The following is a 119,212-nucleotide window of genomic DNA, read 5'->3' as shown; positions in this document are numbered from 1 at the left end:
GCTCTGACCACCCGGCAACTTTATTTATTAACATACAATCAAAATCACATTTCAGTACAATTAGAATACCACCACATTTACCTATAAATTCTATACTCTTTTCCTTGCTGAAATACTGACCTGTGACTGACAGCTCCATTCAAGGTATGATTATTCATGTTCTATTTGATCATTTCTGAGTTTAAATACCAAGGAAATTATACCAGTATCATTAATCAGATATATAGCTTGAATTTTTTCATATAAGTAGAAATTCAAGACAAGATTGAAGTTGTAATATTTCATCAGAAACACATAATGTTAATGAAGCCAGTAGACTATGATGTGTAGTGTAGTATAAACATGAAAGTTTATGCATCATACTAACTAATAAGAACACAGAATTGAGCAAATACCTAAAATTCATTGAGGCAACACCTCACTTGTTTTAATTTTAATGAGTTTTATATAATATTTTTAAAAGCAAAGTAAAAATATTATAGGATAAGCTACAAAGAACAACTAATTAGCTATCCCAAGTTGTTACAAAATATTATCAAAGTGGGACTAGAGAAGGGACTGAGTGGTTAAGATCACTTGCTGCTCTTGCAGAGGATCCTGGTTCTTTCTGAGTGCCTACATGGCAGCTCAGAACCATCCTTAACTGCCTTCTTTCTGGCCTCTGTGGACATCATACATACACCCCATACACACACATACACGAATAAGTAATAAATAAATAAGTAAATAAATAAAATAAAAATTGAGTCTAAATGATAATAGAAAAATATACAAGAATTCTTTTTACATGGCATGAAAAATCTATTAATAAACTACAGTCACTAAGAATGCAGTTTTATGTTCGAGTGTGTGTGTGTGTGTGTGTGTGTGTGTGTTGCATTGCTGTAAATCAAACTCAGGACCTCATGCATAATAGGCAAGTGTTCTACCACTAAGCAACAATCCCAGCTTTGAATATAACTTTAATAATGATGTGAAATAGTGGAGGCATTACACTTTGAATGAGAAATGTCCCCCATAGTCTCCTGTCTTGAGTGGTGGGTCTCCAGCTGGTAGCACCATTTGAGGAAGTAGTGGAAATTTCCAGAGCTGATGCCTTACTATAAGTAGGTCAAGGGCATGATCTGGTCCCGTCCATTCTATCTGCTCTATTCCTGTAGTTCTACTATGTTCCTATGTAGTTCCTGCCTGCTATGTAGTGGGCATCCTCCTCATCTACATACTTCCTCTGCCATGATGTTAAGCTTTGCCTCAGACCCAGTGGACTAAAAGTTGAAAAAAATAGAATCAGTTAACCACTAACTGAAACCCGAGAAACCATGACCCCAAATAAACCCTACCTGAGTTGTGTGTCTTTTTTTCTTTTCAGTGATGAAAAGTCTGACTCATACAGGAGGACTGTGGTGGTTTAAATGAGAATGACCCCACAGAATATATTTGAATGTTTGGTCTCCAGTTAGTGGAACTGTTGGGGAAAATCAGGAGGTGTAGCCTTTTGGAGGAGGTGTGTCACTGGCGGTGGACTTTTATCTTCAAATGTCTCATGTCATTACAATTGGCTGGCTCTCTCTCTCTCTCTCTCTCTCTCTCTCTCTCTCTCAATCTCTCTCTCTCTCTCTTATGCTTGTGGATCAGATACATGTCCATATTTCAACTCTTTTATGTTTTCAATAATTGCATTTATAAAACAATCCATTAGAACATTTTATCAAATTTTTAGCTAGTAGGCTCAGTAGTGGGTTTCATTATAACATTTGCAAACATTTATGTCATTGCACTTTGTATTTATCTATCTAAGCTTTTAATATACTTTGATTATATTCATCCACTCTATCACCTTTTTAAATTCACTATTTTATTATTTTTGTGTGCGTGAATACACATGTGTAGGTGCCTATGGATCCTAGAAGAAGGTGTATTAGTTACTTTTCTATTGCTGTGGCAAAATACCATGACCAAAGAAACTTATGAAAAAAAATATTTAGCTGGGTTTACAGTTCCATATGACTAGAGTCCATGATGCAATGTTTCTGAATTTTTTTTGAAATTGTTGAATGCTGTGTGATATTTTGTTTGCATTCTGATGCTCCTGAGATTGACAATAAAGTTTGTTTTGAATCAGAGGGCAAAGCTAACTACTAGCCGACCAAAATTAACTATAGAGGTTTTGGAGGACTGAGGACAGATAGACACAGGAAGTAGTAGGGTGAGGCTTAGAGAGGATCTTGACCTTTTTTTATTTAAGGAAGGAGAGAGAGAGAGGAGGTCAGTGGTCACTTCCCTCCTACTTCTCTGATCAATCAAGTTTTTACCAAAATAGACTCCTGAGATTTTATTGAAAAAAAGAATAATTAGATAAACACTTTATCTGGCATCCAACTTGGGGCATGAAATCACAGTGTAACTAACCACTTGCTCCAGGTTTGGCAGCTGCTGGTTGCTCCTGGTTTGGCCGCTGCTGGAGCCCCCACTGCTGCTGCCATTTCCTCCCTCACCCCAAGCCTTCTAAGCAAGTCTGGGATTTTCCTGTTGCAGCCTCCAGCTGCCACCCATTCGTGGCCCTAAACTCCGCAGGCACCCGGGCTCCAAATGCCATCGCCACCAGTGAGATGCCCACTGCCAGCCAGCTCTGCCTTCAGGCAGCCCCGTGATTTCAGTCTCCGCCACACGTGCTTCTTGCACACATTCCCGTGTCTGCTTTTCAGTCAGCTAGCTCCCTCTATCCCCAGGTTGTGGGCTTCCACTGGACCCCTTCCTGGGGGGCTGCCATTCTAGGTGAGCCACCTCAACTCCCAAAACCCGCTTGGCCTCTCTTGTTACTGCGACCACCACACACTCAGCTCACAGCTACATGCATGCCAGCAGCTGCAGCTGCCCTCAGGCAGGCTGTGCATCGCCTGTGTTCTCTGCCCAGCCTTGCTACAAAGCGAGAGTCAGCCTCACACTTCACTGTCATCGTGGGCAGATCTGGTGAGGTAACTGGGAATTCTTTTTTTGTTTTTATTTTTTTATTTTTTTTTTATTTTTGGGGGGGATTCTTAAGGATGGGAATTGGAATTAGTTTTTTTTTTTTTTTAATAAAAAAAAAAAGGTTTTCCCATGTTAGAAATGGGAAACAATGTTATGATGTAGAGAGTTAGGTCGATGTATGGTTCCACAACATATGGTTTGAAAATGGAACAATTAAATGAAGGGATAATCAACTTAACTGGGATTGACATAATGTGAAGTATAATCATTATCAGTTTGGTAATTCATGTTTTATCCCTAAAAAAGTTGTTTGATATCAATGACAAACACAAAAAAAATTGACTGATCAAATGCAATCCTTAGAAAGACATATTAATGAAACTAAGAAAAATATTCAAACACTGACAGAAAAATTTAGAGCAGAAGCTACTGCACCTTCACAATATGAAACTGAAGAGGAGTGCTCAAGGTTATTAGAAAACCAACCTTAGTTTATCCAATTACCATCCAATAATGACCACCAGTTATGGTCATTATGTGAATAATACAAATTAAGACTGACAATTCTCGAGCATATGTCTCTACTACTGAAACAGTTTTTTGCATATTACAACATAAAGCATATTACAGGTATACTGCACAATCCTACAGGACAAGCAGTTATAGAAGTATCTAAATGCACATTAAAAGATAATAAACAAAAACAGGTAATAAAGACCCCCAGAGGCAGATTGCACAATGCTTTATTAACTTTAATTTTAAAATGCAAATGAGAAAGGAATGACAGCTGTGGAGAGACTTTGGATAATAGAAAAAAAAAACTGTTGAATTAAATCAGCCTGTATATTTTAAAGATGTGTTGACCTCAGAATGGAAACTAGGATATGCATTATGATTGGGAAAAGGTTTTCCTTTTGTTTCCATGGAAGAAGAAAAGCTATGGATGCCTACAAAATTGATAAAGATTAGATTCAAATAGGAGAGTCTTCTTGATTAGAAGAGGTGATAGTTCATCAAACAGCATGGCCATTCAATCTAAACTAACTTATAAGATGAACAATTCCTTTCACTTGATCAGCTATAACCTGCCAAAAAGGAAATCCCCCAAAGTTAAGGCAGGGGCAGGGTCCTGTTTCTGTCTTTCCAGGAGAATAAAAGCATCCAACTACGGAATCTGAAGACCACAGGACAAATGAAACATCTGAAGAAGGGAGAACCGGCAGGGCGGTGGCAGCACATGCCTTTAATCCCAGCACTCAGGAGGCAGAGCCAGGCGGATCTCGGTGAGTTTGAGGCCAGCCTGGTCTACAGAGTGAAATCCAGGACAGGCACCGAAACGACACAGAGAAACCCTATCTCAAAAAAAAAAAAAAACCAAAAACAAAAACAAAAAAGGGTGGGGGGAGAATCATTGAGAAAAAATGTCCCAAGAAAAGGAGTGACTTGGCTAATAGAATAGCATGTTTCCAGCAGGATAAGATTTCATAAATTTTCCCAAATGTTTCTTTCTTCTCTTCTCTACAGACATACAAGACAAATGGTCTTTTTGTAGTCTCAGTTCAATTAAAAATTAAAGCTAGCTTTGGATTTGGAGCGTGGCTCTCTCCTTCTCTAAACACAAGCAGATTTTTCTCTGTCTCATGTCAGACAGAGCCACCTGGTATGGGACAGAGAAAAAATTAAGGGACTATTCTGTTGCCGCTAGCCTCATAATCCTTTGTTTAATTTTGATTCTTTAAAACTTTCTTAAGCTATAAATATTATCTCAAAATTTATAAAGTTTATATATACATACATATATATATATATTTAACTTTTTGTTGTGATATTAATAGTCATATAGAGTACTAACTAATTCTAGAAATAAGCTTCATCTAGTTTCCTGTATGTGATTTTGGTCTCGAATCTCAATCAGGTAACTAGGAATGAAGTTTGTGTATTCCAGATGTACTTAACAAATTGTGGTCCTGAACCTCTCTGATATCTGCTGCATATGACATTTAAAATGTTTTCTGCAGTGAACCATGACCATACATAACAGCGACCTTTGAAGTCTCCAAAAGGATGATGGGGCCCCACAACAACGATTCCACCTGGATTGTGGTAACTCCATTAAACTGACAAACATCACCCAAAGAACATCTTTGGATTGCAAATTGTTCAGGACAATTTCAAGGCAGCTAGCTGAGATGGTCCAGCCTCATGCACTACTCCAGCCCAGACTTCAGATAAGCCCTGCACTTTTCCATTACACAGAGACTGGTAACAAATGATACAGCTAGCTCTTCCAGGACTTGACAGTTATCTCAGTTTTTTCAGGATCCCCTAGAGATACCACCCTCCCCCCCAGACAACAGGAAGCAATCTAGAAAATATGACCTCCACATTCCCAAGAGGTAGGGTGGGTGGTTTTTGGTCATTTGATGGGTTATAAATATTTGTCCTCATGTAAGGGGGTTGGTATTGGTAATGGTCAAGAAAAAAGCTGAACAAGGGAGATTAGATTCGTTCTGAAAAGAAAAAGGGGGTATAGAAATGATAGGATAAAAGGGTAGATTATTGAGTCTACTTTTAAACTAAAAAAGCAACTACTAGTCTTAAATATTTTACAATGGTATTGATACAAATTTTTTTGTTTTGTTATTTTTGTTATACAGTATATATGTTTCTACTCTTATTTAAGGTATTTTTGTATATTGATACAAATTAGAGGTTATTTTTGTTAGAACATACTGTACATATGTTTCTATTCTTATTTAAGGTATTGTACCTATGCAGCTCTTTTAACAAAGTAATGCAAATTCCTAGTCTTTGAAAGTTATGATTACAAACTATTTAGGATAATAAAGAAATGCATGCTAATGAAATAAATAGTCAACTATTATAGTCAAATTTGTAGTCATGTTAGGTATGTTTTCTAGATCAAACAAAGATATATTTTAGATAGATGGGTGGTCTTCAAACACTTCAGAGATCTACAGAATATAGCATTTAAGATGTTTTAATAACATAAAGCTTTTCATGACAATGAAACATATCTGCTCCTGGCAGCACCAGTCTACTTCAGCGAAAATGATGGGTATCAAAGAAACTCCATATGGAGTTTTCTTTCTCTGTGGCGAAAGTTAGCCACTGGGCAACAAACTGCCCTTGCCTCAGCTGCTGACACTATGCTGTCCAAATTGAACAAGCAAGACACAAAAGAAAGTGACTGCTGAACTTCACCAAGACAAAGCAGGATAGTCCTTCAAAATTCCTGCTTTACAGAAAAGTCTGTCAGGTATTCTAGGCCTGTAGGCTGAAGATGGATGCCCCAACATTGCAGAAGAACCTTGGGTGACTGGCCAGGCAGTCAACTGTTTCTCTGTCATTTTTATAGTTTTGGAAGTTGTTTGCTCTACACTTTCTGTTTACTCAAGTAAACAGTAAATATCCTTCTCAGGTCTCTGATGGAGTTGAAAACTACATAGTTATAGTTTTCCTTGTTATCAAATTCAGAAAAGAAACTCACAAAAGAGGTGTAAAATGTATAAGGTTGAAAGACATACAAGGATAGTTTTTGGTTGGTAATACAAGTAAGGATAGAAAGTGAATTAGGTACAAAACTTTGAACTCACCAATAGATAATGGAGTATTTTCTCTAAATTTGCCAAATGCAAATGGACTAGACATTGTGAATATAATTCTTACCTGATAATTATTCTTATTGTATATAGTTTTCCTATATCAGAGTTAAAACCTTCCCTTTTTATTTAGACAGAAAGAGGGAAATGTTGCCAGGCGGTGGTGGCACACGCCTTTAATCCCAGCACTCGGGAGGCAGAGGCAGGCGGATCTCTGTGAGTTCAAAGCCAGCCTGGGCTACAAAGGGAGTTCCAGGAAAGGTGCAAAGCTACACAGAGAAACACTGTCTCGAAAAACCAAAAAAAAGGGGGGGGGGAATGTTGTGTGATATTTTGATTGCATTTTGATGCTCCTGAGACTAACAATAAAGTTTATTTTGAATCAGAAGGCAGAGCTAGCTACTAGCTGATCAGAATTAACGATAGAAATTTTGAAGGACTGAGGACAGATAGACACAGGAAGTAGTAGGTCGGGGCTTAGAGAGGGTCTTGACTCTTTTTGGATCACAGAAGGAGAGAGGGGGGAGGTCACTGGCCGCTTCTCTGATCAATAAAGTTTTTACCCTGATAGACTCCCGAGTTTTTATTAAGAGAATAATTATATAAATGCTTCACTTGAACATAGGAATGCAAAACGCACAGATGAAGGCTTATTGTACTTCTTTTGCAGTTAGAATCGGTGTTTCATGTTTTAATGGCCAGTTTGTTCAGCTTGGCTAACTATTAATGAAAAATGTGTACATAAAACATATACAATTCAGTGGTGAAGTACCAGTATATTAAAGTTATGGAATGATTATTAAATTCATAAAAGTAATAATTTTGAAGGCCTGAGGAATGACTTGGTGACAGAGCACTTTCCTAGCTTATGTGAAAAGCCCTGGGCTTGATCCCTAGCTCCACATTTTTAAAAAGTCATTTTAAAATTATTTATTTTTTCATAATAGCTATGGCTTACAGTAAATACACATTGCAAAGAAATCTTTTAATCTTTCATTTAATCTCTGTGATGCCATAAGGAACCTGTTATTAACTCCTACTTATACAAGAGGAGAATTAAAAAGCCAAAGACAACGTTTATGATCACACATTAATAAGTGACAGTATCATTCTTCCCATTCATGTATCTAAGATCTAGTTTTCCTTAGAGTTTTATTTCTCTATAGTACCAAGGGGACATGATACAGAGTTCAAACTGTGAAAACCACAGCCTCTTAGGAGGAACAGAATGCTTTAATTCAAAGCTGGTGAAGCTGCAGTAGTGTGACAAATACAATAACTCCTGACTTTCCATCTGTCATTCTTAGAGACCAGGAGACTCCACTCATCTCTGTCTGGGGCTGTTTTGAGGTGTGCACCTCAGCTCATTACACCAGAGCTCTGTCTTTCCATTAGGTCTCCTTTATCTCAAAATCCCAAGGTAACTTCATCCCTGAGTCCAGTTTCCCCTTCAGCCATGAACCTAATCTCTGTCAAGTCTCCAGCTGTTCTAGTAAACCTAGGTTATTTTTAACTCATGAAATGAGCTCCTTCCAGAAACCTTTGGCTGAATCCTCTTTGCCAACCCTTATGCCCAATACCTGGTCGAAAGGAAGAACAAATGAAGGAAGCAATATATGTCCCAGTAAGAAGGGAAACTAGGTATTTTTAAATTTACTTTAGGTTTGGCCCGGGAACCAAGATGTAGTAGAAAAAATGCAGTGAACGAGAATGAGTCACCAAAATAGAAAGTAGTGAGGGACAGAGACTCCTAGGGTTGCACAAAATGTCAGTAATTATGGACTTATGGGCAGAAGCATCACTTGGGTGGCAGCAAACAAAAGAATGCCCATGCCTAAGGCAGAAATAAGGGGTTTGTATGCCAAGCTAAACAAAGGTGTACAATGGCAACAAGAATGGACATGGGCTTTCTCAAACACTATTAGCATGTCAGGTAAGAAGTAGTCCAGGCATGGCACAAAATGATCTGCTGTCTTAATGGCTGTGTGTAGCCTACTAAGTTCGGAGTACCAGGATCACCTGGTGGAAACAAACGAAGTTACAACAAAGTGGCTATAGTTACATGAAGCTGGACTCCTACACAAGCTGGAAAAATACATGACGTGATGTACACAGATGATGAATGGCAGGGAGACGGAAGGACCACACATGTTGCATGAATACTATTCATCTTCTTTTGATTAGAAGCCTGTTGTTCTGTGTGAACCCCAAGACAGAATGCCTCATGCTATTCTTTTCTTCACCTACTACCACAGACACACCCTTCTAATAATTAAGAACATCTTATTTTAAAAATATACTATGTAGATTAAATAATAGAAACTTATTCCTTCAAGTTTTGAAGACTCAAAGTCCATGATCAAGGTGTCAGTCAATTCAGTTTCTAATGGAGACTGTCTTGTAGATGGCCACCTCCTCAATGCGTCCTCACATGGCAAAGAATGGGCTCTCGGGTGTCCCTTATGAAGATACTAATGGCATGAGATCAAGAAAAATTTCATATCCTCATAAAACATGAATTATCCAAATATAGCAACAGTTGAGGGAGGGGTAGGACTTCACCATCTGAATTTCATATGGTACACACTTCAGGGCATAGCAAGAAGCACATGAATTAGTATATCATTTTTAATCAGTACAGCTGAAAGATACTTAAAAACTAGTTGTGGGTAGCAAAGCACATAATAAGGCTTGGTGCTAAAGGCTCCTAAGAGAATAAAACCTAAATAAAACTTTAGTCCTAAGGACCATCAGAGAGTTTCTGGTCCAATGTCTTTTTTATTTTATGAGAACTTGAGATCCAACAAAAAAAAAGTAACTTCTTAAGATCATAAATTTGGTGTCAGGAATAGAACTGGAGATCAGACCCCTCTCTCCTGTACTTACTAGTAGTTCCAACTTTATTTTGTGGAAGTTGTGTATGGGAGCTGTTTTTCTGGAGCCTGTTATGCAAGATGTGTGTGTTTGCTTTTCTCATTTGACACGCCCGACCGATGAAATTCAGTTGTTAGTCCTTTCCTTTCCTATGGAAGATTATCTAACCCACATTGTATTAGTTACTTTTCTCCTTGATGTGACCAAATACCCAACAGGAGCAACTTCAAGGAAAAACTATTATTTTGCCCCCAAATTAACAATGGGGTACAGTTCATCGTGGTGGGAAGGCAATGAGGCTGGCGCGCAAGGCAGCTAGTCACGTCCTAGCTGGACTCAGAAACGAGAGGAGAGATGGCACTTGTCTATGGTGATATTTTATTTGTACTGAAATGTGATTTTAATTTTATGTTAATAAATAAAGTTGCCCTGGGGTCAGAGCTATTAGAGCCATAGCAAGAGCGTGGTGGTTAGAAGAGCTAGGTAGATTTCTGTGTATTCAGGGATACAGCCAGTATTGGAGACATACACCTTTAAGACCTGGAGGGCAGTACTTACAGGCAGTGATGAGGCAGTCATGTGGTTGGGTTTACAACCAATGAGAAGGCAGAACAGAAAGACTATTTTAACACAGACAAACAGGAAGTAGCTCTCTCGGGGAAGTTAGGAGCACTGCAGGAGGTAAGATTTTATCTCTGAGCTCTGACCTCTCGGCTTTCTCTTTTGCATTGGCTCTGTGTTTCTTATTTTAATAAGACGATTGGTTACATCTACACTTGTCCATGGCTCACCTTCTGCTTTTTTTTTTTCTTTTCATTCTGAGATCCCATGGAATGGTGCCACCTACATTCCAAGCAGCTATTTCCTCCTCAGTTAAACTTCACTGAAAACTCACTCATGGACACTCCCAGAGATGGGTTTGCTTGGTGGTTTCAAATCCCTTCAAGTTCTCACTCAAAACCAATTGCCATAGCCATCATGTGCCAGATATACCATTGTCCTTTTAATGAAAATCGGCACTGGCCTAAGGGGGAAATTAATTGCCACAATGGAAAAGGGAACATAAATACCCTGATTTCTGGTGACAATATCTTTTCTTAAATGTAGGTCACCCAAAAGTAGATCTATAGTAATATTTTTCAAGATCCTATGGCAGTTTTTATACCTTCATCATAAAAGATAGGGAACTAGGGGAAGGAGAGAAAAATGTACCTCTGTCTTGGAGTTGGGGGATTGGCTTGAGAATTAAGCTGAGAGAAAGTACATTAACAGGACCCAATCATGCAAATGTATGTAATTTAAGTTTTATGGGCCTCATAGAAAATGAAGATGCAAAGAAGCATAGTCAAATGCTTATCCTCAATTACATGCAGTCATATATTGTGAAAGCATAAAGAGGAACAGAGAGTTAGAGTTAGTTGAGTGGATAAGTGACTAGTAAGGCAAAGCTTGACTTCACAGGGTTTAACTTTCCGACCTTATTAAGTATGTTACTTCTTCCTGGTTTTGGGAGGGCATCTGCCTTGGGAGAGTTTTATCTCTAGCTCTCAAGAAGAAAGAAGTAACATGAGAGTGAACTTCTCACACTTAATTTTTTTAAATTTTATTTTACAATACTATTCAGTTCTACATAACAGCCACAGATTCCCTTGTTCTCCCCCTTTCTGCCACCCTCCCCTTCCCCCCCAGCTCACCCTCCATTCCCACCTCCTCCAGAGCAAGGCCTCCCCCAAGAACTGAGATCGACCTGGTAGACTCAGTCCAGGCAGATCCAGTCCCCTCCTCCCAGATTGAGCCAAGCGTCCCTGCATAAGTCCCAGGTTTCAAACAGCTAACTCATGCAATGAGCCCAGGACCTGGTACCACTGCCTAGATGCCTCCCAAACAGATCAAGCCAATCAACTGTTTCACCTATTCAGAGGGCCTGATCCAGTTGGGGGCCCCTCAGCCTTTGGTTCATAGTTCATGTGTTTCCATTCGTTTGGCTATTTGTCCCTGTGCTTTATCCAACCTTGGTTTCAACAATTCTCGCTCATATAAACCCTCCTCTTTCTCGCCAATTAGACTCCCAGCGCTCCACCCGGGGCCTAGCCATGGATCTCTGCATCCAGATTCCTCAGTCCTTGGAGGGGGTTTCTGGCCATCCCATCACCAGAGTAGGTCAGTCCCGGCTGTCTCTCGGCCATTGCCAGCAGTCTTTTGTGGGGGTATCTTTGTGGATTTCTGTGGGCCTCTTTAGCACTTTGTTTCTTCCTTTCACACTTAATTTTTTAAATGCCTTTAGCTCAAAACAACCCAGTGCTTGCTTTGTGTGTCTATAGATGTGACAAAACACACAAGAGAAACAGCTTGAGGGAATAAAGTCTATTTTGTTCTAAGTTCCAGAGGTTTCAGTCCATGTTCAGCAGGCTTCATTGTTTCTGGGCCATGGAAGACAGAGTATAATGTCAGAAAAGCACTTGGTAGAGCAAAGCAGTTCACCTGATGATGGATGGGAAGCAAAGACTAGAGTCAGTACCATCTTTGCAGGTACTGGGTCAGACTTCCAGAGTCTGACTCAGAGTTTATTCTTCTTACACAATTAAGCACAGTAAAACTTTAGGAAAGGTTTTCCACGTGATAATTATCACAACAAAGTTTTAGGCATAGTACATAGAAACCTCCTAGCAAAGTAGCAAAGCACCTGTGACCTTGGCAATAAGAATGAGTTCTATTGGCTGATAAACAGAGCTCAGTGCTAGGTCTAGAGGAAGGATCAGTTGTAAGCATAAGGATGGATTCTATTGGTGGAAGATACAACATACATGGGGTCTCTTTCAATCACTGAGAGACAGCTCAGGACTGGGGCCTGAACAAAACTCAGTATGTTGGAGAGATTCAGGTGGAAACTGGCTTCTAACAGAATAGCAAAGAATCACCAGGTTGTTTGACCATTTTTCACTGTGGCATTCCAGGTGACCAGGTGTCATTCATTTCCTTCCTTTGAAGGATATAGGCCTGTGTGATTGACAGTCTTGGTTTTTCCAATGCTTATGCAATGATACATGCAACTCCAAGATCAACAGAAATCAATTCATTTTCATTCTGTTCAATATATGCAAACCATTGAAACTATTAGAAGCTTCAGGATTTCCCAAAGATTTTATAAAAGTAAGTTTATGAAAACTGTGTTGCTTTGGACAAAGTGATCAACTTATTGCTTTTTCTACAATTATTCTGTTTTTAGAATTTTGGAAAAAACTATATGAATTATCTCCCAAAAGAAAAAAAAATGACCTTAGGATTTACCAAATTCTGAGGAAATGTGTTTTGAAAGAACATCAGTTCTTTCTGAGCCACATATATGTGATCTTGTCAGTGTCACTCACTAAAGAGCTGAAGACTCTGTACTTCCGAGTCATAGTCCCTGACATTCAGTGGTGGTTTTCACACATTTCCATGGCTTATTCATGCTTCCTCACAAAGCGTACTAAGGTAATGAATAAACATCATTCTTAATTGAGAAATCAATTGCAATTGTGTATTTTAGAAGAACAATGATCATAATGATTAACTTGCAATGATTCTATTCATTTTGTTAAACTAGGTTTGGGGGCTGGAGAGATGGCTCAGCAGGTAAAGCTTGCAAACAGGCTGAACAGCCTGAGTTTGACCCCCTATTCTCACATGGTAGAAAGAGAGACCAGTTCTTTCACACATTGTGACATGCACGCCCCACATAAATAAATGAACAAATAAATAAATGTAATGAAATTTAAAAAAATAAACAAATGTAATGAAATTAAAAAAAATAAACTAGGTTTTTCACTTGGACAAACTTAATGGTGTGAGCAGGTTATACTGTGCCACAGTATTTATTTAACTGCAGACTGCACCTCTTTCATTTCAAATCATCAATCTTTTGTTACAGCAATCCAAATTGGTAATGTATGGTGGGTTACACTCATTTATTAAGGACGTTAGTCCTCCTCAGTCCTTGTGTGAGGAGGCGTGGATGTGGTAGAATATCACCAGTCATCCTGTTGAGTAGAGACTGGTGGAATAGCTTAATGCAGTGTCAGCCCCTGAGACAGGAGACTGAATCTAAAATGCCAGTGATTCTAAGAATAGGACATGACAAGGAATGTACTTTTCACTGTCCATTCAGCCTGCGGATATTTTTGTGTGATCACATGATATCTGAAGCTGATGCAGCCAGCTTGTGACTACAGGGAGGTAGGAGGAGGTGGCTCATGTGCTCTGAGGAGGGCAAGCAATAAAGACGAAATCTTCGATGATATAATTGAGCCTCTGACTTGAAGATTCACAGAAGCACCATCACTTTAGGCTGATTGCTATAAATTTCCCCATGATAGTCTGTTATTTTCAAATAAAAGTAACATGGCTGACACTTGAGGCATACAACAATTAGATAGTTGATTGAGTTTGGGAGTTAATTGCCAAATGTTTAGAGTCAAATTTAGCATGTCACTATGATTCTCTGGTCTTAACTCTAATAAATAACCACACTAATATTAGGAGGTTTTACTAATATTAGGAGGCTTTCATTTGGGAGTTTTCTTTCATCAACCCTATCTAGAGAAGCATACACCAAGAGACTTCACTATACAGATACTTAGAAGTAGAAATAGTTTTTATTTCCTCCAACCTGCTAGATAGCCCATCTGTCACATGAATTTTCCTAGAGAGCCAAAAAGAAATGTATATTTATCCCAGATAGAAAAGCCTTCAATACATGAAAGAAAGTGTTATGTCTAAGTCAAGCATGGAAAATCAGGTTTTATTGGAGTTACTAATGGGTAAATCAAAAGCAGTTAAACCATTAGGAAGTCTCTTAGGCAACTTACAGGAAGATACATTGATGAATCACACCCATATCATGAATAGCTGAAGAAAGTTGTAACATCAAAAAGACGCACTGACCTAGTAAGGCTAGCTGCACTCCTAAAGGCTCCCCAGTCCCAGTCCACTGTCCACCTTATAGAACCTCTGAAGAGAAAGGGCCTTGATAATGCTCTCCTTACCCTCTTTCTCCTTGCAAGAGGGAATAATGATGCTGACATCTTGTGAGTCTCCTTTGTGTGATCACAACTGCTTTGATTCTACACAGCAATGATGTCGGACACTATTCCTGAGGAGACATAAACAAATGTCTACGCTCAGTCAATAGGGAACTGACAAAAGATCAAAGTAATGATGGCACCAAAGTCCAACTTGGTGAACTAATAATTTTTATTGGAGTTACTTACAGGAATATAGGTGAGGGTTAGTTAACAGGAGCAGAATGACTCAAAGGCAGCTGCACCTCTCCAGCATGAATGACAGTTCACTAAAGCTAGAAACCTGGAGCACACTGTAGAGCACACACAAACAGAAAGCTCAACAGGATGAAGAGTGTCTTTCCTGGGTGACTCAATTGTTCTGAACCTCTTCTAAGCAGCTCAGCTGGTTTTTGTTTTCTCTGTCTGTGGGTCACGCCTCCCTTGGGGTGATCAAAGTACCCTTTCACAGGGGTCTCATAAGACCATCAGAAAACACAGGTATTTACATTATGATTCGCAGTACTAGAAAAATTACAATTATGAAGTAGCAATGAAAATAATTTTATGGTTGGGGGTCACCACAACATGAAGAACTGCATTAAAGGGTTGCAGCATTAGCAAGGTTGAGAACACGGTTCTGGGCAGTTCAGCTAATCTCTGATTCTTCTAAACTAAACTGGTCTGACAGTGACTCTCTACAGTCTTTATTGCTTATATACCCTTGAGGAGGGAGGGGTCTGGTGGATCTAGTCAGTTTCAGGGAATTCCTGAAGCTATTTGAGTTGTTTGTTACCTGTCTAGTGAGCTTCTCTGAATGATGGATTGTTGATCTCAGAGGAAACTGCTGTGGAACTCATGGTCTTACCCAAACTGGAGGAAAGAGGTACACAGCACCCCAAACTGCTCCTGTTCTCTGCACAGGTAAACTGAGTCCCTAGGGTGCTGTGACAGCTCCACTCATTCTAGACAAAAGGAAGGGCCTGGGTGCTGCACTCTACTGAGGGGCAGCCTCCTGCTGACCACTGACTGCACTTCCTAGCATGTGCAGCCTTCTTCCTAGGGTCATCTCAGCCTTTTTCTGCTGTGAATCCTAGGAAGTCCTCACATTTGGCTAACACGCCTGTCATTTGCACTGGATAGATGGACTGTCATTCTGTGTCCTTCATCAGGACTGATGATTGATCAGTTGATCCTGACAGCTGCAGTAACTGGTGTTGATGGAATCTGAATTTAATCTAGATGGCTAAAAATCCACTGGATTCAAACAGGAAACCTAGCTGGTGCCCAGGGTTGTGTATTTCCCTAAATCTCCTTCCCCAAGAGCTTTATCTAAGATTTCTTGCAAAGGAAGAACCATAGCTGTCAGTCTAACTCAGTAGCAAATGCTAGTACCAATGTATCAGTTTATGTGGCCTTGACAAAGTGATTTCATGTCTTTCTGACATATTCCCCAATGAGTCTAAGTGGGTTTGAAAGTGTAGAAAGAGAAAGGAAACCAAACCATAGAATCATTTGCCTTTCTTCCTACCAAAAAAATCAGAGCAGGGCTAGAGAAATGGCTTACTGGGTAAAGTAATTGCCAACAAGCATGAGTTCTTGAGTTTAGAAGCCTGGCACTCATATAAAAGACCAGGCCCTGAGGTGTGTGCCTTTAATTCCAGTGCTGAGAGGTAGAGACAGACAGATGCATGAAGTTTGGTCACCAGACACTCTATCCAATTGATGAGTTCAGATTCAGTGAGAGACCCTGTCTCAAAAATAAAATAAAATAAAATAAAATAAAATAAAATAAAATAAAATAAAATAAAATAAAATAAAATCAGGTGGAGAGCCAATTGAGAAGATATTCAATTTCTACCACTACCTTCCGCAAATACATGTACATATGTGCATCCACACTAACATATGCACACAAAGACACAATCTCATCCACCTATGATCCCAGTACTTTGCAGGTTGAAATAGGATGAATTACGCTTGAAGGAAATCTAGGATACAAGGAGAGACACTATCTCAAAGAAAATGAAGTATGTGGGAAAATTGCCTAAAAAGGAAAAGGCAAAAATGCACCAGTAGTAATTTTTAAAAGGCATGACTTTGTGCAAATAATAGCAGCTAATAAGCAAATGCTGAAGAAACTCCCCATTTCCCTAGTTGTCTGGAGTTCTTATGCATGTGTCCCAGTTGTAGAGAATTGCCTTCTGGGACAGCATGCCTTTTTTCAGCTGTGTGTGTCTGTGTGTGAGTAACAATGTCCTTTGGGACATGAAGCATAAAAGGAGAGCCAGGGAATGGCTGTGTGTAGGGGCAGAAGCCCCACGGTGTTATACAGAATGGGGATCTACCTAAATACTAGGATAGCATTACTGTGCACTCACCAGGCAACCAGCCTGCTCTCTAAAAAATGAGGAAGATCTCTGATTTGAGGACAGCCTGGTCTACAGAGTGAGTTCCAGGACAGCCAGGGCTACACAGAGAAACCCTGTCTCGAAAACAAAACAAAACAAAACAAAACAAAACAAAAGTAGAATTCTGCAAGTTTAGTTTTAAATCATTCCATTTGGCCATCTTACAGAAACAAATTGAATCTACATCAAAAAATCTCTCTTAAATAATAATTTATTCTCTCTGCTTCTCTCTCTGTCTCTCTGTCTCTCTCTGTCTCTCTGTGTGTGTGTGTGTGTGTGTGTGTGTGTGTGTGTGTGTGTGTGTGTGTGTGTCTGTGTGTGTGTCTGTGTGTGTGTGTGTGTGTGTAGGTCAGAAGTCAATTTCAGCTATTGTTCCTCAGGAGCTTCACGCCGCCCCCTCTTTTGAACCAAGGTCTCTCATTGGACCTGGAGCTGTTCAGGTAGGCTAGGCTGGTTGACCTCTGGGAGCCCCCAGGGTCCTCCTGTGCCTGCCTACCCAGAGCTGGGTTACAAGCACAAGCCGCCAACCAGGCTTTTCATATGGATAAATGGGAGCTGGGCATCAAACTCAGGATGCATGGCAAGTACTTTATCAACAAGAGCTGTGTCTTCAGCCAGCAAGATAAAAATTGCTTTGAAAATCATGTTTTGTAAACGAATGAGTTACTTGGCAAAGCACAGCTCATTTTTGAGTATTTTTAGCTCTTTCTTTCCATTTTCTACAACTATCCTTTATGAGGATAAACAGCGAATTGTTCTTTATTCATTGGAGCTTTGTTTAATTGCTTAAACAACAAGCACATCATAACTCCATGGTAAGATTTTATAACATGGAAAAAGTGACCCAGCATCCTGAATGCTTTTCCAAGGTGTGTCCTTGTTAGTAAAGAATAGCTGGGGTGTGTCAGGGCAGACAGTCAGCATGGAGCTACAGCAGGAGGCCAAAGGACACGCACTCCAGCCATGGGGAAGCTCACCAGGTAGGGTGCTGCTTCTGATTGGAGCCAGAAACAAAGTCACTGAGAATTTTTGGGTAATCTTTTTCAAGAAGTCTCCCCACCTCCAACTCAGAACAATGGCATACTATTTACGTCAGCATGTAGGGCACTGCCATACAAAGCTCAGTGTGGCTTGAAGGAATATGGAACTCCGCATAATCCAAGTGCTAAAGTCTACGTGAAGACCAATAATGAATAGTGAATGACACTGTTTGCTAATTTGGGTCCTCAGGAAAGCTCCATGGAATCTAGCTTATCATCCTAAGAGAAACTATACAACTTATTGATTTTTTTTTGTTTTTTGTTTTTTGTTTTTGTTTTTTGTCCCAAAACAAAAGAGCTAGGCAGGAGTTACAAATAAAAAACTTGCTCTCTATTTCTCTGTTTACTGAAAATTATTTTCTCAAAGTATAATTATGATGGTGCATAGAACATGATTTCCCTCACCTTCACTCTGGCAAATTATAAAAGTAAAAAAGACAGCCATGGAACTCTAAAAATGTTTTTGAGGGGAAAAAGTGTCTTTTTTTTTTTTTTTAAGCAATGGAATTTTTTTTTAGTGGGTGGAAACAGGAGACACTTAGAAACACAATACTATTTTTTTATTTGATTAAAAAATACTTTCAAAGATATTGTACTTTGTCTCTAGAAAAATCAGTGTATGAAAAATGAAAGTATAACCAGTTTTCAGAGGCAGACAAAAAATTAACTTTATTACATAAGGTGAATACTCAGATATGTTTATGTCATCAAAGCAATAATGAAAAAAAAATCCAACCTTACTTTCATGTAATACCCACTTTCCTACAGCCCCATAAGAAGCCTTCTTCTGGTTTTAATTCTAATATTCTGATGAAAAGCAAAGAATGATTCATGGCCAGTAGTTCCAGTTCCAACTAGACATCAAAATTACATAGGAAACTGTTTTATTTAAATGATTATACAAAATTATACATGCTCATTTATGGGAAGGTAAGGCTTAGAAATTCAGATTCCACTGTTACTATTTTCCTTCCACAAGTCATTTCCTAGATGTAACCCCTTGTTAACAGTCTAAGGAATCTACCCAGGCATTGTATATAACAATGTGTCAACAAATTAAGTTTAATGATTGTCTAAGTCTGGTTTCTGTTTGTATAGCAGAATGCTTTAGAGTAGGTCTTTGTAAAGAAAAGAGGTTCAGTTCTGGAGATCTAAAGTCCAAGATTGAGTAAGATTATCTGGCTCTGGTGAAGGCCTTGCATGACAGAAAAGCAGCAGGGCAAGGCACTGAGTATAAAGAGAAAGAACACAAGAGGTAGCATTGCTTCCGGACAACCTACTGTCATGGTAACTCATCTAGGACTACAGAGTGAGGACGCAATTTCAGGAGACAGCATGTGTCTGTTCAAAAGCCCCAAATGTTTCTGGGTGGCCCTACCTCCCAACACTGGCCGAGTAAAGAACTAAATAAACCTCAGCCTGAGTTTTGGGAAGACTCATGCTTTTCAAACCATTACTGTTAGGATTCTGCCACTCAAGCTATATGACCGCACATACACAGTTCAGTAGCTAAGCAAGGGGTCCTACGTCTTACATCATCAGTGTGCTGTGTGATTGCACAAACGTGCACAGTCACACAATCAGTGCATGCGTGGCCTACCTGACACGTGTAGGGGAATCCTTAAAAAGCCAGACACAGACTCCTCCCCCTCTTCTGCTCCCTCCTCCTCCCCCTTGTCTCCCTCCTCCTCACAAGTCTCTCACCAGGCCTGGTCACTCTCTTCTGTCCCCACCCCCCAGAGCTCTGATACTGGATTTTGTGCCTCATGACCTTTCTCGAATGGTAACCAGCACCATGTACTTAAAATGAACGTTGGTGACGTGATTCGGCAGCTGTGGCATTTAAGGTACCATGGGAGAGATGAGAAAGCCCATGAACCGAATTGCCAAATGCTGGCACACACTATCCGAGCAGCTGCATAAGGGCTTCCAGGTCCCTGTTTTAGAAGGCCACACGGGCTAGTGTGTGCCCTGACCCACTCGGGCCATCAACTGAGCCTTGTTCAAAGTGCCACCTAGAAGGATAACTGGTCAGCTGACTGCCCTCATGCACCTCATGGCATGGGGACATCAAACTAAGACCTCCAGCAGACCTCTTAGGCCTGGCCACGGGCTCACAGGGAACCCAGGATGCAGCATGGGGCGATCCATTTCCTTCCTGTTGGACACTGAGCCACTTATTCAGTCCTGTGGGAGTTTGGGGGTCCCACCTCTCCTTGTTTCCCTATTGTTGGGGTAGGGGGAAAGCTTTACCCACCTCACCAGACCTCCACCACTTAATTCCTCTTACCACTTTCTTTCAGGGGTACCTAATGGGAGGAGATTTTCCAGCTAAGGCAGGAGCTTTCACTTCATTTGCTCCCTCCATGTGCCTCACTCCAGACCGGTCAGCAGGGCTTCTCCTCCTCGTGCACACTGACACAGACAAGGCCCTGCTCTCTCTCAAGTTCCAGAGGACACCAGGATCCACTGCCTTGTCACCAATTCCAGAAGAATGAGGTCTCACCCCACAAGCTTTTCTCTTACTGGTTCCCTCTTCTAATTAACTACTCAGCTAATTGTTACAGGATCACCATAGAGCTGGAGTCCAGGGACCATCAGATATACCCAGGTGGTAAGGGATGCCCCCAGACCCTGCTGTACCCATACCCCCAGGAGTGGGGGGCACAGAAGAGAGTGACCAGGCCTGGGAAGAGACACGTGAGGAGGAGGGAGAGGGGGGAGGGGAGAGAGCAGAAAAGAGGGGAGGAGTCTGTGTCCGGCTTTTTAAGGATTTCCCTGCATATGCATAGGTGGGCTTACAGAGCTTACAGAGTTTAGTGTCTCCTGGCTACTAAACTAGTAAAGGAAGCAGGTGCTTTAAAATAATCTGTCTCTGATAAGGCTTATCTCAGGTAAAAATTTAAAACATGTTCCAATATTTCTCTCTCTCTCTCTCTCTCTCTCTCTCTCTCACACACACACACACACACACACACACACACACACACACACACACACACACTCTCTCTCTCTCACTAACACTAATCAATATAAACAGAGTACTAAACACTACAATGTCATGTCATGGTCACCAGCCCAAGACTTTAATTTTCTCATGGCTGCTTCTTAATATGTTTAAATTTTTTTTTCTAAACTCCAGAAACCAGCTTAAGTCTATCTGGACAGAGTCCCAAGCCAAGAAAGATGAACATCTCCAAGGCAGCAGACGACAGCCCAGGATGCCTGTCTACCTCAGAAGCACCCTTCCCTATCCCCCAAGAGTTAACCAACACCCACTGAGTCAGCTGGAAGTAGTTTTTTTTGGGGGGAGAAATGACGCCCCTGTTCCTGTTCATCCACCTTTTTTTATAATAAGCAAAAAGTTTGGAATGTTAGGATTCTGCCACTCTAGCTATATGACTACACATGCGAAGTTCAGTAGCTAAGCAAGGGGTCTTACATCTTACGTCATCAGTGGGCCGCATGATTGCACAAATGTGCAGTGTGGTCACACAATCAGCACATGGGTGGTGTAGCTCTGTGAGCCCACCTGCACATGTGCAGGGGAATCCTTAAAAAGCCGGACACAGACTCCTCCCTTCTCTTCTGCTCTCTCCCCCTCCTCCTCTCTCCCTCCTCCTCAAGTGTCTCTTCCCAGGCCTGGTCACTCTCTTCTGTGCCCCGCCTCCAGCAAAGCTCTGATACTGGGTTTTGTTGTGCCTCATGACCTTTCTCACATGGTAAGCAGCACTGTGTATTTAAACCAACAATCACCGTGATTTAATAATTGGCTTCTGATCTTATAATGCTGATAGGCTGAATAGAGAAGATTGAAAAAGGAAGGAAGGGAGGGAAGATGGGAAGGAAAGAAGGAGGGAAGGAGAATGGGGGAGGGAAGAAAAAGAAAGAAAAGGAAAAGGGAGGGAGGAAGGGAGAGAGGAAGGGAGGAAAGGGAAGGGAAGGGAAAGGAAAGGAAAGGAAAAGGAAAAGAAACTAAAGAAAGTAGAAACTGAACAAAATGCGGATTGATTGTTTCATGGTTACCGCAGCAACCAAGCCATAGGACTGTGATGCCAGGGATGACTGGACCCTCTTGGGATTGGTGCTGTGACTCTTCTGTCTTACAGAAAACCGATCCGGCTGGGTGGTGGTGGCGGCGGCGGCGGCGGCGGCGGCGGCGGCGGCGGCGGCGGCGGCGTGGGCAGCAGCGGCACGCCTTTAATCCCAGCACTCAGGAGGCAGAGCCAGGCGGATCTCTGAGTTCGAGGCCAGCCTGGGCTACCAAGTGAGTCCCAGGAAAGGCACAAAGCTACACAGAGAAACCCTGTCTCAAAAAACCAAAAAAAAGAAAAAAAAAGAAAAGAAAAAAAAAAAGAAAAGAAAAGAAAAGAAAACCGATCCATTTCTAGGTTCAGTAAGATTGTTTCAAGTGTGTGTGTGTGTAGATGTAACCAACAGTCTTATTAAATAAGAAACACAGAACCAATGTAAAAGAGAAAGCCGAGAGGTCAGAGCTCAGAGCTAAAAATCTCACCCTTCCTCCTGCGGTGTCCCAGCTTCCTGAAAGAGAGCTATATCCTGTCTGTCCGTCTTTTTATAGTATTTTGTTCTGCCTTCTCATTGGTTGTAAACCCAAACATGTGACTGCCTCATCACTATCTGTATGTACAGCCCCCCAGGTCTTAAAGGCATATGCTGGCTGTATCCCTGAACACACAGAGATCTATGGGATTAAAGGCATGTGCCACCACTGCCACACTCTTGCTATGGCTCTAATAGCTCTGACCCCCGGGTAACTTTATTTATTAACATACAATCAAAATCACATTTCAGTACAATTAGAATACCACCACATGTGTGTGTGTGTGTGTGTGTGTGTGTGTGTGTGTGCTATATGCATACATATGCATTCGTGTACTCTTACACATGAAGGTCATATGTTAGCATTGGATAGCCTCCTCTATGGCTCTCCATCTTATCTTTTGAGACAGTCTCTTACCTAATCTGAACCTCACTGATGCCACAATATCATGTATCCAGGAAGCTCCAGGGACAGTCTGTTCATAGGGATCCAAACTCAAGTTCCCGTGCTTATGTGCACCTTACCACTGAGCCATCTTCCCAGCTCTTCCATTTGATTTCTTTTTTCTTTTTCACATAATATGGTGACTCCATTCTGACTTGGACTGGCATATTCTCCTTCCTGTGCTAAAAAAAAAATGAATAACCGAAGGTCTTCATGATTTACAGTGTGTCCCCACCCTCATGAATGACTCCATTCTGATTTGGTCTGGCTTCTTGGGGTCTGGTGTAGGACCACAATCCAAATAATTGCCTTTCATAAATTTCATGTAACAAAGGGTAGAGAAGGTATAAGGAAACAGAGTGTATGCATAGTATCTTAAATTCTGTAAATTCTGCAAATTAAGGTATTATTTCACTACTCTGTTACTTTAAAAAAAAACAACACGGCATTTGTTTCCTCATTTGATTTGTGGCAAAGTCCCTGAATAAACTGAACTAGAGGGGTCTGAAGTAGAGATTTCTGGGGCAGTCAAAACCTTATCAGCCACAATCTTGGCAGGAAACAGATGGTACCCTTTCCTGAACACAAAAAAGAAGGGATAACTGATGGTCTTTGTTATTGACAATGTGTTACCAGTTTCAGCCCTAGCTACAGGCAGACACGAGTTTCTTTGTGAGAAAACTGACCATTCCCCCCCAAAGAAAAACAAACTTCAAGACAGTCTTGTGTCATGCTGTCCCTGCATGATCCTCACAAGACTGTAGCCACTGCCCCCAATGAGCGTCTCAATCAGCCTTCCAGGTCTCTGTTTAAAAATAGGACTAGTTCATGAGGGATCACAGAGCATTTGAGGGAACCCAGACACAAAAGAGCCAAACAGAGAAGCAGAAGAAAAAGGCTGGCAGGGGTAGAAAAGCTCAAGGTGGAAGGAACACACACATACACACACACACACACACACACACACACACACACACACACACACACACACCACACATCAATATATATATAATGTATGTATGTGTATGTATGTATGTATGTATGTATGTATGTATATGATGTATATATTGGTATTCTCATAGTTATAAGGTAGCATTTCCTATATGAGATGAGCACTAGCCATATATACGTAACCACTCTGAAAACAAAAGCCACAATGGGAAATTAGTATTGAAATAGGAGAAGGAAAGAGTGTAACAGAAAATTAAGAGATCAAGTAGAGAGTATTGCTCAGAGAGTGAAATTCTAAGGCAAAGAGAAAACATATGAAAAAGGAGGCAAACTAGGTCCAAAAAGAGATTTTAAAAACTCCATCAATAAGAGTTTCAGAAACAGGGATTAAAAGAAAACAGAGGGGGTCATAGGAACATCCCCCAAACTGAGAGGTAAGAATCATTCAGAGTGAAATTCCCTACCGCAGGTACAACACAATGGAAAAAGAAAACACCAGAGAAAGTATTTGTAAAACTTCAAAACAGAATTGAAGAGAAGATATTTTAAATATCCCAACAAAGAGAAACGGGCCACATGCTTGCAGAAGAGTCAATGACTTGAGGACAATGAAACAAAGTCAACACACTTTTAAGGAAAAAAACAAAATTCAAGCCAGAAATATAAACCCAGCATGAAACTCACATAGCAACAAAAGGAGGAGATAATGTGCTCTTCACTTGAGAGTCAGTTTCTACTGAAAAATCTATTATGAAATCTAAAACAATTTCAGGCACCCCTGTGTGCTGCAGAGAGACAAGAATCTTAGAAGGCCAGGTGAATGATCTAGAGAACACCAAATTTGCAAACTCAAAGTTTAAAATGTTACCTTAAAATTTGTTCATGTGTGTTTGTTTTTGAGATAGAGTCTTCCTCTGTAGCCCAGGGTGACCTTGAACTCTCCATCTTCCTCCTTCAGCCTACCCAGTGCTGGGGTCACCTGTGTGCTGCCTCATCTTATTTACTGTAAGACTGTGAAGTGAGAACATGTCTCCAGTTTTCTGATTTTCCCCTAATGACTTATGAGGGCATCACTATTCCTATTCCTTATGTAAGCTGTCTCATTAACACAGGACCAAGCCCCTTAAGGGGAAGAGGAAGAGGGAAAAGAAGACAAGGGAGGCAGAATGCTTCCCCCTTAGAAATGTAGGATGGAAGATTAATTCACAAAGAAATGCTGAAATGTCATTGTTAGTGTTGAGATTCCTGCTCACTATTATTTGTCAGACAGAGCGGTATCAAATAAAGGGTTACAAACACATGGCCTTTGCAAACCCTCTGCTGCAAGATGCATGTAGTCCCAACGATGAAGCAATCATCCTGGTGGCCAGTGACACAGGTACATCACTGACCTCCTGAATAATTTTATTTGGATTTGTTTCTGCATCACAGCATGCCACTTCCTGGAAGTTCAGGGTCTCTCTCCATTCTAATTTGCTCTCCTTTGCTGTGATAAACGCCATGACCAAAAAAAACTTGGGAAGGAAAGAGTTTATTTCAGCTTACACTTCCAGGTGATAATCAACGCAGGAACTGGAGCAGGAACCATGGAGGACGAGTGCTTACAGGCTCACTCCCTCTTGTTAATGCTAGACCAGCTTTTTTATACAACCCAAGATCACATGCCCAGAGATGGCACATCTCACAGTGCTATGGACCCTCCCACAACCATCCACAGTCAAGACAATTCTCCACAGCATGGCAAAGCCAATCTGGTCTAGGCAATCCTTCAGTTGAGACTTCCTCTTCCCAGGTCACTCTTGGTTGTATCAAGTGACCAACAAAAACTAACCAGGACATGCTGCTATGACAGCACCTTGCAACCCTGACTACGCATTAGATTCACCCAGAAAGGCTTTTTGGTTTATTCATCCTCACCTAGACAGACTCACCTGATCTGAGTGCCTAGGCTGCATTCAGAACACCACTTTGGTGACTGGAAGAGATAGGTATTTTGTTGTTGTTGTAACTTTGATTCTGCTACATGTTCACTCTATAGACCAGTGCCTTAATATAGTGTATGGTTGCCAGGTGGTGTCACACACATATAGTCGCACACACACACATACACACTATATATATACATATATAGTATGTGTGTACGTGTTTAATATTGTGATCCTCAGACTCCAGTAGATTAGCGTGGCACCTCTGCTCTGCCCCTTACAAGTGTGTGACCTTAAGTCCACATAACTTCTTCTAAGTGTACAGATTAGAAGCATTTTCTACTCATTGGAGTTTTAAAAGAATTTAATGGAATAATGTCTATAAAATGCTGTTGTACCTGAATGAATAACTACTAAAAGGAAAAAAAAAAACCTCAACAATAATTGTTGTTGTTGCTAATTTAATTTTAATCTTTCATTATCATTATCTGAAAGTGAGAATAATAGAATTGGCCTTATAGTACAATTAAAGGAAATAAAATATTCCCAGCACTATGTCTAACATATAGTAAATAGTTAAGAATGTTTGCTATTGTTATTAATAAATACATAAAAAGCAGTAAAACCATAATTTTATTTTATCATGTCACTGTATTACTAAGAGTAGTTCTTATAAGTAAAAGCTCTGCTTTTCAGAAAACTTCCAATGATTCACAGATGCAAGATATGTATATATGTGTAATTTTATTTTAAATTTTTAATTATTTTATGTGTATTGGTTTCCATTGCATGTATGTCTGTGCACCACATGCGTGCCTGATGCCCATGGATGCTAGAGAAGGCATCAGATTCCCTGGAACTGGAATGGTTGTAAGCCAGAGACCATTGTAAGTGCTGGGAATTGAACCACATCCCCCAGAAGAGCAGTCAATGCTCTTAACTACAGAGCCATCCCTCTAGGCTCCATTATTCACTTTTCTAAATGTATCTTATGTGTATGTATTTCTATGCCTACATGAGTTTGTGTGTATCACAAGCATGTAGAAGGCTGCAAATGCAAAAAAAAGGGGGGGGGGAATTGGATGCCCTGTAAGTGGAGTTGTAGGCAGTTGTAAGCCACCATGTGGAGGTTGGTCACTGAACCCTGGTCCTCTGCAAGAACAGTAAGCACTCTTAACCACAGAGCCATCTCTCTAGCCCCTACATTATTTATTTATGATGCAGATGGAGAAATTTATAACAACTTGAGATTGCCAAGCTTTTCCTGTGGTAAGCTGAGTAATGAATAAAGACTTATTCTAATTCTGAAGTCTATGAATGTTACTTTCCTGATAAGAAAGATTTTGAAGATACGGTTAAATTGGGTTTTGAGGTGGTTAGGTTTTCCTGGATTATCTGGCTTAATCCTTATAGCACACATAGGAAGGAGACAGGAGGATGAGGATGAGCAGAAGCAATGATGCATATGTCTGTACGCCACATGCATGCAATGCACAGTGGAGACCAGAGGAAGTCACTGAATCCCCTGGAACTGGAGACACAGACAGTTGGGAGCTGCCACGTAGTTGCTGGGAACAAGCTCCTCCAGAAGACAGGCTGATGCTCATGATTGCTGAACTATCTCTTCAGCCCTACCAGAAACACTTCTAAAGACTCCAGAGAAGGGGAAACTTTTATTAATAGTAAAGAATTATGTAGTTTAAACATCATATGTATGTATGGTTGTTTGATTAAAGAAATTAAAATATGGGATACAAAGTTAAATTTCAGAAATAACTACCTATCATATTTGTACATACAAAAAATTTAGGGCATACTTGAAGAAATATAATTATTCATCTGAAATTCAGATTTAATGGAGCCTTTTATATTTCTTCTGGCAATCCTAATTGTATGGATATTGTTAATGCCAATTAGTATACAAGCAATCTCTACTTTTTATTTTAGTGGATTTATGAAAATCACATTAGAAAAGATGACTGTAAATAAAGATAATTTTAATCCTACTAAATGTAAGGTGCACTTAACTAGGAATCACCATTTGTATTATCAGATACCACCATATGTATGCTTATCAATTAAATTGCAAATGGAGGTTATTTTTCCTGATGAATATACTTCAGAGATGGACAAAACTCATGAATAACTGATTAATGGTTTTTTTTAAAGTGGGTTTTAATGAGACTGTTAGATAAGTAACTCAGTTACATTTGAAGCAGGAAAGGAACAAATGGTGGTATAATTATAAGATGCCGTACGGATTGTACAACAGCAACACATTTCCTTAGGGGGATCTGGAGCACAGGGCTATTTCTAGGAAGTATTGGGGCACATGTAATCATATTACATGCTTCCTTCTCTTCCTAACCATCAATACTGTCCAGCTGAAATCTAGTTAAGTAGATTTCCAGAGCTCCCTTGAGGATAAAGAAAGGTCACAGAGAGGCAGAAGGGGAATCGTTCTTTCTCCTCAGAAATTTGGAATGAATGCGTGCATGTGCACTTTGGTTTTCTCGTGCATTTCTCCTTCATTGGGCTCCTCTGAGACAAATAACTGATGCCACAATGGGAGGATATGTTTTACACATGCCACCAAAAGACTGTAAGTGTGGCCAACTGTAACTTATAACTGAAGGTGTCAGAGCACCAATAGATTTTAAAGAGTAAGAAATCAGAAGTTAAGTACTTAAAAGTAATAGACATATCTTGGCTATTACCAGTGTTCGAAAGAATCATTCCTAGGATGCTTCTATCCACCCAGTCATGCTTTGCATTTGTTTTTTGTGGCCTTTTGACATTGTCTACTAATTTGGCTCTCTGGTCTGGAATGTAGCAGGTGCATTACAGTGTCTTGTGACAGCCCTCAATCTGTACTGTGCCTTTTTGAACCCAGCCCTGCTCCCCTGACTTTTCCTCCATTTGCCAGTTTACCAGCAGCACTGGCATACTAGACTGGTTCTCATTCCCAGATGTTCATTACTATTCTTTATAAATGTTAATGTTGTTCTGAGACAAATGTAAAGTCATTACATAAAATTCCTGTTTAGTAAATACATGAGAATCAAGCAAATTCCCCTGTAATTTTGATAGCCAAAAAAAGTTTATGTTTAAATGGTTGTAGATTGATACAGATAAAATGCATTTTCTTATCACTGAGAGAGTAAGTGTAAGGGATTCATAATTTGAAGACAAGCCAAGGAACAGAAAAGCAAAGCCCCGCCTGTGGTTCATGCTGTCAACATCAGAGGTGACAGAGTGCTGTCGGTTGTGTCAAAGCTAAAGCAGAGGGAACAGGCTTTTATAATAGATGCTGCATAATATACTTTTCTCTAATGAAACATTCTTTCTTATTAGTCAGAAGAACACATCCCATCAAATCTTAAAAGTATTTTTGATTAAATTGAGCAAGAGCTTCTTTGACATAATCTCATCAGAGAAGAGGTGACCAAGAAGTAAGATACTTGGTTATCTATTATTATAGGAGAGAACATAAGCAGGCAGAAAGGCTCCCCATGCTCCCCTTGGAAATAATATTTCATACAAACATAATCATAGATTGTTTGTTTAGCTAACTGTTTTTTTTTCTTTTTTTTTGTGATATATATTTTTTATTTTACAATACCATTCAGTTCTACATATCAGCCATGGGTTCCCCTATTCTCCCCCCTCCCATGCCCTCCCCTTACCCCCAGCCCACCCTCCATTCCCACCTCCTCCAGGACAAGTCCTCCCCCGAGGACTGTGATCGACTTGGTAGACTCAGTCCAGGGAGGTCCAGTCCCTTCCTCCCAGACTGAGCCAAGTGTCCCTGCATAAGTTCCTGGTTTCAAACTTAGCTAACTGTTTTGAAAGCATTTGCTTGCTTGTTCATTTTTGTACCAATGTTGCCATCCCCTAGAAAATGTTTTATATTTTTTTCATAGGTTGCAATGAGTCCTGTCTCTATTCCACCATTTCAATTAAGGAGTGTGTTAAGCTTCAACATCAGTCACTGCAATCGTAGCTTACTACCAATTAGTCTATTTCTCCACCAATACACATGTGTGTGTGATACACAAAGAATATAATACAAAATTCACATGAACATTTCAAATAGTAGACCACAAGTTAAACTGAAAATATCATTAACAATAATACCCCTTGCCAGTCCTTTCATTCAGCTTTTAAGGTTAATTTTATCCAGTTTTCAATTACTCGTTGCTAAGTTTTTAAACTAATTTAAAAAAATAGTGCTGAACATTCACATTGTGCACACCATATTTTCCCTCAGTTTCAGTATGCATCTGCTGAAAATGAAGGACATTCCCCTGGATGATCATCGTACCTAGAAAAGCACTAAATTCCCTATTACCATTCGATACCCAAAATATCCTTGTGGGTTTCTCTAATTTTCTGCAAATGTTTGTAGCTGGCTTTACTTTCAATGTAGCTCTTTCTTCTAGGTCTCTCTTCTCAACACCATGTTTCTCAACTTATTTGGAGGGGGCAGAGGCAGGATACCTTGAGCAAAATACAAGGGAAAAAGAATCTCCACTTAACTGTTCTAAATTCATTTTTATCCCTTTTTATCTCAAAAACTCTGGATTCAACACTGCCACCATGCTCTGGGGAAAAAAGAAAAAAGAAAAGCCCTTCAGCTTGCTGTACTCTGGAGCCTGGGGGTGCCAGGCTATATAGTAGTGCATAGACTTCTAGCTTTTTTCCTTTCTCTGTATATTGTATCTCTATGATACAATTGTATCTCTATGTGACTACAGACATCATTTACCAACAGGTACCTGTCTACTTTCTCTCATTTAATTAAAAGAAAACAAAAGGAAAGGAAAAAGGGGGGATAGAGAAGGTCAGCAAGGGTGGGTTTGAGGTGCCTGGGGGAGCAGGTAAGTGGGCATTGTGACAACATGGCTTCTCCTTTGGCTCGTTGAATTGTGGTGTTTAATGGACATCCTTGCAGTTTAAGATGACTCTTTTACAATACAATTCTCTCCTAACGATGACTTGAGCCCTGCTACTCAATGGGAAAATCAGAAGAACCTATAGAGTTTTATTTGGAGTTGACATTCTCTGTTGTAGCTTTATTTTTATTTATTTATTTATTTTTTTCATTTTCACTGGAAGGAAAAAGATGCTTATTTTAAATGTTGAGGTGTACAAGTTGCTTTGTTACAATAAAACCATGTGTGCTCAAAGGACCTGATGCTTTTCTGTCAGAGCAGATGCTCAGCATGACCTTCCGAGTTTGACCTGCATAATGACATCCTGTCAAACTTGATCTTCCTAACTTTGTATTTTTTGATACTTGCTTTGCAGGATGACCTCAGAGCTATGCAGATTGAGTTAAAGGGATTTTAATCATATCTTAATGTCTCCATAACTGAGTGAAGTGGGTATAGTTTGCTACCATGGACTTGAAGTACCCTTGATGTTTTTCTCAATTAAGATTTTTTTTTAAATGGGCCTTTTGTTACCTGGATATTATGACAGCACCTGCTCCCACCATGTCACAGACCCATTGCTCTCATGCCATCTATATGAAGGACAGATGCTGACATGTCATCACTGGCACTGTGAACTAACTAAGAAGGTAGGCTGTTAGAATCAGCAGCCATGAGGTGACCCAGAGTACTCTGTCCCAGGTATGTGGCAGAAGCTCTCAGATGTGGCTCTGTAAATCTGGGTGGATGAAGAGCTCTGTCTGCTCAATGCCACTGTGCATGGAATAATGTTTTGGGAAGCTACCTGATGCATAAGCTTTCTAATGTTGTAAACAGAACTAAAATTAATTGCCACTTTTTCAGAGATGATTAATGGACAGTTTGGTCAAACTCAAAGCTTTTTGATGTGTAAAACTTAATAAATGGAACTATTCCATCAATAGACAAAGTGTAACCAAAATCTGTCTAGATGTAGAATATATAATTTCTGCACAGGACTCTACCTAGCAAATCACTGTATCATTAGGAATCTTGCTCTAATAAAGGAATGTAAAGAATTTAAAAAAAAAAAAGCCCAGCATGGTGGTGCATGCCTTTAAGCCCAGCACCCTGGAGGCAGAGACAGCTGGATCTCTGGAGCCCAGCCTGGTCTACAGAGCTAGTTCCAGGACAGCCAGGACTACACAGAGAAACCTTGTCTAAAAAAAAAAAAGGAAGGAAGGAAGGAAGGAAGGAAGGAAGGAAGGAAGGAAGAAAGAAAGAAAGAAAGAAAGAAAGAAAGAAAGAAAGAAAGAAAGAAAGAAAGAAAGAAAGAAAGAAAGAAAGAAGAAAGAAAGAAAGAAAGAAAGAAAGAAAGAAAGAAAGAAAGAAAGAAAGAAAGAAAGAAAGAAAGAAAGAAAAAATTCTATGCCAATCTTGTGTACAAAAAATACTAAGTACATACCACTGTGTTCAGATAGAAAAGCTTGAAGAGGATTCATTCAGAAACATTTCCAGCTATCTTAAGGGTTCTCATGTACGTTGTACCACATTCCACCAAGAAGTACTTAATATCAGATTATTAGCTCATCTTATATGAAGCATAAGGCCGCAGTTATTGTCCTTGGGGAGTACATCCACAGGTGAGCCACCGAGCCACAGTGGACAGTTTCAGACTCATAGTCGCACTGTCAGCCCTGTTTAAACCTAGTGAGTAACAAAATGAAATGTAGTCAGAGGTTTTCCTGTGTCCCACCTGGTCCCACAGCTGCTGGGTCCCAGGTAAACACACAGAGGCCTATATTAAGTACAAACTGTATGGTCTATGGCTCAGGCTTCTTGCTAACTACTTCTTTTATTTTAAATTAACCCATTTCTATTAATCTGTATGTTGCCATGTGGCCATGGCATTACCTCTCTGCTGGCATCTTGTTGCTCCTTGGGCTGCAGGCTAGCATCTCTCCTGACTCCACCCTTCTTCATCTCTATCTTCAGTTTGAATGTATTGCCTAACCTTATTCTGCCTTGCTATTGGCCAAACAGCTTTATTTATCAACCAATGGGAGAACACATATTTACAGCATACAGAAAGACATCCCACAGCAATAAAACAAAAGGATAGGGATAAGGAAGGGGCTTTAGGGAAATGGGGTAGGGGTCAACCAAGGTCGTAGGGAGATAGAAGGGGTTAGAATGACCAGAACGCATTATTTACATGTGAGAAAGGATCAAAAACAAATTTAATAAAAGCTATTTTAAATAAAATGAATAAAAATTACCAAGTATGCACAGTTTTGAAATCAAAACCCTAAGGCTTATGGGAAAAATAAGACTGGAGGCACAGCATACAAAAACTTCATCAATTAAACACTTTTCAAAAGGCATAAACCTAATAAAAATGGGAGCACCAAATGGAAGCAACACATGAACATCACATAAACATCATAGTTGCCCTGAGAAGATCTGAGATTTGTACAGAGAAGTGGGCAATAGAACAATGGTTCTTGTAAATTAAGTCATGCATAGCCAAGTGCAAAATTAATGGTATGTCCCAGTTTCCCCTAATTAATTCTAGTAAAACCAAGCTGTGGTCTCAGAAAAAGCCATACAATGGGAGAATGTAAGCCCTGGGTAAGACTTCAATACCACATAGCTACTCCATTTCTCATCAACGCTGCTTTTTCCCCCCAGTTGAGATAGAGTTCTTTCGCCTTAGCTTCCCATGCATGTTTTAGTACTGGAATTGCAGGCATTCATCACCACACCCAGCTTCTGGTCACATGTTGTTGGCTTTGGCATCAGTTGGTTATCTTGGCTGTTTTGACTGTTTCAATGGTAATAGCAGACAGTGATTTTCAAATTCTATCTGTTCCCATACCTGTGCAGCAAACACGGATCCACACAACAGGCTTTCTCTCTCTAGACAGAAGGCATTTATCTCCTACCCTTTGAACAAAAAATGAATATAATTTCAGATGTTTAGACTCCATGATTTTGAATCCTTCAGTCTTCCTGACTTCAAACTCCTCTTACCATTTTGCATATCTTGGGCTTTGAAATTCTTTTACCATTTTAATCACTCTCTTTTGAATAAGGTCTTATCTCTCTTCAAATGTGTCCTGTTTGAATAGATGTAGACCTTGGCTTCTCTTGTCCTAGACATCACATTTTGAAGAGTGCTTGGCTAATGTTAATATTGACCTACACTTTTACTAAAATTGCCTCACTGGACAGTCAGTCTCATTGAATTGGTGAGCTCTAGGTTTAGTGAGAGATAAGGTCGAGAACAAGAGTGAAAGACACCTCTTGGTCTCCATATCTGGTATCCTTTATTCCAAAGGAAATGGTTTGTTTGTTTGTTTGTTTGGATTTTTTTGTTTTTGTTTTGTTTTGTTTGTTTGTTTTTGAGACAAAGTTTCTCTATGTAGCCCTGGCTGTTCTGGAACTCACTCTGTAGATCTGGATAGCCTCCAACTCAGATCTGGCTGCCTCTGCCTCCCAAGTGCTGGGATTGAAGGTGTGTGCTACTACCACCTGGCAAGGAAGGTTTGTTTTTATTTGTTTTATAAAACATTGTGTTAATTTTTGTATATTTGAACAAATCCTCATTATTTTAAAGACTTTGTACATTTTTAAAATGTTCATCTCAAACCTAGTTTTAATATGCATTCACCTCAGTTTGTAATACTGGCTCTGAAGCTCCTTAAATAATGTCGTTTCAGTGTTACAGGCTTTATGTTTGTTTTATAGGCCTGTAAATCTCTGAACAGAGAAGAGGAATCTGGTAATGGGATCCAACCAAGGGGCTCAGTCTTTTCATGGCAGATAACCCTGGAAATGGATTGAGCTGTACTAAGATTCTAGCCCATAGTTCTACTCTGAAAATTCATGAAGTGGAGCTCACAGCAGATTACTCTGTAAAATTAAAACACAAGTGAGAAAGAGCCAGATGACTATATTTGTATAAACTTAGAGCACTTAAGAGCTCTGCCATTACATTTGAATAGACCTAAAACAACACCATCTTTGTCTTTGAATTCATATGGGAAAATCAGTCTATACTACAATTACCAAAAGTTCTATGTCAGTTGGGGAGCCAAGACCCTGCAGAGTAAGGCATGTGGTTATAACCCTGGTGACATATAAAAATATCCTCCCAATCATGCATTGATTGACATGTTTGTTCTATTTTGCGATTCTATGACAGCTAAAAGGCTAATAATATCCATACTTAGGATATCAGAATTGGATACTGACTACACAGGTAATTTTAATATAGAGCAGATTGCTAGGCATTTAATCAAAGGAAAATAATGTGCTTAATATTATCACAACATTTGGAAAAATAATTTCAACAGTACCAAGTATGGAATATTAAAGTCAGCTTCTATCAATTCAAAGGCTGATGGCAAAATCTCTATTTTTTAAAAAAGGATAATTTAATTTCTGTGTTTTCCTGGACAGGAAATGAGTTTTTAACTTTTATTTATTTAACAATTCCACTAAGAGTTCTGAGTCTAAATAATGACTTGGTAATTTTCACCTTCTGTTGAAATATTGATTTTTTCCCTGAAATATCCAATTATTATTATATAAAGGAAGAAATAAAATTCACAAGGCAAATTATTCCTTTCCTTTTCTCCATAGTGAAACAAACCAGAAATTGGAGTCTGTTTCTTTTCTGTGATTTTTAAAAGATCCAAGTGATTACTGTGTCTTTTAGATCTAGATTATACAATAGTGTTACCATTCATTATGCTAGTCTGTATGTTAGGGGATTGTGAAATATATATCATACAAACTAAATCAGTGCATTGGCAGTAAACGATGCAAAATATATTTTGTTCCTGAAGTTTGCCAATTTCAGATGACCTCCCTATGAAATTATGTTTTTCCCCCACCCCACCTTTAGTTACAGACTTAGCTGTACCTCGGGAAATTTCTGCCATGCTTCTTACTTCTTTGTAGGAGGCTACCAAGGGTTATAATAGCAGTAGTGGAATAACACTGTCCAGGTTTCATTCCAATTATGTTAGAAATAAACATCTTGTAATGAAAATGAACACTGTGGCAACCAACATGTATATTTGATTTAGAAAATGATTTTTAGAATCAGGAGAAAATCTTGGCTTAGTTCCTATAACAGTCTAACAGTGCATGTCCACCATCATGCAGATTGATGTGTCCCATCATGGATGGCACTTAATTAAATAAAATAATGCATGCTCTTACTAATGTTGGTACTCTTATTTATCTCTTAGGAGGGAGTTCGTTGGGTGCATTGATTCAAATTTTAGTGGTTACACTAAACACTATTTTACAGGCTTTTAGATTATAATTGTTTTCCAAATAATTTTTTCTATTCAACTAATTTTTATCCCTTTTTAACCTTTTATACATGTCTTAAATAAACAAAATATCTTAAAATTCTTTTGTATGCTGATTACATTTAATTTACCTACTTTTATGAATATAAACTTTTTTCAATATAAAAATTTGATTCAATTAATAATGTTACCTGAGTGATAAAAGCAAAGGCATTTGCAGAAAAGAAAATATTAATATGTTTTTTCTGAATTTCAGTATCTAATATTGTAACCCATTTTCTATCAAATATGAATATATTTGATTTTTTATTTCTATCAAATAATGAATATACCCTAATTCAGAGTCTTAAATTTTACTAAGTTACAAAATATGAAAGATAATTGAAATGTATTCACTTCCATAATGAGACAAGTTTGGATTCATTGGTACCCCTCACACACATAAACACATACACAAAGATATAGATGACATTATAGTGAGTTTCAAAAAAGTACATGAAGGGAATATGAAAATTGCCCCTGTGATTAAATAAATTACATCACTATCAGAAATGGGTCAACTGCATTCATGGCGTTTCACTATATTATTTCTGTTTATTTCAAGTGATGCTCCTGCCTCGTCCTCCTGAGAATTATAGGCGTGTGCCACCACAACCAGATAAAGGAAATTTTCATTGGCACAATTAAGATCTTTATTTTCTATAAAAACAAAACCAGAAAGCCCCACTGGAATAGAAGGGGGTTGAGGTTGTTACTACAAATAACAATAAAAAACACACAATACATCTATTTTCTGACCAATTTAGATAGCCATGTAACTAAAAAGAAAAGGATGAGACTAGTAAGAATAAAAATAATGCGTAGAACATTTAAAATTTCCACCAACCCTGACAGTCTCGGGTAGGGGTCGCAGGGACACGAAGACCACTGCCTGAACCTTCGCAGACCTTCTGTCCCGGGTGGTACTTTCTGCCACCGCAGCGACCCATGTCTAAAGAACACAGCGGTCCTGGGGTCTTCATATTGGACAGACACATCTTACCCCTGTAACACCTGTTCCTGAACATGGAGGAAAAGTATGTCTTGGGCTGATTCCTGAGGAGTTTTTCCAGTTCCTTTACCCCAGAACTGTGGTAACAGGACATTCGTGCTTGGAACTGTGCTTAGCTTGTATTTTCTATCCAAAGAAATGTGATTACACCAGAGACCTTTCTACCATATCAGTAGTGGGGTTGATTGTCGATATGATTAAGAAATATGGTGCCTCTATTGGAGAATTTATTGATAAACTTAATGAGCAAAAAATTGTTCAACTCGAAGAAGTAAGCAATAAATCAAACAAACAAATCCAGGATGCAGTTGATATGGAGAAGGCACAGGCAGGCACTGGTTCGGAAGTGCCACTACCTGTTTGACATTCAGAGGAATAACATTGCAAATGGCCTTGGAGGTCACTTCCTGGGAAAGACTGCATAGAGCACATAAGGAGGCAAAGTGGTCTGGACTACCATATTTCTGCATGACATCATGTTTTTGTTGGTATTTTACTCTTTATTTGGGGGGGGGTGCCACCCAGCTCCCAGATAAATCACACATGGCCTTAGCTTGGCTTATTTCTTTCCAGTTTTTCTTAACTTAAATTATCCCGTCTACCTTTTGCCTCTGGGCTTTTCCTGTTCTCTTACTTCTGTAAATCTTACTCTTACTCCATGGCTTGCTTTGTAGCTGGGCATCTGGGTGTCTGGCCCCTGAAGTCCTCCTCCTTCTCTGGCTACTTCTTCCCCTGATCCTTGGTTTCTCCATCTATATATTCTCTCTGCCTGACAGCCCTGCCTGTTCTTTCTCCTGCCTTGCCATTGGCCATTCAGCTCTTTATTAGACTATCAGGTATTTTACAAAGGCACAGTAACACAGCTTTACAGAGCTAAACAAATGCAACATAAACAAAAGTAACATACCTTAAAATAATATTCTACTACAACATGATGCATGGCAAGGAGCAAGAGCAAGTGATATACTGGGTGAAGAAGCATGTTGTACAGAAAGGCAGTGTTGTGGGATGTCTTTCTGTATGCTGTGAATATGTGTTGCTCTCATTGGTTGATAAATAAAGCTGCATTGGCCTATGGTAAGGCAGCTTAGAGGCAGGCCGGGAATCTAAGCAGATGTGTGGAGAGAAGAAAGGAGAGCAGAAGAGATGCCAGCCGCCACCAAAGGAGATGCCAGCAGACTGGTAATGCCACAGCCATGTTGCAAAACATAGATTAATAGAAATGAATTAATTTAAGATGAAAGAGCTAGCTGGCAAGAAGCCTGCCATAGGCCATACAGTTGGTAATTAATATAAGCTTTTGAGTGATTATTTTATAAGTGGCTGCGGGACCATAGGTGGGAGAGATTTGTCCAGACTACAGGGCCAGGAGGGACTGGAGAAATCTTCTGGCTACAGCATGTAGTGCAGCAGGAAGAGGAGACCATTGCCAAGTGCATGTGCATCTAAAACTGCTCACAAAGAAGGCTCAAGCTCAGCCAGCTATGTGGATGTATCTACCTCAATTGAGATGGCCAGAGAGAGTTAACTTAAGCTGAAACTAGACTGTGTGCAGAACTCTTCCTGTGTTGGTGTCTATTGAAAATACAGTGTACCTTTCTTGAAAAATGATCAAGGTTCATTTAATGACTTAACCTATTGGCCACTCTGGTATTTCTGACCCTTGTTCTGTATCTGGAGTGGTCCAATGATCACTTTTGAATAAGCAATTTACATCAGCTTGCTGCCCAACTAAAATTACCAAGTTAGAGAGTTTAAACTTGCAATTAGTTATACCATCTTGCAATAAAATGACATTTGAAACAGAATAAATAAATAAAATTTCTGCCAATAACTTAAAATGTATCTTTACAAAAAAACCCAAGAACTATGACACAATAGTTTGAGAAATAATAAATTTAGCTACTTTGAATTTTAATTCTAACTCTTAGCTGCTATGGAATGCTAATAGCCTCAACAAAGGCATCATAGGTATCCAGATTGACATTAATTATTTAATTATATTCCCAAAGGGAAACGGATCTCAGACTTTTCTCACATATTTAAAAGGCTTTAATAAGGAAAAAAATTGAAATACTTGAATAGCTAATGCATATATAGGAAAATAAAAGAATAGCAATGTGTGTCAGGGTTTGACTGGAGACTCAAGCATTTCAGATATCTTTCTTAACAAAATACTGATATTTTAGGAGTGGTCTTGTATTGTGGAGAGTGATGAGGCAGTTTTTGTAAGACTCTCTCTCTCTTTCTTTCTCTCTCTCTCTCTCTCTCTCTCTCTCTCTCTCTCTCTCTCTCGTGTGTGTGTGTGTGTGTGTGTGTGTGTGTGTGTGTGTGTGTGTTGTTTGTTTTTTACTCTTTTGGGGGGGCCCTGCCACCCAGCTCCCAAATAAATCATACACAGAGTCTTATTATTACTTATGAATGCCCAACCTTAGCTTGGCTTAGTTTCTCACCAGCTTTCCTTATCTTAAATGATCCCATCTAGCTTTTGCCTCTGGGCTTTTCCCATTCTCTAACTTCTGTAAATCTTATTTTTATTGTGTGGCTTACTGTGTAGCTAGGTGGCTGGCCCCTAGAATCATCCTTCTTCTCTGGCTCCTAGATCTTAGATCTCTTTCATCCCAGTTTTCTCCTTTTATATATACTCCTGGCCTACCAGCCTCACCTATTCTTTCTCCTGCCTTATGGAGTAGTCCGTGAGGGTGCATTGTCTGAGCCAGTTGCCTTGAATCTGATCTGGATGTTGGATCATCTGGGTCATGGTGTCATCGGAGACCTTTCAGGGGTCTTGGCTGGTCAAACCTGATGTGTCTTAATCTAGAACAAATCCATAGCCTCTGGCTTTCTGTGGAAACAAAAGCAGAACCTCCTTTCCAAAGCAACATATCCTTACATCCAAAATTTGAAGTTAAGGTACCCTTAAAATATACATTTTGGCCTAACTCAACAGCTTTTGTAATCAAATGTTTTTCTTCAGTTACGAATATCAAAGAGAACATAATCCAGATTCTCTGTGTGGTAGCCATCTTTATGTGTCTTATTTTTTGTATTACCTTGAGCCTATTGCTTTAAATTGCAGCATTCTAAGACCGAAACAGCACTGTGGCTGCTGGTTCCGCCCACTTTAGCTTCACAACATGGCAGTGGTACATTTTCTGCCAGCTCTGGGAGCCATCAACTATCAGAAATAGTGGGTCTATGCTTCTATCAAAGCAGCGTGTAGCCCAGAAACCTCTTTTTTTGCTTTGTACTAGCAAAAACTAAATCCAAAATGCAGCTTAATGTGCCACTTGCAGAGGCCTCATTCCCGCCAAACTGCAGGTCAAGTGCACACACCAGAAACCCGCCATAGTAGCTCAAACACACAGGCTGCCACTAACTTGAGAGAAACAACTAGGAACTGTTTTTAGAATCTTTTTTCTCAGGTTTTAGGTGGGAACTCTTGCCAACATGTTGGGCACCATTTGTAGCTAGAGTTTTCCTGCCTGGCCCACAGTCAGGACAAATCTTTGTCACCCGCCAGTACCACAGCCGCTCAGACCCAACCAAGTAAACACAGAAACTTATATTGCTTACAAACTGTATGGCTGTGACAAGCTTCTTGCTAACTGTTCTTATAGCTTAAATTAATCCATTTTCATAAATCTATACCTTGCCACGTGGCCCATGGCTTACTGGCATCTTCACATGCTGCTTGTCCTGGCGGTGGCTGGTGGTGACTCCTTCTGCCTTCCTGTTCTTTCTTTTCTCCTCTCTGTTAGTCCCACCTATACTTCCTGCCTAGCCACTGGCCAATCAGTGTTTTATTTATTGACCAATCAGAGTAATTTGACATATAGACCATCCCACAGCACACACCCCTCCCCCCAACACACATACACACACATACACACACACACACACACACACACACACACACACACACACACACACAAACACACTTCGCTGAAGTCAGGCTGTTTGGAAGAAATTATTTAGGCCCTGCAAAGGAAGTTTGGACCACATATAAACTGAGGGCCAACCTTAGAGCATACTTCTTGTCTCATGGGACCTCATTTACAAAAACAGAGTCAAAGAGGAAATGAAGAAGCATTTCAAGAAAAGGCCTGAACCCACATCTGTGAGTCTTTCTGACAGTGGGGATTACCTTAGTCATAAAACCACAAGGCAGTCCAGGGTAGGGCTTTAGATTTAGGTTTTCCCAGAAATCCAGTGACTGGGGACCTGGAACATCTTGCTAGTATTCATAAAATAAAGATTAATTATCAAATGCCTTGAGCCGTTAGATAAGGTAGAGGGTTTTTTTGTTATTTTCTCTAGCTTGGTGATTGGATTTTTTTTATTAATTAATTAATTATATACGGCCATATTTGCAATAACAAGAATATTTTGATTTTCCAAATGTATTATTATTGTGCATGCATGTGCTGATGTGTGTGGGGAGGTGCATGCCCCATGTTGGGGATGAAGAGGTCAGAGGACAACTTTGTGGAACTTCTCCTTCCACCTCCAAGTGGGTTTAGGCAGTGAACTCAAGGACATAGGCATACGTGACAAGTGCTGCCCACTGAACAGGCAGTGAACTCAAGGATACAGGCATATGTGACAAGTGCTGCCCACTGAACAGGCAGTGAACTCAAGGATACAGGCATACGTGACAAGTGCTGCCCACTGAACAGTCTCATGGGCCCCACAAGAAAGCTTTAACACTGATATGGGATTAAAAGATTAAAAAGATTCTGGTGAAGAGTGGCTTTGATAATCACTCAGAAGGTATTTTATTTTCCACTTTAAAAACACTTTAATTTCTTTTCTGATTTTGATATTTCACATTTTATTTTGACAATGATAGGCTGAATTGCTTTCACACCAATATCAATTTTTTTTAAAGAAAAACATTAAAAATAGAAAAACCTATGTAAGCATTTCTACAACCTATTTGGGCTGCCCACATCAATTTAGTTACAAATAAATGTCAGTTTCTGTGAATCTCTTTTAACTAGTTTGATAACTGAAATGAGTTGTGGAATGTTTGCTATTTTATTTGTAGCCAATTAAAAAAAATGAACAAGAAAATGCCAATTTTATAAAATATAAATTAAAGTAATTTGAAATTTTTCTTTTTTCTTTTTACATGATTGTAGCTGAAGTTTTCCTGGTCCTGCCTGGCTCCCACAGCCCTGCAGCTGCTTGGACCCAAGTAAACACACAGATGTTTATATTAATTAAAACTGCTCGGGCATTAGCTCATGCTAACTATCGACTAGCTCTTACACTTAAATTAACCCATAATTCTTATTTATGTTTAGCCACGTGGCTTGGTACCTTTACTCAGTTCTGCCTTCACATCTTGCTTCCTCTGTGTCTGGCTGGTGACTCCTGACTCAGCCTTCCTCTTCCTAGAATTCTCTTCTCTGCTTATCCTACCTATACTTCCTGCCTGGCTACTGGCCAATCAACATTTTATTTATTAACCAAATCAGAGCAACACATTCTCACAACATACAGAGCGATATTCACAACACATGATTTCCTAATGTCTTAATTTCTTTTCTCTTGTTATGATAGAATGTCCTGACAAAAGAAAATTAGAGGAGAAAGGGTATATTTTAATATCAATCAACCATATCAGGGAAATAAGTTGGTCATGTCACTCCCATAATTGGGAATAAAATATAACCTATGCATGCATGCTCTGTTTAGCTTCAGTTCAGGATCTCCTCCCTAGGTAATAGTACTACCCACAATGGGTGGGTCTTCTCACTTAAATGAACCTAATCAAGGTAATTTCCCACAGATGTGACACAAGTCAACTTGATCTAGACTGTACCGTATTAAGACTCTCATCTCAGATAATGCTAGACTGTGGTAAGTGGATAATTAAAACTAATTATTACTGGGTGTGGTAGCAACCACCTTAATCCAAGCATTTGGGAGGCAGGGGGCAATGGATCTATGTGAATTCTTGGACAGCCAGAGCTACATAGAGAGATCCTGTATCAATTATCAATCAATCAATAAAAAGAAATAAAAAAAAACCCTAATCTTTATACCTAGGAAATACTTCCTCCTTTTAATAGTCATGATTTATATAATGAATATTTTACAAATTAGACCATTAAAAAGCAACTGATTTAAGAGATTAATAGGTATAAATAAGATTAAGAAGGATGACTTTATTTCTTCTCTTCTCTGATAAACAACAAAGTGAAAAATATGAGCAAAATACTGACATAATGGGAATTCCAAGGAAATCAGTGAGTTACATTAAAATACATACTCAGCATTTCTGAAAATCATATGTAATTTAAACTTGTGTTTTTATTTATTAACTTTTAGATTTCTAATTTGTTAACTTAGTGGGTCTCTACCTCCTTTATCAAAACAACAAGCCAAATTATATGATAATCAAGAAGCATAATTAAGTTCTAGAAAACAAAACATGATTTTATTTTATCTCACAAAAATATTTGTTTCAAGCTTGGTGGTGATTGACTACACCTTTAATCCTAGGACTTAGGAGGCAGAGGTAGGTGGATCTCTGAGTTCAAGGCCAGTCTACAGAGTAAGTTCCAGGACAGCCAGAGCTACACAGAAAAAAAACCTGTCTCAGAAAAACAAAACAAAACAAAACAAAACAAAACAAAACAAAACAAAACAAAACAAAACAAAACAAAACAAAACACAAAAAAATCTGTTTCACTGTTTCATGTTTTTCTCTTTTTTTTTTTAAACAAAAGCTTTATTTATTGTTTGTTTGTTTTGAGGTAAACATTTTTGCTATGGACCTGAATAAATTTGAGATTTCCTAACACTAACCCTCAAATTTGCTGTGCAACTAAGAATGACCTTGAACTTCTGATCCTCTTGTCTCTACCTCCAGAATACTGGAATTATAAGCATGAACTGTTCGCTACGCCCAGTATATGACTCTGGAAATGGAACCCAGGGCTCTCAAGCTCAGCCATCTAAGCAACTTCCCCAGCCTGAAATGATGAAATGTGACACCTCTGTTTCTTGATGTTACCAGGCCGTTGCTTTTAGAGATGCTCTGAACAGCCTATGGGTCTAGGTGATACCTTCTATTCAAATATACTGTCTGGTTCCTTGACTTCTACTCATGAACAAGCCTGCTTTAGGGCCAAGAGAACAAGACAAACTCCATTTTAAGAAAGAACTCAATTTTAAACAGGACTTGATCAGTTGAATCTGGTTCCAATAGAAATCACACAGTTCCAAGAAAAATCACAGACTGCCAGGGCCCGGTCAAGGTGACCCCACCAGGGTGGGCTGGCAATGAGAAACTTTGGTAAACAACATCCTCAGGCTCCAAATGTCCTTGTGGCTTTCTGTAGCTAGAGTTTTCCGCCTTGCCCACAGTCAGGACAAATCTCTGTCACCCGCCAGTCCCACAGCGTTCTTATCTTGCTAACTGTGCTTTTATCTTAAATTGATCCATTTCCATACATCTATACCTTGCCATGTGGCTGGTGGCTTACTGGTGTCTTCACATGCTGCTGGTCATGGCGGCAGCTGCAGCGTCTCCTTCTGCCTTTCTGTCCTTTTTAATTCTCCTCTCTGTTAGTCCCGCCTATCTTTCCTGCCTAGCCACGGCCGATCAGGTTTTATTTATTAACCAATCAGAGCAACTTGACATACAGACCATCCCCCAGCACAGCCAAGTGCAGACCATCTCAAACACCTGCACTCAGGCCCATGGTCCTAATCATCCTCTATACGGACCTGCTGGGTAACGCCACAAAGAACCTCCAGACCCCAACCAGTAAATTCAAAGGTTACATACCCTCACCCAATCATGAGACACCAGGCCTTGTACCTAATTGCCATTTTTCCCTTTAAAAACCCCTTACTATGAGGACTCGGGGCTGTTTTTTCCACCTGCTGCTTCAGAGTGCTGGATAACGACCCAGCTTGAGCTTGTCATCAATAAACCCCTGTGTGTTTGCATGGGAAAATGGCTCTGTGGTGGTCTTGCTGGGAGGGGGCGGGTGTCTTGCAATGGACAGAACAGGGCCTGCCTAAACCTAAATCTGTTGCTCTGTACCAATCCCCAGTAAAGACTAAAATCCCCAGGCATTTGTTAGGGATGTTTATTTTGCTGCTACTCAATACTTATCAGCAACTCAGGTGAGAGTTACCATTTTCTTTAGCAGCCTGCCAGGAGCCCAGTGAGGCTGTCCTCTCAAAGAAGAACTAAGTAATTGTTCTACAATTGTTTGCTCTACAATCCCCCCAGAATAATTTTTAAACACAACTGAACCTGAAAATCTTAAATGACAGATCTAATTCATACTGATATTTCCTTAATAGGCCCATAGGCTTCTCTCTGTTGCTTTATCTTTTCAAGCTAAATCCTGAGTTTATTCAGATATAGCAATTTTTTAAGAGGGACCGTGTTAGAAAACTACCCCAAGACATCTCTGACAAAATTTCTCACTGACCATTATTAATAGATAGTAGTTTGCTGTTGTAAGAAATGTGTATTTATGCCAATGAAAATGTAAGATGCAATCAGTACTGATAGGCTTTTAGCTATTTCCTTAGATAATGAAAACTATGTTTGGCCAAGCACTTTTGTAAGTGTCTGCACAGTCTATTGTATTTGCTCCTCATATGAAGACCTATTTTATCACTGTCACAATTAGTGGTAGGTATTGAAGAGAAAATTAGTGGAAAGAAATTCATTGGTGGCCTTCAATATTTATACGTAGTGATCATTATTAATATAATGCATGGTGGTAGACACTTGCGATCCCAGCACACAGGAGACTAAGGCAGGAGACCCAGAGTTTGAGGATAGCTTGGATTACATACTGGAAGCCTGTCTTAAAACCAAATCAATCAAAAATCTAACGACCATATTGTCATTTGTAACTTGTAGTGATCATACAGTTTATGGATGGGAGAACTGTAGAAACTGGTTGGACCTCTTTTGTCACAGCAAGGGGTTAGGCTGTCAACAAGAAAGAGAGCCCAGAAGAATCGATTTGAACAAGAATATGGTGGGTGTGATTTCTTTTTATGAAGATATGGGATTGAGAAATGAAGCAGTTAATGTATTTTAAACATTCACAAGTGAATGTTGAATGTTTTTTAGTCTAGAAACATTAGTTGTTTATTTCATTATGTTGTTTAAATTAAACACTGAACCATTACAAATTAAATTTGAATAAATCAGGTGTTAATGGAGAAGAGAGATTAATCTGGGCAAGAGCAATATGCTCCCTCCCAAAACAACGATTATAAGAAGTGAACAAAATGTTTATTATGAAATCTCCAATTACCATTGTCAGTTTCTGTCTTAGTTATCCTTCTTTTTGTCTGACAAAATACCCCAGCAAAGGGCATGCATGATGGCGCCTGGTAAAAGCACTTGCCACACAAGTCTAATAACTTGAATTTGATATCTGGAACTGACGGTAGAGGAGAGAAACAGTTCCTGAAAGTTGTCCTTTGACTTCCACACATGGCACACCCCCATCACAACAACAACAATAATAAATAATAATAATAATAATAATAAAAATAATTTTTAAAAATATCCTGACAGAAGCAGCTTGAAGGTAAAAGGGTTTCTTTGGCTCATAGTTCCAGAAGGATGCCATCATCACAGCTGAGAAGGCGTGGCAGTGGGGGTGGGGGGGCTGGCAGTGGGGGGCACGGAGTGGGGGGCAGCAGTGGGGGGCCCCTGGCAGTTGCGGGAGCGGCAGTGGGGGGCTGGTCTAGGGGCAGAAGCAGGAGGCTGGCTGGTCACACTGCACACACATTCAAAAAGCAGAGAGAGAACAGGGAGCAAGGCTAGGCTGTAAAGCTTCAGGAACTTTTCCCCAGTGCCTCTCTTCACCCAGACAGGCTACACCTCCGAATGGAACTACAATCTTCCCGAACAGAGATCAAGTGTTCTAACATGAGCCTTTGGAGGACACTTCATATTCAAACCACAACTGTTTTGTTTTGTTTTTTTTAAAATAAGGTCAAATAATATTCAAAGGTTTCACAGCAAAAAATAAATAAATAAGTGCTGTTCATTTTTGTTGTGAACCTAGCACTGATTACTATGGTTTGTATATTATTTGAGTGTTTCCTTCAGAGGTTTACATGTTGGAAGTTTTGATCCCTGGTATGTTGGTGCTGAAGGGCTGGAACCTTTAAAAGGTGGAGCCTCCTGATAGGAAGTTAGGTCACTGGGGTTGCTACCTTAGAAAGAATTAAGGTATGTGTGGTGATATTGTGTCCCCTCAATATATTGTGCACCCTAATAAACTTATCTGTGGTCAGAAAACAGAACAATCACTAGATAGACATAGAGGCCAGAAAATGGTAGCACACATACCTTTAATCCTAGCATTCTGAAGGCAGAGATCTATCTGGATCTCTGTGAGTTCAAAGCCACACTGGAAACAGCCAGGCATGGTGACGCATGCCTTTAATCCCAGGAAGTGATGGTAGGAAGGTACATAAGGGTTCATGAAAACCAGGAACTAGAGCTGTTTAAGCTTTTAGGCTTCTAGCAGCAGTTCAGCTGACATCCATTTGGATGAGGACACAGAGGCTTCCAGTTTGAGGAATAGAATTGGCTGAAAAGTTGGTGAGGAGAGGTTAGATGTGGCCTGTTCTGCTTCTCTGAGCTTTCATTGTTCACCCCAATACCTGGCTCCGGGTTTGTTTTTATTAATAAGACCTTCTAACAATTCGTGCTACAGATATGCATTTTAATATCCTTGTTAGTTCCCATGAAAGCAACTTTTTATAGAAAGAACAAGCCTAGACTCTGACTCATCCTGATTCCTGTGACATCATGTAATCTCTCCCATCATTGTGGCATCTTCTGCTCTGAGACCCTCATCCAAGGCAGCCTCCCAAAGTATGAGCTAATAAACCTCATTCTTCCGTAAAGCACCTAGTCTAAAATTTTGTGACAATCATAGGAAACAGATTAAGACACCATATTAAAGAAAAAAAAACTAAAGTTTTGTTTTAAAAGAGATGATACTAAAATAAAATGTTACAGATAGGCAAACATTTGCACCTGCTGGTTGCTTAGAATTCTTACTCATTTTTATGCCTCCCCTTTGTGGTGATATATTGTGTACCCAAATATAGCTTGCCAGAGAATCGGAGGACAGAGCCAGCCACTAGATTAGACATAGAGGCCAGATAGTGGTTGCACACACCCTGAGTCCTATCACTCAGGAGGCAGAGATCCATGTGGATCTCTGTGAGTTCAAAGCCACGCTGGAAACAGAGCCAGGCAGTGGTGGCACACACCTTTAATCCCAGTACTGGGAAGCACACATGCCTTTAATCCCAGGAAGTGATGTCTGGGCAGAGAAAGGTATATAAGGTGTGAAGAAACAGGAACTCACTCTCTTTAGACTGAGGATTTTGTAGAGGCAAGAACTAGTGGCTGGCTCTGACCTCCAATCCCCAGGCAAGTTTATTAGGGTACACAGTATATCACTACACCCCTTCCTTGAGTAGTAGGGGCATAGCTGGAACCAACATACACAAGCGAATTCTGCTTGGTTGATTTTGTTACTTTTAGCTGCAGGATACTGGGAAAGTTACTTAACTTCTTTGTGACTTGATTTTCATTTATAAAGTTGAGTGTATTAATTAACAGCTCCTATACTATAAATCACCAGAACACTTGGTGGTTTTGTTAACTACCTTCCTCGTCATTGTGACATAATACCTAGTGGAAACAACTTTAAGGAGGAAGGATTTATATTGGTTCGTGGTTCTTGAGACTCAGCCCCTTATGTCCAGGGATGGCTGGTGCCTGGAGGCACAGCAGCATCGCTTGGAGCACAGCTGGTCCACATCACCACTTCTGACAGGAAGCAGAGGGCCAGACTGGAAACAGGACTGGCCTATAACCCTCAATGCTCGCACCTATTACTCCTGTCAGCTGAGCTCCATGTCCAAAAGATTCCACAACCTCCCCAGTTAGTGCCAACAGCTGGAGTCCAAATGCATGAGCTTTCAGGAAACATTTCACATTCAAGCCACAACGACGTTTAAAAGAAGCATTCATCATTTCACAGGTTCCTTGAGTAATGAGTCATGAATCAGACATCAGTGTCCACTTATTTATCTTTTGGTTCTTTAATTAAAGTGGATGGTGCCACTCTATGTTAGAGAGAGCAACTTGCTTTATTCAGTCTGCCAATTCAATATCCACCACATACAGAAACACCTTCATAGACACACCCAGAATTTTTGTACCACTTGTCCCAGTCAAATTGGCATATGGCATTAACCATCATAACCACCTTCCACGATGTCCAAGAAAACATGACGATGCCTTTCCAGTACCTAAAAGAAATAGAATTCAACATATACATGGTAAAATGAAAAAGAAAAGTTTGATTTCTCAAACTTTATGATTGGTATATTTATTTATTTATCCACAAAATAAAATAGTTGGTGTGTGCTAATATGGAATTACTATATGCAATCTCCTATTAAGAAAGAAATATTACTTTCTAAAACTGTCTCATTGAAATAATTACAGGGACACAAATGCTCTCACTCCTAAAAGCTATCTCTAAGGAAATCCTCGGGTTTTTCATGCATTATCAAGTAATAAAAATATTCTCTCATTACTTTCAGATTTAAACAATTCCAGTCCACTGTAATGTCAAATTCAGTGTGCTGCAAATGTAGCTTATCAGGGAGAGCACACAGCTAGCACTCCAGAGGCCACAGGTCCTATCTCCAGCCCTGCTCTAGAATGGGGAAGCGGCAACACACAGTCTTATGTGTGAGAAACCTACCACTTCCACATTAGACACTGTCCCAGAGCAACAAAACAACTTAGATCAGCCCTAACGTGGTTCAGCTGTTCAACGTGCTTACCATCCTTGCAGAAGACCCAAGTCCAATTCCCAGCACCCACAGTGGGCAGTTCACAACCACTTGTAACTCCAGTGCCAGAGGATTTCACACCCTCTTCTGACCTCTGCAGGTACCCACAACATACACATGACCCCTCAGAATGATCATCCCACATAACCTGATTTTTTTTTTCCTTTTTAGGAGCTTCAGGTCCAGGGCTTGGCTAAACCTCCTGACCATTCTCTCTGTCTTCTGTGCCACAGCTGTAAGCCAGTGCCCTGCATGCACCAACAGGGAAGAGAAAGGCAGCTGACAGGCACCACATTCTTACTCATCCTCTGATGCTTGGGACCAGGGTCCCAGTGCTGGCTTCTCTCTCTCTCTCTCTCTCTCTCTCTCTCTCTCTCTCTCTCTCTCTCTCTCTCTCTCTCTCTCTCTCTCTCTCCTCCCAATGGAGAGCATCTGTGTGGCCTTGGAGGCACTCACCCCTGTGAATACTGGGTTCTCTAACTTACACTTCCAATTCAGAGTGTGTTTCTACCAAATACCCACAGTTACCCTCTGGTCCCTGTCTGTCTTAGTTAGGGTTTCCATTGCTGTGAAGAGACTCCATGGCCACAGTAACTCTTATAAAGGAAAGCATTTAGCTGGAGTGGCTCACTTACAGTTTCAGAAGTTTAGTCCATTATAATCATAGTGGGAAGCACGGCAGTATGCAGGCAGATATGGTGCTGGAGAAGGAGCTGAAAGTTCTTACATTTGACCTGCAGGCAACAGGAAGTGCTCTGAGACACTGGGCGTGGCTTGAGCACATATGAAACCTCAAAGCCCACCTCACAGTGACACACTTCCTCCAAGAATGCCATACCTACTCCAACAAAGCCATGCCTCCTAATAGTGCCACTCCCTATGAGCTCAAACCACCACACTGTCTTTCCAGGCATGCATCAATCTGCTCCCCTGCTTGTCCTAACAAATCAAGCCCAAATCCAGACTTAGCTGTAGACTTTGTTCTGAAAGATTATTGCCAACATGCAGAGAGGACCCATTGTACTATGGGAGAGGAACTGTTGCTGCCGACTAAGGCCGTCCAATGGGAGGCTTTGATTTACTCAGGCAGCAAGGGCACAGTCCAGGGTCTTTGTTTAGTTTTCCTAAATCACCTGATCACTGGGCTTATATGAGGAGGAAAACCCTGTTTCTCCATCACTAAAAGATGACATATGTATCTTTTTGTACCCTGAAGCCAGACAGTTGAACTCGCTCAGGCAGAACAGGTTCTGAAGCGCCCTTTTTTGCAAGTCTGGCAGGGACTATCTATAACTTAATGCAAAGGTGCTTAGCACCTATTGTTCTAGCCTCAGCCAACACTCCCAGCCAAGAGGACATTAAATGAGCCTTGGCCGGGAAAGTCCCTCAGTGGGAACTGTCCTGCATTTCTTTCTGAGAGTTCTTTCTGGGCTCAAACTTTTAGCTAGCTGAGATAAAGATGTGACTCAGGATAGGAATGCCATTTCAAAGGCATTTTAATTACTAAAGACTGAAAGACTCAAATGAGCAATGCCTCTGTTAGAAAATGGAATGGCAGCTGTGGATTCATTAAAAGAGCTGACATGAAATTACCCTTCCTATATGAGCTTTATTAGGAAAGAGGACCTCATGGCCATGGGAGCTATGATTGGGCTTTGAGGTGAGAGAACATTAAAAAGGGACAGTCTATCTTATCAAAGACAGTGTGTTGAGGCCTTAGGTGGAAAAATAGGCTTCCATTTAAAACTTGGAGAGGAGCATCATTAAGAGAGATATTTTAAAGTAAAAAAGAGAGAATCTCTATGGACAGGATGGCAAAGGAGAACCTTCAGAGTAATCCCCCCAAACAAAGGAAAATATCTGACTTTATATCTTTCAGGGGTAATGGGAAGTTCCATATCATGGAATTTAGTTCAACATAGCGCAAAGCATGGATGAGCCAGGCAGCATAAACCAGTGGTCATTAGGCTGCAGTACAACATGGCTTCTTAACTCTCTGTTCTAGAGAGAGAGAGCTAAATAGAGACATGGCCTGATTTCTTCTTCAGGCCATGCAATGTGGTCATCTAGAGTGACCAGCACCTTAAATGCCCATGAGCTAACGCTTTTATTTAACATAAATAATATACTTCTGATACATGTTTGTTGCTAATGGAAGAAAGTAAAATCAGGTCTGTATGATATACTCTGAGCCTCAGTGCTTTAATAACCCATGATGGAGCTCTGGACCTCACTATTTATATTTCATATATTTGCTTTGGGCTGCACACTAAGTGATGTTGAAGCAGGATAGAAAGCCTTGGATAATTAAGGGACACAGAAAGGGAAATGAGGCCTTTGCCCTGGACTATGGTTGAGGACTTTTGCCAGCTGTAGAGCTAAGAATGCCAGCATAATTAACAATATTTGTTATGAAGATTCCCTCCATACAGTATTCCTCTTTTTTTGTTTGTTTGTTTGTTTTAAGATAGGGTTTCTCTGTGTAGCTCTGGTTGTTTAGGAATTCGCTCTGTAGATCAGGCTGGCCTCAGACTCAGAGATCCACCTGCCTCTGCCTCCTGAGTGCTGGGATTAAAGGCGTGCACCACCACTGCCAAGCACTATTCCTCTTATGTAAGTATTTCAAATAAGAATCTTAAAATTTCTGTGCAAGTATGAGGGCCTCGTTTTGGACTCCCAGCACCCACATAAAACTAGGCACAGTAGCACAAATCTGTAACTCCAATTCTGGGGGTGGGAATTGGGTGTCAGAGACAGGCAGGTCCCTAGAGTTCTTTGGCCAATTAACCTGAACGGATAAGCTCTAAATTTCAGTGGAAGACTGTGTCTCAAAAATAAGGTGGAGATCAATCAAGGAAGACATCCAACATCAGCCCCTGACCCCCATACACATGTGCACACACATGCACAGACCTACATACACACACACACACACACACACACACACACACACATACACACACACGTATACTATTGCTGAGACACGTAAAGGTGACATTCTTGAGAAACCCACAATCTCACTTGGGTGGACACCATTCTTTCTCCAGTGCTTCTCTTTCTATTAAGTCCAAGCTTAAATCTACATTTTCTCATCTTATTAAGCTCCAACTCTGCTTCAAACTGGCTATCCTGAAATTCTTTTCTATAGTAAAGAATCTCAGCTTCACCCGAGTGGAGGTCTCTGTAAAGAACTCCTAGGGCTGCTATAGGCAGCAGTGTGGAGCTGACTTCAGCTAATGCCCCTCTGTGGCTGACGATGTGCAACCACATTATTCAAAGCCTTCCTCTTACAGTGATGTTTCTCTCAATCAGCTAAGCCTACGTTTTAATCAGATGCTTCTTTTTAATTATCTGGCATCTTCATTCAAGAGACTCTGAATAGAAAATTACAAAAGAACTACTCCAAAGTAAGTGTGTGTGCTGTGGGGTATCAGGCTGTGCTACATGTAAATGGAAAGGATGGTTGCTCTGGAAGCAACTAGAAGACTCAAATTTTGGAAAACTATGCACTTTCTTTCTACTTGCCTAAAAGCAGTGCACAAGTTTACAAAGACAAAAGATGGCCTTCTGCTTCCTGCCAGAGAGAATAAAGGTGATCCCTGAGGACTGTTTAGAACTCCATGAGCCTGGAGGTGGTTCCAGAGTTATCTGCTTTAGTGTTGACTGACTAGTCTTGTTTGCCTACCCAAACTCTGCCGCCCACACAAACTTACAGCATTTTTCCTTTGTCTCATCATTTTTCTAATACTTCATGTTTCTTTGTTGAAGATCTCATATTGAGGCAAGATAGACAGACAGGGAAAATTAAAGGGGCCTTGGGGAAGGAAAGGATCCCCTCACTCCAAAATCTAATGTAAGTCTGCTGGCAAAGAGTCAAGAATTCCACCACAATTAACAAAGTTGCTATGAAGATTGCTGGCATGGAGGCAATATTCCCTTTGTATGGTGCTGTGGGATGTCCTTCCGTGTGCTGTGAATATGTGTTGCTTTCATTGGTTGATAATAAAGCTGTTTGGCCAATGGTGAGGCAGAATAAGGTTAGGCAGTACAATCAAACTGAGGATGGAGATGAAGAAGGTGGAGTCAGCAGCTGCCAGCCAGCTGCTGAGGAAGCAAGATGTATAGAAAATGAGCTAACAAGCCACAAACTACGTGGCAAAGCACAGATAAGAATTATGGGTTAATTTAAATATATGAGCTAGCTAATAATAAGCCTGAGCCATTGACCAAGCATTTATAATTAATATAAGCCTCTGAGTGATAATTTGGGAAGTGACTGTGGAATGGGGCAGGACAGGAAAAAACCCTCTATTTACAGTACAGAGACATTTCACATAAAAAATATTAAGATGAGATGAAGCATGCTTGCAGTGTAACCTAAATGACATTCAAGAACGGCCATGGTCCTGTCTTTCCCAGGTTTAAGCTTAGAATTTCCTGGGACTCTACTACAAGCTTCATTCACAATAACATGTCTTAGCTTCCATGTGCAAACCTTGTGACCTCTGGTTAACCTTACAATTCATGTCAGTAACCACCCCCAGGAACCGTCTGAGATGTAACTTCAGAAGCATCCAGATTATGTGTTTGACTTCTGTAAGGCTATGAATACACTTTAGCTCCTGCAAGTTGTCTTATAACTACCACATTTATATTATGGCAAGTGTGTGTGTGTGTGTGTGTGTGTGTGTGTGTGTGTGTGTGTGTGAACACATACAAACGAATAAACACATGAAATATAAAATATCTTCTTAAGAGCCGGGCGTTGGTGGCGCACGCCTTTAATCCCAGCACTCGGGAGGCAGAGCCAGGTGGATCTCTGTGAGTTCGAGGCCAGCCTGGACTACCAAGTGAGCTCCAGGAAAGGCGCAAAGCTACACAGAGAAACCCTGTCTCGAAAAACCAAAAAAAAAAAAAAAAAAAAAAAATCTTCTTAATAAACTCAAGCTCTGCTTCATAGTGACTCATCTTTGAAATTCCTTTCTGTGAGCTCCACCTGAGTAGAGTTCTCTAAGAACTCAAAGTGTGGCAGCTCTTCTTTGGGCCACATCTACTGCAATTGATAACATAATGAAATTCAAAGTTACCCCCTGCCTTGGGCATCTCCCATTATGTGTGGAATATACACATCAATAAGTTCATTTTTCTCTTTCTCTCTTTTGACCATTCTGTAGTAACTAAGATTATATGAGGGTTGAATAAAAGCCATACTTCTTTGCCTACATCACCCTAGGAGTTTGTAACTTTGAATTAATGTCGTAAGAAAAAAATAAAATGAAAAAAGATTTAGTTACCAACAAAAACCCTGTCCTCAACTAAACTTTATGTGGGGGCTCTCCAGGTCTCTTTCCCTGCTTGGCTCCATCAGCCAGTCCCGTGTGGCTCAGTCTTAGCGTTCCTTTAAGTCAGCTTGTGTACAACCTCCATCGTTTGTATCTCGTCACTTTCGCTATCGGACCCGTTTCCTCGGCCTCCCCTGTCCCTGCTCTGTCCTCTGGGTGATGCCTGGTGCCCCTTCCCTGCCTGCAACAGGGAGCAAGCCCAGTTGGCTTAGCTAGAATCCCAGCTGCCAGTGGGGTTTGCTCTTCGTTGTTTTGCATCCACTGCCCACAGATGCTCTGCAGCTGTGTATCCCCAGTGACCTAGTAAATACCATGTGTTTGGAATTGAGCCTACACTGCGCTTCCTTCCTGAATAAGACTCACTTACCATTTGCTAATAATCTGTGTACCCTCCAAATTCATATGTTGAAATCCTTATGATACCTGCAAGGGAAAGGGTCTTCTTGAGTGGAATTAATGCTCCTATAAAGGAGACCCCGGGGAGTTCCTCAGTCTTGCCTTTGAAGATGGCTCTCCATGAACCAGGAAGTGATCTCTAAGAAACCTTCACTTATTGGCATCTTAATCTTGGGCACCTAGCTTTTAGAACTGTGAGAAGTAAATGTTTGTTGCTTATGGACAACATGGTTTACAGTGTTTTGTGATAGCTATCCAAACAGACTGACACTGCTTGAATTGCTGTTGGTTTCTGACTTTCTTTAATTGTAAAAAATTAGGATTTTGTTGTTGTTGTTGTTTGTTTGTTTTGTTTTAAGATGGAGTATCACTATGTTTCAAAGCCTGGTCTTGAATTCCTGGGCTCAAGTAAACCGTCTGCTTTAGCCTTGTGAATAGCTGAGACTATGGGCAAGAATTAGGTTCTTAAAACATGATTAACCTTCATCAGAAGCTGGTGTTTGTAAGTGAGACTTTAAACATGCCTTAAGATAAATAACAAAATATATCTCACTTACAACTATGTGTTATAAAGTTTGTTAAAGAGTGACTAAATTATAAGCAACTCAAAAGTTTGGCAAACTTGATGACAGTTATTTAATTAGTTCCATATATGATATACACACAAATTACCCACACAGATTCTCATTCACAAATTGGCAATACTTTTTCTAAGCACATCTGGGAATTTTGTGAACAGAAATAATAAAAAACACTATAAATCAAATTTATTGTCAGTCTGTTCTTTCCTACCATGCATTTGGTGTCATTCAGACCTAGCATTTTCGTGTTTATGTCTTAGAAAACAAATGCACTGGCATCATTAAATCATTCATTTATCCAACAATGAATTGTTATCCCCGCCTCACACAATGTGCCCAGCACTAGCAAGTTCTGAAGGAATAGTGATGGATGTGATGCCTCTCTCTGCCTTTCTGAATTTTATGGGCTCAGAACAGAATGATGTTTAATAGGTAATCACATAAGAAATCACATAGCTACATTCATAGGAAAGTCTGTGAATGAGAAATAAAGATATTTTTCATTTATTAAGGATTTGTGATAAACTCACCTTGTCTTAAGTATGCTATATAATATTTAGTTCTATTAGCAACCCTATGAGATAAGAGCCATTATAAGTGTTGACGGATTTCTACAACCTAACTATAGCCAACCATGTCTGAAGCCTGGATGGTTAGTGCTTGCCTTTGTTTGTTGTCAACCTGTATCATCCAGTTTTAGAGAAGACCTTGGTCAGTTTAGAAAAAAAACTGGTCAAATTACTCATTCCCCACCATCCCTTAAGTGCTATGTGAGCACTCCGGCCTGTCGGCCACAAGCATTCTCCTGTTGTGGCTCAGGACACAATACTCTAAATTTATGGCACCTTATATGCTGAGAACTTTGAACTGAAGGTGTTTGGAAGGGCCCCAGATCAAGTTATTTCTGCTTTCCTGTCTCCTGTCCTATCTCTACCCTCAAATAAACCATAGAAACCAGACTCTGTTCTCATGGTGAGTCATAGAAACTAGACTCTCCCTTCCTCAAAGAAAGCCATAAAACATGAAAAGGTTACTATCTTCCTTCTCCTTGATTCTTGGAAAACCCCCATTCCGGAGGGAAAAGTTATAGAGGAATGCCACACAGAAAGACCCGAGAAGGGGAAAAAACAACAACAAAAAAACCAGACCTTTCTTCTGGTTTTCTCCAGGTCAGTCTGTTACCCTTATCTCAGTCCTTTTGGCCCAGTCACATTTCTGAATATACAATTCTGTCCACTCTTAATGGCACTGAAGCACAGACATAGTTTTTCTTTGGGTCTTTTAGTCTCTATCTCTGAAGCTTCCTGTGCCACATAAAACCTTGATTAAGTAAATATGTTATGCTTATTGCTAATTGCCCTGATACTTTTTCAAAGGAGTGCCATCCAGGACCTTTATCTTTTTTAAAATTTATTTAACTTATTTATTATATGTACATTGGTGTAAAGTTGTCAGATCTCCTGGAACTGGAGTTATAGACAGTTGTGAGCTGCCATGTGAGTGCTGGGAATTAAACTTGGGTCCTCTGGAAGAGCAGCCAGTACTCTTAACCACTGAGCCATCTCTCCAGCCCCAAGGACCTTTATCTTATGTGAAGGATTATATATTATACCTTTTCACCCCTATTCTCAGATTTAACCATGTCTTCTGCCTCTGATGTTCCTCTTAGTAATTTATGTGCACCGACCTCTCTCTTTGACTACAAATCCCACTGTCTCCTTGTGTTTGGAATGGAGCTCAGCTCTGTAATAAGATCTCTTTTCTTCCTTTGTAAGAGTTCCTGAATAAAATTTCTTTATCTTCTAATGACTTTATTGTGCAACTCTGGTGTTCTTTACCACTGCAATGGGTTTCCATTTTCTGACTGGCTCTATGTCTTTACCATCTTTATAAAGTGGATACTGAGGCTCAGAAATCAACATCCCAAACTCTGACATTTTGGCATGGCCAATGTTTCAAATGAAAGAAGCACCAAGACCTATCTGACCATATCCCTCCTCATCTCTACCTATATTTTCTCTTTTCCTTTCTATAACACAGACATTTTACTGTACCTGAAGAAAATTGAGGATATTTTCACTCATGTAGCCATCAGGGCTCTTGTGGTATGTTCTGCCAAGGTGTGCATGCTACCATTGCACCCCAGGGTTACCTTGGCATGCTTATCATTGTTGTGGTTCACAGTTATCACAGCTGTATAGTACTATTGGTGGCTTCCCTCCTTTGGAAGCTTCATGGTGCCTTCTGGTACCATGAAATGTAGTTCCCAGAGAGGAGGCTTTCAGGGAAGTTTCAGTTCAGGGTTCTCCAGGTCTTATGTCTAAATCACATGGTGTCTTCATCAATAGGTACTTGCCTTCCAACTCTGGGAGCAACCAAGAGCAATATCAATAGCTTACGATATTTGGGGAATCTCTTGGACAACTCTGACCAACTACTTAAAAGAGGATTTCTTGTGCCTAGTGTTGAGATGGTCTTTGACTCTTAAAGCAATCATTGTCATTTAAAGTCTATATGTACATTTTTATAGCAACTTATGTGTATTATATGCATTTTCAGGTAGATTGTTAATAGTATGATTCTTTATGACTTTTTCAGATGTCTTACTATTATTTTACCCTCCTCTTCTTCTGTATTTATCTTCTTTTTACTTTCCTGGTTTCTGTAGTTATTCCATGTGAGTTATTCATTCACATCTGAAGATTTGGAGCTAGGAGCCTCAGATGAGCCAGAACATTTAAGATTTGCCTTTCTGGATATGGGTTACCTCACTCAATGTAGTGTAACATTAATCTTAAAAGGTACTACTAATAAAAACAAACCAAAGGCAGTTACTGGAGTGAATGCTGGAAGATCAGAGAAGCAGGACAAGCCACAGCCACCTCGCCTCGTCAATTCCTCAGCTGATCTCATTTCCTCAAACTGGAAACCTCTGTGTCCTCATCCGAATGGATCTCAGCTGAACTGCTGCTCCAAAGCCTAAAAGTTAACCAGGCTCTAGTTCCTGGTCCTCACACCTTATATACCTTTCTGCTTCCTGTCATCACTTTCTAGGATTAAAGGTGTGTGTCACCATGCCTGGCTGTTTCCAGTGTGGCTTTGAACTCACAGAGATCTGGATCTCCAGAATGCTAAGATTAAAGGTGTGTGTGCCATCATTTTCTGGCTTCTATGTCTATCTAGCGGCTGTTCTGTTCTCTGACCCCAGATAAGTTTATTAGGGTGCACAATATATTGGGGAACACAATATCACTACAATGTCGTATTTTCTAGTTCCACCCAAATCTCATGATTTCAGTTTTCTTTACAGCTTAATAGTACTCCATGGTGTATATGTACCATATTTTCATTACTCATTCACCAGTTAAAGGACATTTAGGCTGTTTCCATTTCCTAGTGTATTAGTCAAGTTTCTTTAGAGCAGTGGTTTTCAACCCCCCTAATGTATTGACTCTTTAGTATAGTTCGTCATGATATGGTAACCCCCAACCATCAATTATTTTGTTGCTACTTCATAACTGTAATTTTGCTATTTTATGAATCATAATGTAAATATCTGATATGCAAGATATCTGATATGTGACCCCTGTGAAAGGGTCATCGATACCCAAGGGGTTGCAGCCCACAGGTTGAGAACTGCTGCTCTAGAGTAACAGAGCTTACAGAATCTCTCTCTCTCTCTCTCTCTCTCTCTCCCTCCCTCCCTCTCTCTTGCATCTATCTATCTATCTATCTATCTATCATCTATCTATCTATCTATCTATCATCTATCTATCATCTATCTATCTATCATCTATCTATCTATCTATCTATCTATCTATCTATCTATCTATTTATCTAGGGGATTGATTAGAGTAACTTACAGGCTGTGGTCCAGCTAATCAGACAATGGCTGGTTATGAATGGAAACTTCAAGAATCTAGAAGTTGCTCATTGCACAAGGCTGGATGCCTCAGCTTGTCTTCAGTAGACCCTGGGATCCTGAAGATGTAGGCTCTAATTCCAGTGAAGGAATAGACTTGCTAGCAAGGCGAGGGCAAGCAGGCAAAGCACAAAGGCCTCCTTCTTTCATGACTTTTTATGGGCTTTCCCCAGAAGGCATGACCCAGATTAAATGTATCTTTCCATCTCTAAGATTTGGATTAGAAGTAGATCTTCCCACTTCAAATTCAGTAGAAGTCCCTCACATGTGTGCCCTCTATTTGGAAGTTTTAGTTAATTTCAGATGTAGTCAAGTTTCCAACCAAGAATAGCCATCACACCTAGCTATTGTGAATAGAGCAGCAACGAACATGGCTGAGCCAAGTATCTGTGGAGCAGGACATCGAGTTCTTTAGGCAAATGTCAAGGCCAAGCACTCCCACTTTTTGAAGGTAGAAACTGGCTAAAACTTAGCAACTAATCTATGTTTACATAGTTCTATGAACTGTCCAAAATGTAACATGGTCCAGGTCTGCCACATTCAGAGTCCAGGGTCTTGGCCATGGATACTGCTGCCGATGGTCATTGGTGTCTAGTGCTCAGTAATAGTTTCCTGTCCATAGGGCAGATGAGGAAACATCATTACCGGGCAAGAGACTGAAAAGCTTCCTTCTACTTAATCACCATTGATCTCTTTGGTAATTTGATTTCAGTCTATATTCTATTACTCGCTGAAAACAGGTATCTGACTTCAAGTTAAGTGGGACTGGGCTTGTTGGCTCAAGACTAAGGTGGCTATCTTGGGGGTGGCAAGAGAGAGACGGAAGAAAAGAAGGAGAATATGAAGTGAGTTACATTTCAACCAGGATACCAGTAGTGATAGTGTTCATTAATCCATTCAAGTAATACTGAGAATGACAGTGGTTAGTCTCGTAAATAACACATATTGCCAAATGGCACTGCTATACCATCCCATTATAAAAACGGACTTAACCCACTTTCTATTATTTACCCAGATTTTGTGTTTAGATGAACACCTTCTACTACCGAATGTTTCTGGAAATTAATGGCAGTTATTTGAACTTCACTATTATTTTCTTAAACTAACATATTCGATGAAAGAGAGCTGAAGCTCTTCTAACTCTTATTCCCCAGCCTTGTTTCTTCATACAGTTTCTTTTTAAAAGGCCCGTACCTACCATTCAAGAAACACTTTCAAAGCTCACACTAATTCTAAGCTAGATTTCTAACAATATGTATTCACCCACTTTATTGAGATATTAATATTTTCTTTAATTGCTCACCATTATAGGAAAAATAAATTCCCATTGGCCTACTTATAAACAGTAATAAAATGGGTCTGCTATACATTAGAAGCATATTGTGTTAATTTGTAAAAAAAAAAAAAAAGTGAGTTAAGTTGCCAAAGCCTAAACACAGACACACACACACAGACACACACACACACACACACACACACCTATTAATTGCAGGAATTCTACTGAAAATAACTCCACAGAAGGGTAAATGAGTTGACAGAAGGGATAAGCGCCTAGTTTTCTTAAGCTGTCCGGAAGACCAAGCCAGAGTAGGTGCTGGAAGGCTTTCTTTCCCACTTGTGGCTGAGCGTGGACAGGGGCTCAAGGCGGCCTGGGAGTCCTGGGAAGGATTGCAGAGCCATGGTCCCACCCTCTACCTGCAGCCCCTGAGGACCGAGACCCGCCCGGGCTGCTGGCTCCGAAAGGGGCGGAGCCGCTCGCACCCGCGGCCATGGCCCCGCCCCCCGGAGCCCCCTCCCACCCCCGACGCCCCGCCTCCCGGGCTGTGCCGAGGGCGCGGGCGGCCCGGGCTCCTGTGCGGCGGCTCCGCTCCCGCCTGGGCCGCGGCCGCGCGCCCTCCCTTCGGGGAGGAGGAAGAGGAGGAGGGAGGAGGAGCGGCCTGAGGAGGGCCGAGCGCGGCAGTAGCCGCGGCCGCCGCCACCGCCGCCGGGAGGAAACGGAGCCGGCGGCCGCAGGGTGAGCGGCGCGAGGGGTGGTGGTGGTGGTCGGGGGGGCGGCGGGGAGAGCCGCGGGGTCGCGTGCGGCCGAGCGGGGGGAGGAGAGAGGGAGGCCCAGGCCCGCGCCCCGACCCTCGGCTCCATGCCGGGCCCGCCGCCGCCGCCGCCGCCGCCTTTGTTGCCCGCGGCTCGCGGCTGTGCGAGGCCGGGGCTCGGCGAGGCCTGGGCGGCGGGGCCTGCGGGCCGGGCCGGGCCGGGCGCGGCGGGGCTGCCGGAGCGGGACCAGGGAATCGTCGCGGCCGTCCGGGCCCCGGGGGTGGCGCCCGGGGCCCGAGGTGCCGAGTGGAGCGGGGACCCGGTGGCCGTGCGCGGGGTGCGGCGGAAGGGCCGCGGGAGGAGGGCCGGCCGAGGAGGAGGCGTTTGCACTGCCCCGATCTCGCACAGGCCCTCCTCCCGCCTGGGCGCCCCGAGTTGGCAACTTCAGGTACACACCATGGCGGTGGCCCCCGAGCGGGCGGGCGGGCGAGCAAGCAGGGCCTGGCCCCAAACTTGGAAGAGTTGTGTGCACCCAACTTAGTGTGCAGTCAGAACGCGATCTGGGGTTCCCGTCCCCACTTTTTTGTAATTGGAGGCCGGTGAGACGGAGGTGGGACTCGGGCTTCCGGTGGGGCGATAACGTGGGATTCCTGAAGGTCTCACCAAGGCAGCATGCTGCTGCTGTGCCCGAGGACTGTGCAGGATACCAGTTAGAATTATAATGTGATTTAACCCCCGGGAGACTTCCCAGACACAGGTTTTAATTTACAGTGTTCCTTGGAATAAAGATAAACTTGTAATCAAACAAAGGTAAACTCCTTCCCCACGCAAAGGTGAAACATCAGCCACGGTAGGGCAGCAGTTTACTTTTAACCCACCAACTCCCACAGTGGAATCCACGTAGTTTACTTGAATGAATGAATTTCACTTGGAATTCTCAGTGCCGTGGAGGCAGTGAAAACCACGAGTGGTGTTGCTTACAGGCTTCGCGGATGAAATTCAGGAGAGGTAGTGTATAATCTGTGGCTTTCTCCTGCACCGATTTCTCCTCAGTGCTGCGTGTAGGGCTGTGGGAAGGAAGAAGGTGTAGGGTCCTCCGTCCCTGCCCCAGGAAAGTAGGTCACCTTAACCATTCTCCTGAACCCGTATTTATTTGAGGGCATGACTTCTGGACAGTGGGCCTCGTCAGGGATGTAGGAGAGTTTATTATCCAGGGCTGGACCGGGTCAGGATGTGCCAAGTTATTTACCTGAACCTCTATAGTTTTTCTAGGACTCCATTTAGCATCTCTTTAAAGACACTGCTTGTTCGCTTTTATCTTTTAAGACATCCTCTGAATTGGTCCCTGGCCCTGTTCCTTTCCCTTCTGACCATGGAACTAAAACACTGTCTCCCTCAGGGAGTCCTCTGAGTGCCCCCCCTGCTAGGACACCTGCAGGGAGTGGCCAGGCAGGGATTTGGGTGCCAGCCGAAGCAGCACAGGGTGTGGTGTGGAAAAGTGCTGCTGTACCAACAGGATTCCAAGACATTTACCTTCCCATGCCCTTCTCCAGTCTTGCTGTGGAATGGAGAAGCCGTTGTTTTTAAGAGCTGTCTTTTCAGAGAATAGAAGCCAAGCGCCTTCGTGACCTTCTTGTGTAACTTCATCCTTAGAGAAAACCTGCTATTTTTTTCACTGTGAACAGTTTTAGGAAACTTTGTGTTAGCAAGAGAATCTCTCATTTTGCTTACAGAGGTAATTGCGTGATTTTATTTAGAAGTCCTGAGGTACATGGAAAGGAGACAAAGGCTTTATGCCCATTTCTGAGTTCTTGGTGGTCACTGGCACTCTCAAGAAAATGTGTTCACCAGAAACAGGATGATACACACATGTGTACGGCACTGGAGAATGAGACTTCTCTTCTGACCTCTTGCAGTCGTAAAGGTGGCACTGATATCTGGTACCTCTGTACTTTTGTAAGATTATCATTTTCATGAGGAATCAGAGTGTGGCTGTCTTAAACTGGCTGTCTTGTTGATATCTGAATGACCATATTTAAGATTTTCCTTTTCATACTGCACACAGAATGACATGTGTTAGGGTGTTCATTTGCTAGCATTGTGACCTTGAACAGACTTTGGATCTCTTGAGTCTTATCCTCAAGTGGATCTAAATCTATCTCACAGTTATATTAAGTATATATTTTATTTGAAGTAAACTCAAACTCTTAATTGGGCTACAGGATTTCTGCGTAGGTTTTCACCTTGTCTTATACCATAGTCATAGCCCGGCCCTTCCATTCCTCAACATTCCATGCTGCTTTCCAACACCCAGCCTTGATACACTGGTTCCGTTAACTCTCAGTGTTACAGAACATGGAAGGTAAATGTGCACCAGTGGCTACTTGTGTGGGAGGTTTAGTCTTAGGCCTTGTAGCCAGTGTCCACCTCAGAGAACCTTCCTAAGTACCTTGGAGTAACAAATTGGCATGTGTCCTTCAGACATGCTGTCTAATTGTTCTCTTCTTTCTGCTCTGTTCTCATACAGGTTCATAGGGTAGTATGCCTGTGATGGCTACTTTCCCCTTTGTGTTCTTAACATATCCTGTGGAACGTGCACACTGAGCAGGGACCTAGTGTGCAGAAAGTATATGTAGTACTCACCACACGAAAGAAGGAAGCTCGGTGTGTAGATATTAGGTAGCCTTTGATATTGTGTGCTGTTTGTCTTTGTCCCAGCTGATCTGCTCAAGTGAATACATCATGACAGTATCCATATGACCCAAACAGCCCTTCACAGAGAACTGTTTCCCTGTGGAGCCATAATATGTGTGAGTTTCTCATGAACCAAACTGGCTTAGGGCACAGATGGACAGATCTGGCTCACTTTCATAAGGGTGGTTATTTGTCAGTGTGGAAAGTAACTATTCTGTAGCATATTTCCTCATTGTTCCTTTACATAGCTTAGTGAAGTCAGGCCTTAGTTATCTGGAACCTCTTGGCAGCCGCAGTTTTCAACAGAGAATCAAGCAAGAAAGAAAAACCAATTTGTAATTAGACATGCCAGACATTTAGAAGATTGATTGCAGCAGTCTTTCATTGGAGTACAAATCGAGATTGAACTTTAACACTTTGATTTTATAGAATAGCTTTTTTAAAAGTTTTGTTTTATTTGTAAAGCAGTAGTTTCTGAGGTGAGATGAAAAATTGAGAGTGCATGTGACTAGGTTGATGTTTAGAATATAGCAAATGATGATAGTAATAATTAGTTTAAAATGTGCTTGGGTTGGTCAACAGGAATATGCTGAGGAACCAGCAATGTCTCTGTATGATGCAGACATTCTTCTTAAAGAAGCCAATATGAGAAAAGGGTGTAAGACAGTAGCAAGAGAAATGGGCATGAGAGGGGAAAGCAACTTGGCATCTGCATGGATAACTGGTAGTGTACAAGCTGCTGTATGTGTGGCAGGGGTGCACAGGTCACAGCATGGGTGCCAGTGGAGCTTGACTGTTGGCTTAATACTCTTAGATGGTGTGAAGTTCCTTGATGTGTATGAGGCTGTCTTCCTCTTTATAGCCACCACACTAAAGTATTGTCTTAAAATTATTGAAAAGGTTTTGAAGACTGATTATCCCATTTTCCCATAGCCAACTCTTGGACATTAGAGAAGAAAAGAAAGAAATGATGGAATATAAGATGTCTGAAGACCTTAGTGGCAGTGTGAACTTGTGTTTAAACTACCTCCTTACAAAGGCATAGGATTGCATGGCTCCTATTAGATAAAAGATTTTTACCAAAACTTAAGTCATTTAGTTTTGATCTTTATAATTACACAGGCTAGGTTGGTTTACTAAGTGCTTCAGAGAGCCATTCTTTGCTGTAGACATTATCCTGCCCATAGTGTCAGAAGTGTCAAATGGTTGAAGCAACTGTGTTAACACATGAGGTTAAGATAAGTTCTCATTGGTGATGTACTACTTTGCATGTGTGTTACTTTCCTTGTGCAAATTTTGCTTTGATATTTATAGTACATCATTCCAAAAGTTTAGCTTTGGGTTTTTTGTTTGTTTTGCCCCCCCCCCCCCCACCACCACAAGGTTTCTCTGTGTAACCTGTCCTGGAACTCACTCTGTAGACCAGACTGTCCTCGAACTCACAGAGATCTACTTGCCTCTGCCTCCTGAATGCTGGGATTAAAAGCATGTGTTACACCCAGCAAGCTCTGTTTTCAATTGAAATATTACCTTCTTCAATGAGTAATTGTCTGTTGCCATCCCTTTTAATGAAAAACAAAAACAAAAAACAGCTCCCGTATTTAGGGAATAATGTTACTAAATATCACAGACTGGTGGAATATATAAATAAGTAGGAAGTGTCTTGATTTTTGTGTTTTTATACATCTGTAAAATTGTAATTTCAGGCTAGAAGGAATTCAACAGATTATGATCAGACTTCATTCTTTTACAGATGATTGAATAAATAAGTAAATAAATTCAGACCAATGTTTATGCAGTTAGCCTATTTGTATATCAGTTCTCTATAGGATTTCAACATGGCATCTCATGCACATAACTCTTCTTGATATTGATACAAGTGGTTTAATTTAACCCTGGAAGTTGGGCATTTGTACTTCTGTCATCATGGACAATCGCCTGGGTTTGGCTAGGGGAGATATAGAAGCAGGGACAGAAAGAGCCCATGCATCAGTCTGGAAGTTGTTTGGCCAGGGGAATCCCTTGTTCTCTTTGAGTTGCTGGAACTCACACCTGTAGAAACTTCTTAGAAAGGGAGGAAGCAGTACCTGTCTGGTTTTGTCTTGTGTGTCAGAAAATGCTTACTCCTAAGTATTTGGTTTATAGTCTGGCTATGTATAGAATTTTAGGTACAGTTTACTCAGAAATAGGTTATGTGGCACTCATGGATTAACCCTAAAATCTCAGTGTGTTATGAAGAGTGACAGTTGGCTTTTTGCTTTCCTAGTTTTTGGAGGCATGGGATCCTTGTGACTTCTTTTGGGTCTGTCTGTTCTTCTTCAGTTGCTGTCCTATGACTCCAGGCAAGTGGAGAGGATAACAGGTTGATTCACTGTTAATCCACTACCCAGAATCCACCCTGTAGTCTTGCAAGAATGCCAGGGAATGTGGACGATTCAAGGAGAGCCACTGAACTATTGTGGCGATGGCCTTGGAGGTTTGAAAGCAATGCCATTGTCTCCGGCCTTCACTGTTACCTTGGGGCAGCTACCGCTTGTTTATAGTAGCTGTGTGTCTTCAGAAGTCTTTTGTTGTTTTTGTATTATCTAGTAAATACTAAAGCTTCTCAGTGGTATGTCTCGTCCTTATTCTTTTATTCATAGAATGTAATATTCCATTGATTTTTAAACTTAAAAGACTTTAAACTTTCCTTTGTAATTCCTTCCCCTAGTTTTTATGATTTTTTTTACTTCTCTGAAGCTCTTTGTTGGCTACAGGAAGTCCCGGATTGATTGATTTATTAGTTATTTTCTCAGTTTTTCATGTCAATCTTTTGGGGGCGTTTTTTGTTGTTATATATAAATGTTTCACAATTAATTTTGGCTTTATTGCCCTCCTGCACCTCTTTAAAAAAACAACCTTGGACTTGTTTCAAATTTGTGATCTTTTCTCAGGCCTATTTCTTCTTTCTTCCCTTCTACGACTGAATTTACTTACTTATTTTTTTCAGTGCTGGATCTGGAAAGCAGGAATTGGCACATACTCGGCAGGTGTACTATCACTGAGCTGGGTGCTGCAGCTCAGGCTTGTCTCTACCAGTTCACATTGTTCTCATGGGTCATACTTTTCTTTTGCTTTCAGGTTTTCATTGTGTATGGGGGAATGGTAGTATGCTCATCAGATTTTTGTCAACTGGACACAAGCTACAGTTATTTGGCAAGAGGAACTCGAAATTGAGAAAATGCCTCCATAAGGTTTGCCTGTAGGTAAGTCTGTAGTACAGTTTCTTGATTAATGATTGATGTGGGAGGGCCCAGCTCTTTGGGAACAGTGACAGCTCTGGGCAGGTGGTCCTGGTTGATACAGTTATTTGGGAAGAGGAACTCTAAATTGAGAAAATGCCTTCATAAGGTTTGCCTGTAGGTAAGTCTGTAGTACAGTTTCTTGATTAATGACTGATGTGGGAGGGCCCAGCTCTTTGGGAACAGTGACACCTCTGGGCAGGTGGTCCTGGTTGATAAAGAAGGCTGAACAAACCATAAGGAGCACTGGTAAGCAGTGTTTCTTCATGGCTTCTGTTCCAGTTTTTCCAGGTTCCTGCCTTGAGTTCCAACCCTGATTTCCCTCTGTAATGGACTGTGATCAGAATGTGTAAGCCAGATAAACCTTTTCCTTCCCAAATTGCTTTTGATCATGGTATTTTATCATAGCAATAGAAACTCCAGCCAAGAAGGTAGCAGTTAACATGTATGCTCATTTTTGTTGGCGGTGGAGATTTTTGTTGCCGCTTGTTTTTTGAAATAGTTTTGCTATCTTGCCAAGACTGGAACTCACTGTGGTCTAGGCTGGCTTCAAACCCTCATTCTTGTGCCTCAACCTCTCAAGTGATAGGATTATAGGCCTGTATCACATACTCTGCTCAAAAACTATATGGTTAATAAATCAGGACCTCACATAAAACTAGCAGCTAGCTGGTGTAACATGAATCTTAAAAGGTCTTTTTAATAAAAACAAAACCAGGAGCCAGATATTGGGGTGAACACTGAAAGATCAGAGAAACAGAACCAGCCACAGCTAACCTCACATCGCCAATTCCTCAGCTGATCTCATTTCCTCAAACTGGAAGCCTCTCAGTCCTCATCTGAATGGATCTCAGCTGAACTGTTGCTCCAAAGCCTGAAAGCTTAACAGAGGCTCTAGTTCCTGGTTCTCACGACTTATATACCTTTCTGCTTCCTGTCACCACTTCCTGGGATTAAAGGCGTGAGTCACCATGCCTGGTTGTTTCCAGTGTGGCTTTGAATTCACAGAGATCCAGAGGGATCTCTGCCTCCAGAATGCTAGGATTAAAGGTGTGAGTGCCACCATTTTCTGGTCTCTATGTCTGTCTAGTCATTGTTCTGTTCTCTGACCCCAGATAAGTTTATTCGGGTACACAGTGTTTTGGGGAACACAATACCACCACAAGCTGGCTTGCCCCCCACCCCTCCTTTTTCCCCCTTGTGTTAGAGCTCAAACCCAGGCCTTGGTTATCCATGTTAGGCAAGCAAGCACTTTACCACATTCTGCATCTCCTGCCCAAAGCCTGTTAAGCTGCACTGGGCAACATGAGTAGTTTAAGTTGTATTGTTTTGGAGAGGCCAGTCGGTGGACATGTGGAGATAGATGACAACTTACAGGAATTGGTTCTCTCCTTTCACTGGTTAGGTTCTGGGGACTGAAACTCAGGCCATCAGGCTTGGCAATGTCAGCATCTTTTACTTGTTAAGCCAACTCACTAGCCCAAGTTGGATCATTTATTTAGTAAGTAGATGCCGGGCATGGTGGTGCACGCCTTTAATTCTAGCACTTGGAAGACAGATGCAGAGGCAGGTAGATCTCTGAGTTCGAGGCCAGCCTGGTTTACAGAGCAAGTTCCAGGACAGCCAGGGCTACCAGAGAAACCCTGTTTCTAAAAACCAAAACAAACAAACAGACAAAAAGGTAGAAGGAGACCTCATCTTTGGGAATTCTCAGTAATTGATTATTTTAGATAATTTGTTTACAAAGCAAGCAATCTTTTTATGAGATTGTTAAATTTTTTTGCTTAGTAGGGTTGCATTGTTTAAATGATTATTATTACTCTCTGAGATCCTCTGAGCTCTAATGATTAATGGATAAAATTTAATAGTAAATCTTCTGTTATTCTAAAATCTCAATTTAAGTGTAATTTAGAAAATGCAGGGTTTTTTTTTTACATAAAGCTCATAACTTATGGCAGAGATAATAAGAATTATGTGTTCTATACGGAAAAACATTTGAAAGATGAACAAATTTCTTTTTAGATTGTAGTTTCTGTATGATCTATAGACTTCAGCAATTTCTTTCTTTTTAGTCATTATTTGTATGTCTGTGTTGTCTTTCAGAATCTGAGTTAAGTGCCAGGGAGTAGTGGCAGTGGTGGTGATTGCCTTTAATCCCAGCACTTGGGAGGCAGAGGCAGGCAGATGTCTGAGAGTTCATGGCCAGCCTGGGCTACAGAGCTAGTTCTAGGACAGCCAAGGCTACACAAAGAAACCCTGTCTTGGAGGGAAAAAAAAGGAATCTGAGTTAAACTTTTTGACTATAATGGTTTGGTATATTGAAGAGATTTTTATTTATGAGCAAATTACATCTCTAGAGAAAATGCAAATTCTTGAACAAATCACATAGTAGCATTATTTTGCTGTACTACCTCTGCTCCAGAATAAAAACAAGCTGGCAAAATACAGATCTTTGGATTTTTATGTAATTGTTCAGTTTGTCCAGAATTCTTAAGGAACTTTATCTACTTGGCAGCTTCATCAGAAAAGTCACACTGATTTTGTGGGCAGTGAAAATGGTGAGCATTTTGGAGAATGTAAAATATTTCAGCTAACACCATTCTGTTGACATTTATTAAAATGTTAGTTGATTTTAATTTTCAACTGTCAGTTTTATGTATCAGTAAATTCTATTAAACAGTTACATTTTTAACAGGGGACAGGGTTTATGACATTACATAACTTATCACTGAGTATTACAATAGATCTTTTCAAATAGTCAGCTGTAATTGTGCCTTAGTCAATAAAATGGGTATATGGGGATCGTTAGGATTTTGATAGTAAGTTGGGTAGCATGCTCATGATTTCCTTTATCAGTGTTACCCAGGTGCCACTGGTTTATTATTGAGGAAACAGTTTGTTGAAATGTCTGTTAGTTGTTTTATCTGGCCCAGGTATGTAGGTGTGTTAGTTACTATGTATTTTTAGTACAGTTATCAATTTCCAACATGAAAACTGGTGTTTTCCATTGTGACACTGTCCAGAGTAGCACAGCCCCCACGGGTAGGAGCTTAGTCCACAGACTTTCCCCATTCAGATGCCAGCTTGACATCCTGGCCGGCTCTGCCGTGTTGCTGACTGGCCATTAAGTCAGAGGTTCCTAGTGAGGACCTCTTCTGATTAGTTAATTTGTAGAACTCAGTAAAAGACTTAGTTGACTGATTTATTATAAGGATTACATGCCAGGAACAGCTGGGGAGAAAGGCTGCATGGGATGAGGTGTTGTGTGTGAGTTGCAGCTCCTATGCCCTCTTGACATGCCCTACTCTCCAAATACTTATTGTGTCCAGAAGTTGGTGATCCCGTTAAAGAGTGTGTATAGTGTCCAATCAGTCTCTTAACTCATCCCTTCCCTCTATGATGTCGGGGTGGGGCTAAAAGTTCCCACTCTGTAATCTAAGTCACTTGATTGGTTTAAACTCTGGTGTGCTTGAAAGTCACCTGCCATATCTAGGAAGATACTTTAATCATTCAGGAAATTGTAAGGTTTACCATAGCCTTCATCTTTAAAGCATGCAGAGAGACTTGTATGTTTAACTTGCAGAGCAAGTTTTACATGCACTTTTCTTTTTTTTTTTTTTTTTTTTTTTTTTGGTTTTTTCGAGACAGGGTTTCTCTTGTGTAGCTTTGTGCCTTTCCTGGAACTCACTTGGTAGCCCAGGCTGGCCTCGAACTCACAGAGATCTGCCTGGCTCTGCCTCCCGAGTGCTGGGATTAAAGGCGTGCGCCACCACCGCCCGGCTTTACATGCACTTTTCTAAGAATCTTTTATTATAACCCCATTTACTACATTCCTGCTACATTCAACAGGAAATAAATGTTCACTTACAAAAAAGTTAATGCAGCTAGCCTTTAAAAATTAATGACATGAGTGTTCATTTTTCCTTAATTACTTTATTCATTAACAGGTTGCACTTAAAAAAGTAGTAGATATCTCATGTGTTTAACCCCAGAACTCGTAGGTAGAATCAAGTAGATCCCTATGCCTTTGAGGGCAGCCTGGTGTACATACTGAGTTCCAGACCACCAGGCTACAAAGTGAGGTACAGTCTCCAAAAAGAAAAGTGGTACACAATCTACCAACTCAGTGTTGTCTTTTGGTATATACAGACATTTAAATCTATTATGCCCATTTTACACCTGTGTTGGCACTTGCTAATTCAAACCACGTATAGTATCATAGGAAATATTTGGTCTTTGTCTCAAGTTCCATTCAGAAGAGGCTGGAGCAAAACCAGCAAGGGAGTCTAAAAGTGAGGTGCCCTTGTAGCAAAGGCACAAATGTATTGACAAGTTTCAGTAGCATCTTGGGTAAGGACTGAGCAGTTAGCCCTGGGCTGCATGTGCTGTGATGGAGATGGCTGTGGCTGGTTAAGAGACTGTGGAAAGTAGGAATTATTGCTGCTGATTTTACAAAGGTCTCTGGTGACCACTGCTGTGAGGGGAACTGTTCTAGGGAACATGGCTTGCAGAAAGTGGGATATTTATATGAGAAATAACATTTTTAGTAATGATCCAACAAAGGGGAAAATTGTTAGATGAGGTTGCTGTAGTGCCTTTAGAAAGGAGCTGAGGAGTCGCTGTGTAGCAGATACTGCTAAGTGGATTGACACATGGTAAAAATCTACCATTTCCTCTTTTCCTTCAGTTTTGGGTGCTGAGCTTTAAACATAGGACCTCATGCTTGTTGGGGAGGCTCTCCACAGCTGAGCTTTATCCCTAGCCATGAAGTTTCCTCTTGATGACTTATTTTCTCTGGAATTAGAGCCGGGCCATCAGCTGAGATTGAAGATGGAGTCTTTAAACGTGAGGAAAGATGTGGGTGGAGTGGTTAGCAACAAAAGAGAATGAACCAAAAAAAAGTTGATTTCTAGGTAGCATTAAGAATTAACTTCAGCTGTCGATCCAAAGTTTGTGAGATCCTTTGAGCTTGGTTCAGTTGTCTCTGTAGATTTCCCCATCATGATCCTGACCCCCCTTCCGCTTGCTCCTATAATCCCTTGTCTCTCTCTTCGACTCCCGGAGCTCCGCCTGGTGCTTGGTTGTGGATCTCTGCATCTGCTTCCATCACATACTGGATGAAGGTTCTGTGATGACACTTAGGGTGTTTACCAATCTGATTACCAGGGTAGGCCAGTTCAGTCACGCTCATTGCTGTGGCTAGTAGTTTAATCTGGGGTCATCCTGGTGGATTCCTGGTAGAACCTGCGTGGGACTGGACTGGACCCTCTGCATACTGGAGAGTTGTGTAGCTGGATCTGTGTGAGGAGCCTCTGGCAGTGTGATCAGGGTCTATCCCTCATGCATGAGCCAGCTTTCTGGATCTTATCACCTATGGTCAGACACCTTGCTCACTTGATGCAGTGGGGAGGGGCTTGATCCTGCCTCAACTGAATATACCAGGCTTAGCTGTCCCTTCATGGGAGAACTTAGCCTGTTGGAGGAGCGAATGAGGGATGGGGGGTGGAGCGAGAGGAGGGATGAGGGGGAGATCTGTAATTGGTATGTAAAATGAATAAAAAAAATTTTTAATTTTAATTCAACAAGAAATAAAAAAAATTAACCTCAGATCTATGGCCCTGAGAACTAAAGGAGACCAATCTGAACGCCTTAAAGGAGACCAATCGGAATGCCTGTTTTTCGGGCCATTTTCAGCTATGCAGGTGTGGCCTAGGCAAAGACATAACTGCTGCTCTAGTGTAAGAGTGGAGGGAGGAAGCTGAGTGGGTGTCTGCAAGGGAGTGATTACAGTGGTTAGCCGTGGACCGCAAATTGAGTAGGGAGATGTGCTATTGAAAATAGGCTTGTCATTTAAATTTTGAATATGTAAGGCTAGTAGACCATGACTCTGTGTGTGTGTGTGTGTGTGTGTGTGTGTGTGTGTGTGTGTGTGTGAAATCTTATTTTTGTTTTTTGTTTCTTTTTTTTCTTTGTTTTTTTTTTAAAAGATTTATTTATTTATTCATGAATTCTATGTAAATGACTGCTCTGTCTTCATACACACCAGAAGAAGGAATCTGATCCCATTACAGATGGTTGTGAGCCACCATGTGGTTGCTGGGAATTGAACTCAGGACCTCTGGAACAGCAGTCCAGTACTCTTAACTGCTGAGCCACCTCTTCAGACTGTGTGTAAAATCTTGTATATATCAGTATAAAAATTTCATGTCTGATTCACAAAATGTTCTTTTCCATAGATAAAAAAGAGGAGGACATATTGAAGTTTTACTAAGGCAAAAATAATAGTCTCATCCATTGACTTACTTTTTGTTTATGAATTTGTTTGTTTGTGAAATAACTTGACTCCCCAAAGGAAGCTTTCTGCTTTGCTTGAAACTGGTGGATTTACTTGGCCATTCCCACGTAAAATCAATTTTCAGAAAAACAAAAGCCTCACAGATTTTACTTGCTTAAAAACACTCCAAGTTCATATTAACTAACATGTCTAAAGAATTCTGCCATCTAACAACAGCTCTTTCTGGTCCACTTTACTCCCTATTCTTTCTACATAATTGAGACCACACTTTACATATAATTTTATTTCCTGTGTTTTGCACTTAACAAATGAACACTACGAGCTCTCCCGTGTTATTTATAGCTGTATAAATACCAATTTCAGAGTTCTCCACGTTCCATTGTGTAGCTGTGCCAGCATTTGTTTCACTGCTTTCATACTGTTGGAAATTAGGATGTTTTTGATTTTTAAAACTCAGTTATTTTTAATCATAATTTAGGGAGCATTGTTATTTCTTAAAATGTAGAAAAAATAGTATTGCCAAGAGAGAGTATGATAATTTTTAAAAGTTGAATATCGCCAAGTTAATTTGCAGAACTGTATTAAGATACTTTTAAGCAATGGCTAATTGGTTAGAAAATTTTTGGCTAATTTGACTTGAAAAATGCTCTTACTGGTTTTTTACTTTGATTCTTATAAGGGTCAATATTTTCTGTGACACCAATTAGTTATCCAAGTGGAAAATTTAATCCCTACTTCATATAAATTAGTATAAGACTAACCAAGAACTTAAATATAAATGGCAAATTTTTTTGGTAGAAAATACAGGAAAAACTGTATTTCAGTGTCAAAAGGATTTCTGGAGGAAAAAAAGGGTCAAATAATAAGAGAGTGCAAAAGAGACAGAGTCAGAGACAAAAAGACAGAAAGACATAATCATTATGTAGCAAGGGAAAATGCAGAGACAAAGCAGAAAACAAGGGAATCTGTGGGACTGATACAGAGAGATTTCTAGGCATCTAGAATGTATCATAAGTTCTTTGTATAATGAAATAGAGCTGTTTAGATGATTCTGAGTGCTCCCTGTTTTTATTAGTTGATCATTGGTGTTAAACAACTTGTTTGTGGGTCATGAGGTAGTTCAGTGGATAACAGTGCTCACTATCAGGGTGATGACCCAAATTCTATAGAAAGAACGCAACTCCTGCAGGTTGTCCGATACAAACACATTACATAAAGCAATCCTGACAGCACAACCCACACACAGACACACAAAAATACAAGAATTCAGTTTGACCATAATGATTTCTACATGTTGTCAAATTTAGTTTGCTGATACTGAGTTAAGGCTTTTTGGATCACTGAGGAATACCCACCTCCAGTTCTCTCAGTGTGTTTGGATTTGGTATCAGGTAGTACTGACTGCCTGGAGTAATTTACAAATTCTTTCTTTCTTTATCATCTGAAAGAATTTGTTAGAGATTTCCTGCTATCTATCTTACTAGTTTCTACTTTGTCATTCAGTGTGTGTGTGTGTGTGTGTGTGTGTGTGTGTGTGTGTGTGTGTGTGTGTGTGTCTCTCCCCGGGTTCAGTTCTATATTATACTTGCTACTCTTCAGAATTGATTTAACAGATTTAAGCTGTATGTTCTCAGGGGTCTTCTGTGTGCCATCCACACTGGCCTCAAATTCAGTTGCTGGGATTACATGAGTGCATTTATAAACTGCTTTTCCAAGCACCACTATATATTTTATATTCTGTTTGAAGTACGTTTTAAACTTATGGTTTCTGGTCTTTAGTCCATGGATTATTTAGAAGTATTTTGTTTAATTTCCTAATACTTGATGGTTTTCCAGATTTATTTCTGTTGTAGGTGTAAAATTTAGTTCTGTTGTGATCAAAGAACATATCCTATATGATGTCAGTCCTTTTAACTTTGTTGAGTCTTGATTTTGTCTATCCTAAGAACAAAAACTTAGAAACAACATTCAAAGCTGTTGTTAGTGTTCAGTTCCCAGGTTGAGCATCTGTCGTCCAGAGTGTTTGAGACAAGAAGTATTTCTTTCTGATTTTGGATTCTTTTCAGAGTTTGAATATTTGATTGTATGTAATGAGATGACCTAGGGAAGAGTCTGCGATTGAACAAATAATTCTTGTGTTTTGTGTTCCCTTAGTGTACATAGCATAAAGGTGTTATTTTTATTTTTCTCAACCTTTCCTTTTGGCTATAATCCATCACACCAGGTTAGGTGTGAAATTGTCAAAATGTTGGATTTCTGTGTGTTTCAAGTTTCAGATTTTTAGTTTAGGGATCTTCAACCTCCTAACCTCTCACCCTTTCTTTTTTTCTCCCCCCTCCCCCCCACCCTTCCGCTTCTTTCATCTGTCTTTCTTCTTCCTTCTCTCCCCCCATTCTTCCATCTCTTCCTCTCTTCTCCTTCCTTTCCCTCCCCCTTCACAGTGGGGATTGAACTCATGCTTTGTCAGGAAACTGTTTACTAGTGAACTGGGAGCCTGCCTTATTGAAATCTGTAAGTATTATTGAATTGTTTATTTCTCCTTTCACATCTTTACTTTATGCACTTTGGGGTTTAATGTTAACCACATATGCATTTATAGTTACTCTATCTTCATGATATATCAACCTTCATTTCATTTTAAGATGTCTGTTCTCTAGTAGTACTATGTTTAAGTCTCTAGTAGTACTTACTCTCTTAAAGCCTGTCTTTTTTCTGATGTTAATTGAGCTATTTTAGCTCTCTTGGTTACTCCCTTGGTATATTCTTTTGTATCCTTTCAAATGATATGCATCATTCGTATTAGAGGAATCTTATAGATAGCATGTCTTAGTTTGTTTTCTGTTTCTGTTGTAAAACACCATGGCCAAAAGCAGCGTGGAGAAGAAAGGGTTTATTTGGCTTACAGATTATGGTTTAGAGTCCATTGAGAGAAGTCAAGATAGGAACTCAAGGCAGGAACCTGGAGGCAGTAACTGAAACAGAAGCAATGTGGGATTGCTCTTATTTACTGGCTTGCTCTCATGGGCCTGCTCTCTGTACAAATCACGACCACTTACTCAGCAGTGGCCCTACCCACAGTACCCACATCAATGTCAATCAAGAAAATGTGCTGAGATGGTCCCTACTTTTAATCCCAGTACTCTGGGAGGCAGAGGCAGAGTTCAAGGCCAGCCTAGTGTGCATAGTGAATTCCAGTGCTACACAAGAGACATTATCTCAAAAAACAGCCTCCCCCCCCCCAAAAAAAAAGAAAATGTCTCCATAGACTTGCCTATATACAATCTGATGGAAGCATTTCCTCAGTTGAGGTTCTGTTAATCCCACTGATCAAGAATAAGACCACTACCACAGTTTAAAGCCAAATTTGAAGCAAGCTTTAATTAAATACTGGCCAGTTGGATGGGCTCTGGCTAGGTCCAAACAGGTTCCTGGGAAATGGCCTCAAGTCATGGTTTGTAGCAGCTTAAGAAGGAAAACCCATAATTCATTGCATTTCCCATCAGGTCCAGTCAGGGGCAAGCATACATCTTGACATACCTCCAGCCTATATCCAATTTGGGCAAGCATATATCCTGATGTATTTCCTGCCTGTGAACCAGGTCAAGCAAACTTGTTTGGGGGAGTGAAAAAAGTGTGGCTTGTTATCTCCCATAAAAAATAGCCTCCAGCATTTCAGGAACTATCTGTCCTTGAGCAAGAGGCTTGCAGATCAGAGACATTTTTGTTTCATGCATCTCTAAGGCATAATAATTAAACCTTAAAATGTAACTTTGGCTCTCATAGTTCCTCTTCCCAGATGACCCTGTTTTGCATCAAGTTGACAAGAAAATAACCAGCATACAGCACATAACTTTCTTTTTTTATTCATTCTAACAGTCCTTTGATTAGGTTAGGCATCTACCAACTTTTTCTGTAAAATAGCAAATATAACTTTTGCATGCTATAGAACCTCTTAGCTCCTTGTTTTGAGGAGGCAACCATAGACAATCTGTGATATAGAAGTGTGATAGTTGCTTGATAAAACTAATTTACAGGCACAGAAATTTGAATTTCATATAATTTTCTCATGTCATAAAATATTGTTCTTTTGATTTTAGCCAGCTAGTAGTAATACCATAACTATTTTTCCTTGATGAGCATACAAAAAGAGTGATTAGCTCAGTTTGCCCACAGAGTACATTTTGGGCCATAATACTTTAAAAGTTTAGTCCATTTACATTTATTGATGTCACATTTACATCTGTCATTTTGCCAGTTTTTAAATTTACTTCATTTTATATTTCTTCCTATGATAGGGAACTCTTGTGTTAAATACATCTTTTAAATGTTAACTTCAGATTCTCAGAGTACTTTGTGACTACATCATAGGCCCTTAGTTATTTCTTACCACAATGTACTTCAAAATCATGTTAATTCTGGTAAAAATATAAACTTGCCCTTTCCTATCCTTCTGATTTTTTGTGCTCTTTTGCATACTTTGTATCTGTGTGTGTTGTATGTTGCATCTGCATGAGTACAATTGATTTATATTTTGTTCTTTAAAGCAGAGAAATGAGAGGATTTAAATTAACCTTTACTTTTATCATTTCTAGTCATTGCCAAATGACACTTTCTCTGGAGCACTTTCCTCCTGGTGTGTTTGTAGTTCAGACCTTCTATCACCCCAGCCTCTTTTTAACACATGGATGTTTATGTTCATGCTAATTCTTCCTCCTGATTACCCACATTGCTTTGGCTGTAGAATTCTTGGTAGCAGAATGTCCTTCAGCATTTGAATGTGCCATCCCAGTCCCTTCTGGCCTCCTTTGTCTCCTTTATATCTGTGCTTTCCTTTCTGATGAATCCTTCCTCTCTTGCTCTCAACCTTGCCATCTCCTGCATAGATTGCTTTCTCCAGACTTCAGTAATGTTCCTGAGAATGTATCTTAATACTACTTGACATATGAGCTCAGCTTCAGTTACTTCGTGGGGGAAAGGACTCACAAGCCTCCTTATTGCATCATGCTACAGGTACCCCCTAGGAATATTACTGTTTTTGCCTGTATTTCTGGATGAGGAAACATACTGTGGGGCATGCAGAACATTAGGAAATAAGTGGTCTTGTGAAATGACCCAGGAAGAATGGCTTATCTGTGTACTTGATCTCCCTGTGAATTGTCCTACTTCATTCATGTCAATACATTGAAATAAGTGGTCACTTCTAAGTCATTCACCAGCTTTCAGTGCTTGCATGTTATTCAGAGGAGTCCTTGTGAACTTGGGAGACATTATTAAACTGTCTGAGGCTAATTTGGTTTTTTCTATAACATTGTGGCCTTTTTTTAAGTAGAGCTCTTGTGAGGGGGCAGGAAAGTAAATGTCCTTTTTGGTGCATTCTGACTTCCATAGCTGCAGTCATCAGCTCTATAGTCAGCCAATGAGAGGAGATGTATGGAATCAGATCCCTACTGCTAGTTTGAGTCATTGAATGGTGCAGCATCCTAAGTGCTTTTTTATTGTATGTGATTGCTGACATCTTACGTATCATGCTGGAACCTGAAGTCCTGGAGGTTAGTGCTTTTGTCCTTCAGCCTGTGTTTTTAACTACTGCTTGTAGCTAAGTCTTCAGACTCTTCTGGGAAGTATAATGTTTTGTCAATGTCTTGACAGTCATATGTCTTGTAATGATAGAAGAAGTGGTGAAGGCAAAGAAATGGGTATAAATGAAGGAAACCTGTGGAAATCGTATGAGTGATGGAAACCACTGCTTTGGATGAGTTCAGTTGTCAGGTTGTTAAATGTCAGGGATTTGGCTGGATGAGTTGTAAGCTCTAGGGAATAGACCCATCACAGTAGATTGAGTTATGATTGAATTGAAAAGCAGTGCTGAAGTGAGTGTGGGATGTATAGAATGAGGTCAGACATGAAAAGGTTGTCTTCATTGTGACATTTAAAACTAGGAAGACTTGGACATGGCTAGGCAGGGTTTGAGGGGAGTACCTTTGGCAGAGCCTTGTCTTGTCATACACTGTTCCACTTTGGCAGATAAGGTGGCTTGGAGTGATTGTTACTGAAAGTAACACTGAATAAGGAAAGTGGGCTTTCTGACCATATTTTCCTATTCTTCTAAGGTGTGACTATTGTTGTTCATGTATCACCTGAGGTGTTTAATGTGCCAGTTTAGATGTAAACACACACACACAGAAATAGGACCATTTTTGCATTTTGTTTTATAGCTTTCTTTTTCTCAATAATGTTTTTTGAACATCTTTCTTCACCTGTATGATTTATTTAACTAGTCCATAGATATGTGATGTGTGTGTTGTTGTTGTTTCCTACAGTTTAGGTTAAAGCTGTGTTTTTTATAAGATGAATTATGCATTATAAAGGTGTGTGTAGTGATTAAGTAGACTTTTGAATCAACTGATCAGGTGTGTGATTTTAGGCAAGTGTCTTATGGTGTTTGTGCCTCAGTTTCCCTATTTATTTAATGGGACTATTACTACTTACTACTAGCTGCAAGCATTTGGCCTACTGGTATATGGCATTGCTTTAAGGACATCTCATATATAGGCATATTTTAACTTCATAAGTTACATAAGTGGTAGATTTAGTTATGTCTAAGATCATATCATTGCTAAGGAGAGCTGAGATATGCATAAACTCAGTTTAGTTCCACAGTGTCATAACTGCTTCATCAAATTTACAAAGCTCTAAGATGATAAGAACTGATGAAACCGTGTATTCAAAAGACTTAGTTTCTGTCACTCTGGCAATATGTAGCTTATATTTACCACCATAAACAATGTAAGCAGCAGTAGGTTTGTTTAAACCAAATGATGGGAGGACATTGTTGTCTTATAGCTTTGGCAAAGAACATATCCAAAAGACAAACATGTCTACTTGGTTAAAGTATGTATGAATTGTTTTTCAAATAATCTTACAAAGCTGTTTCCAAATTCTATTTAATCGCCAAGCTATAGTGTTGAGTTTGGGATGTCCTTCCCAATATCATGCTGCTGATTTAACTTCCCCAGTTCCTGGGTGAAGGTATTATCTTTATTTGTATAATTTGTTTTTATTTTATGTTCATTGGTGTTTTGTCTGTGTGAGAGTATCAGAAGCCCTAGAACTAGAGTTACAGACAGGTGTGAGCTGCCATGTGGGTTTTTGGAATTGAACCCAGGTCCTCTGTAAGAGTATCCAGTGCTCTTTACCACTGAGCCATCTTTCCAAGTGTTCAGTATTATCTTTTTTTGTTAAATACTAATTTTTTATTTTATGTATCTATATATATATGTATGTGTGCCTGAATGTAGATGTGTGTACCACACATGTGCAAATGACCTCAGAGGCCAGATGAGGGTCAGATCCTCTAGAACTACAGTTCCAGAAGATTGTGAGCCATCTGATAAGGCTCTAACTAAATTCGAGGCATTAAATCCAGGTCCTCTACAAAAGCAGAAGAATTTTTCACTGGTAAGCCATCTCTCTGACCAAAAGATACTTTTCTTTCACGTTTTTTTTTTTTTTTAACATTACATTTTACCTTTTAAAAGAATTTCATACATGAGTGTATTTACATAATTCCTATGCTTGCCTCTTCCCCCTTTTGATTTTAACAAGAACCACTGCACTCCTTTCGAAAACACATGATCTCTTCAGCTATTGTTGCACATGCATATGTGCACAAACATTGTAAACACCACCCGATGAGCCTTTAGTATTGCTTACATGAATATGTGTTTAGGACTGACAACTTGAGATTGGATTACCTTTCAAGAGGCCCATCGTTGAAGAAAATTAATTCTCTATTAGCCATTGATTGCTTATAGCTCTTTCTCTAGAGGTGGGATTTTGTGAGATTTCTACCATCTGCTTCAGGTTGTCAACTGGTGTTGTCACTTTGCAGGTCTTGTTTAGGTGACTGTATTGTTAAGATTCCATGGGTGTGCTCTCTGTCATATCTCAAAACATCTAGTAGCTGATGTTCTGGACTTTTGGATCTTGGAGTTTTTCTGTCCCCTCTTCTGCAGTGTTCCCCGAGCCTTAGGTGTGGGTTGGGTTGTAGATGTATCAATTGGGAGTAGGCACTCCATGGCCAGTTGTTCTCTGCATTCTGGCCAGTTATGGATTTCTGTGATGGTTTCTCCAGCAAAAAAGGGCTTCTCTGATGAGCTATACTGAACCTGTGAAAATAAGAAAATAGGTATTTAGAATACAGTTGGGTAATATACTGGTTTAGCAGAGTGGCAATAGTAGGTTCTCCTGGGTCTATGACCTCACAGCCAAGGGTAGTTGCCTAAGTTTTCAGTACCAGGTTTGAATTCTTTTCTATTGAATAGACCTTAGTCAAATGGGATGGCTATTGGTTACCCCCAAGATACACATGCCACTATCGCACCCTTTTTGTATATCTTGCTATGCTGGTCATTGTTGTGGTTTCTAGGCCTTACAACTGTGTGGGTCTATTAATTGCTTTTCTCCCTTTGGATAGTCCTCAGGGAGGAGGCTTTCAAGTTAGTTCCAATTTGAAAGGCAGTTTCCCATGCCTGGCAATAGATTTTTTGTTAGCTAGTCTATGGCTCTTAGAAATTTCTGTTTGAGTTTTCAAAATGAGGTATAATTCATCTACAATGAAATCACAGTTTTTAGTACACAGTTCATAAAGTTTTGACAAATGGATCCACCCATTTAAGCCCCACTGTAATTAAGTCCTTATCATCCCCAAATTCCTTGAATTTCTTAAATTTTTAATTTTGGGGAGAGTCAGCCTCTCCAGTATCCCAGGCTGACATTAGACTCCTCCTCCACCATTTTTACTTAAAGAATAATTGACAAGTACTATGGTCATTCAACTTAAGTTTCAGATTTTTTTTCCCATGAATGGTTAGAATGAGCCTCTCATTTCCATGAAACCAGTAGACAATATTATTGCTAATGGCCCATTTTAAAATTTCAAACAAAGGTTAAAATTGTAAAAATCTGTGTCTCTCACCATTGCCTTAACTACTTTTTCTACCTAAGGACTTTTCTAGTGGAATCAGTGGTGATATTCACAAATGTGGTTTTTTTGTAAAAAGCGAAAACAAAAACAAACCCTTTTTTGGTGTTGTATGACTAACTAAAGCATAATATTACAAAATCATGTATGAGCAATGATTCAAATGCAAGATACATTAATTTGTATGAAACAGAGTAAAAGTAAACATCTTGATGTAGTTTCAGATTTCCAGTACAATTTAACTTTTAAGAAATTATCATTTGGGGCTGGAGAGATTGCTCAGTGTAAATGTAACCAATCGTCTTTTTAAAATAAGAAACACAGAGCCAATGTAAAAAAGAAAGCCGAGAGGTCAGAGCTCAGAGATAAAATCTTACCTCCTGCAGTGCTCCTAGCTTCCCCGAGAGAGGGAGGTACTTCCTGTGTCTCTGTTTAAATAATCTTTCTGTTCTGCCTTCTCATTGGTTGTAAACCCAACCACATGACTGCCTCATCACTGCCTGTAAGTACCGCCCTCCAGGTCTTAAAGGCATATGTCTCCAATACTGGCTGTATCCCTGAACACACAGAAATCTACCTAGCTCTTCTAACCACCACGCTCTTACTATGGCTCTAATAGCTCTGACCCCAGGGCAACTTTATTTATTAACATAAAATTAAAATCGCATTTCAGTACAAATAAAATATCACCACAGCTCAGTGGATAAAGTACTTGCTACACAAATATGAATACCAGTGTAGCTGGAGTTTTCTCCAGTCCTGCCTTGGCCTGCAGCCACTCAGACCCAAACAAACACACAGATGCTTGTATTAATTAAAACTGTTTGGCCTAATGGCTCAAGCTTCTTGCTAGCTAGATCTTACATCTTAAATTAACCCATTTCTATAAATCTATACTTTGCCATGTGGCTTGTGGCTTACCCGTAGCTTTACATCTTATTTCTCATGGCAGCGGTGGCTGGCAGTGTCTCCTGACTCAGCCTTCCACTTATCAGAATTCTCCTCTCTGCTTGTTCGGCCTATACTATACTTCCTGCCTGGCTACTGGCCAATCAGCGTTTTATTTATCAACCAAATCAGAGCAACACATTCACAGCATATAGAGCGATATCCACAGCATACCAGAGTTTGGATCCTAGAACTCATGTAGAAAGATGGATGTTGTAGCCCACCTCCTGTAACCTGAGTGCTAGGGGGCCAAAGATAGACAGATTCCCAAAGCTCATTAGAATATTGAGCTCTAGGTTCATCTAGAAACCCTGTCTCAAAAAATAAGAAACAGTAGTAGAGGAAGACATTGCAACATCAACTTCAAATATTGATGGAGGAATATATCCACATGTACACATATATGTGGATGTGCGAACAGACACATGTACAGAAACACAAAACAACCACTCCTTGAATTTATATACTATCAAAGAAAAATATGCACATATTTTTATAAAAGTATATAAAAGGTATTAAGCAAAATATCTTTTCTTTCCATGGTCTCTGTTAGATTTTTTTTTCTTACCCTTGGAATATTGGAAAGAGCATATTGAAAGAAGAAATGCAGAGGCAGATGTAAGCTCAGCTGCGTTCTCTGTCAGCACAAGATTTTTAGTAATGTGAAATGGTGCTACTTTTCTCTCTTACTGTTTTTATTGCTTGGAAAATAAAGTTCTTTTTCAGGAAATTGATTTATGTTAGTGCATAATGAGTATATTAATGCTTTTAAATAAACAGATAAGTATTTTTAAACTCAGTTTTAGTTTCTAATAGGACAAATTTCAACAGACACAAAATACATAATTAAAACATTTTGTGATTCCCAAACAGCATTTTTCAAAGTCTTCTAAGAGACTAAAAACACAGAAGGTGGAAAGTTTGAGGAGCACTGACCTAAGGACTACACCTGTAGCAGGGTGTGTGGCACAGGGGAAGAACTCGCTGTTCCCAGGAGCAAATGATTTCACTTCATTGGACAGGTTTTAATTTCTCTGAGACTGAGGTTCCTTTTTGTAAAATGAGGGTAACAGAACTACTTTGTTAACTTTAAATCATTGTTTGACATGTCTCTAGTTTTTATAGTAGATGTTAAAATAAATGGTATGCAAGGATACCTGGAACCATCCCTTTAAAAAGAGGTGGTAGCGCCCAGAGTGAGGGGGCCCCCACCTGTAATCTCAGCACTTGGGCTCATTGAGTTCAGGGTTTTTGTTGGGCTTCATAGTAGTTTTACACCAGTTGGTCTACCCAAGACCTTGTCTTAAAAAAAAAAAAAGTTGTAAAAATGCAGTTAGATGTTATTTTCTGTCTATAGAGTATTCTTTTTTTTTTTATTTAAACAGTTTTTAATGTTTAGTGTATGTGTGCTTGCATATACTATTGTTGTTTGTATGTAGGTCAGAGGACATCAGGCTTAATGGCAAGTACCTCTACCTGCTGGGCCACCTCCCTAGCCCTGTAGAGTTTTTTGTTTGTTTGTTTTGTTTTGTTTTGTTTATACCTAAATCCTTTTCCTTTGAAGTACCATACAAATTTTCAAGTGTATGCTTAAACTTAAAACTTTGAATTAGAAAAGTGGCAAGATTGATTCAGAACTTACTTGGGCATAAGACAGATGGTAATCCTATAAAAAGATGGCATATATTTTTGGAAGTGCAAACAGGAAAATAGATACTCTTTAAAAAATTCTAGAGTAGTCTTTGCCTAGAAGCTGCAGGAAAGAGATTAAAAAACATATGGCTTAATTGAGCTTCTACTTTCTAATATCTAGGATTTGATCATGTTCCCTTAATATTAGAATCGGTTGCATATGCATTAGTAGCATTTTTCAAGTAGATACCTGCCAAGTGCTTTTCTCATCTGTGGTGCAGCTATGTGATAATGGCAAACAGGACTGTTGGAACCCCAGGTTTAGTGACGTCACTTACCATTTAAGAATCAGCTACCAAGTCTATCTGAGAGTTAGCCTCTGTGCTTGGGGACAAGACCAGGTACTTAGTGAGTTCACTTAGGGTACAGCTTAATGTTTAAAGTAGCTTGTGCTCCAAATATTTATAAGTATTCTATTTTTACAGTATTGTAGCATAAATCTTAAAAGTTCTTATTAATAAAATCAAACCTGAAGCCAGTTATTGGGGTGAATGCTGGAAGATCAGAACAAGCCACAGCCACCTCACCTCACCAATTCCTCAGCTGATTCTGTTTCCTCAGACTGGAAGGAAGCCTCTGAGTCCTCATCTAGAATGAATCTCAGCTGAACTACTTCTTGAAATCCTGAAAGCTTAACCAGGCTAGTTCCTGGTTTTCACACCTTATATACCTTTCTGCTTCTTGCCATCACTTCCTGGGATTAAAGGCGTGAGTCACTGTGACTGGCTGTTTCCTGTGTGGCTTTAAACTCACAGAGATCCACATGGATCTCTGCCTCCCAAGTGATAACATTAAAGGCGTGTGCACCACCATTTTCTGGCCTCTATATCTAGTGGCTGTTTTGTTCTCTGACCCCAGATGAGTTTATTCGGGTACACAATATTTTGGGGAACCAATACCACCGCACAGTATCTTTCAAAAACAGTATATGACAGTGAGACTTAAAACTGCTGCTGCTTTTTGTGGAGATGATGTAGCTGTTCCTCTTGATAAGTTGTCTGGTCTGAGTGGTTTCATTGAGCATGATTTCATGCAGATTCTGTCTATACATCAACCAGCTGCTGTCTGTAGTTACAACAACACTTGTCAGATTCTTTTCTGCCCTCAACTCCCACCTGTGTTAGCAGTGTGTTTGAGATGAATTTGGGTTATAATTTACCATTCCTATATATGTCCCTTCTACTGGCTTAAGATGGTAACTAGCATTCATATTATTGCACTGTATTGTGTGTGTGTAGTAGTGGCCCAGTGAGTTAGAGCTGTGGTCTCCTGATAATCAGCTGCATTGCACTAAGTAGTTGGAAAGGTGTTACGTTTTTTCTTCTTCTAGACAGGCAGTGCCCCTGTGATGTCCAAGAGCTGTGGCCTTCAGGAGTATGAGGAGCCATAGAAAAGGCTGGTCTCACAGTACATGTGTGTGCTTGAAGTGAGGGTTTGTTCTTCCAGGGCGTTCACAGTGCCCTCACTGTGCTTTGCTCCTTCACCTGGTGCACGGGCAGTGCTGAGTTTGCTCCTTCAGAGCTGGTGCAGAAGATGAGCCTGGTCAGATAGAATAGTAAACACCAAACAAAAAACAAGGAGTAAATGAAGGACCTAGTATTTGCCCAATGCCCAGTATATAGCAGGCAGTTATCCTAAACTTCAGGGTGAAATTCCTAAGAATAGATTTGGACTCTTTTGTTTTGAAGCTTAAAAAAAATTGTTTTATTTGAAAACTAAAATGTTTAATTTTTTTTTTTTTTCTTTTTTGGAAAATAGCTCCAGAGGTTGAATGAAGCTGGGCAGAGTTCATCCATGAAGCATCACAGCCCCTCCCGATGTTTGGGGATAGCTGCTCCAGAGAGAAATTGACCCGTTTGGATTAGGTAACTAGTCACAATGAAGAAAATTAGTTTGAAAACCTTCCGGAAATCTTTCAACCTGAGTAAAAGCAAAGACGAAACCGAGTTCATGGTGGTTCAGCCCCAGTCCCTCGCTGGCGACTTCGTGAAAGATGACTCCTTATTCGGGAGCTGCTACGGCAAGGACATGGCCAGCTGCGACATTGGCAGTGAGGAGGAGAAAGGGAAGAACAGGTCCAAAAGTGAAAGCCTGATGGGCACCTTGAAGAGGCGATTGTCCGCCAAGCAGAAGGGCAAGGGCAAGGGTGGGACTGCACCCACAGACGAGGACACCTTCTCCTCAGCTTCAGCGCCTGGGGGCCTCAAGGACGTGCGTGCCCCACGGCCCATCCGTTCTACATCATTGCGCAGCCACCACTACAGCCCCACACCCTGGCCGCTGAGGCCCACCAGCTCGGAGGAGACATGCATCAAGATGGAGATGCGGGTGAAGGCCCTGGTGCATGCTGCCAGCCCAGGCCCTGTCAATGGTGTGCGCAAGGAGCTGCGGGAGCTGCAGCCCAAGGAGCTGCGGGACCTGCAGCCCCGGGAGCTAAGGGACCTGCAGCCAGAGCCACGCCCAGAGTCCCGCTGCAGCCCTGGTTCGCCCGGGGACCTGCGCCTCCATCTGGAGGAACACGTGCCTGTAGTTATCGGACTCATGTCTCAGGACTACCTTCAGTACACCGTGCCTTTAGAAGACGGGATGTGCCCTCTGGAAGGGCCGCGCAACTGCTGCCTGGACACGTCCTCGCCCATGGAGGTGTCGGCCGTGCTGCCAGGGGCCAGCGCCTTCTCCGAAGACGACAGTCAGGTGGACCAGGATGTGGTTGTAGCCCCAGAGATCCTTGTGGATTCTTCGGTGAACAACTTGTTGATTGGCACCACAGGAGTCATGTTGCAGAACCCTAGAGCAGGTCATGACGATGCCCCTCCCCTCTCACCATTGCTACCTCCAATGCAGAATAACCCAATCCAAAGGAACTTCAGCGGCCTCTCAGGCCCGGACATGCACATGGCCGAAAGCGTGCGCTGTCATTTGAATTTCGATCCCAACTCTGCACCTGGGGTTTCAAGAGTTTATGACTCGGTGCAGAGCAGTGGGCCCATGGTTGTGACAAGTCTTACGGAGGAGCTGAAGAAGCTTGCAAAACAGGGGTGGTATTGGGGTCCTATCACACGCTGGGAGGCAGAGGGGAAGCTGGCAAACGTGCCTGATGGTTCTTTTCTTGTTCGGGATAGTTCTGATGACCGCTACCTTTTAAGCCTGAGCTTTCGTTCCCATGGTAAAACACTTCACACTAGAATTGAGCACTCAAACGGTAGGTTCAGCTTTTACGAACAGCCAGACGTAGAAGGGCATACATCTATAGTTGACTTAATTGAGCATTCAATCAGGGACTCTGAAAACGGAGCATTTTGTTATTCACGGTCACGGTTGCCTGGATCTGCGACTTACCCGGTCAGACTGACTAACCCAGTGTCCCGGTTCATGCAGGTGCGCTCTCTGCAGTACCTGTGCCGCTTCGTCATACGTCAGTACACCAGAATAGACCTGATTCAGAAACTGCCTCTGCCAAACAAGATGAAGGATTATCTGCAGGAGAAGCACTACTGAGAGATTAGGAGCCCTGCTTCTTGCACTTGGGGTTCAGAAACAAGACTGGAGTACAGTTTACAGACGTACATCGCCATTGAAGTCTTTGCTGCCATAACTATTTTAGTTTTTATGTCTGAAAGGGTCATCAATTTGTTCAGGGGTGGGGAAGTGTCTGCAAGGTGTCTTGAGTTTATTTTGATTCTTTGGAAAGGGTTGTCTTGAGTCTTGAGGATCTAGAAGTGTGAGTTATCTTTCTTTAATGTGCAGAATAATCACAATGTGAATGACCAGATTCTCCTTAATGCTCCCCTCCCAGTCCTTTGCTGCTATCCACTGTGATTCTTATGCATTAAAGCACATTTCATGTGTATTCAACCCTAAGTAAAGTTGAATGAAACGTAAAGAATAAAAATTGCCATGACGTTAAATGGCCCAGTTGAATAAATGTGTGGGATAAAACATATTTACATATACACTGAAAAATGATTTTTTTAAGTCTCACACTTTAAAAAAGATTTATTCAGAATTCTGAATTGACACAGTCTTGGTTAATGGAATGTAAATCTGCAACATATCTTGTACAACACTTTTCTAAATTATTTTCTAAAGATGTGATAATTGTTTTGAGTTTTTCTGTTGCCTTCATTTTCATCTTGTGGTTTGTCTCTTTTGATAAATGGCCTTACATTAAAAATTGTAAACAAATATATACCCAATTTAGAAATTGTTGCCTTTTCTGTCATTAAACTCGGGTACAAATTGGCATAACTTAAAGCCCTGTAAAGCCCAAACCGTTGTTACAAAAGTGAGATAACCCTGGTTTCTTGTGAGCAGTGTGTATGGGTGTGTGTATGAGAGAGGTTCTTTGAGTTAAATGTTTGATCTGTGATTTTAGTCAATACTTTTCTTCCATAAACTTGACAAAACAAGTTTCATAAATGAGTTGTATTTTCTTACATTAAAGTTTATATAAAGTTGTAAATTGATTTGAAGAGAAAAGTTATTTTGAATTTGACTTATCTTTCTTCTGTGTAGTCATTACAGTGTGCTGGGTTTGACCATTCCCTAAATGACATCGATTAAATAATTGGAAATTGTGATGCATTGTGTGAGAAAAACTGTAAAACCATATCAGATATGCAAAAATAGTTTCCTGCTGTGACTGCCCTTTGAAGATTATGCTAATTATGCTAATTCTTAAGTAACTTGGCATCTCTCTCTCTCTTTTTTTTATCATTGTGTTAGAGAATGATGTGCCAGGTTTTAAAGCTTATTTTGGAATATAGACTGTTAAGTTCAGAGTTCTGCAGTGGTGTTACTAAAACTATTAAGTGATAGTATTTAAAGATTGCCCCATTCAGAAAGTATTTCCAGCCACACATGCTTTAAAAAAAAAACAAAACACATCACAAGGGGAAAGGTCTTAAGGTCAAACTTTCTGGCTTTGTCATCCAAACATATCTGTATCTTTAAATTTTTCTCTATTTTTCTAGGGTTAGAATTGAGATATTACAAGAAAAGGCACAATGCCATTGTGTTACAGTGTTAATGGCATCTTGACTTCTAAGGAGCAAGGTACTTACTTTTGATGGAATGTTGGTTGGACCTTGTTACAAAGATTTTCATTTTCTGATGTCTTTCGTCTAATATGATGGAATATGGAGTATATTGTAATAATACATGCATTCATTATAAGCTATTGGAGTAAGAACTATTGCAGAGTTGTAGGCTTGTTATCAAATTAATGCAAGACACTTAACTATTTTTTGAAAAACTATTTATTTTTAAACAACTGAAAATATATCTAGGGTGAGTTGAAAGTCCCTGCATCTACGTTAGATGGCAGGTGTCACATAGTCACCGTATTGATGGTGAATGTCAAGATAGCTTCATATCTGAGAAACATGCACATGTTCTCAAGATCATGGCTCACAAAAGTCTCTGGACTGTCCCCAACATGTCTCACATGAACATAGCTTGTTTCCTACTCTTTCTCATGGTGCCCCGTGTTTTAGATCTACCCATTAAATGTCAAGAGTATTCTGATTTTCATCTAAATCTTTCTAATAATAAATTTTGTGTTATTTTTAGGGCAATCTTTATTACAAAAAACAACTTTTGTTACTTAATATTACAAAAAAACAACTTTTCATATGACCTGTCCTAATTCAATTTGAAATCATCAGGTTCTGATAGTTTATGAATAAAAATCAGCATTTATTGAGAAATCAGATTCACAGAAAGGTGTATTATCAGTATTTTTTTTTTTTTTTTGTAGCCAAGACATCCATTTGACAGAAATAAGAAACAGTGGGAAATAATGGCTTTGTAGGATGGTGTCTGTTAAAAATGGAAAGAGAAAGAGTATGTCCTTGTCTTGTAATTTGGCTTAGATAGAAATTGGTTAACTCTCTGGGTTTCTTTGAACTTAGATGATACAAACACAACCTGTAAGCCGTTCTTAAATCTGTACATTTAAAATTCCTAGGTTAAGGCAAGAAAATAGCAAGCAGGAAAGCTGCATCCATTTGTAACAATTCAGTTTTTTTACTCAAATATTTTACCACTAAACTTGCTGAAGGCTGGAAGTTACTTTGGGGCTTCCTAAGACACTTAACACATTTTTATAAATATGAGAACTACAGAAAGTACTTGAAAAGTACCTTGTTTTTTCTAAGGAAGACTGTTTTCTTTCTACATGGTGCAATAATCTGAAAATTTAGGTCACATATCGTAGTAAATAACCATGGAACTAAAAAATAATTTTAAGAAAACCAGCTACAGAAGGCAACCGTCTTGCTGTTGAATAAAATCATGTGCCACAAAGGCTAACTCATTGGCATTAAGAAGATAAAACAAAGTATATGTCATAGTTTCTGAGCCAGTATTACTGAAATAGGATGGCAGTTGTTGAAATCCTACCTGTTTATGCAGTTTCTCTCCTAGTGCTAAGTATCTCTAACTGCTTTCAGGAATGCCAACTTTAATTACTGTACATTTCATGTTATAAATGAAAGAAACTTATGAATGATTCAAAATAATATATTTTGATTTAAATCTGAATTTCTTTCATTGAATGTGAAGTGTTAATTAGAAAATGAAATGACATTACCAGCAATAGACAGTTTTGTTCAATATTCTTTAATGAAGAACAGTTGCCACTTCCACAAATAACTTTAAAATTATAAAGGTATTGGTACGTTAATAATAAAAAAATTGATTCCTTTTAATACTTTTTTAATCCTATAAAGTTTTTATGACATCCTTTTTATTGATCAGTCATAATATAACAAGGCAAATATGTACTTTTTTTGAAAAGCGACCCAAATTCTCCAACCAGAGAGGATGAAGAGGTCTTAGAATTTCCTAACAGTATGTATTCATGTTGGGGTAAAGAAGTCTCATAGTTGGTGTGCTATGAAATTAATACCTGCAATCCAGATTGCTGTAGTTTACACTTTGTACGTTTCAAATCAGGTGTGTACTGTTTGTACTGAGAACACCACAGAATGAACTATCCAAAGTCCATTGATTTAATAAGTGTTTTGGTTTGTAAGCGAATTATAGTAATTTCTTGCACATTTTTGGGAAATCAATTGTATAAAAAATTATGTATCTGCTTCTAGATACAGTGTGTAAATAAAAGTTTCATTCACAACATCTGCTGTCATCTGTCCAGGTGCAGGGCCTGACTTTATTAGTATATGATTAGCTAGAGTTTCGACATGTTCAATGAAATGGGCAGATACTGAAGAGTGGGAAAAAAAATAACATTTTAATAAAAAGGGAACTGTGAAGTGTCATTCAAGATGATTAACCTAGGGGTCAATTGATGGTGCTGATAAACTTCAGTGGTTAATATGGCTGGAATGCATTGAGAGACTTGCTAAAAGACTAAATTCAAACTAACAAAGGTAACAAAACCTTACAAAAAACAAGTTAGGCTAAGTGATAAAATGTTTGGATTGGGACATTAAAAAGTATCTCATTATTTAATAGTATTTTACCAGAAAAAAAAGTATCTATAAGAGGTTTCCAATAACCACTGAATTTTATTGTCTGCTTTGTAAAAAATATTGTGTGTGTGTTCACAAGTTGAAACACAAGATGGTATTGGATGTCCTCTGTCACTCGCTGCCTATTACTTCTGAAAGCAGGGTCTTTCCCTAAACTTGGAACTAAAATTTTCTTGGGTAGACCAGAAGCCAGTAAGCCTCAGGAATGTCTGTCCCCCTCAGGGCAGGGTTTCCAGTTGTGTGTGGGCCACCCAGCTTGTTAAATGAGTGCTAGGATCCAAACTACTCCTCATTATACATCAACAACCCTTGACCACTGAGCAACGCTCTAGCCCTAGTTGTCTGCTTTTAAAGTTCCTGTCTTATTTTTCTCTAATGATAAAATACCCTGACCAAAGCAGTCTGAGGGAGGAAAGGTATTTTTGGCTCACAGTTCAAGGTATAGCCCATGTTAGGGAAGTTTAAACAGCAAGTGCCCAAAGCAGGTGATTGATTAGCTTGAACTATTTAGGAGGCCCCCAGGCAGTAGGACCAGGACCTGTCATTAGTGCATGAGCTGACTGGAACCTAGGGCCTATGCTGGGACACTTTGCTTAGCCTGGGTGAAGGGAAGAGGGGACTGGACCTGCCTTGACTGAATCTACCAGGTTGAGCTGACTCCCCGGGGGAGACCTTGCCTTGGAGGAGGTGGGAATGAGGGGTGGATTGGGGGAAGAGTTGGGGCGGGAGGAGGGAGGACAGGGGAATCTGTGGCTGATAGTAAAATTAAATTAATTATAAAATTAAACAACAACAAAAAGATAATCCCATATAGGCAAGCTCAGAGCTAGATAAACCATGGAGGCCTGTTTCCTGGTTTTGTCCTGTTGACACTTAACACTAATTGTCATACCTTCTTTCCCAATTATTATCTTACTTGATAACACATCACTGTGAAGTCAGAATGATTTTCTAAAATCCTCTATGACATGTCTTCAGTAATTTCAAATCCCAAGATTTAATAAAATCTAAATAACAAGTAGCTTCAAGGTTCAGCTTAGCCAAGAATAGTTGTTCCATTTAATGCCCTGCAGGGCAGACGTCAAAGGCAAGACTGAACTTCTTTTATTGGCCCAAAGACTATCATAAGAGGATGTACAGATCTGTAGCCTGCTTCTTGACTGTCTTATCTAGGGTGTGTTTAGGAACATGGTGAAACATTACCAAGCCAGCTTTTGGTTCTAGAGCTCTCCCTAATGCAGTTGCAGGACTGGTTCCAAGAAAATGGATGGCTCTTGTCAGTAGAGCACATACAGCAAAATTTTGAAGACCCCAATGTGTTCTTCCTGGCCTCATGGGCAGTGCTCATGACAATCCAGAGCATTTCAGACTGTCTATGAGTAAAGCTGGGACTCAGGCCTGCAGGCCCAAGGATCTGAGATGCAGCCCAGGTAGTATTCAATAGTGACAGCATACTTGGAATGATATCTTCAGAGTTGAACTTCTTAGTTATTTTGAGCACTTGAAATTTTTGTGTTTTATGTGAATTACTTAATTTTTTTTTTACATTTTAAATTTTAAGAAAATTGCATCATCTCCTCTTTCCCTTTTCTCCAGCTGCTTCCAACTCCTTCCATGTTTTCCCCTTCACTCTCATATTGATAGCATCCTCCCAGATTGTTAGACACATGTGCACCCAGGCACGTGAACACACACACACACACACACACACACACACACGTGTGTACACAAATATATAAACACAACCTGCTTTTATCCTCCATCCTGTTGCTAGAGTCATTCATTCTACCCCGCAGAAGAAGAAGGGGACTTGCTGAGAAGCCAGATGGTGTCCCTAAAGGTCTTACAGCCTCTGTGAGGAGGGCAAGAGTAAAGAACCATGCCTTGAGGATGAAGGATCTGGTGCTACAATAGCAGCTAACTCACTGGAAACATCAGCCTGGCCTTGAAATGCTAAATTTACTCCTATGCTTAAGAGCCAATTTCTTTTACTCCCACCTTCAAATTCTTAACTCCTTGCCGCTGCCCCAGGCCCAGATGTTTTTCTTTTCTGAGGCTTTTAACTTCTGAATAAAAATAGTTAACCTTTATTTCAGTTGAATTTGTCTTCACAGAGCCTGATATTTTGGCCTCCAGTGATGTTTTTACTTTTCTTTAAAATCTCTGCCCTGGGTCTGGAGAGATGGCCCAGCCTTCCCTTTAAAAAGGCCCACTGCTCATTATATACTATGAGTTTTGTTCATGGCACATATGTGGGCAGCTCACGGCTATCTTTAACCAAAGCAACAAGGGACTTCTCTTCTCTGTAAGACTTCACTACCACATGAAGATTTTTTCCTGGGTCATCTCTGCCTTTGAAGTGGCAGTTCTATGTGTGAACAGGGTGGTCTATACTTAGGTAATTCAGGTTTTACAGGAAGATCAGTCATGAACCCACGTTAGCATGGCTTTAGCTAGACATGGGACTCATACCTAAAATCTGAGCACTCCGAAGTTAGAGGCAGGAAGACTAGGAGTCCAAGATCATCCTTTGCTTACATAAACGTTCAAGATTAGACTAGGCTACATAGAACGGTTTCAAACCAAAGGAAGCACTGGCTTTGAGGAGAAAAGGAGCTGTTTGCTAGGATGGATCATGGAGAAGTCAAATCAGGGACTTCGGAAGTGCCGAGGCCTGACCCTGGCAAGGAACCAGTAAGTACGCTAAGTTTGTATGTGTATGTACGTGTGCTTGTGAGTTCAGGTGTTTGAGTGTGTATGCATGCATGTATGTACATGTGTGCAACTGTGTGAAAGCCAGAGGTTAATGGGATGTCTTCCTCGGTGGCTTCACCTTATTTTTTGAGAGAGGGTCTCTCCCCAAAGTTGATCTTGCTGTCTCAGATTAGAATGGCTATTTAGTAAGCCCTAGGGATCTACCAGTTTTCACCCTTCGGCACTGGTGTTACAGGAATGGCTATACCATGCCCAGCTTTTTATGTGGGGTTTAGGGATCAAATTTCAGTGCCTACCAGCTGAGCCATCTCCCAGCCCCCACAGCTGAGTTTTGTAGCCATGTTCCTTTAACTACTTTTGTACAAGACTGCACTCTTCCCTACTTAGGACCATGAAGCCTGACCAGCATTCCTGGAAGATAGGAGTATTCTCTTGGGAATGCCTCCCTTGGATTAGAAACATGAAGAAAAGCGAAAAGACCAGTATAGAGCCAGGCCCAAATCCCAACAGCAGCATGGTTTCATGTGACTCATAGGCAAGGACAGGGAGGTGTCTATTGATGGAAGGTAGATCTTGTCTTAGCTATAGTCCCTACTTCCCCAGCTCTTTAACCTAGTCTCTAGCCTCATTTATGTAGCCCTGGACTCTCCCTGTTTTCTACTAGTTTTTAATGATGTTTTTGCATGTTATCTGTGACTCTATAGTATCTTGATGAGTTAAAGCTTGTGGGCAAACCCAAGCCATAACCAAGAAGGTATTTCTTTTGCTTTCTGTAATTATCTGAGTTGATGTATCTACTCTGGTATTAAAGTCATTCCTGTGTTGATTTGATTTTAGTGTATTCTTACCCATTCTCCATCTAAGACTTTGTTGATTGTAACCCAGTTTTGCCCTCGTTATCCTGAAATACTACTTTTGTTTATTCTCTATCACACTGATACATGTAATTCCAATATATAACAAACTTTTCTTTTACAAACAAAAAGGAATTGATTTTTATTGTTGTTAAAGATTCAATTCTAATGCATGCCTCCCAGACTCACTGCAAATAAATTAAAGGCAAGAGAGAGGTCAAGCTGCTGAAGCTCTTCTTATAATATTGAAAACTTACAGCTTCTTTTTTCACTGGCACGGTGAAGCCATGGTAATGAAAATAACACGAAGAGGCAGGAAGCAAAATTACATACCAGTACTTTGCTCTGATAGGACCTTGGGGTTCTCAGGAAATGTGCCTGTATGACCCTAAGTCATTTATAGAAAGAGTTTTTCACAGTTTTGATCACTTTTAAAGCCAGTCTTTTGATTGACCCATATCATAGTTTCTTCTTTTCCACGTGAGAACATTTCTTCAGAGAGCAGAAAAGAGTTTGTGAAATGTAACTTTGATCTATTTACTTTGATTTTTGGGGAAAAATATGGATGTAATTTGCTTATTAGAAATCATGTAATGTTTAAGTGTTCAGTTAGCAAGGACGATTAATATGTGGCATATAGAAGTTTATATTTATGCCGTTGACTCGCACTCACTGTTTGAATCCTAACTGCAGACTTCACTCATAGTGAAGGCTGGTTTTGGTTTAGTTCTCTTTGTGCGTATATGTGTGTTTTTTTAAAACTACATCTAAGGAAGTAGTTTTTCCCTGTTTAGAATTTGAAGACAATTGGTGGAATCCAGAAATCCAGCAAATGCCAGCTGGAAGGGGAAATCTGAACTTGAGTTCTTAGAACAGTTTAAATCAAGATAGTGATTTTTTTCCCTTTTTGCCTAGCATTCTGCAATACCTGTGCATTTATATTGTCTTCAGTCATTGGAATTGTACAAACTACCTACGTTTGCTCTGTAACTGGATGATTAAATGTAAGTTCTACATTTAATTAACAATTTAATTACTTTGAGTTATTAACTCGAGTATAAAGGAGTTCATGCCACAACATAAAATATGTAGTATTATCAACTACTAAATTGTTATCCTTCATCATTAATTGACACAACCTTGGATTTTAACCCTGCTGTTAAAATGGGTTGGAAGGATTTTCCTATTTATAAGAACTGGGTTTTAAGGTCAGAAAAGAATTTATATTTCTTTTCTATATAAATATTCATATATTTCTATGGCTTTCTGAGGAAGTTAAAATGCAAGATATAGAAATGTTCAAAAAAGTATGTATGTTTAGAAAACTCTGGTTATAAGAAATGTATTCATTTTCGTTCAGTTTTTTCCCATATCAACCCCAGAATAAAAGTTCAGCTGTAACATGGTAAAATTTCAGCTGTAACAACATAATACTGGTTTCTGTTCAGAGCTCCTACAAATACATTCAGATCTAAAGGTTGAATACATACTAAGAGATCTACTTGAATTTCCTTCTATATTTTCAGTACATTTTTCATCAAGTTGCTTTTGCTTTTCTTCATGTAAGTAGACCACAGAATAAAGTTCTTATAGTCGGAAGATTTCCTGTGTCCCGCCTGGACCATGGTCAGTACAAATCTCTCACCCACAGTTCCGCAGCCTTTTATAAAATAATTACACAGAGGCTTAATATTATTATAACTGCTTGGCCATTAGCCAAGCCATGTCACTTCCTGTCTTAACTCCTCCCTAATGCTGGGATTAAAGGTGTGTGACTCTCAAGTACTGAGGTTAAAGGTGTGTGCCACCACTGCCTGGCTCTGTTTCCTAGACTGAATCAATCTCATGTAGTCTAGGGTGGGTTTGAACTCACAGAGATTCATAAGGATCTCTGCCTCCTGAGTGCTAGGATTAAAGGTATGTGCCACCACTGCCTGGCCTCTATGTTTAACCTAGTGGCTTGTTCTGTTCCCTGATCTTCAGGCAAATTTTATTAGGGTACACAATATATTACCAGAACTTCAAGAAGCCAAATTCAGCTCACAATCAGAATGAACAGTAGATAGACTCTTTCCAAGAGTCCAGATGTGAACCATCTTTCAGACATGGAGACTTTAGCTCTATGTGGCTCCTACCTAATGTAATGTCTACAGAACTGTGAGATTACATAAATCTGTTATTTGGGGACTGTGGAGATTTGTATTTGTTACATATAGCAAACAACAGGAAATATGATGGACATGTTATTTAAGTCTAATAGACCTGTTTTACTTTACAAGAGTAAACTTTTTATTTTATTTTACTTTTTATGTATATTTATACATATCTGTGTATATGTGTGAGTGGATTGTGTGCTCTCAGAGGCCAGCAGAAAGCATAAGGTCTCTGGAGCTAGAGCTACAGAGTTGTAAGCTGTCAAATGCGGGTGGTTGGATCTGAACTCCAGTCCTCTGCTAAAAGCAGTAAATGCTCTTAACTGCTCAGCCATCTCTCCAGTCCTGTAAGTTTGTTTTGAGTATACAAAAATTTAAATCTCTAATAAGAATTTATAGATGCTTTCTTGGTGAGATTAACACATATAATTCAAACTAGTAGACTCTTTCCAACTCCCCTTCGATTAGGTATACTGCACAAGAACCCTGGCGGCTTTGCAGCCCATGGCTTTGGATAATGACCTCTGATATTTAAGATACTATGGATGCTCCCAGTGTCACGTCTATGCCTGTTTAACTACAGTAGTTTAGCATCATGGCTGCATAGCGGCTAATATCCCCTCTATTGATAGATGGTGTTATGCACCTTATCTTTTGATTTAAGATGGTTTGTGACTACTTTGACAGTAAACAGTAGTGACCATTTATGACTTCTGGTGGTTAGATTATGAAAGGCCAAGCTGCTTCAGTCTTGGATCTGAGTCACAACATGCTAATTTCTGGTTCTTATGAGATTACCTTGTTGGGGAGGCTCCACATAGGTATCCCACTCAACAAATCTACTGGAGCTAGCCCATAGCCACCTTGCTCAGAGAGATGTTTTTATGCCTTGATAATACCACTTAGGGTGTCTTCAGGGTATTCCATTTTCCTATTAAGAACCATAAGTGATATTTGCCAACCTGTCATAAAACTGAAGAATGTCTAAGATTATCCCTACTCAAATTCCAGAGCTAAAAAAATCATGAAACATAATGGCTTTTATCTTCAGACAACAATTTAAGCTTTTGGAAAAGTTTTTAGGTAGCAATAAATGACTGTAACAAAAATTGATTAGGCACATATTTTGATGGGACCTCTACAGCTTCAATATCTAATTTATCTCTGGAGTTAAAGCTGTGGATTATGCTTAAAAAAGATAAATGGAAATTTTTCCCTGGCAGGAAAAAATATCACCACTACTAGTCACCAGGCTCTCCCATAGAGCAGAAATTGTTATTCAGTGATGGTGGTCAGGTGGTAAGGAGATATATGAATTCTACACTTAGGAAAAGTGATTGGTTAGTTGTTGCACTCTAGCCCAAAAGTACGAGTTTTATGTTTTGTGATTTTTAGAATCCATTGAGATATTCTTTAATGTTCTAAAATATAATCATTTATTGAAACCTGCCAAATGTTCATATGACACACACTTTTTTTTGTGAATGTGTTTTTAAATATCTGTTAATCATATCATTCAATTCTTCCCATAACAAAAACACTTGGTTATTATCATTCAGGCTTACTTCCAGAAACATCAGATAAACCAACTCTGAGATGAGGTGAGAGCTCTCAGAGGCTGGTGCCCTTGTTACACCCTCATAAACTTCCTGAATTCAAGGCAGTGAGATTAATCATATGGCTAGGATGAGGCAAAGCAAGGGTGTGGCCTCAGGCAGGCAGATTTATGTTCTAAAGGCCCTCTGGTTTATGGAGACTTAATTTCAACCTATTTCATGTTATTTTGAAAGACTTGCAGCACAGCTAACTAATAAAATAAAATGCTGGCTGAGCCCCAGTTAACTCCCAAACAATGTCTTACATTTTTACAGAATATCTCTCTTTTTAAATGACATTTATTTATGAGTGTATGTATATGTGTATGCAAACAAAATCATGCACACATGCTCACCCATGCTGTAATTCATATGTGGACGTCAGAGGACACCTGGGGGAATAGGCTCAATCATGTTGATCCTAGGGATTGAGCTCAAGTGGTCAGACTTGGCAGCAAGTGCCTTAAGTCCTGGTGCCATCTTGTTGCCCCCATTTACAGAATATTTTCCTGTCTGCTGGTTTTATATATTTGATAAGTATTTGTATGTCATGCATGCATGTGTACATGTTCATGAGTGTACATGTGAGTGCCTAAATTACTTTCCACATTTTTTTGAGACAGTGTGTTTCATTGAACCTGGGGCTTGATGCTTCAGCTAGGCTGACTGTACACCAAGCTGCAGGAACCTTCCTGCCTCTGTCTCCAACTCCCACAGGGGTTGTATTCTACCATGTCCTACTTCTTATGTGGGTACTGGGGATCTGAACTCGGGGCCTCATGCTTGTGTGACAAGCTGTTTACCAACTGAGCTGTTTCCCCAGCTCCACTGGTTCTGGTCATTTCAGTTTTGTTTACGTTGTGGAAGTTGTTTGAAAACAGCTGACTTTTCAACACCGTGTGTCTCTTTTCATTCTGGTTCTTCCTTCATGTCAGTGATTCTCAACATGTGGGTTGCAGCCCCTTTTGGGGGGCGGGTGTGAAAGGGCTTTCTCACAAGGGTGGCCTAAGACTATGGGAAAATATAGATATTTACATTATGATTCATAGCAGTAGCAAAATTACAGTTATGAAGTAGCAACGAAAATAATTTTATGGTTGGGAGTCACCACAACATGAGGTACTGTATTAAAGGGTCACAGCATTAGGGAGGTTGAGAACCACTGCTGTATATCTTTTTTATCCCTTTATTCCTTTTTATTTAGGTATATGGGTATCAGAGAATGAGTAGACTGCCTTAATTGCGATGATTTGAATGAGCCAGTTTGATGTGTCTACCTTATCTGCATTTCCTTCATACCCCAGCCTAGTTTCTGGGAGGTGCTGGGAGCCAGGGTGACTCAGTTGAGTGTGCTGAGTCACCAGGACAGTGCCCGGGAGCCAGAGGCTGGATGGAGATCTAAAGTCCTTGCCATCTCACCTCTGTTGGTTTATTGGCTGTTGACCTGGGGCTGCTTTCTGACTATGGCTTACAGCTAATCATTTAATTGCATGTTCTTTTCATCTCTCCCCTCGGATGAAAATCATCATCCTTTATCCCTTCACTTCACCATCAGTATACTAATTATTAAAAATAAAGCAAAGCAAAGCTTAATTATTAATAAAAGTAAAACTGCCATTGTTCCCACTGGCAAGGTTTCTCTGTGGCTTCCTTGTTCTCCCCAGTTATGCCTGCAAGTTAAGCAACCACATGCTCATTGAGAAGGAAGCTTTGAAATTCCTTGCAGAGCTCACCTGCATTCATTGCAAACTGTTACAACTAGCTCTTTCTCTGCTAGTAGCTAGTTTTTCTTTTTTTTGTTTTGTTTTGTTTTATTTTGTTTGAGACAGGGTTTCCCTGTGTAGTCCTGGAATTAGCTCTGTAGATCAGGCTGGCCTCAACCTCACAGAGATCTGCCACCACTGCTGTTTCTAAGTAGTAGCTGTTTCTAAGGCATGATAGGTTTTGATGGGTTGCTTTTGCATTTGTGGAGGCTTATGAATTTACAGGCTCTACTTCTCATCTGTACAAGTCCATGTTTCCTATAATGCAGGATAGCAGAGATGGGTGGATGAACCTACCAATTGAAGGGTTTATTTTAATATGATGTGTAGAAATAGGTGTTCTTAGGTTTGCAGGTGGCTTAAGGTCGTGGGGTCCCATGCTGTTTCTTTTCTTCATTCTGTAGCATCTTTAATTTTTGTCCTTAGGTCTAACACTTCGTGGTCACCAAATCATTGCCGTACTTCTCAAAGCCAAGTCATTACATGGATTTGTACAGGTGCAGAAAGAGGGCCTTTGCCAAGATCGTGAGAGAACACTTTTCTCCTTTTCTCCATGAACAAAAGTCTTTCCCAGAAGTCCCTTAACTCTGCACCTATTAGGGTCAGTAAATCTCATGGCTTCTTTGGACTGCTCCCAGCATGACTGAGAAAGTGAGCAAGAATCTCATTGTTCAACATCTGTGTTGAGAGGAAAAGGAATGAGAAATGATTAACTAATCTCTTTATCACAGCTCCCAAGCTCTTTTTCTGTCTTCTCCTTCTGTGTCATTTACAGGAACGATTACCTGTCAGTAGCACTTTTGGAGATCTGAAGAAGTCCAGAATGAATGTGTATTATTGGCATGGGCATGGCCATGCCGAGGACTAGTGCCTCAGATCCATGAAAAATAGGCAAATCCTTCTCTCAGGTCAGGATCAAGAGTGTGAATGTTGTCTGTGTGTGCAACACTATCAACTAAAGCTTCCTCCTGATGTTCACAGCCCTCCTATGGAGACTAGCCAACTTTCCTTCTGTGCTACTCATAATAAAGGCACTAAGTTTCCAGATTGTGTACTCCATCAGAGTGGGCACAGTCCACCAGACCCCAGATTTTCTGTACATGTGTCTGTGTGTCTGTAGCCATTTGTAGCTGGAAGTTTTCCTGTGCCCTTCCCAGTCCGCAGCTGCTCAGACGCAACTAAACACACAGAGGCTTATATTAATTACAAACTGTATGGCCCATCAGCTCAGGCTTCTTGATAGCTAGGTCTTACATCTTAAATTAACCCATTTCTATAAATCTATACTTTGCCACATGGTTCGTGGCTTACCAGTATCTTTACATCTTGTTTCTCATGTTGGCAGCTGGCAGCATCCTCTCTGTTCTGCCTTTCTCCTTCTTCCTCTCTAGTTAGAATGTCCCACCTAACCCTATTCTGCCTCACCATTGGCCAAACAGCTTTATTTCTCAACCAATCAGAGCAACATTTTCACAGCATATAAAAAGACATTTCCCCCTCATGAGTCTGTTCTTTCTTCATTCCCTCACTGCCCTTTGTCAGGTCAAGTTCCAGCCACATGGGTAGCTGTAAGTTCCCATTCCCCAAGGACAGTGTTTGACACACTCATAGTCCTGGAGCTCCACTCTCTCCATCTAGGATGAAAAAACAGAGACCAGCACTGCATCCCACTGTCTCTGAGTATTTCTCAAATGTGCTGAGTGTACAAGATGTATCTGTTTAAATTGTGCTGGCATTGGCCCAGGAAAATACTACAAGACAAAGCAACTTCAGGAACAGAGGTAAGAGAAATTGTACTGTTACCAGTTTGCTTCTCATGAAGCATTGTGCAGGAGGTGGGCAGCACTGTTTTGACAAATGTAGAGTGACAGTTTGAGGGACAGAAATTCTAGTCCTGGAAACTGGGTATTCATAGCTGCCTTTACACATTTGTTGATGAAAGATAAGCTTTATGTCTAAGTACAGTTAGCATAGTCTATCCAGAACTGGGGTTCATCATCTGAAATACTAGGATCCCTTGGGTGTCCACATGGCTGAGTGGGCTTACCATGCTAGAATCCCCCTTTTAAACCATCGTTTTCTCCAATTTCCTTTCCTTTGCTTTAGAATTTATAGTTTGCTGTCTCTGAATAGTTGGGGAATGACCTGGTATGGAATTACATGAGGACAATATGCACCATCATTGATTCTGTCTTTTCCTTATAGAGCCATTTTTTTATTGATAAGAATATAGAACACATAGACTGGCATCATGACCATATAATTTAGCTTTATTTTTATTTTGTTCCACAAAATACCATAATTAGGAGAAGTTTGATGAATTATGACTCTCTTTTAGTTTTCCTCTCTCATCTTGCCTAAATGATAGCCCTGAAACCTGACTTCCTGGGTATACAGGTTGGTTTTGGTGAGACAGAAGGGCAATTAACACATCTTTCTGCAGAAATAAAGGAAGCTACTGGCTGGGAATAAAATTTCCCAGAGGATTCCAAGAAAAGCTAACCCTTCTTGTACTGGCTGGTTTTGTGTGTCAACTTGAGACAGGCTAGAGTCATCAGAGAGGAAGCTGCCCCTGTTGTGGAAATGCCTCCATGAGATCCAGCTCTAAGACATTTTCTTAGAGGGGAGGGGCCAGCCCATTGTGGGTGGGGTCATCCCTGGGCTAGTGGTCCTGGTTCTATAAGAAAGCAGGCTGAGCAAGCCATGGGGAGCAAGCCAGTAAACAGCATCCCTCCATGGCCTCTGCATCAGCTCCTGCCTCCAGGATCCTGTCCTGCTTAAGTTCCTGCCCTGACTTCCTTCAATGAAGAACAGCATTGTGGAAGTGTAAGCCAAATGAACCCTTTCTGCCCCAACTTGCTTTTTGGTCATAGTATTTCATCACAGCAATAGAAACCCTAACTTCTTATTCTGAAAGGGTTAAGCTCTCCCACTTTCACAACTGAATTTGAGTTTCAGTTCTCTGAGAAGGGCAAAACAGGTGTCTCTCCTAAAAAAGGACCATTTATCCACAATACCCTTGTATTCAAGGATGAGGTCTGAGCCAGCCTCACAATGTCTCAAGGACAAATCCAGCAGCCTCTTCTGAGTGACATCTGAACTTGCCCAAACTTGTGCAAGTATGTCTAAAAACAGTAATACTAAACTTCAGCCAATTAAAAGTATACTAATGTAACTACTGCTTGCTTAACCAGTTATGTATGAGATGACCTGTCTCTGAAACTCCCTTTAACTGTGCTTAAAAGGAGCTTGCATGCTCCTCTCGGGGTCGTTGCCATTTTGTTCAGGGGTCGACCCCTGCATGCTGGAATATTAATAAATGCTCTTTGCTTTTACATACAATTTGAGTCTGGGGTCTTCCTTCAGCGTTTTATAGGACCCTTACAATTCTACATTTTCCTACTGATATCGATTGAGCTGAAGGTCACAGATTTTTGACACTGCTTAAATGAGCATCTGGTTTATTTACCATTGCAACAGCATTGGGGTGGTCACTTCAGGGACTGATGAGGGTGGTGTAGACTTTGGTTACCTTTGTCTATCAGCTGTGCTATGCTTCCAGCATAACTGCAGAACAAATGAGAATCATGTTATCAATATGGGAGCAAGGACGTGCACGAGGGAGGAAGGACCGATAGCCATTTCAGCCCTTGGGACATTTCTACAAACGAAGAACTGTTATCTCACCTTAACTGCCTCTTACAGATACCTTTGGCTACATGAGAACCTGGTGTTATAGGACTGTGTGTGTTTGTGTGCACATGTATGTGTGCAGGCATACATGAATGTATGTGCACATACGTATATGTTGAGGCCACAGGTCATTGTTCAGTGTCTTGCTTAATCACTTTCCATCTTAGTTTTTGCTTTTGTTTTTCTGAGACAGGGTTTCCCTGTGTAGCTTTGGAGCCTTGTCCTGGAACTCGCTCTGTAGACCAGTCTGGCCTCAAACTCCCAGAGATCCTCCAGTCTCTGCCTCTGGAGTGCTGGGATTAAAGGTGCACCACCATTGCCCAGCTCTACCTTAGTTTTGGAGATAGGGTTTTTCAGTGAATCTGGGGATCCATTTTACCATTTTAGATAAACTAGCTGGCTAGTGAGCCTTCTCTCCCCATACCCACAGCACTGGGGCTACAGATCCATACCATTATACGCAGATTTTATTGTTTTTAACATGGGTGATGGGAATGTAAACTTGGTTCTTCATTACTCAAAACTCATTGAGCCATAAATCATCTCCCCATTGAACCATGAGCCATTGCCCCAACCCTGCTGTCCTCCTCCTCCTCCTCTTCTTCTTTTAAGGCTGGGCTCATTGCCATCTTGTGAAAACTGAAATTCTTTTAATGAGGATAAACCAAGGAAGTGGTAGTCTCTAAACAGCTCGTGGTGTGTAGTATATCTACTGTCGTCAGGCAAATTATGGTATCATTACTTTGAACATCCATTTTCACAGTGAGAACAAGCTAAAGTGGTCAGATACAGAAGTTCACCTTCTCATTTTCTTTTTCCAGTAATCGAAAGTAGCCTTCCTACTCATGCTTACACTTGACCAGAAATGAGGTTTGCTTTACTGCTTTCACCTTTCTCTCCCCGCCTCTGTCTGTCTGTCTGTCATTTTTATATCTGCTGCACACCGCTACACCTGGTCCTACTGCTGCCTCAGCTGCTGGCTGCATCCCCACGGCCACCGCTGCTGCCTTCCTCCTCAGCATCTTCTCAGAAACAAGCTCTCTCTACTCTGAAAACAGAACTCCTCCAACTGCATGTTCCTCCCTTCCACTTCCTGTGCCTCTCTTTCTCTGACCTCCTGACTTCCCCTCACTCTATGGTTACTTCCAATCAACTGGTTGCTTGCTCTGCCTCTCAACCTATGGTTGATTTTATTTATCGAAATCTTGGGTTTCACAGTGTGATCAAATATCTTTATTTTGTGTGTGTATGGGGGGTGGTGCACAAGTGGTACAGTGCCTTGGTGGAGGTCAGAGGACAACTTGTTCGTCAGTTCTCTACTTCTACCATGTGAGTACCTGAGTTTTAACTCAGGTCAGGGGTTGACAGCAAGCACCTTTACCCTGTGAACCACCTCACTGGTCATTTTCTACTGTTTTATGTTCACAACCTTACATGCGTTTGTATTTTAAATATGTGAGAATATACATCTGCTTAGAGTGCCCACTGTGTCCAAGATTCCACATCTGTGGATTCAGTCAGATGTGTATTGAAAGTATTCAGGAAAAATGTGCGTCTGTGCTGAGCAGGTTTCAGACTCTTCCCTTTGCCACAATTCCCCCAAAGATACAGTGCGACAATTCTTTCATAGCATTGGCAGGTTGCATCCAGTGATGACAGGTTGTGTTATATGCAAACACTATGCCTTTTTGTGCAAGGATCTTGAACATCTGGGACTTTGGCATCTGTTGAAGGTCCAAGAGCTAATAGTACATGGATACCAAGGAACAGTTCTACCATAAACTGAGAGGATCATAAAATAAGTCTTATCATTCTGGAGACTGGCACGTTCAAGATCAAAGTGCCACCAGCATATTTGTTGTCTAATGAGTGCCTCTTTTCTGGATTTGTAGATGGTGCTTTTTTCCAGTGGCCAGTGAGCTTTCTGAGTTTCTTATATCAGGACACTAACTCCATTCAGGAGAACATAGTCTTCATGCCCCAACCATCACTTCAGTTGTTAGAATTTCAACATTGATTTTTGGGAGATACAAACCTTCAGTCTATTGCAGTTCACTTAAATAAATAAAATTTGCAAGAACAAAGGTCATTATGTTGACCAAGGAGTGAGGGAGACATCTTGAGGAGACTGCTCTATCTATCACCTACCTTTCCCATCACACACACACACACACACACACACACACACACACACACACACACACGAGGGGGGGGTGGGGGGGAGAGCTTGAGTACCATCCACTTCACTTTCAGAATCAGGGAATCCCAGCCCTTGCTAGATCTGGAGAGGACTTGAGCTTGAAGGCTAGGAGCAGCTTCCGAGTGAGCAGTTCTGAGTGTGGCCTAGCTGCCTGTCTGGGATGTTCAAGTCCATTGTACAAAAGGGCATAGTGTTTGTATATAACACACACTGCCCTGATACTTAGGTCATCTTTAGATTCTACAATGCCAACCTTCTTAATGGTGTTACAGGCCAAGATCAATGTAAATTTAAAAAGAGTTGAAGAAGTGCTGAATACAAGGCCTGGGTGTGTCATGAGTCCAAGGTTCCTATTCTTGGAACCTGATTGAAACAGAAATACCAAACTGAGGACTCACTGTGAAGTCAGCCTGTTGCAACCTTGTAACTAATTGGACTAGTTCTTTCCTCCCTGCTAGCTATTTTTCCCTTTATTTCCTCCTTTTCCTCTGTTGACATTTTGTTTAGAAATTGATTTAGAGACTTCCAAGTTCTTCTGAGAAAGTAATAAAAGCACCTTTTGAGCCCTCTGCTTGTAGAAATCCTAGAAAACTTTGTTCAGGTTCTGCATGCCAACTTACAGAGACAAGTTGAAACACGCACACAGCTCGCAGGCCAGCTCTGAGTAATGTGTAAGAAAGACTAACTTCTTGCATCAAGCTATTATGAAGCATCTTCTGTTAGACTTCACAACCACATGCCAACAGGGAAACTGTAGTTGTATTTAACAGAATGAAGGATCTTATGAACTCGTTGCTTCCTACTGCATAGGCTTCCTTGATTCAGAATTAAATGATAGCTTAAAGGTCTTTACAGGAAAGTTGGAGTGGAAGTATCTCAGAAGCACAGCAACAGTTCTGCATAAAAGCTGAAAGCATTACTAATGTGATAAAGAGAACCTGAACCATATCTCATGCAGCTCTGTCACCTTTAAAATTAAAATACTGAGGCTATGCTGTCATGAGGATCTTTGAACATTCTAAGTTCAACAGTATAAAACAACTTGTATCTCATTTCTCTCTTTGTTCCCCCTTCCCCTTCCCTCCCTCCTGTTTGTAACTATGAGAGTTTCAAGAAGAGGTTAACTGATTTGAAGTAGAATGGTCAGAGAAAATTCTGTGAGTAGAGGAAAGGATTGGATTAACCGAGAAGGAGGAGGGTGTGGACATTAGGAAGGGAGAGACTGAACAGAGAGATGGACAACGTAGTAAGTTTTGTGAATTCAGCTTGAGTCATTCTGTATTGATTACTCACACAGGAAATGTGCACCCGGCAGCAGCCAGGACTGCTCATGCTGCCTTGTGCTCTGTTTCCCAGAGACCAGATCATTTACTGAGTGGAGTCAAGTGGAGCAGTGTGTAATTCTGAACATTCCTCTCAGAGAGCCACCCTTCAGAGCAAGGCACTCCCACAGAGGTAGTGTAGGTCACGTGCCAATCTAGGCAAGCCACTTGTAACTTTATCTGCTTCTCTTTTAACAGTAGGGCAAAATACAAAGGGAAACTCTCGTGGAAGACAGCTGCAGGTGCTGTGTTTGGTTTTGCAAGAGTGTCACTTCTGATTTTAATGAACTGTGTCTTGACTACAGTAGATGATTTATCCTCAGGATGAACACCTGTGGAGTGATTGTCTATTTGAAGCACATAGTTGGTACTCCTGAGTCCCTTTTAGTATAATCAAAAGGATTTGAAAGAACAGGAAGTTTTACAGATAGTGTGGTTTAAATATCAAATGTCCCCAGGCTCATGTTTTAGACGCTTGGTTCCCAGAAAGTGGTGTTACTTGAGGACCTGGTGGGCCACTACTGTTCAGGACCTCTTCCTGTCTCGTTTTCTACTTCTTGGTTTGTCACAAAGTGAGTAGCTCTCTTCTACCACAGGCTACTAACATAATGTTTTCCCCAAGCCAATGGGGCTAAATGACCAAGGTCTGAAAACCCTCACAAACTGTGGGCCCAGTGGATTCTCTCAGGTTTTCCCTATCTGGTACTTTTGTCACAGTGACAGAAAAGCATGAAAGACAACAGAGCAAACAGAAGTCTTCGGTTCCACGACCTTTTACTTGGGTGGTTGAGTTTCTTAGGTTTCAAGTTTCTTAGTGCGATTATTTGTGAGTGTGTGGAGGTGGTAGAATTTGGTGGTGAATGGACAGCTTTCTGATTGGCTCTCCAGTTCATCCTATAGTGTTTGATTGGCTCCTGTTCAACATTAACGTGGGAGAAGCACACAGCCTTAGTCTCATGGGCCTTGTTTCTACTAAAAGAATATCTAGTTCTTACTTTGAGTGAGGAGCGTGCAGCATAAGCTTGTTCTGTGTGATTATTGCACTGATCTGTCAGCTCTCTTTCCAGCCTTTGTCAATACCTGAAGTATAGGAGACATTGATATATGTGTGTGCACTATGTAATCTCTTTCAGGAAGGCTTTCACAACAGTGTACTTTTCTTTTTGCACTAAAATAGTATTCCTTTATTTGCTTTTTTTATTAGCAGATTTTGTTCATTCACAATTTCATACATGTTCACTGTATCTGACTCCTCTCTTCCCCATATTCTCCTGTTTATTGTCCCTCACCCCATAATTTTTTTCTCTATTTACTAGTTTTTGTTTTGTTTAGTGTCCCACAGAGTTTAATCAGGGCCATTTTTATTGTCCTGAGTTTGGAACTAACTATCAGAGCCTGGGGCCTCACCGGTGGGTACACAATAAATACCATGCTTTACTTTCTAGGATATGCTGGTTGCCAACAGATCAGCAGTGTGTGATCAGGCCCTGTGAGTCCCTTTCTCCTCCCTGCTTGACTGTTAGGAGGGCTCAGGTTCTGTGAAACCTGTGCAGTAGCACAGCTGCTGTGAGTCCATGATTGCCATATTCTCCAACACTTTAATCTTTTTCAAATATAAAAGTTGAGGATTTTGGATAATGTGAATTGTCATTTGCTCCTGGTTTAGATTCTGCAACTAAAAGATTATTCTTTTTCATTAAAATTGAAATTTATTGAATAGGAATGGAGAGAGTAGACAGACACCCTTTTCTTGGTCTTTAAATTAGTGGAAAGACTTTGAGTTTTTCTCTACTTATCATGATGTTGGCTATAAGTTTGTTACATATTTGTAGCTTTATTAGGTTGAGGTATGCTCCTTCTATGAAAGTTAAATACAACTGCTGCTTCATATACTGTTAGGAAGATTTTCATTAAAATAGTTTTTCTTGTTTATTTTTCCTATTTGTTTCAAGTGTTATTATATTTTCACATCATTACTCTCTAGTGTTAGACATTTGTTCACTGCGGAAAGTCTAGCATATGGCCTCTGACCATGAGGGAGGGATGAGGTATGCAAACAACCAGGAGTGAGTAAAGAGTCTGGAATTAGAAGCAATGGGTTTGAGCCTAGACTTTGTCCCGTGTAGCTGTCTCAAAACAGCCACTCAATCATTACACTGTAAAATTAAGATAACACTTAGCAGTACTTAATTTTACTAAAGAAGATTATTTAACATCAGTTAAAATGTGGTAAAAGTTACCTAGGTGTGTGATGGTGTACTTTTGTAGATGGAAGTTTTCTTGTCCTGGCAGCTGCTTTCCAAATAACCACTCAGACACTTATATTAATTATAAATGCTCAGCCAATAGTTCAGGCTTGTTACGAGCTAACTTTTACATTTAAATTAACCCATATGTCTATTTATGCTTTGCCACGTGTCTCATAGCTTGTTACCTCATTTTCTACACATCCTGCTTGTCAGTGCTGGCTAGCATCTGTCCCGACTCCCCCGACTCTGCCTTTCCTCCTCCAATCATTCTCTCTGTGTCAGGCTGTCTTGCCCAATTTCTTCTTAACCTGCTATCAGCCAGTTTTTTTTATTATTATTAACAATGAACATAATCCACAGCACATTTTTCATAGTCATAGCTCAAAGAGATTGAGAGACAGATATGGTGATATTTTAATTTAATTGTACTGAAATGTGATTTTATTTGTATGTTAATAAATAAAGTTGCCTGGGGGTCAGAGCTAATATCAAGCCATAACAGAAACTGGGCGGTGGTGGCACATGCCTTTAATCCCAGCTCTTGGGAGGCAGAGCTAGGAGGATCTCTGTGTGTTCAAGGATACAGCCAACATGGAGACACACACCTTTAATCTCAATACCAACCATAGAAGACCTGGAGGTCTGTACACACAGGCAGTGATGAGGAGGTCATGTGGTTGGGTTTACAACCAATGAGAAGGCAGAATAGAAAGTCTATAAAAAAGACAAACAGGCAGGAAGTAGGTCTCTTGCTGAGGAAGATAGCAGGCAGTGAAGGGTAAGGTTTTTAGCTCTTAGCAATCACTCTGACCTCTTGGGCTTTCATCTTTGCATTGGCTCTGTGTTTCTTATTTAATAAGATGGCTACATCTACAGACAGAAGGTTCACAATCTTAAGGCCAGCCTGGCCTATGTAATGATTGAAATTATTGTGGAAAGGATGAAAAACCAAGATTTTAAAGTTCCCTTCACAAAGTTATTTCCACTATGTCTGGAAATCATGAATTCATGATGTTGATGACAGCCAGACAGTGATAAAGTGCATGTATTTAGAGTATTTAGACAGACACATGGAATGTACTACATCCAGTCTCTTTCCTTTTGTGTATGAGGCACAGGTAAAGGAATGCACCACCACACTTGGCTGTCTTATTACCTTTTTATTGCTGTGATAAAATGCCATGGACAAGGAAACTTATAAAAGAATTTAGTTGGGTTCTGGTTTCAGAGGGTTGGAGTCCATGATGGCAGAGCAAAGGCATGGAGGCAGGTAACATTGAGAGCTCACATCTTGATCCAAAACCAGAATGCAGAAAGGACACACAGGAGTAGCACCCTAAGCCTGCTTCCAGGGACATTCCTCCTCCAACAAGGCCACACCTCCTAATTCTTCCCAAACAGTTCCCCGTGGATTTCTGTGGGCCTCTTCAGCTCTTTGCTTCTTCCTTTTCTCATGTGGTCTTCATTTACCATGGTCTCCTATTCCTTGTTCTCCCTCTCTTTTCTTGATCCAGCTAGGATCTCCCGCTCTCTTTCCCTCGACCCTCGCCCTTCATTGCTCCCACTCATGTCCAGGCAGTTCATGTAGATCTCATCCATTTCTCCGTGTCTTTCTTGGGGTCCCATTTTCCAGGTAGCCTCACTGGTGATGTGAGTAGCAGTCCAGTCAGATACCCCCACAAAGGACTGCTGGCAGTGGTCGAGAGACAGCCGGGACTGACCTACTCTGGTGATGGGAGAGCAAGGGAATCTGTGGCTATTATGTGGAACTGAATAGTATTGTAAAATAAATAATAATAATAAAAAAATTTTAAAAAAAGATAACAAAAAAAAATGCAGATTGAGCAAGCCATGGGAAGCACGTCAGTAAAAGGCATTCTTCCATGGTTTCTGCTTCAGTTCCTATCTTCAGGTAGCTACCTTGAATTCCTGCCCAGGCTTCCTTTCATGATAAATCATAAGCTGTAACCTGGAATACACACTTTCTTCTCCAGGTTGCTTTTGGTCATGGTGTTTATCACAGTAAAGAAAACAAAAACAAAAATAAACTAAGACAGTATATGTTTAGTATGTTCAGGACCTATCACAGTAAAGAAACAAAAACAAAAACAAACTAAAACAGTATATGTTTAGTATGTTAAGGACCTATAAGTTCATGACTATAATATTTTCCTGCCTTAAAAAAAAAATTGTGGTTAAAGGTGCATGCTATCCTTGTAGAAGACTGGAACTCAAGTCTAGCACCCATACCAGGCAGTTTATAGCTTCCTTTAACCCCAGCTCCCGAGGATCTGATGTCTTCTTCTAACCTCTATGGACACTACATGCGTGTTTACAAACCCATACACACACACATAATTTAAAAAAACCCTTGAACTATCTTTCCCAAGCAGCCCTCTGAAATTTTGTATTAAAAACAAAACACATTATCTTCCTGTTAACATAAGTATTTTTTCTTCTTTTTTTTGATTTTCCTGTTGTTAATGTCCACCCCTTTATTTTCAACTCCTGTATACAATCTCATCTCTATTTCAACATTTCTATAGCTATTACCACATGTAACAGAATTGTGTGGAGATTGTCAACCCAAACCTACTTTCTTCATACTTCCTTTAAAAGCAAAGAGAATGTTGTGTGGGTCTTGGACTCAGACATAACAAAATACCACAGACTCACTGGCTTATAATGAGATAATGTTATTTCTCAGAGTGCTGGACATTGGAGACAGAGACCAGGAGGGCAGCATCATTGGATTCTGGTTGCCACAACCTATTTTTGTTGTTGTTGTGTTCTCACCTGAGGGAAGAAAGGCCCAAGAGCTCTGTGGGCTCCCTGATGTAAGTCTCTAATCTTACTCATTAATGTTCCACCCCCATGATCTATTCACTCTCCAAAGCACCTCCTCTTTCATACCATCAAGTTGGAGGTTAAGGCTTTAACATATGAAAACTGTGGTGACACAAGTATACCACCACTCACACCTCGCTGTGTTTGTGTACTAAGAGATTGTGGAACAAGTGAGCATCTTCTAGATCATGATTTTCTGTGCTAAGGCAATGTACTTTTCAAACTTTAAGAATATATTAAATGCTGTATTTTGTTTAATGGAGTCATTTTCAGATTTGTTACTGTTAAGAAGAAAATGGATTCATTTTTATACCAGTGACATGGGCACCTAAGTTTGGAGTTTGTCTGCATGGAGGAGGGAACTGGCACAGTGTAGCGTGTCCTGTGCACCCCTATCAGGCATGGTATGCAGTGTTTATACCTTCCAGTTCTGTGCTTATGGAATAAAGCTTCCAAGAATGCAGGTTCCAGAGACATACCCAGCTTCTGTGTATGGAAAATATTTTGAAAAAGCTTTTTTTGTTTCTGGAATGTGCCAGATGGGTTTTCTCTGTATACAAACATTCAAAATTCTTGAGACGAGAAAGGTAGGTTACAGTTTAACATCCACTATCTCTAACAAGACAGGCAAATTCCTGAGACAGGGTTGGGATACACATTCATGAAATCTGAAGAGAGCAGCAAATATTTGACTAATGCAGTATTGAGTAATGAGCTGGAGGTGCTCTTCCTGCCCCACTCTGAGGGCCACCTCTTCTCCAGGGACTAGCTGCCACTCACTCACCTACCACCTCCCTCAGCTGTCACCTACACAAAGCCTTTCTTCTCTGCAGGCAGTGCGATGGCATCCTCCTTGAACCTTTGTGTGTTGACTATGCTTAGAACTAAACAAAGTGTTGTGTAATGATTTGTTTGCATACCTGTGGCTCCCAGGAGGTGATGAGTTCCTCACTGGCAGGGACTGCATTCTCATCACTTTTGTATCCTCTTCTTCTGTTGAAAAACCTTTGAGTCTATTTCTGTATCCCTCGGCACTGCTTACAGTGGCACCTGTGGTCATCAGCAAACTTCACATCTGTCAAGTACCTTGACATGCCAGTCAGACAGAATATTTTTATAGCCGCTGAGTATGTTAGGCTCTGTCTTAGTTAGGTTTTCTATTGCTGTGAAGAGACACCATGACCACGGCAACTCTTATAAAGGGAAACATCTAATTGGGGTGGCTCACTTACAGTTGAGAGGTTTAGTCATCCATTGTCATCATGGTGGGACATGGTGGCATGCAGGCAGACATGGTGCTGGAGAGGTAGCTGAGAGTCCTACATCTCGCAGGCAACAGGAAGTGGTCTTCTCACTGGGTGTGGCTTGAGCATATATGAGATCCCAAAGGCCTCCACAATGACACACTTCTTCCAACAAAACCACACCTCCTCCAACAGGTCCACACCTCCCGTTAGTGCCACTCCCTTTGGAGGCCATTTCCTCTCAAACCACCACAGCTTTCTCCCCACTTTCCTCCCTATGCTAGGACCACTGTCCTCAAACACCAAACTGCTCTTTCCATTTGCATTAGCCTTTCCCTATTCTGAAGGCCTGCTGTAGCTCTCCCCCTGGGTATTGGTGAAATAGTCTTTGTTTCCCCCAGCGTATTGTATGACACACACCACTGTGATTGTGACCTTGCTTGTCTTTTTAACCCCCACTTGAACAATGTTGGGATGTACACTATGCAGTTTCTCTTCCTCCTAGTCAGGGCTACTACTTAGCAAATATTCTTTAAAATGAATTTCTTCCTAATTCACATCATATACCATAAAAGTTTGCCATAAAGCAGAAAAGGTACATGAAATAAAGTAGCAAACTTTCATTCTTATTCAGGTTCTGTTGCGTATAGGTAGGCAGGAAAATAAAACATAAAAGTTCGCCCAATCTTAGAGTGTTTTATAAAATAAGTAGAAATAAACAAAGAGAAACAGGCTTGGGCCAAGAAGTAGGAGTCATAGTACAAGGCAATGGAAAAACAGGCAAGTCAATGTGGCAGCCACTGGGCTTAGCAGGCTACAGAGGGAAGGGACTATTACAGTGGCATGATCATGTGGAACAAGGCTGTACTCAGGCAGTCAGCTGGCACTAACTCTCCAAGGTGGAGGTAGTGGGGAGAAGTGGATTTTGGTTTTGGAGAGAAAGAAGGCATTGAGCCTAAGCCCTATGCGTTTGTGCCTATGCCTGGTGAGGCTACTCGGGAAATCCTCTTCAGCTATGTCTCCTTTTAGCAGGGAAGGGAAATGATGGCATTTAGGATGAGAATGTGACAAATGCTTGGATTACTCTTTGTCTTAGTTAGGGTTTCTATTGCTGTGAAAAGACACTCTGACGCTGGCAAATTTCTTAAAGGAAAATATTTCATTGGGGCTGGCTTACAGTTTCAGAGGTTTAGTCTGTTATCATCATGGCAGGACATGGTGGTGTGCAGGTAGATGTGGTGCTAGAGAAGGAGCTGAGAATTCTACATCTCAATCCACAGGCAACAGGAAGTAACTGTGTCTCACACTGGGTGTAACTTGAGCTTATGAGACTTCAAAGCCCACCTCCACAGTGACACACTTCTTCCAACAAGGCCACATCTCCTAATATCGCCACTCCCTGTAGGCCAAGCATTCAAGCATGAGTCTTTAGGGGCCATCCATACCTATTCAAACCACCACACTCTTCCTAGACATCATCCTCTCAGCTGTCTGTGAGAGAGAGGAGCAGCAGGCCATTTAAACTCTTAGAGCCTTAGGATCTTTCTCTGTAATAATCGTGGTATTTATTTACATTGTGAATATTAGTCTGGAAAATTATATAGAGATAAAACTTTTGGTGCTGGGTGTCCATGACCATTCATGGAATCGCACATAGTTCTTTGAGGGCTGGAATATATCTTCCATCTTTTGTGAGCCTAGAGAGTTCCCCATGTTGGCTGTCTGCTGTAGGATGGTCTGTACGTCAAATTGCTCTGATTGGTCAATAAACAAAACACTGATTGGCCAGTGGCCAGGCAGGAAGTATAGGCGGGACTAACAGAGAGGAGAATTGAGAGAACAGGAAGGCAGAGGGAGACACTGCCAGCCGCCACCATGACAAGCAGCATGTGAAGATGCCAGTAAGCCACGAGCCACATGGCAAGGTATAGATTTATAAAAATGGGCTAATTTAAGCTATAAGAACAGCAAGAAGCCTGCCACGGCCATACAGTTTGTAAGCAATATAAGTCTCTGTGTTTACTTGGTTGGGTCTGAGCAGCTGTGGGACTGGCGGGTGACAGAGATTTGTCCTGACTGTGGGCCAGGTAGGAGAACTCTAGCTACCACTGTCATACACAATTAATATTTTAAAATGTAATTCATTCTTTGTTAAATGCAGATCCATTTTTCTTCATGTCCTTCTCCCTGGTTTAGATGCCTCAAGCCAAGATACAGATACATGCAAGGGCATCTTAGCAGAATAAGCCTATGGTGAGGGCTTGACTTGTTTCAGACATGAGATTGAATTCAAAAGGCAGCAGAATGGTGGCTCATGGACATGCACAGGCTAGAGGTACCCCCTCCCCCGCCTCCCCGCAACCCCTGTGTAAACCTCTGTGAGTGTGAGTTATCTAGTTCCTGCTAGAGAACAAGCTCACAGCAGACACCTCAGGGAGGGAATACATGGAGAGGTAGAGGTGTCATGTAGCCAGCCCTCCCCCAACAGGAGTGGGAGTGACTGATGTGAAGGACTGAGAGAAATAGAATCCTTGAAGTGACTGTAGATTAGTTTAATTAGGAAACTATGTGGTAACTGCTCTACTCATTATACCACATTCTGTTAGATGACATCACATAGGTCAGTTATCCCAGTTATTTTGGATATGGAGGCCTTTAATTTTTACCCTAGTGTATCTAGATGGTAGTATTAAATATATTATAATATCAGATATATTAATCAGATTAATATAATTAGATCCTTGAGGAATGTTTATTTATTGTACTGCTGGGATTAAACTTAGGACCTCAAGCATAAATCACTGCAAACCCAGGGTGCTGGTTCACACCTGCAATCCCCACTCTAGGAAAGCTGAAACAAAGCATTGTTGTGAGTTCAAGGCTAAGGTGGGCT

The 119,212-nt window shown here is 40.5% G+C and overlaps 1 protein-coding gene, 1 long non-coding RNA gene and 1 pseudogene across 5 annotated transcripts; all 3 read left to right on the top strand.

Annotated features, from left to right (window-relative positions):
* The first annotated feature begins 19,622 nt into the window (after nt 1-19,622).
* On the top strand, nt 19,623-21,726 carry LOC121824087 (uncharacterized). Its single transcript, XR_006065866.2, has 3 exons — nt 19,623-19,804; nt 20,261-20,571; nt 21,100-21,726. It is a non-coding gene; the product is annotated as an uncharacterized LOC121824087 (long non-coding RNA).
* Nucleotides 21,727-25,215: 3,489 nt separating this feature from the next.
* Nucleotides 25,216-50,306, top strand: LOC102915483 (ATP synthase peripheral stalk subunit b, mitochondrial-like; annotated as a pseudogene).
* An 11,797-nt stretch (nt 50,307-62,103) lies between these two features.
* Socs6 (suppressor of cytokine signaling 6) lies at nt 62,104-91,072 on the top strand. Of its 4 annotated transcripts, XM_076555663.1 has the most exons (4): nt 62,104-62,278; nt 68,110-68,234; nt 77,007-77,076; nt 87,947-91,072. In XM_076555663.1, exon 4 carries the CDS (start codon nt 88,067-88,069, stop codon nt 89,684-89,686), a length of 1,620 nt encoding a protein of 539 aa, XP_076411778.1. In that variant the 5' UTR covers nt 62,104-62,278; nt 68,110-68,234; nt 77,007-77,076; nt 87,947-88,066; the 3' UTR covers nt 89,687-91,072. The 4 variants fall into 4 exon arrangements, with proteins under 4 accessions (XP_076411778.1, XP_076411777.1, XP_076411780.1 ...); XM_076555662.1 differs by lacking the exon at nt 77,007-77,076 and having other exon boundaries at nt 62,105-62,278; XM_076555664.1 differs by lacking the exons at nt 62,104-62,278; nt 68,110-68,234 and adding an exon at nt 68,330-68,391.
* Nucleotides 91,073-119,212: the final 28,140 nt, after the last annotated feature.

This window comes from Peromyscus maniculatus, chromosome 19, assembly GCF_049852395.1.
Source record: "Peromyscus maniculatus bairdii isolate BWxNUB_F1_BW_parent chromosome 19, HU_Pman_BW_mat_3.1, whole genome shotgun sequence".
Lineage (NCBI taxonomy): Eukaryota > Metazoa > Chordata > Mammalia > Rodentia > Cricetidae > Peromyscus > Peromyscus maniculatus.
This window is presented reverse-complemented; position numbering and strand designations above follow the sequence as displayed.

What these genes read in the sequence shown, in the direction of transcription:
- Socs6 (XM_076555663.1), top strand. Translation starts at nt 88,067, where the DNA reads ATGAAGAAAATTAGTTTGAAAACCTTCCGGAAATCTTTCAACCTGAGT.